The sequence below is a fragment of the Limanda limanda genome, chromosome 23 (assembly GCF_963576545.1).
Source record: "Limanda limanda chromosome 23, fLimLim1.1, whole genome shotgun sequence".
Lineage (NCBI taxonomy): Eukaryota > Metazoa > Chordata > Actinopteri > Pleuronectiformes > Pleuronectidae > Limanda > Limanda limanda.
Genome location: NC_083658.1, coordinates 6,215,166 through 6,337,061, shown reverse-complemented (window position 1 = coordinate 6,337,061; position 121,896 = coordinate 6,215,166). Strand labels below are relative to the sequence as shown.

At 44.9% G+C, this 121,896-nt stretch overlaps 5 protein-coding genes across 13 annotated transcripts in view; 1 reads left to right on the top strand and 4 right to left on the bottom strand.

Annotated features, from left to right (window-relative positions):
- Positions 1-317: 317 nt before the first annotated feature.
- On the bottom strand, positions 318-5,535 carry mrpl39 (mitochondrial ribosomal protein L39). Its single transcript, XM_061066883.1, has 10 exons — positions 5,383-5,535; positions 4,205-4,414; positions 3,954-4,093; positions 3,735-3,834; positions 3,481-3,548; positions 3,104-3,216; positions 2,928-2,993; positions 2,661-2,814; positions 2,261-2,308; positions 318-481 (listed from the first exon to the last, which is right to left on the bottom strand). Exons 1-10 carry the CDS (start codon positions 5,417-5,419, stop codon positions 404-406), a joined length of 1,014 nt encoding a protein of 337 aa, XP_060922866.1. The 5' UTR covers positions 5,420-5,535; the 3' UTR covers positions 318-403.
- A 2,118-nt stretch (positions 5,536-7,653) lies between these two features.
- On the bottom strand, positions 7,654-17,381 carry LOC132996579 (ras-related protein Rap-2a-like). Its single transcript, XM_061066884.1, has 2 exons — positions 17,068-17,381; positions 7,654-7,891 (listed from the first exon to the last, which is right to left on the bottom strand). Exons 1-2 carry the CDS (start codon positions 17,379-17,381, stop codon positions 7,654-7,656), a joined length of 552 nt encoding a protein of 183 aa, XP_060922867.1.
- Positions 17,382-19,019: 1,638 nt separating this feature from the next.
- mbnl2 (muscleblind-like splicing regulator 2) lies at positions 19,020-68,847 on the bottom strand. 9 transcript variants are annotated; one of them, XM_061067284.1, is made up of 11 exons: positions 63,870-64,147; positions 57,983-58,199; positions 57,302-57,544; positions 35,594-35,758; positions 35,336-35,407; positions 34,471-34,668; positions 32,607-32,867; positions 28,985-29,038; positions 28,422-28,572; positions 26,450-26,485; positions 19,020-23,058 (listed from the first exon to the last, which is right to left on the bottom strand). In XM_061067284.1, exons 3-11 carry the CDS (start codon positions 57,473-57,475, stop codon positions 22,934-22,936), a joined length of 1,236 nt encoding a protein of 411 aa, XP_060923267.1. In that variant the 5' UTR covers positions 57,476-57,544; positions 57,983-58,199; positions 63,870-64,147; the 3' UTR covers positions 19,020-22,933. The 9 variants fall into 9 exon arrangements, with proteins under 9 accessions (XP_060923267.1, XP_060923266.1, XP_060923269.1 ...); XM_061067285.1 differs by adding an exon at positions 25,386-25,480 and having other exon boundaries at positions 22,967-23,058; positions 57,302-58,199; XM_061067288.1 differs by adding an exon at positions 25,386-25,438 and having other exon boundaries at positions 22,967-23,058; positions 57,302-58,199.
- A 13,197-nt stretch (positions 68,848-82,044) lies between these two features.
- Positions 82,045-85,872, bottom strand: LOC132997002 (zona pellucida sperm-binding protein 3-like). The gene is made up of 11 exons (XM_061067372.1): positions 85,579-85,872; positions 85,399-85,501; positions 84,976-85,094; positions 84,788-84,906; positions 84,600-84,703; positions 83,710-83,887; positions 83,435-83,552; positions 83,062-83,153; positions 82,727-82,821; positions 82,261-82,365; positions 82,045-82,172 (listed from the first exon to the last, which is right to left on the bottom strand). The coding sequence occupies exons 1-11, from the start codon at positions 85,870-85,872 to the stop codon at positions 82,045-82,047; spliced, it is 1,455 nt and encodes a 484-aa protein (XP_060923355.1).
- A 25,468-nt stretch (positions 85,873-111,340) lies between these two features.
- Positions 111,341-121,896, top strand: part of pard3ba (par-3 family cell polarity regulator beta a) — a 136,603-nt gene continuing 126,047 nt past the window's right edge. Inside the window, exons 1-2 of the mRNA XM_061067263.1 lie at positions 111,341-111,761; positions 118,864-118,965. Coding sequence (XP_060923246.1) covers positions 111,645-111,761; positions 118,864-118,965 — 219 coding nt within the window. The 5' untranslated portion in view covers positions 111,341-111,644. The remainder of the gene's footprint in view (positions 111,762-118,863; positions 118,966-121,896) is intronic.

Sequence of the window (121,896 nt, the reverse complement as noted above, 5' to 3'; positions counted from 1 at the left end):
GACTGGGAGCCACCTGTTTGACCAGCGATAGACTCAACAGCTGCGCCGCCGCCGCCTGACCTTCACCCAACACACACGCCGCTTTGCTTCTTAAGCAAACTGCTGACACACACACACACACACACACATCTCCATTTCGTCTGCTCACTACTACACACCCGCAATCAGCTGTACAGTTATAAAACCCCCCCACCCTCTCCCCAGGGAGTGTTAAAACCACTTTTAACACAAACTCACACAATTCAACAGTGACGTCTGTGTTTTATACGACAAACGGTTCCCGTGCGGTTTCAGTAAGAAAGAGATGAGTGGAAGGGTTTTGTTACGAGTTTGTTTTCACACATTTATTGAACAACAGAATACAGAGGGACACCAGTGGATGTGTGTGTGTGTGTGTGGAAGGTTACGCAGAGGTCGTCGCCGGCGGCTCGGAGACAGGAAGTGAGGGTGGGGTCACTTCCTCCGGTTTCGGCAGCTCCACCTGTGCAAAAGAAGAAAATGTCAACTTTAATAATAATAATAATAACATTGTCTCTCTCGGAGCTGTTTCTGTCTTTTGTAAAAGTTCGACAAAGCAGAAAGAGCTTAAAGACAGTCTTTAAAAGGACACGTCCACGGAGAGGTTGTCGGGGCACGATGCTGCCCCCCCCCCACAGAGAAAATTTGGGAGAATCTGTTTGCAGTGTGGGCGGCCGTGTGCGAGCGCCAGCTGGAGGCAGACGGGGGACATACCTCCCCCCCGCCTGCAGCCGGCTGCAGGACGGGCCCGCCCACGCCTGGCTGCTCCGATAGAGGCGTGAGCGGTGACACATGCAGACGGAGGAGAGAGAACAACAAACCTGTTGACATTTTAAAACACAAAGAAGAGTTTAAAACCTCTTTTCTCTCTATACTTATGTACATAACTTTGCAGATGAAGTTTTCCTGCACACTCAGGGACTATTAGTGACTTTTCATAAGCACACACTGAAGTTTTCAGATAATGTGGCTCAATTATCAACATCAAATCTACTCGCTGGTGGTTTTTCTCTTTTGGACTTTGTTGCAGCGATCTGGGATTTATAATAACGAGCACAGCGTTATCATGAAAGCTAGAAATAATCAAAACCAGACCTAATCTTTATAGACGTGCATCATCCCTGACGCCTTTGTAGAATATCAATGGGGGAAACACTGTGTCCTTGGAGCTTTTTATCGGCGGAACACAGAACAAACCGAGACAAACAAAACGTCCTGTGGTTTTATAAAAACAGTCATGTGGTGATGTACGAGCTGCTGAAGGGAAAGTATGTGCATTAGGTTTCATTTGCTCCACATGCTGAACACACGGTGGTTTAAACGCCCTTCAAACGGCTCTCTCTCCTTCACTCTGCTGATAAGCGCCTGTGTAAACCCGAGGGAGGACGAGACGGCTGTCCTCTGTCCACGTCTCGTGCTCCAGCAGCCAACATCACTGCAGCAGGTGAGAATATGGAAGTGTCCTCTCTGACTGGGTTTCAGCTCTGCATGCTAATCCTGGGCTTGTAAAAACAAAAACGCCAGAAAGACGTCATCCCAGAAACATTCTTCACATTTAATGTCCAACTGTGACGTTCAGACATTTGTCTCTAATAAAGTTCTAATTCAATTTCCCCCGGAATAACCGAATATCTGCAAATAAAAATGTAGGCCACAGAGCACGGTGTGTCATCAGTTGCCAAATCAAGCGTGTCTATTAATGAGTACATGTTTTTTTTTTCCTTCATATTACGCAATCACTAATGCGCAGAGAATGCCAGAAAAAGGCTGCAGCAAAATATGTTTCGCCTAGATGGCTCAGTCCAAAATTAACCCACAGCCTAGTTTTAATGTGAAGAATTTATGCTTCTCCCTCCGAGTCGACGCAGCATCAATCTCGACGTCAGGATCAAAAGCAGCTTGAACCCGGAGAGATTTAAAAATACTTCTCCTCCTTTGGATCTGGAGCTTGTGTTTGTGCCTCTGATGTTGAGATCAGAAAGAAAAGGTTTGTCCTTCATGAGACCTGGTTTCTTCCTGAAGCACGCGCCGCCTCTCCTCACTCGTTTCTTTGCCAAAATATAAATGAAGAGCAATAAAAATAGCCGCGTTAAATCTCAACCTCTGGCTGCCGTGTGAAAATCGGAAGTGGCGGCTGCAGCACAGGGGGGGGGGGGGGGGTATCCAGCCAACAGCCCCTCGCCTCGTCACTGCCGGGGAACGAGTGCGTCGGGTAGAAAACAGATAAATCTGCTGTTCTTACCAGTTTCTCAGCTCGCCGCCGCAGTTTCCTCCAGACTGTGTGGTGAGCCTGAGAAGAGACAGAGAGAGAAGACGTGACTTGGAGACAAGGGACCGATAAAGTAATTTTACTGCACCTCTCCCTTCGGAGCCTTTATAAAAGGACAAGTATTGATATGAGGAGAAACATTAACTATTTCTTATCAATACTAAAATAGATTTGACTAATAATCTAATGGAAAACCATCGCAAAAAGAAACAGATTTTTCCTTGGTGACAGTGAATAAGAAAGAAATTAAGTCTTCAAATGTAAGTGAAAAAATAAAGTATGTGTGTTGTAAATGAACTTAAAAATAGTGTCTCATATGTAGGAATAAAATATTTATCGCTGTGTTACATCATCATATTTCCCAGGTCCCTACCTGCAGCTGCAGAGGCAGAGACAGGCCCTGGGCCCGGCGCTGGAGGCCCCAGGGCCCCTGTCCCAGGCTGTGGAGAGCAGTCACCTCGTACTGGGAACACTGGCCTGTCCTGGCCACTAGAGGGCCCCCACTCAACATCACATGGTCGCCACATCTACATAAATAATGTGCACTTCTTTAGATATAGATAAATATAACAAGGTAGTGACATAATATTAAGAATATTAGACAGAAATTAAGTTATAGAGCATAAGTTTGTTGTATCACCTGTAGAGCATCACTGTTCCTTTGGGATTTTGTGCTGCTTTCTCTTCCACCTCCTCCTGTTTAAACCTGGAAACAAGAAATAAAGCTCAATGCTGTGGTGGATCCACAGTGGCCAAGTGAAGTAGGACTATGTAGATGTACAGTAGGAGTATTAGAGGTAAACAAAACTAATTTACCTGCTGTGTGAGAAAAGCTCCAGCGCCACAGACGGCACCACCTCCAGAGGCTCCCAGGCCAGGTCCTGGTGGATCAGCTGCTGGGCCGCTCGGGTCAGGGAGCGCAGCGTCTCCTGGAGACAAGAGGACGGAGAGAAGAGGATGGAGAGAGAGGTTCAAGACGTGGTTTACAGGAGGAACTTTTGTTTTATTGTATTTAGGCCAAACAATGACTGTGAGGGTTTCTTTGTCGGGATATTGGTTACCATCACCTTACTCCAGTACGGTCAAAATGAAGCCTTTAAGCTTTTGACTAAACTACAGACCCTAAGAAGAAAAATAAAGATATTTGATTGATTAATAAGGAAAGTGAAACAGATGGAAAGAAGTTCACACACCTCAGAGGGTGTCCATGAATCCAGCTGAGGGTCGAGGGCCACATCACAGCAGAAGGCTCCTGTAGTGACTGTGGGGAAACACATGACGTGGATACAAATAAGGTTAAAAAAAAATAACTTTTGCAACAATTTCACTTGTTTTTAATGATGTTCTGATCAGTCTGGGACCAGACACTACGTCTAACTGATGCTTTCTGTCAAAAACAAATTCTACTGCTCTCTGATTGAATGAGATGAAGATGAAGAGGAGCTACCTGGCACCTCTGGCGAGCTGAGCAGCTCCACAGTGTAGTCGTCCTTAAAGGCCGTCTCCAGCACCTGACCCAACATGGCAGCACAGGAGCGCCAGTAGGCCTGGAAGCACGAGACAGAGATGAATACCGGTCCAGACTCAACAAGAAGAGGCTTTAAAAAAATAATCTTTAATATATTTATATTTGTTGACATTTACAAAGTTTAAATGTGTAAAGTACCTGGTTGACCAGCGTTGGGTCGCTGTCCTTATATGAGAGCAGGGTGAGAGAGCAGGAGCGGGTGAGGGGCTGGTGCAGCGGCCACAGCTCGCCATCCACCAGGGCCAGAGCCGAGTTAGTCACATGATGCTCTGTCAAGTCTGAGGGAAGCAGGAAGTAAATCAAATGAGAAAACAAGTATTTACATGTAGCAACACATCATAAACACATGCATACAGAGCTGAAGATTGGTTGTATTCCCTCTCACTTACGTCTGGCGCAGCTCAGCGGCGTGGAGATCCCTCTGTTCATGACGAGCAGCGTGCCCTCCAGCCCCGGGCCGCGCATGGACACCTCGATCTTCTCGATGCGCGGGTACAGCGCTCGCTGGCGGCCCTGCTCCCGGGAGAAGACGGCGCTGCGCTGGCTGCGGAGCACCGCCGCCGCTGGACGCACGGCGGCTGCGGCGCTGGACGCATAACCTGCGAAAAGCAAAAGGAGGGAGAGAGAGGGAGATAGGTTCAGCTTTAAAGAAAGTCACCAATTGTACATTTAGATTAAGTTTTGTTATTTCTCATGTGACTGTGGACGCCCTGCTATGTAGAAACCAATCTCACAGGATGACAACAGGGATATGTGGGTTTAAGATTATAATTAATTGCATCTATGTTTTAAATTGGATATATTATACAAAGCGTTAACATTATTATATATTTTTTCTTCTTCTATTCATTGTACTTTTTGAAAATTTCTCTTTGTTGGCTAGAAATTAGTACATAAAGCATCAAGTACTCAAAAGGCACTTCTGGCAAGAATGAGTGTTATAATATGGGAAATATATTTAAGTGTATATTTACAGACGTCAGTATTCATGATTGAAAATCAACAATTACTATATATTATATCACCTCAATATTAACAGCTATGTACCACTTCAGATTGTCCAAACATTTCCTTGTTCTTTCATTGTCATATTCATACAGACGACATTGGTCTTCAAATATATAACAGGATATCTACATTTAATTGTAAAATACAAAATTATAAAGCTTTTCATTTATATTTTAGAGCATCTCATTGTCATCTTTCATAGTTTCATCTTATTCTTGGCTCATCATTGAATGAACTATGAAGCATTACAATACACAGGAAAGGTGCAATACGAGCATTGATTGGTTAATTGACTTTAAGGTCCTGCAGGTAAATGTGCAGGGAGTCAAGTGATGACATGATGTCTCTGGTCTGTACTAATGTTGTCTGTTGTATGTCTGTTTACTTTATGATGCCTGTTGTGTGTCTCTTGTATTTATGATGCCTGTTGTGTGTCTGTTGTCTCAAATATGTACGTTGTGTGTCTTTCTATCCACTGGAGCAACATGAAGCTACGAGCTGTCCCTGCTAGCTACCATGCTAACGCTAACCTGTCACCGGTAAACCAGCAGCTACTCACCGCGAAGGAGAAGTTGACTCGCGGTCCTCGTCGTCATTTTATCAGATAAATCTTCAGACTTATGGAATAAAACGAGCAGAAGCGGAAAGAGAAGCCGCAGCAGACGGAGGAAAGTCAGTTAGAGGCTGAAGGACGCCATGCCTGCTCTGTGTCCGACCTGTATTTAGGTCCGGGGAGCAACTAGGACCTGAGGTTTAGAAAAGGTTCCGGAGAAAATAAACTGCAGTTATTCATTACGACAGCAGGCATCGCTGTTGGGACTTTTTCAATTCGGCTCATATATAAAGGGAACTTGCATTGTACTGATTCTACTCTGAATTAAATACATTATCTGTATAAATACAGCTTTCTCACGACTTAATATTATTAATAATATACTATTAGTATAATTTATATAATAATTACTTTACTTATACATTTAAAAATACCTTGAAATAATACTTTAAAAATGAACTGCAGTTTTACATTATGACAGCAGGTGCCGCTTTTGCTATTTCTTTAACTTTAAATCGACTGCAGTTATAGTTTATGACAGCAGGTGTCGCTGTTAGTCCTCATTTCAATTATTTTTGAATAAAGGGAACTTTAGAAATGAATACATTTATCTGCATGGAGAAATAACAGAGAATCATAGTTTCCCTCAAGAAAGACACAATATAATATATTATATAAAATATAATATGATGTGATATAATATAATAATGGTGTTTGTTAATTATAAAGATAATATTTGTCCTCATTATATACATCTTACAATACTTCTTTTAAAATTAACTGCTGTTTTATTTAGCAGGTGTTCCTGTTGGTTCTTGTTTTAATTAAGCTTTAACTGCATTTTCATTATAATCTGAAGAGAGAAACTAACAAAAGTTTCCCTCAGTACAGAAACAATAATACATGATATAATTTAATATAAAAACAAGTTATTTAGTTCATATTATCATAATAATAATTATCCTTACTATTCTTACATACATCCTATACTTCTTTGATAATTCTACAGGCACTTGCAGTAACTTTTTTATAAGTTATGTCGTCCCTCCACACTTTATTTCTTAATCACCTCACTCTCTCTTTCTTGTTACTTTCCAAAAATCCAAAGTCAAGCTCTTGGCTCAGGACCCGCACGTGTCCTCCCTCTAATCGGCTCCCTAATGGCACGTGGAATTTGACAAATGCTTATTTGGATTGTCCGGGACCAGAATCATCATCAGCTACAGCAGGAGCAGGAGCGGCACGACACCGGGGGGCTGGCAGACACGACGCCGCAGGAGCAAAACACCATAAATCACCTGGAAGCTGAGGCAGAGAGAGAGGGAAACATTCAACGCCCCCCCAGCAACAAACCAACCACGACAAACTTGTGCATAAAGGTTTATTTTTGTTGAAAATAAGTGTTTCTGACATTGACCCACGGACATTTCTGACGTGATTTAAGATAAAATGAACTACACACTGACACCGATGTTCACTCCACACAATGAAACAAGGCATTTGTATCGTCTGTAAAGTGTAAAGTGTGAAGACAACCGTCCCGGCGACCGGCCGCTCGCTCGATGCACCGGCCGCCGTCTCTTTGGGTGAGATTGATTGTACTGGACGTCAGCGTGGTGACAGTACGACTCCATGCACCCCCCCCCCTCCGCAAGTAGGTCAACGTTTGGGATCTTCCGAGTGAAATTCCCCCAAAGGTGCTGTTTCCTTTTTCTTTTCTTGGTTAGACATTCGTTCATCTGTTCATTCATTCGTCATCAGGCGGGCCCGCTGCACGACTCCCTCACAGTGGTGACATCCCCTCAGACACCCGGTGATTGTTCCGGCACCGTCACAACAAGTCTCCAAAGTGCAATAAAGAAAAGACACAAGCAGACAAAACAAAAAAAACGGGGTTTGCCGATAAAACGCTTCTGTCCCTGCTGAGCACTACGACTGGCTTCCCCCGAGAAGCGTTGAGCCGCTTTGTCGATGGCTCTGGAGATGGTTTTGGCACCGTGCTGCCTTCGGGAAACCCAGGAAAGTTCAACCTTGTAAAATCAGTGTGGGAGGGGGTGATGGACGTGGGAGGTGGAGTGGGGGGGGACTCCGCCCTGTGTGAGGAGCGGTAATGAAAGTTGAAGGTCGTCTACCTCTGCTACATGAGTTCCTACGTTTCCAACTCAAAGGCCCGAACTTTTAGATCAAAACAAGTGAAAGCATCCTCCGTCTTCATTCTAGCTAACGATGAGTCCATCCTCTCCCTGGCGCCCGCCCCCAGCAGGCCAGCAGGGGGCGCTACTGGACGCTGCAGGCCGGGCAGCACGCCTCCCTCCGGTCCGGCAGCGGGCAGAAGTCCATCTGCCGGACGATCTCGGCGAACAGCTCGTCCACCATGGTCTTGCTCTTGGCCGACGTCTCCATGAAGGGACAGCCCCAGTCCTCGGCGAGCGCCTGGCCCTCGCTGGGCGACACCTCCCGCTCCTCCTCCAGGTCCACCTTGTTGCCCACCAGCACCACGGGCACCTGCTGGTACCTGGAAGACAAGAGGAAAGGTCACGTCAGGAGGAGGAGTTCCAAACAGGAGAGGACGAGAACTTCCTGATACCGATAGAGGGCAATGAGTGTGAGTGTGTGTGTGTTATTGGCCTACATAGTGTATTTGTTAGATGCTGAAACAATAAGCGATTGGAACAATGCACAATGGAGCAGCTCCATTCAGCCCCAGCTTCCCAGGAGACCCCCATCCCAGCAGGAGGTCCCATTAGGAAACTGTCATTGCACGGACAGAGAGAAAGAAAGTGGCTCCTCTCAATGCTCAATTTATTCCACATTTATTCCACATTTACCCGGCTCAGGATTCCTCGTGCAAAATCATTAGCTCTCCACTTTGCGTCTTTTCCATCTTAACGGATCAGAAAGCTTTTCTCCTCCTCCTCCCCGCCCCCCCCACTCCCAGCGTGCGGCCGGCGATCCCAGAGCTCCTCCCCGTCGGCCGTCGACACGAGGAAACCAGGCTGCGGGAGAGTAATGGAACAGGTTATTGAATAATTGAATGAAGCTAATGTGCTCGGAGGAGGCGAAGGTCGGAAACAACTATTTTCAACTTCATATTTAGATTCGTGTGCGTGGATATTTACGGTGGATTGGAAGACACAGAGAGTTTGGAGGAGCAAAGATCCTTGAAGGGAAAAACACAGAGATGAAGTTATACAAGTATCTCTGTGAGGTGTGTAATGTTGATTTAAATAGCTGGATATTTAATGAGATAGATAAAATATACACATTTTCCTTCTTATTCAGTATATTTTCTGGGATTAAATAACAGCAGATTACAGAGGGGGTGTGTATTCTCACTCCAGGTAATGGCGCACACCAACTAATGGCCTCCAACCATCAGTCATTGATAAGTGCATCCCGAGCTCGGCTTATTGATCTGCTGGTGCTATTCAGAAATGAGCTCTTATCCACAAACTGGTGGCCGCTGCTGCCACTCTGCTCAGCCGGGGGGGGGGGGAAGTGAGGGATGGCGAAGGACGCAGAAGCACCTGCCCGAGTGCCCTTGAGCGAGTCCTTGACCTCTGACCCCCTCTGGAGGAACTCTGCACAGAACTTCTCAAAAAGCGCAAATGATTAAAAAACGGGGACGATAAGAGGAGAGAGGATCTCGTGTGTCGGGAGAAGCCGGAGTGCGTCGGGTGTGAAGTGTGAACGAGGAGAGACAAACGCAACCTGACAGCCTCACAGGAGAGACTCTATATATAACTACAAAGACACAGGGAGGGCCAGCGTCTCCGGGGGGGCGGTGGCGGTGGCGGTGGTGGGAGCATCAAAACACGAGCCCCCTCCCTCCAAGGATAGATGAGGGGAAAGTGAAACGGCTCCGAGCAGCAGGAGGGAAAGTCGCCCCAGAGGGATTTACAGGCTGATATCATGTGTCATTGAATAACACGTCAGTCAGAGTCAGAGTCACAGGGTTACAGGTCCTATTGTTATTTAACCAGGAAAATATCACATATATAGACTAAGATATTTGATTTATGTATAAAACTTCTCACCAGGCTACACCATTTAAACACTGTTCACATCTTCCTGTGCAAAGAAGCTGATTCCACAACACTGACAGATGTTGTTCTCCATAATTAATGCTTTTATTTTGAAAACTCTAAAGCTGCACTAATCAGAATTCCATGGAAAGGAAGAAATTAAAAAGAAACGTGGAAATTGAAAGAAGAAGCAAGCGGATGGAAACCAAAACAGAGGTCAAGTAGAGTTATTATCTGAAATGAACACCAAGTGGCCAAAAAAATGCAGTTTTCCCTGATAGTAGATATTTCTTGTAGTGGTGTATGTTTTCACTGGAGTACTTATACTTCAAATAATTGGTGAATACTTGCGTTCTCAGCGTTTTACCCATAATCCCCTCAAAAGCATCCATGGCTCTACTGGTGTTTACTCTCTGCCTGTGCTGTGTTTACTGAACTTACTGTACAAATATAAAACAGGAGGAAACCACAACTTGTAACTGGTCCAGCACCAGTAGCTGGCAGCCGTGCATTCTGGGAATTACCAGCACACTTGGAACGTGTTTGGATTGCTTGGCTGAAACGAGAGGCTGCATGAATATGAATATGCAAAAACGCGGCGAGAGAGAAGTGGCGTTAGATTTATGGAACAGGCAGCAGCAGGTGGCTGACGGCTCGGGAGATTATACAGAGATATGGATATTAAAAGAAAATCTGTGGGGGGTGTCTGTGGAGAAAAGAACAACAGGATCATACCGAGAGAATGAAACTGTGTTCGGCTACAGGAGCCACACGCTGAATATCTATCATGTGTATAAAGATGGCAGCTTCCTGAAGGTGAAGCCAAATCACCTTCACATAAATCCTGCCTCCTCCGCGTTAGTGGGTGGGACATGGATCAATTAAAAAGTCAAAGCGTACGTTTAATACATTATTCATCTTGCCGAATTGCTACTAAATGGGGTGAAACATTATGATTGACAGCTGGGACTTACTCGTGATTGGTCGAGCACAAGTTAAAGATCTGTACCGAAACGCCACAGGTTCCGAATCCCTACCTCCCTCATAATAAAAGTGGAATCTTTATCTTTGACCTTTAAAACACACAGGAACCCGCTGCTGCCATTGCCTCGGCTCTGCAGGGTGTTATTCCAGCTGTTGGGTAAAAGGCAAACACACACAAACCCTCTCCCACACACACACACACACACACACACTCACACAGAGAATCAGTGTTTATAACTCCACATTTTCCACTTCTCCTCGGGGCACGACAGCCTTATTAATGCTTCCTGCTGTGCATCCACTCCACTTACCTGCTTTCACGAGGCCCCACAGCAACGATAAACACACATTTACGAATTACAAAAAAGAGAAGTCAGGCTTTTTCTCTCCCTCTGCAGCCCCGGCGGCCGCCCCCCCGCTCGCCCTGCATCTGCTGTTAATTAATAGCTGGATCTGCTGCATTGGGTGACACCGCTTCACGCCCGGGACAGAGGAGTCACAGATCCTATACGTTGTGTTAACTCCCCAGAGGTTGTCACACTGCAGGAGAACAAAGCTTCTCCGATGTTTCCGAGGCGCTGAGGCGTTCGGGGCGAGAGGAAGAAAACAACATAACAAACATTCCTGTGATAAACAGACAGAGCCAGGGCCTGCACAGCAGATGGAGAAGGTTTTCAGAGTCTGTTGTTTTTTTTTTTTTTTATGATGAAACCCCCAAAGCTTCATTTCCATCTTTAATGGTGCAGCAGCGTCTCTGCACTTTCCTTCACTTCAGATGTAAACGCTGTATAGTTTAATGCGTACAGAGGCTCGTTAGTTTTACTGCTGTTCCGAGAAGTTAAATGAAGGAAACAATTCAAAGTGGGAAATAAAGACGTGAGTTTAAAAAACAACTTTAAAAAAACCTAACGTCCTGTTTCCTCGGATAAAAAAGTGGATTTCTCTGAACATTGCTGCAAACATTTTGTATAATATACGTACACAAGTTAAAAGTGTACATATCTCCGAGATCTGGAACCAGGCTCCAATGACCTCAGAGTAGAAAGTGCGACACATCCACGTCCACCACTCTGTCAACTTCCTGTTCGACCCTAAAATACCTCCTCACTGATGTTGTCGCGCTTTAAATGTTCCGCTGGGATCTGGAATCTCAAGCTGACAATCATCTAAATGAGGGAACTCCCAGATTGCCAGATCGAGGCAAAAGCGATTCTACCCAAATAAATAAATCTGTTTGCGAAACGTTTAGGGAAACAAAAGGGGAATTTTTTTGCAGCACGAATTAAGCTTCATTTTGTGACAATTCTCTGATTTATGCTTTTGGTTTTCGAAAAACAATCTGGGAAAGTCCCACTCCTCTCAGATCGGTTTGGAACGATGCACAGATGTGTTTCCAGATGTGTCCTCTAACGGCTCCGGGTCCGAGCTGAATGTGATGAATGGCGCCGCACGGTGAGAACACTTAGCGCCGTAAATACGTTAAGTCCGAGCACTTCACACACCAACAACAACAAGCACTTTGCTGGTGGCTCTTCTCCTCTCATGTTTTCAACAACTCTCTCTCTCCCTCACCTCCCCCCCCGATGGCGAACGCTAAAAGCCTGAGGTCGGGGAGTTGCCTTTGTACCTTTACACCAACGTGCCCCCTGGGAAACGTAGTTCTCACCGCTCCACCCTGGCTCCCACTCAGTGGTGCGTGATGGTCACCTCCTGCTATTAGACACAGCATCAGTGCAGCGTGGCAACGTGCTTCCTCCTCCTCCTCCTCCTCTTCCTCCTCCTCCTCCTCTTCCTCCTCCTAACAAGCCAGTGAGGAGATCACTGGGCGACACCCTGATCTGTGTGCACTGATAGCAAAGGGGTCTGTGGAGAGTATTTTGTGTAGTAAATACACTAATTATTCAGCTATATAACCAAAAGCACAAATTCCATCACAGCAGTGTATAATCCATTTATCCTCTGACTTTCCTTATGCTGGATTTAGAAGTATAACTATACTAACTGTCTGTATTATGCAGTTACATCAGAATTCCTTTCTTCCTAAATATTATTGCAGATAAAAATCATTTTGACATGACAGATGTGTTTTGTTGAGCTCGTATCGGCTTCCACTCTGAAATGTAAGTATCAGGCTTCCACTCCACCGAGCAGCTCATAGTACACAACAAAACACAGAGGCAGTAAAAGTATCGGGAAATACACTTAGTCCTTTGTTGCCGACAGTTAGAGGAGAAGATTGATTCCTTGTAAACTCGAGCCGCTGCAGCAGAGGCTGCACATCCCGTCTCCTCCATGTTAATTAATGGGACATCGGACAGAACTAATACTTTAAAGTAGCTCTCGTCACACTGAGGTTTGATTTTTATTAGTTATTAGAGGCTGTAGAAAAACGCGGTTTAACGTCATGATTGGGAGCTGAGACTGACTCGTGATTGGTCGAGCGTGGGCGTCGGCATGACCACGTGACTGCGGCTCCACCCCCTCGATCGCTACGGCACAGACCCTAGTCTCCGGGATACTTTAGCTTCATTTCTGGATGGAGGGAGGAAGTAGAGACGTGTCGTCCACCTTTACATCCAGCCGATGAAACCGACGTGTCAGTGGAATCAAACCTGTGATCTGTCAGTAGGACTAATAGCTAATTAGTGCTTGAATTCAAACCACTCTCTCCTCCCTCCCTTCCTGCTTCTCGCTGCACTTTCACAAATCAAGTCGACGCAGTGATTCAGGACTCGTGCGAGGCAGGAACAGCCTGTCTCAGCAAGAGGCCGTGGCTGGGAGCCACCTGCACCGCACACAGCACAACAACACACAGGGTCTCACTTCTTTCTCTCATGCTTCCCACCCCCACCCCCCCCACAAGGAGCCCTGCATAAGCATTCTGGGTTATATGGCTCCCTAATGGAGGCCGGCTGTCTTCTTGGCTTCCAACCCAACACAACTCTTGTTAAGTTCTGGTGAGTGGGCACATGTTGTGTCTCTTTGTGGTTCCTGCTGCTGGATCAGCAAGAAGTTTTGGGAGGAGGGAGGCTGATCTCCTGGAGACAGCTAATGGCAACCAGGAGGCGCTGTTATTAAGGATGGACTCCCAGGGGCTTGAGTCAGTGTTCGACTGACCAGATGAGCCGGCTCCTCCAGTCCTGGAATGAACCGATAGAGATATTACAGTCCGCCTTGCAGCTTCCTAAGGGGGGTTCACTTTGAGAGGCCCTCAATTAGGGTTGCAAAGGGGTGGAAACTTTCCGGTAAATTTACGGAATATTTCCGGAAACTTTCCTTGGGAAGTTTAGCTCGGGAATTTTGAAAAAATAATAATATGCAAATTAAACGCTGAGCAATAAAAACATAATTCAAAACTCTATTTTAAAGATGTATGGAATGCAGCAAACGCCTCCACTGTGCATTCTTCCATCACTTGCACAGATAACTCCCAGCATCCTTCACTCTACAGCAGGGCTATAGAGGCCTGCTGTAGTGTGCAGGACTAGTCAGGTAAGATTCGATGATATTACTGGGAAAATATATTAGCATGCTGATTGAGGATTGTTCATCTAGCCTGTTTCCATTCATTTATCCATCAATTGTATAATTGTTTGGCTAACCATTTATATCTCTGGCATTGCATTAGTGTTTTTTTACAAACTTTTTTCTCATCTTATTCTACAGAACAATGCCACGTGCACTCTCTCATGTGTGGAGACATTTCACCCCATCCAATGTAGAAGGAAAGGCTGTGTACATTTGCAAATACTGTGCAAAGACCTATGTTAAGAATGACACAACGATGCAGAAGCATATAGTCAAGTGCCCAAAGTTTCCTCAGGGCTCAAATCAGCCTATGACAAAACAAAATGTTTATATTTATGTCTGTATATGACAAGGTCAATACAGTTAGTATAAATTACCCACAACATTTCCAGTTTATTCCTGTTAATTCCCGTTAATTCCCATGGAAAGTTTCCAACTTTGAATATTCCCAGAATTTTGCAACCCTACTCTCAATAAGTATCACGTGCAAGATTGTGACAAATTTGACAATTTTATGTCGAAATAAATGAATTAGGTTATATTTTCTGTTGATTACATATCAAATTATTCCCTCCCTGACAAACATCTCTGTCGGGATCAATAATTAATCAAATCCTAAAATGATAATATGGCTTTTGGTCACCGTGAAATGTTTAAGAGGATTTATTTATTCACGGGTTTGCATGTAAGGAGACAATCCCCACTTCCAGCGCATAGCAGTGTGAAATAAAAGTATGAATTATTTACACACACACTTGAGGACAGTGGCGGCTGCTGCAGTGGAGGAAGCTGCTCCGGGTGGCGTCTGGCTGGCGGCGGCAGAGAACAGTTCTATCCCATCTTTATATTATTCATTTCATAGGAGTTCCCTCATGCATCCGTCCCTGCCGCGCCTCGCCGGCCGTGACGCTCTCCTGCTTCCACTCGGCCCCGTGACGTCTGAGCCACACAGGGACGCAGCTGGAGAAGCACTGCACCAAACTCCAAACATCAAATCATAAATTATTGTGAGACAATATGCAGCGAGGTAAATAAACGTGCCACGGCCTCGAGCGATGGAAAGGAGGGAACTGAGGGGAAGAAGAAAAAAATCATCAAGTACCGACTCGGATCAGATTAAACCTTCTACCCACGAGGGCTGGAATTGAATTAGCCTTTGAATTTTTTCTCAGAGGAGACGTCATGAACTTCAGTCGGCTCGTTGGGAGAGAAGACTCCAGGCCAGTGGGTTCGGGGTCAAACAGGAAGTCCTCAATTGTGGTGTCACCCCCTTAATCGCACCAAAATATGTTGAGTTCTTCCATAGGTCTTTCTCCACCCCCTCCCACAAATATTCAAGAAAGAATGACGAATACCGATCAATGAAATGTAAGTGGCCACTGGACTGTTCGATACCTAAATTTGATGTTTTTGTATTTTATTTTTAAGTATTTTAGGCTTTTATTTTGAAAGCTGACATCATGAGCAGCAACGTCGACCAGGTCCAGGACATACTGTATTTTTTAAACTTTGAAATATGAAGTGAAGCTGAATTCTAGGATTGTAACTGTGTCGTAAATTACAGACATAAAGGTTTCAACACAAGTGATTTCTAAAGCAAATATCTTTTTGCCCTCGTGTGACCTAATTATATATTATATATTTGTCCTGTAGAGCTAAAAAGAAACTTTGATCTTGCAAACTGTGATAAAAAATCGTGCATATACATAAATCTCTAAAAGCTTTTCTCTTCCACTCTGTCTCCCTCCGTCCTGGGAAGAGCTCAGTGGGTTGGTGGAGTAATGGACGGCGCCGATCAGAGTCTTCCTGAGTGAGTCATGTGATCGAGGGGGGGGGCGAGGACATCAAACCCAGCCGGAGTTCAGCGGGTTGATGTGTGACAGGTGAGCCGCAGCTGGGCTCTGATGAGGAACATATGAGCCGGGCGCCGCTTCTCACGAAGGAGAGGGAGGAGGAGAGGAGGAGGGAGGGAGGAGAGGAGGGAGGGAGGAGGGAGGAGGGAGGGAGGAATGAGAGGATGTGAGATCACTTGAGTTTAAAAGAAGAAGAAGAAATCACAGGATTTTATTCTGTCCATATTTCTGTCCATCTGTCTTTTGGGGGCTTTCCAAGTGGAGGGTACTTTTGGGAGGTTCCAGGGGCTTTTAAGCATCCATCCCTCCATCCATCCATTTATCTGTCTATCTATCCCTCTATCCATCCATCCATCCATCCATCCATCTATCCATCTATCTATCCATCCATGCATCCATCTATCCATCTATCTATCCATCCATCTATCCCTCCATCCATGTATTCATCTATCCATCCCTCCATCCATCTACCCATCCCTCTATCCATCCATCCATCTATCTGTCTATCCATCTATCTATCTATCCATCTATCCGTCCATGCATCTATTCATCTATCTATCTATCCATCATCCATCCATGCATCTATTCATCTATCTATCTATCATCCCTCCATCCATCCATCTATCCATCTATCTATCCATCCATGCATCTATTCATCTATCTATCCATCCATCCATCCATCCATCCATCCATCCATCCATCCATCCATCTATCTATCTATCTATCTATCTATCTATCTATCTATCTATCTATCTATCTGTGTGTCTGTCTGTCTGTCCATCCCTCCATCCATCCATCCATCCATCTATTCATCTGTCTATCTATCTATCTATCTATCTATCTATCTATCTATCTATCTATCTATCTATCTATCTATCTATCTATCTATCTATCTATCTATCTATCTATCTATCCGTCTGTCTGTGTGTCTGTCTGTCTGTCCATCCCTCCATCTATCCATCTATCCATCTATCCGTCTGTCTGTCTCTCTGTCTGTCTGTCTAGACTTCCCACTGTTAGGGTCTCTCAGGAGGCTCCGGGTGGAACTCCAGCAACATCACGAATGTCTAAACACATTTTTTAACACAAAATATGAAATGAATTGCATGAAATGATATAAAAAAAAATGTGATTTAAGGATGAGATCAAATATTATGATTGCGGCTTTTTCCCCCATCACCATCTCCTGGGGGCCAGGAAGCAGCTGAGGGGCCTAGAACCCTTCCATCCCCTCTCCTCTCCTCCTCTACTGCATGAGAGTGTTTATATGAGACCTCACAGTAAAGAGGACCGTGTCTCACCTCTTGACCCGGATGATCTGGTCTCTCATGGGCTTGATGTCCTGGAAGCTCTGCTGGTTCACCAGGCTGTAGACCAGGATGAAGCCCTGGCCGTTCCTGATGTACAGGTCCCGCATGGAGGCGAACTGCTCGGTCCCGGCCGTGTCCAGGATCTCCAGCACGGACGGGGACGAGTCCACCTCGATCTCCTTTCTGTAGAAATCCTCGATGGTGGGGTCGTACTTCTCGATGAAGGTCCCGGTGACGAACTGCACGGTGAGGGCGGACTTGCCCACGCCGCCGCTGCCCAGCACCACCACCTTATACTCCCGCATGGCTCTCCGGCATGTGCAGGGGGGGGAACCAGGGCTTCAGACGAGAAGCATCCCCGCCGAGCAGGAGCCTGGACTCGGGCTGGGCGCGGCGGATCCTCCGGTAGGTGATCGGCTCTGGAGCTCCGGAGGATGCTGGAGCATTTAGCCCCGAGACAGACTCACTGAGACGGTCCCACGCTACCTCGAGGGGACACCAGTCCACAGGCATCCATAATGCAACAAGGCGTGGTAGAAATAAGATCGGCTATTATTAGAAACCATCTTTTTCTGTGCCGGCCGGACAGCGGGCTAGCGCCGCATTGCTGTGCTGCAAGAGCCGGCTTCGTCCTGGAGGAGGAACAGAGGGAATCCACGCCTCTGGAACTGCTGCATCCACCGGGTCCGTCTAGTTCCTGGGCGGTATGGGAGGTGATCAGTGCCACGCACACACACACACACACACATACAGACATATACAGACACAGCAGAGGGTGGACAGGGAGGGATGCAGGTTGTGACAAACAGCATTGCTGTGGTGTGTTTGTGCATAAAGAAAAAATAGAGAAATATTGTGCAATATGTTATACATACTAGAAGGATTTTGTAATATGTTATAAACACTATAAAAGGATTGTACATTATGACAAATATATATTTACAATGTGAAGTATGTACAGTAAGACTGTTACTGGCCACAGAAAGTTGAAATGTTGGAAACACTTGACGAGAATCACAATGAACAATGAAAACATGGAGACACTTCCTCCATCTTTATTATTATTTTTAACCTCTTATATTTCACCCATTATACTCTACTTTTCTTTTCCAATCTTCTTTATGTTGCTTGAAAATAGTCTTCTGTTAATTGTGTCTATGTGTAGCCTTTAATTTCCAAGTACATCACCTTGAAGTCTATCTATCTATCTATCTATCTATCTATCTATCTATCTATCTATCTATCTATCTATCTATCTATCTATCTATCTATCTATCTATCTATCTATCCATCCATCCATCTGTCTGTCTGTCTAGTTTAGTCCTATAACTGTGGCTCTGTAATACAGTCAGATGGACAGGAGTGGTCTGGCTGCTGGGAGTCTGTGTCACTCCGGTGCAAACTCATGCTGCTGCTTATTGGCCTGTGTGCTGAGCCATGTGATGATGTCATCTTTCTCTCCAGGAAGGTCTCCGCAGTTGCCGTGGAAACTAGGTCAAGCGCCCGATCCAGGTGACAGACCAGTCTCCTGCACCCGCCCATCAGCAAGGTCATGAGGAGTCTGGGCACGTATTAGTGAGTCAGGGGCCCCCCTTTAAATGGGTCCTAGTGGGAGTGACTTATCTATCTATCTGTCCATACATCTATCTATCCATATATCTGTCTGTCTATCTATCTATCAATCAATCAATCTATCAATCTATCAATCAATCAATCAATCAATCTACCCATCTATCTATCTATCTATGTATCTATCTATCTAGATATTTTCCTTTTGACGTTTCTCAAAACCTCTAAACCCCTAAAAGTTGATTTCTAAAGCACCTAAAAGCAAAAATGTACCATTTCTAAAACGTGAATGAGGTTATTAAATACACAAACTGCATGTTTGACATATGAAGGATGAAGAATGTTAAATAAAGAACGGATCCAGACAAACAGACATCCTTTGATTTTCTTTATTTCTGTCTTCCAATAGATTTTACACTATCTCGCTGGAACCAAAGGAACATTGGACTATAGAAACATAAAATAGCACAAAATATATGCAAAAGAATACATTAAGAAATCATTACATTGAAACTATAAATCCGATGAGGGTCAATTTATCTTGGCTACGCTGCAACAACGATGGCACAGGCAGTCGCCACATGTCACCTGCAGTCTCCACTGTAGTGCCCTCTGCTGGCTAAAGCTGTGAGTTACAAATCCAAACTGCTCCATTGTAAGGCAATGGGACAAAAATAAAAAGATGCCACTACAGGTTTTTTGGGGAGACCGGAGGTGACGATCAGGAGACTGCTCACTCTGTTGCAGTTGCCGTCTTTTGGCCAACTTAAAACTTTTTTCGATATAAATGTTTGAAATGAAATCGAGGAGGGATTTGGGGAGAGAGACCCGCTCACGTCTCTTTGAATAAATTCCAGTTAAGAGCTTTTTTAAAAACAGAAAAACCTTTAAGCACGATGGACTCAAGATAAGGCAAAGTGTTTGGATAAGCTGAGTCTGCTCAGTTGGCCAACTGCTCAGAAAGTGCTTACATGTTCTTTTTCTTCGTTTTTTTTCTCGTTTTAAAACCATCATCAGTCAATCACCGCCGACACATTTCTAAAAACACCACATCTCAAGAGGATTCCATACACAGGGGCATCGTGGGTAACCAAATGAGGACGTGTTGTGTACAGACGTGTTTTTTTTTTGTTTGTTTTTTTCACTAGTAACATTCAGAATCATTTAGTAAGAAAAGAAAAGAAAAGTTGTTTTTCCCATGCAACAAGTTGAATTAAAGTTATTCACCGTGTGTTATCTGCTTTTGATTGATAAACAGATTTGTTGTAGTAGCAGAGGAAACAAAAAACAACAAAAAACAGATCACATCTTTAAACATTATGAAAAGTGCAATCCTTAACTCTAGTGATACATACGCCTCGAATAAAATGTCTCAGAGTGGAACCTCACGGTCCTTTGTCAGGGGAGGAGCTGTACATCTCAACTTCTTAATTTATAGATTATTTAGTTCTTATATATATATATATATTTATATATATAATCTATGTAACATTGATGACTTTGAATCTATTTAAGTGTTACGGTCACAGCACTACAGAGGCTGTTATTTGCTAATGAAAATATTAGGTCGTTGTCGTAATCTCAGTGAAGAATAAGAAATGTTCGTATCTTCTTTACAATCTACCGTGTGTACAGTGTTCTAGCAAAAAAAAGAAAGAAAAAAAAGAAAGAAGAAGAAACAAAGAAAAATCAACTCAACAATGTCATTTACAAAAATACCGAACTTTAGTAATTGCAACATTTGGTTGCCACAGCAACAACTTAATATTGTTATGAAATACTATTATACTAGAGTGAAAAGTACATCTTTTTTGAAATTTTATTCTCTTATTTTTTTGGTAAAATGTCATCTATACAATAAACATTTTTTTTCCCCAACAACACAGACGAGTCTATAACTATGCTCATCACTGCGACACCGTGATTTTTTTTGTTTTTTTTATCAATGAGAAGGCAAGAGAGATCCAGTAGCTTTCTATCGACGGGTGGACTTTTTCAAACGCCGCCCCGCCCCCCCCCCGACTTCTCAGTCGCTGACCTGACAGGTTAGACCTTGAAATGACCAACCGTGCAGTGACGTAGCACAGCTCAATAAATTACATTCATCTCAAAATAGAATAGTTTACAACATTTCCTTTTTTTTTTTTCTCTCAACTAAAATTTGACCAAGAGTAACACAAGATAAATTACAACAGAATAGAAGCTTTCACCACCTGCCACGGATATTACACACGAATCGAAAAACAGAAACTAAAAACTCACGTGGAGACGAGTCGAGGTGAAAACACGCGGAAAGCGAGTGAGACATTTCCGAGAAAAAAAGGTCTGATTGTGGATTGTCAATGTTGATCAAGCACCATGAAATTACATCCGATTTTTGTGTGAAAAAAGAATAAAAATTTAGTTTATGAGTTAAAACGGGCTAAAGAAGGTGTAAAATAATAAAAATAACAATTTATGATCTAAATGTGATTGTTCTGAAAGATGGAGGTGGTGGAGGGGATGGGGGGGGGTCGAAACATACCTCGATAGGAGACACAACACAAAATTTTTAAATAACTTTGAATATATTTCTAAAACTATGAATATAAACTCTCAAAGTAAGAGACACCTTACATACATTACACAGTTTTACAATACAGGTATTTTTTTTTCTCACTCACGTTCCTCATGTAAACTACTCAAACCATGGTGGGAAACAATGGGACACCATGAAAGTCACCAAACATTCTACAAAGCTATGTTTTGATTTGTCGTTTCTTCAACTTCTTTTTTTTAGTTTTTCCATAAAGTCACTTGTGATGAGACCGCCTCCGGGAACGGAAAGAAGTGTGATGTCATTCCCCCTGGGGGGGGGGAAATCAAATAAAGGTCCACGTTCTGACGGCCCGGTGTGTGTTTTGCGTCGGTGACTTTTAGTGATAGACTCCGGATGCACGTGTTGTTGAGTCGATGAGCATTTTTTAGGCACTTCTACGAGTTTTTCTAAAATGGAACAGGATTATCGGTGATAGTTGGGTTGGACAGGACAACCGTCGGTCACAGATAGCCCTCCAGTCGAAGTTCAAGTCATCTCTTTTTTTTGTCTGTTTTTTCTTTTGTTTTTTTCTTGACGAGCATCGTCAAATGCACCGTTTTTTTTGTTTAGTCTTAGCACTTAAATCCTTCACCCACCCCTCGAAAAGACTCTCCTACCAGGCCTGGTGTAGTCGTCACCTGCTAGACCTCGCCTCAAGTCCCAGTCTGCCGGCAGACCATCAGTCTCCAGATACGAAACACACACATACACACACATACACACACACGCACACACACGCACACTCACTCACACACACAAGGCTTGGTATGTCTGGGACGAACCGTCAAGCTTTGTTAAGCCCTTGGCACAGACCCGAGCCTTTAGGCTTTTCAGTAATGGCCACGACTATCTTCTGTCAACACTGGGCACTGTCTTCCCCTGTTCCTGACTGCATGCAAAAAAATCCGTGCACAGTCTACCCCCCCGCTCGTCCTCGACAAAGAGCCGAACCCAGCGTGGAAACAGATAAAGGGCGAGTGCCGAGCAGCTTCTCGTAATGGCAACAGAAAACAAAAAGAGAAGAATTTGTCTGGGTGCTCGAGAGTGTGGCTCTGGTGGTTTTATTTCTGGCGGCGGTGATTCCATCCGACTTCTCCCAAGCCGCGACTTTGGCAAGATGGTTTCCTGGGATGAGAAGTTGGCGAAAGGGGGAGGGGCAAGGCGGGGGCGGACGAGCTTCATCATGGCATCGTAACAGCATCGGGGGGGGGTGGCGGGTGGGGGACAGTCACATGTGGAGGAAACACGAGCCTGTCTGCCCCCAGGGACATTCATCTTCATGGTGAGAAAAAAAAGCAAAAGACCGCAAGACTTTTAAAATCAACCCTCGCCGAGTGCGTGGGCGTGGCTGTGCGCGGGTTTCCTGTGACTTCCTGTTTGTCCACGGCGTGCACCACGTCTCTCGTCCAGTGCAAATCAAGCATCTTGATTCTTTTACTAACCAAAGGGGGGGGGGGGTGAACGTTGTTGTGCAGAGGTTTTTAGAATAAATATGAAAGAGAGAGTGGGGGGGTCGACGGTACTTTGGGAGAACATTTGTTAAAATGACCTCTATAGTGTGTCTGCTATAATACATAAGAATATTTTTGACTTTTTCATGTTAATAGTTTTTTTCTTCTTTCTAGCAATACATACAGTATATCTCTTTTTTCTGTGTGTGTGTGTTTCACCGGCACTGCAGTTCGTATGGTTAATTGAAGTGTTACACTCTTAGCATGCAGGTTGCTGGACCTCTATGGGAGAGGTCAGGTAGTATTTACACTGGGGCGGTTTGGGGTTTCCTAGTGCAGCTTTGTGACACTCCCTTCCCATCCTGACGCTTATTTCAGGATAATCTGCAGGAGGGAGACAAAAGGGGGGGGGGGGGGGGGACAAGGAGAGAACAGGATTTAGTTCATTTTCTCACATGTAATGAGTAATATCAAGCAAAACACTGCGTTCAAAGACTACATTACCACAACAGTGAATTAAAAGATAACACAAATACTGAAGAAGGATAAGAAGACGAAGAAGGGAAAGAGGAGGATGAAAAATAACAGGAGGGGGAGGAAGAGTAAGGGAATGAAGAAGAGGAGGAAGAAGAAGACTTTGGGGGAGGAGGGCGCAGGTAGAAGAACAACGCTTGTCACAGACAGGTGGAGAGTGAGTGATGTGCCCTGACAGCTCAACCTGCTCCAGAGGGGTCAGACACCCCACCCCACCCCACCCCACCCCTCTGGTAGCACAGGTTAGTAAAAACAAACGCCAGGAACCGCTGGGGGGGTTCGAATCTGTGCAGTGACGGTAACAGCCAGTGATTAGATGGCAGGAGGTGATGAGGCCAGATGGATAATTACATTTCACTAAGCCCCGTGTTTCCCAAATTATAATGGATGTTTGAAATATCAGATGATTATTCTAATTATTACATTATAATTGAGTGACTGGGATAAGGACGGGGATCCAAGTCCTCCCCCTTACGGTGCCTGGGGTGTAATACCACATTCTGACAGAAGAGGATGCTGCCACTTTACAATCCAGGGTAGAAGCGGTGAGAGACACCCCGGCGCCCGTCAGCGCATGGGCTGCTGGGATTGGTCGGTTACCTGTCGCGTCACGGTGACATTTCAGAGGGTCGTGAAGTGACCAAACTCTGAAGCTATCAACATGTCCGGAGCGTCCTGTCCCCTCTACGCATCATCTGTCTCATTTTTTCCGAAAACGCAAATAACATCTGAACCAGTAAACTCCGAATTTGCTGTAAAAAAGGTGACGTCAGCATCATGTGGCTTTAATTTAGAAGAAATCAAATCATTGCACGCGTGTTTACTCTGAAAAAGGCCATATGATGGGGATGACTGTACCGAACAAGGCGTGCACTGTGTGAGGCGCAGCTGGTGATTATACGTGTTAACTGTGTCCTGGCTGGAGAGATCTTTACGCAGGGCGGGGAGAGGAGAGAGGGAACGAGAGAGAGAGGGAGAGAGAGAGAGAGAGAGAGGGGTGGGAGCAGACGGAGACAGACAGCGAGGGGCTGACGTCATTGTTTCTCCGGCTCCTTGTCCCACATGCATCTTTAAAGAGCAGCTCTGCTTCCTGCTGCTACTGCTGCTGCATGCCAATTACAGGAAGAGACGGTGGGTGACTCACAGGAAGTGCAGACAGTGGCGGCCTGTGAGGGACAATAAAGCACGAGGCACCGTGGCCAGAGGGGATCATGGGAGAAATGGCTCATTATCTCTTTTCCACACAGGGAACCTCTGAAGAAACAGATCTTTAAGGTTTTCTTGAGGACGTTAAAATGAACTGATTGTCATTTTAGAACTTTCTGTTTTCTTTCTGGACAGGTGACAGGAAGTGAAGATTATAAAATGAGGCGACCGCTCTCGGCAATGGAAAAGTAAATTGCTACATGCCCCACGGTGGTCGATTCTGCACTCTGAAATGATGTTTTCCCACTTACATCTGTGGGCCTTAAACGCACCTCTACCAGTAAATGATTACCAGCTGCATGAGGCCGGAGCGCCACCATTGTGCTCAATTTTCCAGGTTTAAAATGGGGCACACTTGCGTCATTGTGGCATTTAAACCTGACAACTTCCGTGATCGGTTTCCCTGCATCACCTCTCCCTGAAGTGTATTCTTCCCTCTTTTTTAATTCCACAACTAAAAAAAGGTTAAAATTGGGTAGGAAAGATGGCAGGGCGGCTGTTTTGAACCATTTGAATTGTCTGCGTGTATTTGCTTGAACGTGTGTTTGCAGGAGCACGCAAGCAGGACAGATGACGCCGCTGCTGCAGATGGAGGCTTATTGGACGACAGCGAGAGAAAGTGGAAAAGAAAACGTAAAAAGAAAACAGAACATGCAAAACAAAAATCAGGAAGTAGTGCAACACAACACAACTACTACTTTGGCAAATGTGGGAGCTCTGAAGAAGTGCTTGTCGGGGGCTGTTCCGCATGAAATGGGACACCCTGGGTGGTTGCCCCTCCGCTTTTAAATCTGGAAAATGCCCACTTGGCCCATGCCAGCCCGAACTCGCCCAGTGCAGCCACGGGCGCGGGCCGGGAGGAGCTGGGCGTGGGCCGCGGCTCAGCTGCAGGTTATTGCGGCTTATTCGGACGCCAGCACTTATTCAGAGCTCCGGGGACTGATGAGAGAAAGCTTTAAAAAGGAGCAAACCTGATTGGCTGGTGCTGTTGCTGCGTAGGGGACACTTGTGGCAGGAGTTGTTGCTGCAGAGACAGTAGCAGGCGCAGCACTGTACATCATTGGGACTTTGGTTTTTCGAAGGGAGGAACGGAGAGGGGAGGTGGGGAGGGAGGGAGGGAGGGAGGATCGGGGGAAGAGGGGATGGCAGCAATGGACAGGTAGGTGGAGCGTTACGGTAACCATGGCAACAGTTGTGATGCGCGTGTGTCGGCGGTATCGTTTGTAGTTGTTGTTGTTGTTGTTGTTGTTGTTGTTGATGGCGGATGTTACAGAGAGCCAGCAAGCCATCGTTAGGGTTACACCGGCAGATGGCATGCAACCATTCACAAGGCAAAGCAAGGAGGACAGACAGAAAGAAAAAAGAGAGCATGGGAGAAAGAAAATAACAAAAAAAAACAAAGAGGAGAGAAGCTGATTACAATCACAGGTACGGAAATTTATACGGACAATCAGTTTGCTGTTTTTCCCAGAGATGTTAAAGGGCCACGAGACTCCGAATACAATGAATCAAGTGTAGTTTTTAGCAGTGGGGGATGATGGGAACTTTATTTGTGGTAAGTATGGTTGGATATAATTATTCTTAGACCCGGTTCAGACCTGGTATTCAAACATTTTTTTTTTTTGCAGAGACAAGAGCTCCAGCTTCGGGTCATTTCTCTGGGAAACTGATTTCTAAATTTCCTGATCAACACAGCACAGCAAACAGACAGTGGCTATCCTACAGCTGGAGCATCTTCATCTACGGTAACATTTGAACTGTACAACAATCAAGTCATTAGCGAGGAAGTCAGTGAGGACACAACAGCAACTCTTTCAGGTGACACAAAATTCATTTGGTATCCCAGCGTGAAGAAACCAAGGTTTAAGGACAATTTCCTGCGAAGGTTTCATCACCGCCGCAGGAGGAAGTGAAGCGATGACCTTTTGTCTCACCTGCAAGGGCTGCAGATATTGCCCACTCATCCCACTCAAGCCACCCCCCCACCTACATCAAACAATGTGCGTGAGAGAGCAAAGGGAAGGTCGGGACCTACCAAGACTGCTACCAGGAGTCATGCACAAGACTGACCCTGTTGTGTTCATGCAGAGAGAGAGGGGGAGACAGAGAGGGAGAGAGAGAGAGAGAGAGAGGAGGAAATAAATGGGTTAATCGAGAGGGAGGATAACAACAAGATTATACAAGACAAAAACAAACTCAGATGCTACTGTTACAGTGGTGCTCTCAGTCAGTGAGGAATGCAGTAAACTGCAGCAAGCAGAGGGATTCCCTTCATTAGTTGAAGGCACGGGTGAGAAAACACTGACGGGAGCTGATCTCAGACATGCACTCGGGACAATTTCCGGAGTTTGGCTTTCACGTGTGAAGAATGCAGCGGGAGGTGGTCCGGGTCAGAGAGACGGGAAAATGTCCAGAATGTTCTAGCAAGGGGAGCGTCTAGGAGGAGCAGCAGGAGGAGGGACATGACGTTTACATTCCGCTGTGTCTTTGTTTACGACACCAGCATCACGTCTTATCGCTAAAAGTTAACGTCTTTGCTGGTGACTTTATTGTGTCCGTCCTATGCTAGAAACGTCATCAACTTGCTCACTGGACATTTCCCACATTTTCCATACACTTTAGTAGGCGGCTGACAGAAATAGTTCCAGAAATTTCCATTTGCGTTCTCAGGAAAATGTTTTGAGTTCAGTGCATGTCTGAAAGCAGCTCTACTTAATCTCTAGGATGTGAAATTATGGCCGGATCTGCTTCTATCAGTTCATTGGTCAATGAGTCATTACAAAATAAATTCTAAGGCATGCATTACATGTATTTATATTATATTCCATGGGTTTAACTTGAGCCAGCAATCATCACATTCATGCAGGGTAAGTAGCAAACAGCTGTTAATATATATTTAAAAATCAACTTTGTTAAATGCACTGGTTTCAGACTAGTACTCGATATCGGTCGATATGCAAAGTCCAGGTATCGGAATCGGGTAATTTCAGTAATTTCTAGAAAACGAGAGTAAAGACTAACTGACAGAGGACAGGAGACGAAGCAGGGGACAGAGACACACGGCAGCAGCATCATGCAGGGTCAGGACAAAGATGTGCAGACTTCAATGCAGATCGGTGTCAAATGGGGATGGCTGGAGTTTATTAAGATAAGTTCATCACAAATGCATTAAAGTGGCTGTGCATCATGTCAGGCACACTTGTTTCCCCCGCACCCCCCCCCTACATTACAAAGTAACCCCACCCATCTGACATGTCTTTCCACACCCAGACACTGAGGAGACAGACAGAGCAGGTAGAGAGAGGGGCGAGGGACGGGCATCTCGTCCACATGAGTCATGAGCGTGGCTCGCGGCTATCGTATTAGCTGCAGTTAACTTGTTTAGCAGATTACCCGAGGGGACGGGAGCTACTGTGACTCCGTGTGTCAGGACTGAGAGAGTGTTTCTGGTTTGGAGACACAAGGAACTGAAGAGGAATAAGGGGGCAGACCCAAATATTTTTTTTTTATAAATGGGATTTCTTTTTCCCCAATATCGATGTCAGTCAAATCAGATTAATCACAAAGTGAAAAGGCTGCGTTTGCCCCCAAAAAACACAGGCATTATTTTCTTTTAGAGGTTTCTACTTTTTCATTATTTTATTCCTCCCTCAAATTGAAGCCTAAAGTTACAGTGACTGTGTTTGATACGACTGGGCTGCTGGTTGTGCAAGTGAACCACACGTGACCGCTATGGGTCAGGGAAGAACCCATTAAATTTGAATGCGTATCCGGAACAATCCAAGATAGGGTCGGTTTTTAACGTTTTCACCAATTTCCCAGGGAATAATTCATGGATCTCGATGAAAAGTTTGGTGCAGCTTGATTGAATATTAGTTGGAACTTGAGGACCCCCCAGTTTGGAACCCACTGTGATAGATAATGTGTGCATCTGTGTGTGCTCGGCATACCTATGAGCGCTCATACCCCCCATCTGTGTGCCGTGTGTGCTTACTGGGAGCTCTTACCAGTGGGAAAGAAAGCAGGCTGCTGGAGCTGTGCGTTGGCCAGCGCCTGCTGGTAGTGCAAAACACTGGGGTTGAACAGGGAGTTGGCTCCGTTGTTCTTCTCGAGTGTTGGTCTCTTTGGTAGGGGCTGGAGGACGCCGTGCGGGAACGCCTAGCCACCGACAAACACACACACGACAGAAGCACACAGCCGATTGGAACTGGATACTCACACAGGTCAACACAGACATTCTCTAAAGTTATTTTTCTATGCACAGCACAAAAAAGCAAACATGGAGACTTGCTGTAACTATCACAAGGACAATGAGAAACTACACCATAGCAAGGCAATCATCAACAACACAATAAAGAAAAATAACTGGAAATATTTTAACATTACACTAAGCTTGTTCATTTAAAACATGTAACGTACAGTCTAAAATTGCCACTGGTGATCACAAATTATACTTTAACGTGTTTTACATGGTTTCACAAAAACAAAAGAGCCAACTTAAATTTTTGTGAGTGGCTACAGTACAATTAAAGAAGCTACATGCAAAGCAAAAGGTGAAAGGTCAAAGTACCAGGTCTACAGTTGCCTCGAGGGGTCGCTTCATTGCTTTGGCAGTCGACTGAGTCTTTAATTAGCAGGCAGCGAGCACATGATGGCAGTGGGCCAATGGGATTCAAGCGTATTAACATACAGGTAACAGCAAGCAGAGGTGCGTCATGGGGGACAGCATTGCATTGTGGATAGGTGAGAAGGAAAAAAACAAAAACAAAAATAATCTGAATGCAAGTATACCACATACAAAACAATAGGCATGCACATAAACAAAAAACTGTTTTGTTTACTTAGAAACATTGCTACTTTTTTTTTTTTTTTTTAATTAGTACAACAGCAACAAAGCATCTACATTAACCTAAAAAAAGCAAAAGAATCTACGTTGTACTTCAGAGCTACTGGGAAAGCATTTGGTAGTAACGTCGACTATTATCTGAACAAGTAAATCAACTTTTACTAACGGCTACGCAGGAACAAAATGTAGTAAACACAAAAGATTCAGACTAGAAATACTGGGCTGACACTTTGTATGAGATCTACAGTCCTACACACACAACAATTACAGTGCTGCTGGATTTCTCTGCTTGATGGTGTGAGGTGCTGTTTTTGGGGGGTCTGAGAAAACGTCCCATGACCGACTGGGATGTGAGTGAGCCCCTCAAATTACTAGCCTCAGCCTGGCAGCTACATCTGGACACGATTGTGCGATCAGATTATTAGGTACAGATAATCCGAGGCTGTTGAGGTGCAGTAAAATAAAAGTAGCTTAACTATCTTTCTGGTAGTGGTGTCAGTTCATGTGTAGTTAAATCTAAGTTAGTGTGAGCGATGAACTTGGGGGACGTGACACAATGTGAGGTTACAGTTACAATGTGGAGCTCTGTTTATTCTTACATTCCTGCTAAAAACGTAGACGCAATTATTTTACAGAATTAGTGTAAGTTTGAAGGCGGCTTCATGACGTATTAATAAAACTGTTTAATTTCAACTTATCAATTTAACTTATTTAAAAACGATCTTAGATTCGACGTCACTGCTGAGAGAGAGAAAAAAAAAAGATGAGGTGGATGTGATGATCACAGCACTTGCATGCACAGGCCTCTTGTTTTCCTGATGTAGAACAACATTTATCCTATTAAAGAGTGATGCATGACCGGTGGTGTTAACAGACTTAAACAATGTGGTTAGTTAAAATGGAGGATGGTCTATTAAAAGGGACATGAAAAGCGAAGAGATGGTCGCATTCGCCTTGCAATGAGGAAGGAGGTCACAGCATGGCAAGCAACACATAATGTGGCACAGTAAAAACAACATAATCTCAATAACAGGACACTCTCACTGTAACTCTATCGTTTAATGTGCAAACCTCATCTACGCTGCACTTTACCCTATTTGCTTTAGATTAAAAAAAAGTGAATCATGGATAATGATGTTACCTATTTGCAGCAGTGCAGCAATACAGGTTTTATGGTTCAATAAAAGTTCTGCAGCTTTAGGCTAAGAGCTAAAGGAAAATTGGATTAAAGGCGCTGACTAAACAACTCGCTGTCCCGAGGTTAACCCCTCCTCACCTCCGGCTCGGCTTGTAACTGCTGAGGGTAAATTGGGAGCTGGGTCATAAAGTTGATGAACTGGGGAAATGTGAGCGACCCAGGAGGAGCGTGGAGTGCTGGATTCGGGGGAAAACACGCTAGCGACAAAAACTAGATCTCGGAATGATGCATCGTGAACCTGATGGAAAAGTTGTTAAGCTAAAGGTGCTGCCAGGTAAACACCAGGTTACAGTGGCTTGGCCCCTTTATTACCTCCGGCAGGGAGGTTGTGGTTTCATCTGTGTTTGTTTAGTCTGTAATTTAGGAGGATTACGCAGAAATTACAGGCTGGATTACCACGGAACTTGGTGGAAGGGCGTTTTTCCCAGAGACTAATTCATGGATCTTGATGATAGAAATCTGGCATGTTAGGGGACTGTTTGTGCAATTCCAGTGAATTTAAATGTGGTTCATAAGGGGAATGTTGGGCCTTTCTTGTTAGTTGTTTGTTTGTTAGTAGGATTATTAAAAACTAAAGAACGCATTATCACCGAACTTGGGGGAAGGATGCGGTTTGGGTCACGGAAGAACTGATTGGATCAGTGGATCTGAATCTGGGGATGGATCAAGGATATTTGTGCCACTTTCTTTAACCTTGAAAGATTGTGAGATTTTTTTACTGATTTCCCAGTGAATCATCAATAATCTTTATGAAAATTGGTCAGGCAATTTGGAGGACTGATATCTAGGAGTGTATACAATGTGCTCCAGCTTTAAGGAGACAGTGGGGCTTTGGCCTTTCTCGTTTATAAGTGTTGTGCACAAACGAAACTAACCTGCACTGGAGGACACCTCATCATCCACACTGAGGGCTTATGGAGAAAAGACAGGGAGAGCAAGCAGCGGTGGAGCCAGCCAATGAGAGCGTTATGTGCAACGCGTAAAGAAAGCATGCCCATGCCATGGAGGAAACGAGTGGCGCAGTACAAGGTGTGCGAGTGCAGCAGCAGCCAGAGGACCCAATCGGAAAAGAGAAGCCGGAGGGAGGGCGGGGCGCAGATGGGACCCACTGCCAAACACTTCCTGCCACCTGTCGGCCTGCACATCTCCGTCTGTCTGTCTCTACCAGTCTGTCTCTCCCTCTGCCTTGTGGGGAATTTTTGTATTTTTTTTCTCAGACTAAAAGGCAGAGGAGGGTAACATCTCCTCCTCCCCCTCCCTCCTCGCCTGTGATGCTACATCCTCATCCATCCCTGATTCAATTTGCACTGATCTGCAGAGAGCCGCATTTATCATTGAGAGCAGGGGGGGTGGGGGTGGGGGGTGGGGGGGCGGCATGGTTGAGGGGGTGAGCCAGCACATTGTCTCTGTATGAACCAAGGGCATTTGAAAATAGAAAAAGCGTACTGCGGTGAGATAATAACAGATTGTTCTTACGGCATTATACTGATGCGTTCAGGGTCTCACTAAAACCCTGTTTACTGTGGACAAAGGCCTCACTTTGGGACGACTATTGTTAGTGGATTGAACACTGGAGTGCACTCGAATAAACCAGCGGGGATTGGGTATGTTTTTTAACAGTAATAAAGCAGCGCTCCACATTTTATGTTGCTGTGGGTGTCATCGTGAACAGCCTGTTTTTTACATTTTGTGGCTCCCAAGATGGTTTGTCATAATGTAATGTGTATTAGTGAATTTTAACCGCAGTGTTTCATCAGTCACGTACATCCATCTAGGTGCAGCAGCTTTGAAGCAGAACCCCTGCGGTAGTATGCATTTTATTCAAAGTGTTAAAAATACCGAGACATGTAGTGTTTGCCTGCTTCTGCACTTCAGTAAAACCTCCAAGAGAAACATTTATTTGACGCTCTATAAAAGCCTCCCACGATATATTATAACAAAAGGCTCAGCTCTTACTGGGAGGCTCAAGGTAAATTGTATAGGTGCTATTGTCCCATTCAGACCTTAGAAGCTCTAGCTCTATATGTATGTAAACAGAAACCTTTGTGAGATTTGCTTTCTTACAACAGGGATAAGTGTGTGTTTTTCCTTCTCTACATCTGTGTACGCACTGAGTACATTGAGTAGCTGTGTGTGCTGTGCTCTCACCATGGCTGCAGCTGTGGCAGCGGCTTGCGCGGCCACAGCCGTCTGGTTGGCCTGGTGTTGGGCGGCCTTTATCTTGGCCTGCAGGTGGGCCGGGGGGTGGAAGTACTTGCACTTCTCGCGAGAGCAGCGGCTCTTGATGTAGTCCATGCAGACGGTGACCGTGTTGTCGCTGGTGTCGATCATGGGGCTGTCGCTCGGGTGAGCGAAGCGGCAGTCGGTCTCACCACGGGCGCAGTTGCCCCTCTGGAACTCGCGGCACACCTGGGAGCGGGAGAGTCGGGTGGACGTAAACACACACACACAAACAAACACACAAACAAACGGACACACACACACAAGCACGCAGATGCAAAAAGACAAAACAAAGAAACACAAGGAGAAATATAAAAACTGTGAATGCTTGAGCTTTCAACACGTCAGGAAACAACGAGCAGCAAAATTATATAATAATATTTTTTAAAAATCATTTATTTCCAATGCTGCTGTAGGCGTTAGTGGATTATCGTGATAAGACTATAATTAAGAAACAGATCGACAGCATAGGAGGAGGGAGGTTCAAAGGTTTCACTTTACACTGCCTTTGCAATTAACTTGAATAAAAGAAGGGATTTGTCCAAGTTTTTGTACACAAGTCAATGACATATATACTGTAACATAGGTCTGATCATTTCAATACATTCTAATGAATAAGTTCTGTATAAAATATATTTAACACTGTGTAGCAAAACTGTAACGAGTGTAAAACGATAGTAGAAACACGGAACCAGTCTGTTCAACTGTTCACAAGCCTGAACAAATCACAAGGGGATCTGCTTTAGACTTGCACTATGGGACTGACACACACACACACACACACACACACACACACAGACACGCTCTGTGTAGGAGTGCATGCGTGTCTCAGAGGGATACTGTTTCATTAGAGCCAACTTCACTCAGTTGCTAAGTGATAGCACTCCCAGAGAAAAACACATACAGACACACCCACACGCATCACCTCCAGGTCTTAGGAAGATTATTGTTTATCTTTATAAATGAAGTGGAGGAGAGAAAAAAAATAACCGCCTCCGTGTGCACTTTAACAATCACCGAGCGACTCCCATTCAGAACCGTTTGCCAGAGGGAGGATGGAGATGGTCGAAATCACTGTAAACACACACTATTGATATTTGGCTTCACATTTCTGATACAGCCCTTCATTATTTCTGTGAGGGATCAAATGATCACGGGATAATGCAAAGTATCGACTATCAGGTCATTTCTTCTCCTCTCCGAAAAACTAAAATGAAGAGGCACAAATTAAACAGCTAAGAGGTCCTGCAGTTACGCAATAAACTCCCCCTCCTTGAGAAATTGTGACACAATAAGTCGCATGATGTGAGACTTTCCGGTTTTGCAAGCCTGAATTTGCTTATTTGGGCTTGTTCCAAAGAAAAATTCCAAATGAACGAGTCTTTCATTACTTGCTTGTGACAAAATGTTTCACTCTGAAAGTACAAAGGTTTAGATTGTTGCCGCGTTGTCTGTGTTCGTTGACACATGTAAGTATTGCATCAAAACTGTAATACCCACAATGTTGCCTTGTAAATACTTCATACATGGGTTTTTAAAACGCGGATCAAAAATGCGGAGTTTGACTCCCTGTTGTTTTTTTTCTCCCAGTGAGTCATGATCAGCTTCACCAATGCATCAGAAGTGAGAAGCATAACACACAACAGAGGAAAGCACAATGTTGAGACAATGTTACGCTGGTTACGTATATTTATTTTGCAACTGAACCTTTTAAATTGGGTTTTAAGTTGTTACTATACTTTCACTTCACATCCCAAAGAGACCCCTGACCCCAAACCCTTAGGTTGGTCACCTCCAGCTTGTCGGTGCGCAGCAGCTTCTGGTTGGAGTTGGAGCCGCCGGAGACGGGCGGGCTGCCGGGGACGATGACTTGGCTGTTGGGATGGATGTCTGTGGGCACCAGGCCCATGCTGTGGGACATGGGAGTCAGGTAGGGTGCGTAGCTCAAACCCCCGCCCGAGCCCAGGCCCTGGCAGGGAGGAAACGCCTGCTGCGGAACAGAGAGAAAGGACAAACGCTATCACGGCTGTTCTTAAAAACATTAGAGACTTCTTTCAAAAAAATCATTAATACAGAAATTACTGAAGTGGTAGAAAATGCAGGATGTAAGGAGGAGGAGTGGGAAGTGGAGAAAGACAGGCAGTGGAGGGAGAGAGGTTTGAAGAAGAAGACACTAGAGACTTGAAAGAAACGATGGTGCAGCTTTGCAGAGTGGTGAGATACATGAGAGGGAGAGAGTGTGACAGGTAGAATGAGAAAAAAGTGTAGAGAGAGAGATAGAAAGAGAGAGAGAGATATAGAGAAATCAGGGTAGAAACAAGAGAAGAGGTGTTTTTTTTAACCTCTATGTATCCTGGGCAGGTTTGTGCTGAGCGTGCATGTTCTTTTGCAGCTACGCCCAGACTTGCGTTGATGCAGTGAAACACTTTCACACCTGGCATCTGCCCAGTGCAACCACCATCTACCGCTGACTCTGGAGTAAAGCCCCAGAGAGCAGGTGGGAATTTATCGCGGTTTGCTCAAGGGCATCCCGACCACAAACTCATGATCTTCCTCCAATTTGGAGTGCAGGCCAATTGGAGAGGAGGGAAAAACACAAGGCTGTTTTGATGTAGTGTAAAAGATTTGTCATAGTTTTTCAGTGAATCAGCTTGTACCATTGACTGTAAATAAAGATGGTCGACATGACTGCTCCTCAAAAGTGACGCCAAAGCATCTTGATCAACCCCCTGGTGGTTGAAAAACGAAATTTAAAAAGTCAGAATACAAATGAAAATACAATTAATACAAAATATTGAATTCACTTGAGCTTGTATTTTACAAATGTCATTTTTACGGTTAAGCAAAACAACACTACTATTTTCACAGTGAGTCACGCTGTCACGTTTCCCAAGGCAACGAGCGCCTTGACTAACCACAGGATGCATGGTGGTGCCGGGGATCATGAACTGCATCTGCTGAGCCAACATGGCGGCCGCCGTCTTCTGCTGGATCAGGTTGTTGCGCCCGTTGATCTCCAGCTGGGTCTTCAGGTGAGCGGGCGGGTGGAGGTATTTGCAGTTCTCTCGCGTGCAGCGGCCCTGGGCGAGCAACAGGAGGAGGAGAGAGAGAGGGAGAAAGAGAGAGAGGTCATTAACAGTCTTCTCTGAAAAGCTGAAGCCTCTGTTCAACACAGGGGCCATCTTCTCCTTATAAACCTGAACTGTGAACAGGTTGCGTGTCTGCCCGAGGACGTGGCAGATACGTGGGCATTGATTTTCATCGCAGACTCCAAATAACATCGAGCGCTTGAAGGCAGCATACATATTCATGCTCGGAGAGTGTGAAACATATAAAATGATGAGAGCTGTGCATTGAGGAACACTCGCGCCCGTCGTGGTGGGACGCAGGTAGCTCTCGGCATGAGTGGAAACATTGTTATGAAAGATCATTATCAGTCTCTGACTTGCTAGCTTGTTCTGGTCCTGGCTGCACCACGGACACACTGATAAGACACACACACACACACACGTGGAGAGGAGGAGGGTGGTAGACAAAAGCTAGGGCACAACCATCATGGCTTAATCTGCGTATTCTCCGAGGAGATGCAAATGCAGGTTTGGTGGGGGGGAGATTTACTAAGACCCTTGGCGGATGGAGGCAATTACAGAGGCTCATAATGACAAACACAATGATGCAGGATGGATCCTGGCTGCAGAGCGAGCCGCGAGGACGGTGGGTGGAGGAGAGAGGAGAGAGAGGAGAGAGGAGAGCTCAGGAGGGAGCGACAAAGAATACAATAGCAGGAGAATGGAGGAGAAGAGCGGTGGAAAAGGTGTGGGCAGTGTGGAGTGATATGAATTAGTGCAGAGGGGAACGGGGAGATGAGGAGAAAGGGCCGAGAAGACAGAAGGAGAGGACACACGGAGCGTCTTTATGACTGTGAAAGGGAAGTGAAGCCAAATTAGAATCAGTCAGACTCCCCTTAACCCCCCCCCCACCCCTTGTGACACTGAAGACCTACAGCACAGTGGCCTGATTAACAGAGTCGTACCAGGAAATAGGGAAACATGACCTCTCCACAGCCGATTTCAGACAGCTTTTTTTCTCAGACAAATTGGATCCGGATGTTTTCTAGAGTTCGTCTTTCACATCCGAAGAGCCCAGCTGGAAGTCGTCAGAGAAAAGGTCTGGAACATTTAGGCGAGGTGGGGGGGGGCACCTGCGTTTACACGAGGCCGGACATGACGTATCCGTTTTGCGGCAGAGATCACAAAAAGGTCTTGACGTCAGTGCTCGTCTGAACGCAGATTGTGTCTCATAAACTGTCGCAGTCCAGTGGGTTCAGACAACTGAATTACATCTGACAGGATATGGAATTCCAGCTGGACGGTGCAGGGTTTGGAAAAACTGACAATGAAACGAGAGACGCCAGGCTCAAATAGAACTGGAGGACACATCGATCAATATAAAGATTAAGAGAGTTATTAGAGAGGCAGCAGTCAGATGACTCGCTGCACTTTGCTTCCTGATGAACTTAAAAGTAGCCTCTACGTTTGTTTCCTGTTCTGCCAGTGCAGGAGAGGCTGGTACGACGCGAGAAATGATTGGTGTCATTAATCAACATTAATAACGACTGATTCAATTTGGGTGTGTCGGCTCAGGGTCATGGTATTGTGCAAAGTAACTGCATTTCCTACCTATTAAAATATTTAATTCAATTTAATTCTATCCTGTTTCATTCCATTTTTTGTGATGCATTTCTTCGTCTTACACCAAGAGAAATAATCTGGGGTTTGGTATCGATTTTTGGTTTGTTCAGTTTCTGATGTATTAAGTGAAAAAGTCCAGGAATTCAATAACAACACAGGTAAGGTTAGTGTGTTTTCTCAAAAGGTACATATGAATTCTCGAGGTAGGGCCAAGAAAAAGTTTTTGTGGAGGTCACGGCGCTCTTGTGACCTCTCAGCACCAAATTCAAATATGCATTTTTGCACCAGTTGTAATGAGATCTCCCCACCCTCCCAGTCGTTCCTGAGATATCGCGTTCGAAGAACATCCTGCCTCTGGCCACGGAGTCTGTCGCATAAGAATCTATACCATAAAACCTTATCCTTATTATCACACTATTCTTAGTATTGCACCGAACTGGAACAGATCCCGTGGGGTCACGATGCAAATGATTCCAAGCACGATATGGATTTGAAGCAGCTACTTAACCTGTTCGAGTCCATATTGGACGTGCAGGCAAACGGGGGTGGAAGGTTTTTTAATCAAGCGGAGCTCAAGGTACAAGGCCGGCTGCCAGTGTAAATAACCAATAATCTTCAAGACTCATCAAATGAAAAACTAATAAAACCTCGCAATCCTTTTCTCCCTGACAGATATTAAAGACACTCCACACTCACCACTCCTAACTGATTTAAAGCTGCCACGCAGGATTATAATTCCACAGACGCTACGTGAGCCTCTTTGCAATTGTTGTGAATAGACACACACACAGGGAGATATTGCAGGAATTAGGGGCGTTTGTCTTGTGAGACACAAAACGCTGGCAACACCGGGATCAGATAACGGGGGTTTGACATTCACAGAGACCCCCGGGGCGGCTGCGTAATGATGAGAGTCACGAGTCAGACAGCGCTGACCTCCACACCCTTGTGTTAACGCTGCAGTAAGCCAATCCCCCCCCCCCCTCTCTCCCTCTCCTCTCCCCTTCACAGTTCACATGCACAAAATCACACCTGCCCACACATATGCATACTAAATCGCACCGATCGCACAGAGCATCGCCCACGCAACGTGGCGCAGGCACACAAACAGATCTGCTAGGCCATGTCCAGAGCGGAGTAATAACGCTAGCACAGAAACGCACAACTGAAAAAACCTCAGAGGTGACAAAACTAATTAGGGCTTCATGCGCTGACAAAAGGTGGGTTTGTGTGTGCGGTGTGTGTGTACATGAGAGAGGGAGAGATTGCGTGGGCAGGTGTAGCTGTGTGTGTGTGTGTGGGTAAGAGAAACTGTGTGGGAGGGTGTGATTCTATGTGTGTGTGTGTGAGAGAGAGAGAGAGGGAGCTGGTGCTGAAGCTGTGACCTGGACGGCATCCCAGAGGGAGTCAGCGTGGCAGCGGCGAGCGCCACCAGCGGGAAGATCACAAATATAGACGACGGCACAAACCCTTCGCCGCTTTCACTTAGCGCCGACTTTGAGTGAAGCCATTACATCCCATCTCACTGCGTATTCAGCTCATCCGTCCGTCTGTGAGTGACACGTGCTTTTCACAATTGCTCATCATTACTCCCCATTTAAAGTGATGAGGTAAATGGTGGTGAAGCGACTCTGGAGAGTGTTTTGTAATGCAGTGTTTGAAAAGCACAGGGCTCGGACCTTCCTCTTTTCATCCTGTCAGACTTTGTGTGAGAGGCCTTTTCTCCCGGATGTAGTCATGATCTATCAGGGCTTTGTGCCTGGTGGTCGCATGAATCAGGTTTGATTTGTCTTCAATCCTCCCTCTTTTTGTCTGGTTCGCAGATGGAAGAAGCACATAAATGACGCGGCTGCTGGAGCTGTCACGGATTTTAATGGAAATGCGGCCACGATTTAAAAACAGTGGGAAATAAATCAATTATTAAAACATTAATCATTTTGGTGCAAACTTAATTTCCTCCGAAGGTCTTGTATGTCATATATGTGTGGACCGGTGAAAAAGAAGAAAACGTGCTCCTCCCTGTTTTTTCATTATAACATGTTACTCTTTGTTTGCTGAGGCTGAAGTCCCACAGAAAGAGATGTGAGTCCAACCGATGCTGATGCCATTATAAATTTCCGATACCTATATATAGGGCGTTATATATATATAAAAAAAATGTGGCAATGATTCCTACATTGTTGTTATCAAACCCTTGAAATGTAATTAAGACTTGATATTTTACAATTTAACCATAAACTCTCACAGTGTCTGTTACTATCTCCGACTCCAGGAAGTCTCCGACAAATACTAGAGAGGATATAGATTTTCTATAAATATGGCTAAAGCACGTTTAAATGGCTGATCTCCACACAAAAGAGGGGATCCGTTCATTTGGAAGAATCTCAGCTTTCCTTCAGGCTCACAACATGAGGTCAGGTGGTCCACAGCTTTATTCTGGGATAATCCTCCCCTGAAGAAGACGTTCCAGGCTGTCATCAAGCAACAATGCTGATGAAAATACAACCTCAGACACGCAAGTAATGATGCATCATGGAAGTCGGGGAAGTGTTAATTTCTTGGTACCGTGCACGGCAGTTATAAGTAATTCCATCTAATAGAGGCTCCAGGCTGCGGTTTGGGAGAACGTGTCCCTGCCACACTTGTGGATTCAGAGCACATAAAATGAGGTAATCTTTGAGGGAGAGGCGACACAGCATCACATAAATTGGAGGAAAAAAAAAAGAGGAGTGCTTATGACTCATGGCTGAAGCAGTGAAGTGGACCGCCGACGCAACAGTGACGGCGTTGAAAAGCAACATGTGTGCCGGAGGAACCAGATGATGGCACAGTATTGTCAGCACTGCAGACACAGATGCACAGAGCGAGTCCTCCGTGCTCTCTGTTTAAGCCACCCACTTGGAGCGGAGCAGAAATCCATTCATTTGCGGGCATTGCCTCGGAGCAGCAGCGTCTATGAAAAGGATCTTTGAAAAGCACCAAGGCACGTCAGTGACTCACCCTCCAGCCAGCGGTGTGTAGCCATAGCTACACGGTGAAATTATACCTCTCAGCTGCGTCGCTCGCACGGCAGCCTCTCGTTGTACGCTGCTGTTTTGCACTTGTGTGTATGACATGCTGCGATACGCACGTCGGGAAACTGCTAATAACTGCTGTGATTCAGATTTGGATTATTATCTCTTTGAAAAACAGACAACAGCGGAGAGGAGATCAAACATTAATTATCAGTTGTTTTCACTTGACACGTATCCTCTGACCAAGAGATTATAAATTGAAACATTACTGCTGGCACGTTCCATATATCCACACAGCCATCGCCAACGGGAACCTACTTGTTGTTTGCCAAGTTTCCATACGGGAGTAATATCTATAAAATGTGTTTCACATTAGAGTCGGAGAGGAAAAAGGCAGATACTATTAACACATTAGGATTTAACTCTCACTCTCTAAGATTCCCTTAATTGTTTTTTCTTCATCTAGAAATGTTTTATGAGGGAGAATCCTCTTAATTCTTTCTGTGCCATTGTTAAAGGGTTTTCTTTTTCTTACACTGTTCTGCTTTTATTTGGATTCCTTGATATTGTCCAAAACTGATATTGACACTTCTGATATGTAAACATTAATATTAGCTGATGAAAAGAAAATGATTAACAAATATTCTCAAAATCAATAAATCATTTTAGTTATTTGATTAATACTTTTGCATTTGGTTGTTTATCACATTAAAATTGCATTAATTTGGCAAAAATGTTTTACAGTTTAGTGACTTGAATGTATTATTATTATTAACCGTTCTTTATTTAGGTGAGTCCCTCTGAGATAGAGATTTCATTTTCAAGAGAGACCTGAGTGGGCAAAATAAATGAATAAAAAACATAATAACAATGTCAAGGAGCAGAAATCCATTTATCCTGTTCTGTGTTCTGCAGTTTCAACTATTTCTCTGATGGAAGCTAATCTGATCTTTCCAAATTCAGGCTTAAGGTACATGGAATATCAGCCAATCATGTGATCTAACCAAGAGATATGTAAGATCATAATTTGGCAATCAGTGGTTTGTAAATAAACCGGTACCGATGCCTGTCAGTCCTCTGATAGAGAGAGATGTGACCCACCTCCTCACACAGGGGGATGATGGCTACCATAAACCTCACCTGTAATAAAAACTGAGTCCAGAGGTTTGAGGATAGAAGGAAGCTGCAAGCGTGTAAAACACATAATCAAAATCTAAAAGTGACAGGAATATTGCTTCAATAATTCCGCTACAGAAGGAAACTGGCTCTATTTCTAACCAGGGAACCGATCTTCTACAGTAGTTTAGTCACACGCCTGTATACTGCCCCCTTTCCATTCGTCAAAAAACCTTTTAAAGACGCTTGAATTTCCATGTTTGCACATTAAAGTTTCTGACGCATTTGCGACGTTGAATTTTTACTCAACGAGGGGGAACGAGAAAGACAAAATCCTCTTGTGGCAATGGGAAAAGAAACAAATAACAAATCTGACTTCAGTTGAGTTAATATAGACTATATTAATCTGTAGATTTATTATATTATACTGTAGATTAACATGATTTATCTACAGTTTAATCTAGAAAATATTCACCTTAACTGTTTCATATTTATAAACCTGGAAGTCCCTTTATTTGAAAATCTCTTATTCTAAGGAGACCTCGAAAAGATGGCAGAAGAAATAAAGCATTTCAAAACAGACAAAGGACAATTATTGAAAAGAGAGCCCTATATAAACAGATAGGAGACAATATATTCATGAGACCATCTTAGGAAAAGCATTTGCACTCATCTGTTACTCAGTTTGTCATGCATGGAAACAAACGTTTATTTTTCCCAGCGTTCCACCGATCACGCTCCGAATCAGACACAGGCACACAGTGTTCAGTTGGCAAAACTTAAGCAAAAAAGGCAAGAGACAAAACAAGGCAAACATTTGCATGAGAACATTTGCATGAGAACACACACACACACACACACACAAAACAATCACCCACACACGCTGACAGGTTGCTGTTCTGGACGCAGCGTTTCTCGAACCGCAACACTCACAGGAAACAGGGAGCAGGGCTACAACAGAAAAACACTTGAGGGGTATACATCCTTTGACTGTGTGCATATTGAACTCCCACTGACCCACTTCTTTGTTGTAACTCTGTTCTTGTCTAATAATGTTGACAGGGGCTGCTCGGCATGCCCGGGTTTTCTGGAAGTCATTACAAGAGTGAATATGTTCGTACACAGACGTACAAGGAGCATCTGACTAACTTGTGAGTCAGCCGTGGCCTGTGAGAACCTGATTACCAATTACCGGTGCAATTACAGCGAGAGAGTCAATACACTAACAAAAAGAGTGATTATTAAACTAGAATTGCACCCAGTGGAGCACATGCCTCCGCCTAGGCCCAAAGTCAAGAGCCAAAACACAGACAGGGGTGAGAACATAACCTCCGTGGCTGACGTAATACAGCCCCTACTGGGCCTGAGTCCTGGAGACATAATTAGCCCCATCCTCCATTAAATCAAATAAATTCACGGCGAACACAGTCCCGAATGGCCCGTGTATGTAGCATTAGCACACCCCCCACACCTCCTTCACCAGCCGGGCTGAATGGTCAGAGCGATGACTGTTGTGTGTCCGTGGGTGGCACGGACACAGAGAGCCAGTCTTCCACCCCCACCGGCAGAATAGCGCTTCAGTTGTGGGCCCCTCCGTTCACCACTGTAACATTTGCATTTCGCCCTCAATGGCTGCTCTATGCTCCGACCCGCTGGAGACCGAGCGGAGCTGCCTATAGGCTGCAGTCGACAGAGGAGCTGTAAATGTTCTCGTAAAGGCTACTGGAAACCCGCCTTCAAATTATACCCCTGTGGTTCCAATCTCCTTTAATGGGGAAGCTATCGCCGCCGTTCTCCCCTGTCGAAGATGGATACACTCAGAATGAGTCACTGCCTTCCTCTCCCCATGTCAACACTTCAACCCAACAAACAATATTGCTGAATTACGTTGCGCCGAATCAAGGGAATCTGCGATGTGCGTGTGTGCGTGTGTTTGTCCATTAAGCCCTGTTTTCGTCAGCTGCAGAGAAAAGCTCGGTGGGCTCTCGTGTAGCTGAGCCCCGGTGATGTCTTCTTAATGCTGGCGTAGCGCTCGCTGACCTGATCGGTGACAGTGTGTCGGGCGGTATTGGCAGATTGCAATCCGGAAATACCAATCAGGGAGAAAGATCACGGAAGAGTCAGCGTGACACGGTGAAGTGGCCAGAGAAATGGGATTCAGGTCTTAACTCTCCAGGCAAATCAAGCCAATTCTAGTGGAAAATGCAGCATAAACACAGTAAACTACCCACATAGGCAGGTCTTTAGTGCTCACATTTGGAAATCTCCCACAGCGTGTGGTGTTTGGATGGCCGCACCGTGCAGAGAAACTGTAGTAAAGTCTTCCTCCCCTCGTTTATCCGATTGTCCTTCCCAGCTTGAGAGGAGGAGGGCCGCTTTGAGAAACTGACACTAATTTCCCTGACATGAAGCCTGTGATATGTGTAATCCCCTTAGAGCATAACCGAAGAACCTGTTGTATCCCCGCTGACCGGCAAAGACGGAGGAAGGGAGGGAGGGAAGGAGGGAGGGAAGGAGGGAGGGGTAGACAGGCGCACACTTGTTCCTCTTATCTTTCCCTCATATCTCCCAAACTGCCTTGTCTTTGCCGTGTGTGACCTTTTACATCCTGCCATTACTCAGAGGTGAATTTCTAGTTTTTTGAGAAATATGCTCATCCTTTACCTGGGTGTCCTGTGTTTCTTGGCCTGCATCCTGGAATCAACAGGAACCTGCCACATTGTAATCCCATATTTGCTGCACTTTATATCAATATTTAAAAAGTATTGGTCTTCTTTTCATGGTGTCAGTCATTTCCTTCTGTACTTTCTCAGCCTACTCCGGTAGAACCGGGGTAAACGGGGAAAGGGGAGCTGACAGCTGGTTATGGGTCAGGCTATAACAGGTCATAAGGACACCACTCCGGTGAGAGCCCCCGGGTATAAGACGCCGAGTGGACAGGCACTCCGGTGCTCAAAGAAAAAGCAGACCCAGTGATCCCAGCACCCGGTAGAATACCAACGCAATGGATGCACATGGACAGGGCTTCCCTTCATCCTCAAACACAGAGAGTGCTCCCTCTTACGGATCCTGTTTTGTTTTTTGGGCTCTAATGGATCCGTTTGGACTAATGGATCTGTTTGAAGGAGCAAGGCTCCAGGACACCGGGAAACACAAAATCCATTTTGAAATGATAGCCTCAGGCTTTTTGCTTACATTTGGGCTGGTAATGTAGAACAGGAATCAATGGAGAGCAGTGGCTAAAGGCGAGTCACGTAATGTAAATGTAAAAACTGCGGAGGATCGTCTATATTGTAATCAGGTATATTTAAATCACAAAAAGGTAATACCGTTAGTTTAAAGGAGATAGACCAGGTAATTTGGACAGCACACACACACACACACACTAAGACATACGTAAGACTGTGTTGCCTCAGCAGTAATTAAGTGCCTTTGTTTCACCAGCTGTAATCCCACAGATAGAGGAGTAGTACTGCAGCTGACACGCCTGAGATTACCCAAGGAGAGAGAGGAGGCAAGATTGGAACACAGACACACACACACAGACACACACATACACACACACACACACAGGGTGGAGAGTGGGAGAAATGTGAGATAAAAACTGTTTTTATTCTATGCTTGTTTGTCCTGGGACTCCTAGATCGCAGGAATCTTTCTCCCACAGGCAGCAAATTGCATAAAAATGCAATTTGATACTCCCAGTGGCGTCACGTAAGATGTGTAATAAAATGCTGATCATGTGTCCGCACCCAAGTATCTCAAGCAGTTTACTGCTACGTAATCTGATCATTAGAAAGTCCAGCAGAAGGTTTTTTGGTTTGTTGTGAAACGACCACAGTTGATGGGAAGCACCGGAGTGGGCAAAAGTCCATAATAAATAAACTCAACCATAAAGTCATTAACATTCATGCCATTAAAATGCACCTATATATGAAAGCTATAAACGCTGTATAAGTGCCTCTACATTAACCGCAGGCTATCGAAAATAGTTTTTTCCAGAGCTGTGATGAATGCTTTGTGCAGGTTATGATAAAACGTTTTGTTCATCTGTCACAGCAGTTGACAGATTTTGACAATGGAGCTTTCATGCGGTTTGTGCAGAGGAAAAAAAAAGGCAATTTAAAAACGTACCAGCCGCCACTTAAGGTCATCAGCGTTTATGTGATGGCTTTGATAACGACCCACACTGGACTGTGCATGTTTTTTATTGCTGTGGATGTTTTTTTGTATCGGAGAGGTGATGGCCAAAGTCCGGCTGCGGCGGCACCTGCAGCGCCCAGGTCCCTGCTGCTAATCCAGCCCAGCTTCAGTTAATCTGATCATCTGTGACCTGCTGAGACATGAAACCCACCCTCCAGAGCTCGTCTAATCTGTACACACACACACACACATAGAGGGATAGTGGCATACTGAAAGGTGCAACTTAAATACTCATGCCACATACAGTGCATTCAAGTGAGGCCCTGTCTCATGTTCCCACACTTCTACAAATACACACCCAGAAGAAAGGCTCAGCTTTGACAATGCCAGCTCTCAGTCTGTTGATAGGTGAGTCATATGAGGCATTAGCCAGCTTGTGACAGGCTGTCACTTCCCTGCGCTGAGAAGACGGATCTTGTCAGCTTTACACTGGTATGACAGCAGTCCTATATCATCACCAGCTTCGACTAGCTTTGAACAGAGGGAAGACTTTATTGAATAGGGTTAGATGATGTTGATGCCCTAGTTTGAGTGGAACTGTGTCAAAGCCCCAAGAGGAAACAGCAGGAAGCCACTGGGCCTTATTTAAATTTCCTAATTTTACATTTGCTAACTCGTTTTCAATCGCTCTCTAGCGATCAAGGCTGCTCCAAAAATAACTGGTCCACGACAAATGCTGAGGAGAGACGTTCAACAAACAATGCAGGAGAGGTAAAAAACAAAAAAGGCTAGCCTACGTCTTCTTTCCACCACTGACACTATTGACCGCGTGTCAGAGCGTGTTGAGGAGTTGTGTAAATCCATAAAACAGATAAAGGCGGATAATGAGATGGAAGGGAGCGGGCAGATCTATTCATCAAAGCCTCTTTCTAACACACTCAGCAGATAAGGGCAGAAATGTTGTATGGCTGCTTACTCTCCAGTTTGGAGATTAAAGCTTTGGTTGCTGACAATATGAAAAAAAGGAAAAAGTTGAGAGGTACAGGTTTATAATTAAAACGACAGCGAATCTGGAGCACGGTTACTCAAAGTCAGAATTTACAGTTCGGCATCTTATCGCGTATCTTTCATCATTGTCTCGAAAAGGCCGCGCAGATATTCATACCCCTGTGTAAGTAGTGAGAGAAAGGAGTCATGCATCGGTTCAAAGTTATCAAACTAAAATATGTAGCAGCAATATCGTATTAATGGAAAGGAAACAAGAGCTAAAAAACTAGAAAAACACATATTGTAAAAAACAATTTAATCGATTCAATCCATCTAATAATTTATCCAAAGCGAAAATTAAGAACGTTAAGTATAAATTGTGCTGAGGAAATCACGTGTTTCTTTGTTTACAGCACATCAACACCATGTGTCGGCCCTTATCGCCATAAGCTCTCGAATCCAATCATCCTCGTCTTAGTCTGCAGACGTGTATGGTATTTGTATTATAGTCAATAATAGCGAGGCTGGTAGGAGAATCTCTGGAAAATATCTGCAGTAACTGACTCGGGCGTATACGTTCTTACATCCAGCAACCAGCATAACCACAAGCCAACCAAACAGCCCAAATCTGGCATGTTTAGAAAGGGCACTGACTGCACTAGTGCAACCAAAGGGAAATAAGGGGAAGATTCTTCTGGATGGACACGTTTGCTGGTTATGGTGATGAGGTCCCTGAGGATGCTTCCTCCTGTGGGCCGGAGAGGCTCTTCGCCCACACGGAGATGATGAAAACAATCCTCATGAGGTGGAGAGAGCGCTTATGCTTGGTTAAAGTAGTAAGTGCCCTTTGGTCGAAGAGACGAGATCAATAAACTATGGCACAGTGACTGAAGCAGCCTTTGAGCTGCAGGGTTGGTTTTATCTTTAAATCGCCTGATGCAGGTAAACATATTGACACACTGTTCAGTCGTGTCATCACCCTGTTCCTTTTCCTGTTTTCTCTGAGGTGAGACTTGGTTCTGTGGAGCCAGTGAGTTAAAAAGAGGTTAAATGTTCAAATTGGAAATGTCTTGTGTCTTGTATCCAAGACCATCCAATCTTTAAACCTGACGCTCTTCCTGCAACTGATCCTTTCAATGGCTTGCAACGGCTAAATGCGGTGCCAATTTATACTGGTACCACTTCTCCCATCCTCCCTGATCTCCTCGTTCCCTCACCCGCCATGGGTTCTCCCTTCTCTGTGAGGGTGCACGCTGTCAATTAGTGTCCCCCACCTGTCTCTGTGGGTCACTGGTGCAGACATCTGCTGGGTGTGAAATTGGTCATCTCACTTTTGTCCCTGAACTTTGCATGGCACCCTCTCAGTCGACCCAAACACACACACACACAATGTCAGAGATATGCAGTCATGACCTAAACTTGACCTTTATGGTATGGCCACCCTGTGTGGTTGGGGAAAGGGGGGAAGGTGTGACATAAATAATACCTCGAGCCTGGACGGGGGTATTATAAAACTATCTGCACCAGAATAGTCCACAGTGCCATGCAGGCTCCTGCAGCTTTGCCAGCTTGTATTTTTACTCTCAAGCTGCCGTCCGACATGCATTGAAGTCTGGACATGTTTCCTGAAAATTCGCAAAGAGCAAGTGGGCGTGTTGATGACATTTCGAACATCTCAGGGTGGAAAAGAGGTGTCGTACATATAAAGACGTCGTCAAGAATTCAAATTAGTTCTGAGGGCATTTGGCCGACGCCAGTGTTGATGTGCTGCAAAAACAAAAACAGGTGATTTCCACAGCAGATTTAATAGGTCATGTGCTTCCTCCTGCATGCTCTACCCTGGTACCACCTGCCTCGCCGGACTGTCCCTGACACTTTCCTTTTTCTTGTGAATGCGTCTGACACAGAAAATACCCAACTGCATTCCTCACATGAGAAAGGGAAACTCAACAAAAATGCCCAGACCTAATTTTTCAGGAAAACACCATCGGTTTCGGTGTCACGATGTTCCCTGATCTCAGAATAAAACTCTGTGAGTACAACATGGTTATTTCCGGTGAACAGAGACACCGACTATCCGACATCCTTTTCCTAATAGACATGAAGTCTTATTGTTGTTGTGGGAATTCAACAGCCAAACAGAAGAGGCACCGATAGAGCATCACTTAAGAACCAGAGTAGGAATTAGCGGAGGGTGTGTTGGTATGAAAACATTTACTCCAGTACCCAGCTTCCCTCTAACTAGACAGCTGCAAGCCTTTCATTCACTAATACAAGAGCCTTTTACTCCGACTCCGAGACTTTCATCCCGCCAAGTTCTATCAAATTACTCCAATTTGGAGGAGCGACACTCCGGCCTATTAGGCCTGATGTTTTTGAGGGCGGTAAGAGTGGAATAAATTCCCTGCTATAACCTCATGGCAATGAATGAAACAGCAATATTGTTTCGGTTAACCAGACATTTTAGACAAGACAGAAGCACACGCCTACATTATCTCACCAGCGATTCGATCCATAATCTAATGAGTTAAAATGAGTTTTTCTTCCTTATGTGTGTGGCGAGGGTGTAGATCAGAATTTAAAGTTAGTGCACTGGAAGAAATCAGCAGCTCCTAAGTGATGTGTGTTTTGAGATGTTGCTCTCCTCTCAGCTCATCGCTTTCTGTGGTGCAGCATGGGGAGCGTTTTATGAGAAATCATGGCAGGTTCCACTTCTTCAGGGCAGTCCATCACTGCAGCTCGTCAAAACTGAATGGGAAACGAGACAGAACACTCCGAGGAGAAAGAAATAGTTATCATTCGGATGCTGAGAGATCTAAGCACATGGTCCACGTGCGTTTAGGGCGTGTCAATCACTGTGTCAATCACATGATTCACAATGATTTGAAATTGTCTCTAAATCAAGAATGGGTGTGTTTTGTCATTTTAATACCAGAGAAGAAAACTGTTGGGGCGAGGTAGAAGCTGTGAACCAAACAAAGAGAAGCCAGCGTAAAGCCGTTATTGTTTTTGTTGTACACAGCGAGCGACGTGTTTGATAAACTGCACTTTGTAAAGCATCGGTGAAAATCGTCATCAAATATTTGCATCAGTGTGGAGGCGGCATAAGACCTGCACACCCATGGGCCTTAAGATGGGTACATTTGCTGTTTGTACAACTTGCACAACAACCAGACGGTTAAATGACAACAGCGCTGGCCTGAAAAGTAGCAATGACACTTCGCGCCGGGTGTAAGATAAGGAGCACAGTCTCAGACGTTTTCTGCTCTGACACATTCCCACATGGGATCGGGATGTCATGCTAGGCCTGGTTCACAACAGCCTGTTTGACACAGACCAATAGTCACCTCGGCAAAAAACAAGTGAAGGGAACCCATTCTGGTGTAAGGCCCCTAAAGATTGCATTTCTGTTGCCTCATTAGATGAAGCCAATTAAGAAGATCTCTGTCTCATTATAAAGGCTGGCCCCTGGGAGACAGCTGGGCCTGTCTATCTAACTGTTTGTAGCTCCCTAGGTGTGTGTGCGCTTGTGCCTTTGTGTGTGTGTGTGAGCTGGGGGTGGTCAGATGGGAAATGTGGAGCAACTGGGGCTATGTGTCTTTGCAAGTTTGTCCATTTTATAATCAGAGGAGAATAAAAGGAAGCCTGGGGGGTGCAGTCAAAACATTTCCCGAGCAACCATCAATTTCTGTGTTTAATACAGGGCCACTGCAAAGGCCACATGCTTGTGTACTGGGAATACAAGGAACGCACTTTCTTAAATGTACGGTGGCTTTCAGCAAACAAACAGATAAATGCTACTCTCAGAAGAAATCAGAGCAGAACAACCTCAGTCTGTCTCTGATGAGTGATGATGAAACTGCATATCAATAATTAATGAGACCAATACTAAAGGTCAGGCGCCCAGCGAGCCGCCATAGATCTGCCTTCAGCTCCATCGCAGAGACGCTCCCGACAGCAGAGGCTGCTGCAGCAGGAAAGAGGGTCCGGGTCCAGCTGGCTTTGAAATCCCCCAAATGTTAGGATGCCATTGATTTTGCAGAACTGATTATTTTTTTTGTTCTTTTTACAGATAGAGGGGGGGGGGGGGGATGCAGTGAATCCTGTACTTTATCAGCGCTGTGGGCAGCAGAGCAGAGCGAGATGGAGGAAAAGGATGACTCAGACCTAGTGGGTAGATTGAGACCAGGTGAGACACAGTGCAGCAGATGGGCCGATTTTTCATTGCTCCGTCCCTCCGTCATGACGAACACTGTTCTATTCTGACATGAAAGAAATGTAGTTTTCTATTAACCCATTGAACTCTATGGCAAAAATCTCGGCAATGGTACGTCAGGGCCAACATTGGTATTTTGGGAATATCTTCAAATGCTTCGTATCAATAAACTATGTACAATCTAAGCTAAAAGGTCAATACAAGTTAATAAACCATAATGGTAAAAGTACTGAATTAGAAAGCGCTTAAAGGTAATAAGAGGCCTTGGTTTTCTGCTGCAAAAAGAACGGATGATCTACCTATTATAGTTTTTATTTTTTATCCATTTGAACACTATCATGCAAACAACAACTCTCCACAGGCAGATAGAGGAAATCCCAAGGCGCAACCACACATTGTAAACACATTTTGCACAGGATGTAAGATAATGAAATGACATATTCATGACCATACAATGTGATGAGGGGAACTTACTCATACAAAAAGGATTGTGCTGGAAACAATACTGAAACAGACTCTAGCTCCAAATGCACAAGATGTCAGCGTTTGTATCCCGACTATTTTGGCTTAATTTCTGGACAGTTACAGGAAGTGGAGACGCATTGTTCTTCTTATATACAGTCAATGGTCCGGATGGCATTACCCTGCTAATCCAGCACCACTGCAACGAATCCCATTTTCCATCAGGATACCTCCTTTAACTCCAGCATAAAACTAACTTGTCTAATTTAACTAAACCCATGTTTTGACTTGATATTATTAATATCATCAGCAGTGATGTAATTCTATATATTCTCTGAAATTCATGCCTCATTTTTTGGGTCAATAAAGGTAAATTTAACATTCTCCTCTTTCCGATGCCTGGAGCATTGTCGCTTGATATTAGACCCAATCCTGCCTTCACACTACACAACTCACACACACACACACCGACACAGATGTGGGTCAGAGCAGTGGCCCAATTAAAACTCCAACCCCGCGGTATAAACTTTTGCAGCACAGGGCAGTCCGCAGTGACATCAATAAACCCTGTAAGTGCAATCAATTTGAATTTAAACAAAATGACAACAGTAACATGCAAATGCCCCGGCGCAGGCAGACAGAGAATGAAGAGGCCGTTGGAAAACGACGATATCTTCAACTGTGCTTCGACCACAATCCTGATATGACAACACAGGACCAGTCAAAGTGTTAAAGCTAATAAAAAAGAAGATATAAGAACTATGTGCAGTTTATTTCAACTTTCTACAAGTGCAAAACAGGCTGGTCTATTCGCTGAAAAGAGGTTCTGGGCTTTTCTTTTATTGATATGAAACATTTCCAGTGAATGACTAACCATGCCTCGGTCATGACACTCAAACAGGGAGCTGATCTAACTTCCTCCTTCTCTTCTCTGTTCCTGTGCTCGGACCTATTTTCAGATCAGTTAGTTTGGGGATGTTTGCTGCAGGGGGAGAAATCACACGGATCGTTCTCTCCCCCCTTTGCAGTGGGAGGAGAACGAGGGAGTGTGTGCGTTTGTCTGTGTACGCAGAGGCCTGTTTAAGGAATGGACACGGTGGGGGTCTCCTGGGGGGGTTATCAAAGCATGCTTCATCCACTGCGGCCCGAACGCTAAGCTCAAGTCAGTGCCTCATTGTGTCTGTGTGAATGACCCTGGGGGAAACACCAGCTCCTGCTGCGCCGCATACATTCCCCTCCACGCTTGCTCTGCCCAGGGTGTGGCCCAGTTCGCGAGGATTACGCCGAGGAATGCAGCCGAGCCCATCTTTTAAAACAAGGGTGGAGTGGGGGGGTGGCAGAGGCCATGGGCATAGAGTTCACGTTCGCTGAGGCTTCCTAGAGAGGCAAAAACATGCAAATGCAAAAGTATCCAAGAGGGAGAAAGTTACAATCAAATTAGAGGAATCTCTAAATATAAAAAAAGCCATTTCCATATCTGTCTATTGGAATTTGAATGTGTGGTGTCTGTCGGGACTGGTGGCTGCCGAGCAACAGATTAACTCAAGGTCACAGACACTTCCCCACCAAACACAGTCTTTGGCAATTAGTTTACAAATAGTTTAAAAGTTCCTCCGACTCCCTGCTTGGCTAGACCTGTCACACCTTTATTTCTTAACTCCTTCTGGCTGAATCACTCCTCCTCCTCCCGTTCATCAAATATTACCACCTTCCCTTCTTTCCCTGTTCCCTCGCGTCTTTATTTACCGGTGTCAGACGTCCCACGACCCCAAAAACGGACGCTCTCGTGAAGCAGGGTCCGGATTAAGATGTTCTTACCTCAACTAAAGGGGGGGTGGTCTGCGCAGAATCATTGACATACATGAGAAACCACACCAAACACCTGAAAGTAGCTTTGGTGGTCACCCGATTAAAAAACGCTACCATGTGAGACCATGTTTCTGCAGTGTAGTAAAACAGCAATTTAGATGTCAATCTCCTCATGAGCTGCCTCTCTCTTAGTGTTTTCTGCTCACAGCCTACACTTGTTATGTCATATTCTGCGCTGACAAACAGTCAAGAACATAAATTGAGACAAACGCTCTGGACACGAGGCGGCTCTCGCAGGAGGGGGATGAAATATAACCCAGCCAGCTCGAGCAAGAAGCAGGAGAGGAGAGATGTGTTAACAAAAGGCCTCTGTCGGAGGCATGGCCAGTGTGACATCATCACATGACCAGCGTGATTGCAGTTAGCCCATTACCGTAGGTATTCTCGCTAATTTCCTACAGCCCCCTCCTCATCACATCTCCGCCATAGCTATGTCATGGTGGATGTAAGACATTTAAAACGTTATCTGTGTCACTGCTGGAGACTGAGGGCTGCCTGTATTGATTATCTATGATTAACTCTATCTTCACATGATCTATCAAATTATCAATAACGCCACAGTTTAAACAATTATACAATCTGCAGCCAGACTTTTAAATGCCATGTAATGCAGTCGCCAAATCTGCCTGCTCACATTTGGTTTTTCATAATTCAAGAAATAAAACACCTCTCCATGAAAATACACGCAAAGCTACCTCATGTTTACCAACAGCCAAATGGGACTATAGCTTTATCTGGACGCACATGAAGCAGCTCGTCCTATTTTGAGCGATGACAAATGTGGCACAGAGACACTATTTCTAAAGGCGTCAGAGTCGAGCAGGACGGCGAAAAATAACCTCCTAGACATGACTATGGAAATGCTAAGAGCCGCTCTGGATGCTGCGGGCTTTGAGATCGAGACAGTAGACCAGACAGGGAATGATCGTCCGTTGCAAAGCAAAAACCCAGTATTCCAGTTGTTATCCACTCATTTGTTGAATGCAACTTGTGTAAGTGACTGTTTGGCCGTTTGCCAACCCACTACACCCATCCCTTATCCTTATCAGGAATCTGAAAGGCCTTGGGTGCTTCTCCTGGCCTCATCAGTAAGGATGGATGCACACGCAGGGCCAATAACTGAATTACGATCTCAAATGTAATTTATACCCAAAAATATACGGGCCTCTTATCTCTCGTCTGTTGCCACAAGCGACGACGGCCGTAGCCTCACCTGAGTCGACCTGCTGCATTGTGTTTAAAACTAATAACACCTTTTAAAGGCCGTGTTGCAGAAGATGAGTGCCAAGAGTTGGCCAGTCAGGGACACCTCTTATTTACATAATCTCAACTGAAACAAACACTTGGTTAATCATTGGCCAAAAATCCAACCGATCATCTGGTTCCACTTGGTTGCATGCGTTCAAAATAAAGCTTGGTTTCACAGTCTGCAAAATAGAGATTTAGCTAAATGAGTTCAATAAGAACCCCCTGTCGTCCAGCTCAGTATGAAAACAGGAGGTTAATTTACGACTGATCTGGTGTGTTTGCCTGACGAGTGCAATAACAGAGATTCATGCCATGCCATGCCTTTCCCATGTTTACCCAAAGAACCCGGGTCACGCCTGGCAGCACACACACCCCTGGCATGACAGCCTCTTCAGACGAGGAGACCCAGGGAGATGATCCAGGCGTAATTGGGTGGAACTGGGCCTGCCGCGGAGCGAAACACATTTCCTAATGCGTAATAAAGCATCCATTCTCTCAGCTGTCACGAGGAGAGTCTTTGTGAGGGAGAGGAGGCGAGTCGGAGTTTAAAAAAGTACAGAGAATCCTGTATTCCCGTTCTGTTGCCGGGCTGCGGGTGGGGGGAGGGAGAGAGAGAGGCTGCAGATAGAGATCTGTCCGTGCGTTTAACAAATTAGCCGACTGACTTACACAGCGACAGGAGACAACAGACACTATCAGGAGTAACCTTTGTACGCAGTCCTAAGGTCACATGCACAAAACCCAGTAGTTGTGTTTTGGGGGATGCAGTTCTGTTATATAGAAGAAGAAGAAGAAGAAGAAAGAGGGATATCATCAATTTATCTAAATCCTTACTCCATCGAGTCCTGGCTAGTGTTGCACTGTTTACTCCTGTTGCAACACCCTGTCGTAAAAAAGGTCGATAACACTATTTTACTTGTACAAACTGTGATTTAGTAAGTGCCATGTTTCCAATGAGTCCACTCTTTGCAATGACCACTTTCATGGGTTTCATAAGTGCTCTCGCTGACATAAACATAAAAACATCATGCCCGCAAATATGAGTCGAGCGAGTGTGATTTATATTGTGACAAGTAAACTACGGATTTTGACGAAGAAACTAGGGCCATAAGCAATGTATTATAAATGTCTAATTTAATTTAACGTGATTATAAAATAAGTAATCAACATTTTTTTCTTGCATTTCAATTAAATGGAGGGAATAAAATCATTTATTCTGAGCTCAACATACTCTTATGTAAAAACGAATCAAAGAAATCACATAAACTATATAAAAAACATTGGTAAACTATGACCGTGATTTAATTATTTAAAAAATTGTAATTATAAATCTACAAATCTCAAAACATTTAACAGCACATTAACTACTAATTTAATTAGCATGAAAGTAGTAAACATGAACCACATTAACTGTAAGTCTGGTTCTTCCTGGTGATGGTAGAGGTCACATTTGTACTACTAATCAGAATTTTAAATTGAAAAATGACTATAATGATTAACTATAATTGCTGTGGTTCCGTTTAGGGAGGAGCTGGGAGGAATGTCAACTCAACCAGTAACCATGAGTTAAGTCAATAAGCTGCTACTGTTACACGCTAAACTTGTTTTTATAGCAACAAATAAATAATAGAGGACGTGCAACTTTTTACACAGGAATTTTGCACAGTCTGGAAAGCTTGTGGGTAGAGACTAGGTCACAACTCAACGACATCCACCTGCAAACCCCCAACCTTTCATGGTCTAAATATAACAAAACCGCATCAGAATTAAATAAGAGTGCATGAAGCCTGTCTTTTATTACAACCTTGAAATACACTTTAAACACACTGCACTGCTGTATATGTTCACAGCAGCTACAGTGTAGACTTAAAAAAGACAAACTCCTCACAGTTACCGTGTTCTGCTCCAGTTTCTTTGGCCATTTATCATTGTCACTGTCGCCTTTTTTTCTTTTTTCTTGTTTTCTTTTCCGCGCTCGGCTTGAAAATAATAGGTCGCTCTTGGATGCAGTCGTCTCATTTGCAGCATATGGGGACTAGTGTGAAGTGACCTTGTTGTAATTGGGAATGCTTTCAAAAGTGTTAAACTAATTTAACATATTTCACCGCCATGAAAAAAGCTAAATTGTGAGAGCGAGTGTTTCGAACATACCAACATAACAGTGATGTTAAGACGTGTTAACAGTTAAACTAGTTTCCTTTATGACAGAAAGAAACATAAAACCATAGACTCAAGGCCTTGCGTATTAAATTATAACAATTTTACACTTTTGATGTTGATATTCTGCTCTGAAGTTGAAATAAATTCCTAATAAACACATTTTTAGGAAGTGATGTCTGTGGGAAACCCAACATTACAAAACAAGCTCTGGCTGCTGATGCTGTTTGGTCGCATGTGTGTGTGACAGCTGACGTGAACCCAGGAATAGACGCCCTGGAACGACCCGGGGCGATCAGATGTTCCCCCGCAAGTAAAGATGATGGACAAGTGGCGGTAACATAAGAAGAACTTACCGTACGAAAAAAACCCAGACGCACATGCACCCACACCAGGACTCACACACAAATGGTGACATGGCACATGTCAACAGACCTCGGTGGCCTTCAGCTTCATAGGTCAGACTGCAGCACAGCCCCAGTGACCTGACACACACAGGTTAATTCGAGGAGATAACCTACACCCGGCAACCATTAGGACCCACATAGCTGTAGCATTTTACATACGGTGCTATATCGGTGCTGCAGAGATGTAATCCAATTATTCACATTCGTTTTATATCACCGGACAATTCAAGGGGGTTATGATGATGTCGGGAGTGTAACCCTGACAGCAAATAAACCGCGTGTAAAGGTGTGTGTGTGTGTGTTTAAAGCTTACCTTTAACGAATCAAAACAGGCGATCACCCTCCCATTCTCCACCTGACAGCTCTTGGGCGGGTGGGCGAACTTGCACTCCTCGTCGCTGCGTGAACACGTCCCTCTCTGAAACTGCCGGCACACTTCCAGGGTCAGCCATTTTGTGTCCCGTATCGACGCAATGTTCAGAGCCATGTCAGCGGCGCTGGTGGTGGTGGTGGAGCCGGGGGGGGGGAGTGGAGTTATCCTCGGAGGAGGAGGTGGCTTCGGCGTTCCAATTAAAAAAAAATAAAACAAACAGCAACTAAAAAAACTACTTGAACATGTAGCTATAAATGATGTGCTGCAGGTCAGTGGATGTTGTGTGTCCTTGTGGACAGGACAGTGGAGGTAATGGACTGACAAAGTCTCTGCGAGCGGAGCATGGGACTTCGCCGCTATTGTAGAGTCTGTCAGTCAAACCGCTAATTGTTCATCAATCAGTAAGTCTCAAGTGCGGACCTCTGACAAGACAGAGGGGGCATGCTCGGAGACAATCTCTGCTGGCTGTACCGGTGTCCCCAAAATGTCCTTCCTATGACTGATGATGTCTGTGCAAGGGTGGATGTTAGGTAGCAAAAGTGGAGCTATTTTGAGGTGCGATGGCACAGTTTAGAACAACACACAGTTTGTGGCGATCTATTGTTTAAAAGCCTTCAGTACCTACTCGCTCGGAGTTTTGGCACCGCAGCGCAGCAGCTCCTCCTCTTCACCTCGGGTGGGTAGGACAGGTAAGGACAACCCAAAGGGGTCCGGGGGTGTTAATGGGGCTGAGCTAAATCCTGTCTCGACTGCAGGAGGAGAAATCTGAAGCCCGTCAGGAACACCCAGGGTTCTTGAAGCAGGCAAGTTGTCTCACAAGGCACTTTCCGTCAGTGATCTGAAACAGAGACACAGAGAGAGAGAAGAGAAACAAACAGATTGACGTTACTTTCAGACTGAGAGAACCACTTGCTACATATCAGCAGGAGGTAGTAGGAGTGTCACTCTGAATTTGGGTGCATCCTACCCCAGAGCGCTGCTTGTTCTAGAGGGTACAGGGGAGATGAACCAGAAAACAAGACAGTTGTGAGGTTATCTAGAAGCCGTTTTGAGTTTTAAATCCCCCAGTCACAGCTGTGTCCCATTACACGGGGTGACCACTGGCCCTCGGACATATTGCACACAAAGCTGTGAATGGCAAAAGCCTCTGTGCTATGAGACAGCGGACAAGAGCATCAACTCAGAGCAGAGCTAGAGAAAAAAGCCCCAGAGTGCAACCCGCCCTGTAGAGCCATGCACCGGGGGACGGCGCAGCCAATAGAAAACAGCGTAGGGCAGCACTATTCTGGGCGGGCGTCCAGCTGCCAGAGAGGAACCGAGACAGATGCATATGCGAGTGCCAGACGCGATTATGACACTGCCTAGTGTCCTGCAATATTCACTGGTCCCCCACCATCCACATTAGACGCCGGCTCATTGACGGTGGCCTGTCAATTTACATTCACAGGGGAGGGGGGGAATGTGTGTCCTGTCCTGTGAAGTGAACTGACCCCTGTGTCTGGTTGTTAGGGAGAGAGGAGGGGACAGTTGGCGCAGCAACAATCTGAGGAAGTGACCTTTCGTCCGAGCGTCTGAAATCCAATACCCGGCTACTGCGCAGGGAGCTCCTTTTTGGGCACATCTGGAAATATTTTTTTTTGGAGGAGGGGGTGTTTGAAGACACCAGACTGGGGGAGGAGATGAAGACAGGTTGTTAAAAACCCACAGCTCGGGTCAAAGGTTTCTCCTTTACCAGTGTGATAAGCCTTTAGACATATCAATGGAAAACACTGAGAAAATGTTTAATACCGTGGGAACAATATCTTGAACAACCTCTGAAGTCATATGACAAGCTTCACTTGGTGTTAATGAAGGTGGAGACCTGTACTCCGAATACGGAAGCTACTGTTAAGGGAAGAAGAAATCCTTTTTACAAACTCCCAGCTCAGGCAGAGGAACTTACACAGTTGACATAAGGGGGAGAAGGCGTTCAGGCTCTGTCAGATTTATGTCCAGCACAGTAATTTTGCTCTGACCTAAACAACATCCGTCAATTTGGTCTAATTAGTTGTACATGGACTCTTTAATTGGAGAGAGTTTAATTCTCTCTGTTGTTCTGTCTAAGGGAGAAACTCAAAAGCGGCCTAAGAATAAGACATTACCTCCAAAAATCTTCAAGACTAGGCCTTTTTTTTGTGTGGTTTGCTGACAAATAAACTTTCCTGAGGCACCACTGATTGAAACCTATGAATCCTGTCCATTGTCTAGATAATCATAATGTCCCACTTTCGTGCTGATCACGTGAAATGAGATGAGACGCTTCCTCGACCCGATCGCACCGACTCCCGGGCTCCGCTCTCCAAAGCAAGGATTTAATTTCACACAGCCTCCCCGGGGAGAGAGCCAATCGCTGCGGAGGAGACAGTCAGGTAGGAATCATGTCAGATCTGACCTTTCACAATTAATCCCGTCTTATTTTTAGACGCCACAAGAAGTGTGCGATGGAGCTAACCTACTTTGTCAGAACGCGTGACGGGGACGACGGCGCCGCTTCTCTGCGAAATTACTTGGCCCCAGTCTGTCACTTTTGTTTTTTGTGGAGATCGCGGAGGTAGTGAAGGCTTTAACAACATCGAGTATAGGCCCACAGTGTGGATAGAGGTCGGTTGAGGTCGTCTGAGAGCTCACAAAAAAACTCAACAGGCAACACTCAAACCCTGCTCGACGTGAAAGATATTCCAAACAAATGGCGAGGACTGAAGATCAAGAGGACCCTCATGTGGGTGAGGGTATGATAACAATCTTACAGAAACACAAGCGCATGTCTGTTCCTGTATGTTTCTGCAACAAGCCGATTTACCGCTGCCCAAAACATGTTTTCTCACACGGGCGCTAAGATGCCACACGAAACTAGGCCCCAAATCAATTCTTCCATAAACTGCTTAGAAAATGAATCCATCACAATTTTTTATCATCACTTCAATCATTCAGTCAACCAAGCCCGACCAATAAGCCTGAAAGAGATGGATGTGTAGAAGTGAAACAGGCGCTGTCATAGCATGTGTGTCTACTGGTCGCCTCGAGAAACCCACCACAGCAAATCGCCATCCTGAGGGGGAACCTGTTACCTTTGTCATATAACAACATCCCATTCTAAGAAGATGAGAAACTCAACACACACAGTGCAAGGAAACTGCTCTGGGAAAACACCACCTGAGGTCAGAGGCAGCGCGGGCAGCTTTGGTTTAGTCTGGTTTGAATGCGTCCTTGGACGGCGTGCTTCTGGCCGGGGTTTTGTTCGGCTTCTCCTACACGCAACCTGGCTTTGTTTACACTGAGCTTAGCAGTTGCGCTCCGAGCAATAATGCTACTGGTATGAAGGGATTGGAAGACAGATGGTTGGCAGGTAGGACGGGAGCATACAGCACCCATGTTTTCACCTCTCTGAGATTAGCCCTCCTGTGCACCCCCACAGCTGAACCACGCTCTGTTTCTGCAGTTACAATTCTGCCAGGATCAGCATATAAGAAAAATGAAATCATATTTAAATACACTAGATCCAGATTTGTATCTGGACCCGCACCAAATTTAATAAATATGCTTGTTTTCTTTTCATCGAGATCATTGAATTATTTTCTCTGAGAAATCAAGGAAAATTGTGAAAAATGCATGGTGAAAAAAATTATTGCATCTGCACCAGATCCATACCAAAATTGAATGGGTTCTTCCCTGACCCATAATGCATCCCTCCAGCAGTTTTTCCATCCAGTATTTTTTGTGTAAACCCGCTGTAACTAGCAAAGAAACATAAACAAACAAAGAGAAATACACCCTCCTTGGCGGAGGTAGTAAAACCTAAACAGCCACATTCTGCACATCAGTGTGTATATCCTAAATACCTAAGATCCAGCAGGAAGACTGTGTCCCCTCTGTGTCCTCAGTGCAAACAGTGGACAGACAGTGTGACCTGCTAAAGCAGGGCAGAGATGTGAAGAAAAGCACCACAGCACTAGACTTTATGGATTACTGACGCTTACTAGGGCCAGCTGGCAGGGGCATTATCTTGGTCAGTCCGCTTAATTGAATGAGAGTCAGAGGGACTGGGGCGTCTCGAGTGAAAGTCGTTTGCGTGACCTCTGAATACCACGTATGTAACCCATTAGTCTGGTATCTGTGCGCTCCGGCCGTGCGGCGTGCTTTATCTCCGCTGCTTGTATTTGCTCAGCAGCGATGATAAGCTACCTGCTTTCCATTGGTCGTAAAGCCCTGCGACAACGTTTACCGTGGCATCGGCCAGGTGTTGCCAGCAAAAAACAAAAAGTAGGAACACAAAAGAGTGTGACGGACGAGCGCACGAGCAGGGTACCTGAGTGGCTGCATTTCCATTTATTACCATTTTATGCTGGCGAACCACAGTCGTGTGGTCATTTGCATCGCCAAGAGGTACAAGAGGTCAACGTTTTTTTTTCAAAGCTGCGGAGAGAGGGCCTCATTGTGGAGGGGAAATAGGAAAATGTTCCGTTTCCAGTGAGTAATGGAAAATAAGTGCGCCTTATAGTGCAGGTCTGATCAAAATTCCCTCCATCCCTCCCGAATATAACCAGGCCTGCGAAATGTTCCTCTGCGTCTTCCTGAGAGGATCAGAGCAGGACTATACCCTGCAGCCTAATTCTTATTTAATACTATGGATGCTGAGATGCTTATGAAATTGTCTTTGGCATAAGCTACGGCTCCTATAGTCCAATATTATCAAGAACTATTAGCGATAAGGACGGGTGAGTGAGCTCAGCAGAGTCTATACCAGGACTAAGCTAGGAGGCAACACGAGGAGCATTTCACAGAGTCAGCAGATAGGTGTGTCCCATATCATAATAGCCTTAACTAAACCACAGTGACCCAAATGGCGCTGCTCATGATATGGGGCCTGGCTTTCCTCTCCTGGTCACTGGCCCACTTCATAACAAAGTACTGATGATATATACGTCTTTTAAATAAGCACTGAAACAAGACAAGAGAGAGTCTGGGTTTGTTTGATGGAAATCGGCCCCTGCACTCAGTTAATGGACTTGTTTTCCTGTGTAATGTTCCTGTTGATTCCCTGTTTAGCCGCAGGAATCAGGCAAGTCATCAGCTAATTACAGTCGAGTTGGCAGCCAGAGGTGAACAATGCTGTTCCGATAAACATCATGTTTACGAAGTGAAAGTTGTAGAAGCGCTATAGGAACAGTGGGGATAAGTTCCACTGACCCTTCGTGCTGTACACCTTAAATGAAGAGAACACTAGATGAGATTAAAGCTGTTTTACATTGGAATATAAAGCGGAAATCTTAAGCCTTCAAATTGCAGCACTTGAAAACATAACAGCTGAATGATTCAGCAATTTCACCCTCGTGTCACAGAGCGATCAGACTCCCTCTGTTTTTATGCAGAAGACGTCTTGGAAAAACAACAACTACCAACCACTAAGTCCTTTTAATACCATCTCCAAGTACAGGGAGTCGATTTCGGAGAAGGGGACATAGGGCTGACCGGAGTCCTGCGGTAAGGTCTGGGACGTATCTCATTCTTTTCCCTCAACAGGAAGGGCTGAACTGGTGTTCCATTTTGGAAAACACCCACTTCCCCCTTGATCCGCGGCCAGACGTATGACACCACCCGGGCCTTATCCATGCAGGCGTTGATGTCCACTGCCGGAGCGCACCAGGCCAAGCATCCAGCACAAAGCTAAATCTGGACGGACGGCAGGAAGCTGGGGACACGTCAACCATGCCCCATCTATATCGAAAGGTTAATTATGAAGTTCCAGCTTATTCAGGCCGTCGGCTATTTGCGTCCACATACATAAAGAGTGTTGAAACAGGCCCGCAGCTCCGTTCGGTACGAACAACCTTTGCCTGGAGCTAGGCCGCGTTATTCGGAGAGATTTGCACGCCGAGAGTTACGAGGAGAAACTTTGTGGAAACCACCGAGAGCTGAGCGGTGACGGAGCAGAAGCCACACAACACAACTAGTTTTGCCCTCTAGGGAGTTCGAAACATGTTGCCCATGTAGCCCACACACAGAAAAAACATCTCCTGACATTTGCACTGAGGAAAGGAGCAAGTCAGCTGCTGCAAAATTTCCTCTCTCTCTCTCTCTCTCTCTCTCTCTCTCTCTCTGAGGAGTCGTAAGAGAAAGTCCATTACAGAGCTGGAAACTGCAATGAGGAGAGTTGCTGCGTGGCTGCAGGCTCCCGTCGCTGCTTCGCGTTTATCGCACTCGTGTCTCTATTTTCCTCCCTTTTTCTCGTCCCGTCGTTTTCCAGCCTCACACTTTTTTCTCTCACACGTAAAACCTTCCCCTCTGTCTGTCTCTCCCCCCCCCGACCCTCTCTCCCTCCCTCCCTCCCTCCCTCCCCACCCAGACTGGTATGCAGCACACTGCAGCAAAAAAAAAAAAAAAAAAGTCCAGCAATAAAAAAAAAAAAAAAATGTTTAAAGAAGGAAAGAAAAAGGATAACGCCAGCTCCGATCTGACGCTTGTCTCCCACCTCATTTCACCGGGTCCCGCCGCTCTGCCTCTGTCCCACGCGTGGAAGGCACCTGGTGCTTCTGGTGACACTGAGCCACGGTACAGCTCTCCCCTAGAGCCTCAGTGACTGGAGTTAATGACCATGTGAAGTGTTGTCATTCCTCGCGAGCTGCCGAGTGCTGCAGCCGGAGGTCCATGCCTAGACAGGGGGTTTCTCTCTCTCTCTATCTCTCTCTCTCTCGCTCTCTCTCTCACACACAGCCACGGAGCATGCGAGCGGAGGCAGGAAGCAGAAGAGTGTCTACTCCAACTATCTGGCTGAAACACTTCCAGCCGAACCCCCTCCTCTGCTCCCCGAGAGCCAGCCCCTTCCTGCCCACCAGCTCGTGGCGAGGCCCGGCCCCCCCCCGAACGGCTCCGACCAATGGAGGGGCCGCCCCTTTGAATCCCGGCTCGCTATTGGGAGAGCGGAGCAGCCATAAGTGAAGGGGTGAAAACTGCACTTACAGTAACAACTGAATGCAGGGCTTAAGAGGTATTTCCCCAGTTTCACCCCCCGTGTGAAACTAGCAATCGCATTATCGTCAATTCTTCTGGTGGAAATTATATTCAAATTGAAATCAACATTAGGAAACAAGGACACAAAAGCCACGTTGACAGTATTTGCAGTGACCAATAATCAGAGAGTTGCTGCCGCTGCTGCTGCTGCATAGTGATCAGTCCTGTCCTTGTCTCTGTTCCATCATCACATTCAACACCATCCCCCCCCAGGAAACAGGAGAACCACACCTCCTCCCCCTCCCTGACTCTCCTCTACCTCCACTCAGCATCCGTCCTCTAAACTCATCAACCCCATCTTCCAGACACCCTTCTCCTCCCCCTCTCTCTCGCCGGCATCTCCTGTCTTCTCCTGACACCTCCCGGGTATTACGTCCCCTGTTTTTCAATAAATCGCACAGTAGTGACCATTTCTGTTATTGCATCATATGTTTGGGTGGTGGGGATTAGTTGTGGCTGGGATTTGGAGGTCTTGCTCCGTCTCGTCCCACCCCCCACCCCTTCCTCTCTCTCTCTCTCTCTGCCACCCCGGCTGATGACACGCTGGCTGGCTGGCATCATCATGAGCCGCGAAAAACCGGAGCATCGCAGAACTGATGAGTCAGAGATCCAGCTTCATGACTTTTCGATCCAGATTCAATAGAACAGCTGTAGCGTCTGTCTCTCGCTCTGTCTCGCTTGTCTCTCTCTCTCTCTCTCTCATACAAAGGCTGGGGATGACGTGGCAGCCTGGGCGTTTCGTTGACATCGGTGAGGCTAAACATGAATTACAGCTCCGAGACAAACAAACCTATTTACTGCCTGTTTATGCTTTGGTAGCTATATGCATAATCGGACGCTTCACGTGCAGTAGATTTGTGTTTTTTTGGGGGAGATGGGGGTTGGGGAGAGGATTAATTTCACAAACATGAAATATTGCCTACCTCAGCAAATAACCCTGAATATTGACGTCATCTAAGCCACCGGAGCACCTGTAGGGAAATAACACAGGCAAACACTCTGCGGTGGGGGGGAGCGGGGGTTGAAGTGTCAATTTACGCTTCCTGTCCACAGACGCAAGAGATTGAAGGAGGAGGAATTCTCCAAGACAGCAACAACCAGACGTGACTGCAAGATGAAGGTTGACTGGTACGATCGCAAAACACCAAACCAACATCTTATGGTTCATCTAAAACAGTTAGAGTCAGTTTGAACTAGGGGTGGGAATTGGCAAAAATGTGACGATTCAATAGTATTGCGATATTTGGGCCACGATTCAATAGTATTGCGATTCTGCAAGTATTGTGATTCGATTCTGTGATATATTGCGATTCATGTTCCCCATATTATTCAAAGGCATTACAAAAAATGAGGAAAATAAGACTGCTCAACTCACTTCAAATGTCACATTTAATTCTGTGAACAACATTGTCTTCTACACATTAACTTAAGTGCAAAAACTCAGAAAGGGTAGTGCAAAAACTTTGTCCTTGAACATTCAGGACACAGGATCTTTGTAATTATTTTCTGAATAGGAGACCTCTCACATGAACGCTGAGCTCCCAGCACATAACTTACAATTATTTAAATACAATACAGTAACACAAAGCAGACATAATAGATTAACATAAACCTGAGAATAATCATATAAATAAGAGTAACCTAGAGCTTCAATCAAATTGAGGTAAATAAACAAATGTGTACTACTAGAGTCCAGTCCAGTTGGCTGCAAGGTCATGACCCAAAATGTTAAATTCATTTGGGAATATTGGCATTTTTGTTCAGAAAAAGGAGTTGGTCAACATGCTCAGATGTTAAAGTGCTCCTCTGGGCCGTTACTATATCTCCTGCAGTGGAGAACATCCTTTCCTCATACACACTAGGTATCTTTTAAACTCTGAAACTCTCCTTGTCCTGCTTTGCCAGCCAGGAGCTGTTACATATATAATTGTAAATAAAGTATTAAAAAAAAAAAAAAAAAAAAATATTGCAATACTTTGTGCTACAGTATCGATATAATCGCGGGCGCAAAATATCGCGATACTGAACAGAATCGATTTTTCCCCCCACCACTAGTTTGAACCATCACGGCTGCACAGCACTTATCAATCTCTCATTGTGGATGAAACCCACTCCTCAATAATCACGTTACTGAATAACTGTTAATATTATAACTGCCTGGAAAAACCGGCTCTGCTTGTAGCTAATTTCCACCAGCAGACCTTAGATAGCCGGCCTCCTAAATAGATTTATCCGACAGGAAAACAAACAAAAGCCTGGCAAACAAGCTGAGCCACTTCCTCCCCACATGGCATCCCCTCCCCACTTATTAGCCCTGTCCTGTTTGACCCCGAACGGCCGGGCTCACTCACACACAGCAGCCAGATTCAGGATTTTTTTGTGGCACCACAGCGGCTTTGATTCCAAAAAAACAACAGCTAATTACAGCAAATAAAGACTGGCAGGTTTGAAACGGCTTCCTAGCACCGAATACTGTTTGCATGTTGTGTTATTACAATTACAACCGGATAGTAAGAGAGAGTGAGAGAGTGAGAGAGAAAGGCAGTGCTCAGAAATAGGGCAGCGAAGACAGATCAATGAAAAGGCAACTGTCTTTTTTTTTTTTCTTCTATTATTAGCCATAATCAAATATCACGCAGCGGGGGGGGCTGTGTTGACGAGTCCTCACATTTGTAACTCAGTCTGATAAGACTGCGAGCACATGACGACCGAGAATAAACAACGGCTGAGTGAGTCGTCAACAAATGGTCAACCAATGGGCTATAGACAGTTCAAGGCTGTGTATTGAGAAAGATGAGACATAGAAAAGGATCAAAATCAACCAGGGAATAGTGGATTTACTACATTATTATTAATAAAGGCTTAAGATAAAAAATTGCCTATTTTCTATTGGACAATCTGATGCTAATTTGCCCCTAAATCACATTAAAATCTATCTTTTTTTACTTCTGATTAAAAAAAGCCCATTTACTAACAATCATTGCACTGTGGATTGCTCTCTCTCACTTTATTGCACCGTTGCCACAGTAACACTAATGATTACGATATATTCCAGATAAATGGAGCCAAGTTGTAAAAACACAACAAACATTCATGAGGTCAATATTGGTGGCTATTTCAGGAAGAGTAAACTGGCGTGTTCACCAGGGGTGTCGTGTTTTACATCACTTCCCGATCTGAGCTGGAACCAATTAAAAACCGTTTTCTTTCTACTACTTGACCTGGGATTGAATACAGATTGCATCCATTCCCACTGCTGACCAAATCCAGATGTTAGTAGGTGTTGTTAGACAAGTGGAAAATGCCCTTTTTACTCATGGTTGACTTGACGCCTGCTGCTCGCCTCACTGCTGACACCATCCTGCTCTGAGACGTCACTGTGCAGGTACAGGAGGACAAATGACTGTACATGATCCAGCACTGAGCCTGATCCGAACCTTATTAACCTGATCATCCAACCTGCAAATGGATGAAAAATGGACCTCGGCGTGCATCTCATTAAAGTTGCTTTAGATTTTCTTGTGCATAACGAGGATGCACAGCGACGACTGCTGTGCATGTCAATGCTTAAAGGGATCGTTCACCCAAAAGATGAAAATTCACTCATTATCTACTCACCGCTATAACGATGGAGGGGCGGGTGAAGTGTTTGTGTCCATGACACATTACTGGAGTCTCAGGGGTAAACAGTGTCGGACATTTTGGCTCAAATCGTGATGTACATGACCGAGTTTGAGTGGAATTTGAATGTCGGGGCTGATGGACACTTGGATAACAACACGTTTATTACATTTGAAGAATCGATCCCCAGTTTCTTCAACTGTATTGGAATTGGCTGCATCGCTGTTTACCCTTAAAACTCTACAAGTGTTTTGTTTACTCCAACACCTAACCCCCCCAAATCTGCACAGTGGTGAATGGATCATGAATATTTTGGGGTGAACTATCCCTTGAATAGTGATGATGGTCTATAATATAGACTCTATATTATAGACCATCAACACTATAGACACTATAGACTCTATAATGAAGTGGGACTAACGGGATCGAGCCCAGACAGATGTGCTGATCTTCTCCAGGAGCCCACGCACACTGGTGGGATCTGTGGCGGAGCAGCCTTCACCAGTGGGTGACTGGGAGCTAGCTTAGCACAACAACAACAACAACACAACATGTGATGGAGACCTGGAGCTAGCCGCTAAGCTAACCACCTGCAGCCTTCCTACCTGACGACGGACCCGTCACGTCCAGCTGCTCCTCGGCCGCCGCCGCCGCTCCGCTGCTCGGGGGAGACCACCGGGGTTCGACGGGGTTCGAGGGGGTTCGCGGGGCGGAAGGAGACACACCTCGGCCGGGCGGGGACACCCCTTCTCTCCGGGACACAACTTTTCTCCGTGTCCTCCTCTCCGGAGCTCTGCGGCGGGAGCTATCGCAGGCTAGCGAGCTAACTACTTTTTAGGCTCAGGGAGGAAGCAACAAGCGATTTTGACAGTTCGAGGGAATGTTGAGTGAGCGTCGCTAGGGGGTAAAGGCTAGTCTTTAACTATTAATAACACCTCTATTAACAATATATGACGCTGTTATCAACTGCAGATAGAAGACATGTGGTGTTTGGTTGTGATAGATGTGTGTATTTAGTTTTTTTAACCCGGGGAGTCGTGCTTCTGTTGGATAAACAACACGCGTCCCTCCCTGCAGTGGATGTGGTACAGTCCAGAGGAGGCAAGGGTAAAGGGAGGGAGGGTGATTCTTGTTGCCTAGGAAACAACAGTGAATCTCCCTCAGGGGGGGGGAAAGATGTGACCACTGATTTATGTCGGAAAACAATAAAGACTGTTAATCTAGTTATAACACTTACACGACCACAGGAAGGTCAAGGCTTAGATGTTAAAATAATAAAGATTACATTTATTAATCTTTATAATAATAATAATAATAATAATAATCATGATAATAATAATTATGATAATAATAAGCAATTATATAAGGAAGTGTTTAAAAAAATACAGAAAAACAAGCATCACCTCAGTTTAAGATAAAAGATAAAGATTACATTTATGAATCTCTATAATAATAATAATAATCATGATAATAATAAGCAATTATATAAGGAAGTGTTAAAAAAAATACCAAAAAAAAGCATCATTCCAGTTTATTAAATAAGGCGTAAAATATCTTTACTGTAGTGTTTAGCAATAGCGGGACGACCTGGTGATGGAAAGTAAACAAGATATGATTAGAATCTGCAACTTTCTGAATCAGGAACTGTGCACAGATGTTGCACCTATAATTGCATTTATGGTTTAACTTTAGGGAAAGAAGCCTTAAAGGGTGAAGCAACAAAAAGAAGAATGGAAGTGATGCTGATTTATTAATTGATTAAACTTATTGATATTTTATTTTAAACTGTATTAGTATGTCTGATCAAATGCATAAGGGACACATCGTCACCATCGTGCTTTTCAGAGGACCACGTGCACATCTCCAGCACTTTGCACATTCACCAGCGTGCCCACCCGCTGTCAGCAAGGAGCGCGTCAAAAAGGAGCAAGTCCCAAATATCCGCGGAATGAGCAGAGAGGCACAAATTTAGCCCCACTGACGGCCGCCCACGCCATGTGCCGCCTATTGAGCGGCTGAACAATGAACCTAGCCACGGCGGCCCGGGCCAAGGCCCACCTCGCTGGAATGCTGTACTGGGGATGAAGGCATCACAGTCTGTGAGGTCACAGGCCTTCAGCAGGGTCAGGGATGAAGACGTTATCAGGTCGGCGTGATAACATTCCGTCAAACACAAAACCAATGAGCTCGGTTCCCTTTTCATCAAGGTGCAATACAGAAAGGGATGAACCTGGTGTCAGGCAAGGTGCTGACGTGTTACTGTGTTGAATCACCTCCTGTCAGACTCAGTCACAACATGATTCCTCTTCTTGCATTTGACACCAATCATACATCGAATTTCCAAAATCGTGTAAAAACACAGCTCCGACCCGGGCGCCTCCACACGTTATTTCCATCGTTTACAAAGCGAAAGTCATCAGAGCCATTAGTCACTCTCCTCTGTGTCCATGTGGAATACAAGTCCTCCGAATACAGCAAGTGGAAAAATGAAGTACAACACAACCAACGCGGCGCTGTGGAGAAAAACAGTGTTTTTAAGATGTAAGTGATTATGAAAAAACTGCTCACATAGGTCAGGCTCACCCCCCCCCCCCCGAGGCGTAATGTATTGATCCCAATGCAGAGGAGGTATTTGTAAAAAAAAAAAAACGCTGCTGCCGGCGTGCTTCTCAAAAAGGTCCCTGCACGCCCACACACTTGAAAAAGTACAAGTACAAACTGGGCTCGCATGCACACATAAAAAAACACACAAATACATAGAGTGCAAGCTGCAGAAGTAACCGGTAAATAAGAAGCTTTGTTTATTTGGCTGAGGCGGGGGGGAGGATACTTCACTGCAATATTTTCTGATAAAAATGTCATCTTAAACATTAGATGCATATTACTTGTATTTTTTATCGGTTTACCACATATATTATTCCATATGAATGCCTCTTATTGTGAAATTCACCATTCTCTCTCTCTCAATATTTCTCTCTATGTATATATCTCATTTTGGATTCATTTTATACTGTAGACTATTATGAAATTGCATCTATTTATCTATACATACCACTTTTATATACATATATATTCTTATGCATCCCTATATATACTTATAACATATCTATTTATGTGAGTGTGAGTTTTTGACAGCTTTGGAAACCTTTTATTTTGAAGCAGTGTCCTGACAGACAGATCCTCTCTTCTTCTGCAAAGTCAACAGACTTCACTGGATTCACAACAAGTTGATTTTTCAGAAGGAAACCATGAAACTGTGTCGTCCCGATGACAAAATGATTTATTCTTCAACAGAAGCTGTTGTGTCGAGTCTGAACATCAGGCCCGGCGCTCATTAAGACGGATGGGAGACATTCAAACAAGATGTATTTCAGAAAAACACAAACACACACACACACACGAGTGAAAAGAAAAAAGCCAAGCAGATGTCTGCGGGAGTGTTGGGCTCATTAATGGGTTTTGACTCCACATTTCCAGTCTGCCGAGTGGACTCTGGGATCAGATGTGGGGGCGTTCAGGCAGAAAAACAACCGCAGTATTCACACACACAAGCGCCACAGTTAGTTTCTCTCCGGCGCCGGGAGAGGAGATCACGGCAGGACACAGTTTACGCCTGCTGACAGCAAACAGACACACACACACACACACACACACACCACACACACACATATGCAGCATGGCCCGAAGCTTTGACTCTGAGGGCCTTTCACACACACACACACACACACACACACACACACACACACACACACACACACACACACACACACTGTGGGCAAAGCTCCTGCATCAAGGGCAGTATTGATCTGGGGAAACATTAAATGAGAACGCACCTGATTATGAAAGCTTTTAACCCAAATGCTCGATGCAGCACAGGTTTAATGGAAAGAGCTTTTACAGCTGATACAAAGCTCAGACAGGCTGGGAGGGGTGTGTGTGTGTGTGTGTGTGTGTGTGTGTGTGTGTGTGTGTGTGTGTGTGTGTGTGTGTGTGTGTGTGTGTGTGTGTGTGTGTGCGTGTGTGTGTGTTAACAAAAGCCATCTCCACCATTTGTCAAAAATGATTCTGGGTTAATTGATTAAGGTTAGGATTATGGATTATGGTTATAGGCAAGGTGTGGTGAGGCAGGACATGAATGCAGGTCTATGTAATGACCTGCAACAAATGTGTGTGTACTTGTGTGTGTGTGTGTGTGTGTGTGTGTGTGTGTGTGTGTGTGTGTGTGTGTGCTATGACCACTTCCACCATGTCAATTCTATTGATTGTGTGATCACCTGAGCGCTTCACTCCCACTGTGGCTCTGATGAGCGTTTTACTAATCACCGACTAAGTAATGATGGATTGAAGAGGCCCACGGCGTCATTAAACAAGCTGATCCGGGGGCCGACTGGTCCAGAGAGCTGAGAGGATCCATTTTTCGGGGGCAGACTCATTTGTCCGCTGACAAAAGATTGGTTCTGCATCATCGTAAATCATCCGCTGCGGCAGATTTGCTCATATTGCTTCATCCGCTCCACCGGGGTCCATTTGGGTATAAGGGAGGATTCTGTATAATCCATATTGAATCTTACGCCAGGACCTGCAACTGACTTATTTACTTTGGTGCTTTAGTGATTAATAATGTATCTGATGTAAGAAGTTTTTTTAGGGGGGGTGGGGTTGTGCACAGTAGCTTCAGAATCTCTCCTCTTTTCACCTTGTTGTTGGTTTGAGATAAAAATGAAAGTACGTCACTGTTATTCTGCACGGGAGATTTAATTGGTACCAATGGACATTTTTAGAAATTTGATCATTGTTGGGTCTCCTCACTGTATTGGCGATCTAAAAACAGGTGAGACGTCATGATTGACAGCTGACCCGTGATAGGTCGACTCTGTGCAAAACCGCTGCATCACCGCCGCCCGGCCACTTAGATCCATAAACCACCTGGATGATAGATGCTCTGTTTGTGAAAGTGCATTACCAACAAATACAACGTGTAGGTTTTTATTGGGAAACGTGCATTACTCAGTGTCTCGGAAATATGCGCTCCAGTTCTGGGTAAATAGATTCTTGCCCTAACAAGAGCCCAAGTTAAAAGTCTTATTACTACTTCTAATAGGATATTCATCTTTGTCGCTGGCTTTTGTAAAGAGGTACCTCCCTACATACTCAGGAGGAATTCAAGATATTTAAATAGATCCAATAATAAATAGTGACATTTCAGGAAAGAAAACACTGGAGATGACAATCTTGGGAAATGTCATGAGAAATGGCGTATTACCATGACAACCCAGCTGTTGTCAAGGTTGCAGTGGGAACCAGGGTTCAGAGGAAGCAGGCATCGTGGATGAGTGAAATAAATCTTCTCCTCTCTCTCTGCACGAGCCGTTATTCGCCGCTTAAAATGGAACCGACTCCTTTCCCCTTGAAACTGGACGCCGCAGGAATCAATGCGGCGTCACCGGCGTTTTTTGCCCCAGTCCAAAGTGCTTCCAAATACAGTAGAGGGGGGTGTATTATTCATGAGGCCCCTGGGTTCACACGAGGCCAGCGACTCGGGGCCCAGACTCCTTAATGGCAGAACCGCCCTTCATCGCAGCCGAACCCGCCCTGTGATCCCAACTTGGCAGCCACTCAGCCCAAAGGATGGAGACTCCTCTGCAAGATTCAATAATGCATTAAGGATCACAGGGAAGACAGCTAGTTATGTTCTCTCTCACACACACACACACACAAACACACATGCACCGTGATTCTCTCGTGCACACACTCATCAGAAGTGGTAATTAAGCGTTTTGCATTCTGCTGCAGCCATGTCTGTGAATGAAAGATGGATGAAGCGTTTGGATTTAGCCTGTGATGACATGTGATTTGATGTTCCTGTCTCTCAGTGTGTGTGTGTAGGTGTATGTGTGTGTGTGTGTGTGTCAAGGCAGGTCAAGGCCGGTGGATGTAACATAAAGTGTGTGTGTGTGTTTCCCTCGGCGTTGGGAGATAATAATAACCTATCTCAAGGCGACCCATCAGCCTGAAATATTGATGCCTCCGCTGCAAGGCTGCCGGCTGCAGCTGCAGGTTACGAGGACACTTCCAGAGCTTCGTGGAGGAGCAGGCAACCCCCCACCCCCCCTCCCACCCCCCCTCTCTCGCCCTCCACCAGCAGAGAGACGCTGACCTCCACCAACCGAGCGTTTCAAAAGAAACATCAGGGTCACGGCCCATGTGTTTATTATTCATGCGTTTGTTGGTATTTCCAGAGTCTGGATTACAAATCACTTCAATATTCAAGTACTATTTCACTATCTATCTATCTATCTATCTATCTATCTATCTATCTATCTATCTATCTATCTATCTATCTATCTATCTATCTATCTATCTATCTATCTATCTATCTATCTATCTATCTATCTATCTATCTATCTATCTATCTATCTATCTATCTATCTATCTATCTATCTATCTATCTATCTATCTATCTATCTATCTATCTATCTATCTATCTATCTATCTATCTATCTATCTATCTATCTATCTATCTATCTATCTATCTATCTATCTATCTATCTATCTATCTATCTATCTATCTATCTATCTATCTATCTACCTACCTACCTACCTACCTACCTACCTACCTACCTACCTACCTATCGATCTATCTATCTATCTATCTATCTATCTATCTATCTATCTATCTATCTATCTATCTATCTATCTATCTATCTATCTATCTATCTATCTATCTATCTATCTATCTATCTATCTATCTATCTATCTATCTATCTATCTATCTATCTATCTATCTATCTATCTATCTATCTATCTATCACTATTATTATTTATTTAGTTGCAATTTGCAATTTAGATTGAAAAACATTATACTGAGTTTGATTCTAAAACAAAACAATCACTGATCCAGTGATTATGAGCTGAGAGGAGAAATAAACACACACACTCACACACACACACACACACACATCACAACATTTTCATCCTCTCTCTCTCTCTTCTCTCTGCACCCCCTCTCCGGCCCAGTGGCTCAAACTGGGACCCCAACTTTCCACCTCCAGCGCCACCTTCTCCCAGTGATCATGGATTCCTAAGTGGCCTCGTGAGCACCATCGTTCCGAGCCTCCTCCCGAGTGCGGCGATTATTATATTACTGTAACCATCTGTAACCATGGTGATTTATTTGCCGTGCCACTCGCTGTGGAAATGTATTTAAGGGATGAGCGAGTGGGCGGAGGAGCAGCAGGTTGCTCAGTCTGTGTGAGAGTGTTGGTGCACGAGCACAGTGCCAGGGGCTGAAACAATTAAACACACAACACACACTGCTGTACTCACACATAGTACTTTGACCTCTGAGATATAAGCACAATATAATATCTATAAAATAAAATAACATCATAAAAAACACACCTGTCTCAGTGCTCTATATTCAATAGGCTGTTAAACCATAATATGATTAATATTTAACTGTTTATTGTGACACAAAGGTTATTCTGCCAATTAAAGCAGCTCTCTTGAAATTGTTATTACAATATTAAGTATTAACTATTAGATTGTAAACATTAAGGAAGTAATTATACATAACATTTTATATTAAAATGTTTTTACTGAATTATTAGCTAGATTACCTGCTTTTAACCTGTTAAACATCCAGTGTCAATGTCAGTCAGTGCTGCTTGATGGTAAACTCCAATTAATGGGTAGAATGCGCCATCTAGTGTCCATAGCTAGACACGGAGTGATATGCGAATAAAAAAGGTTATTTTCCAGCCCTGGCAAATGATAAAAAATAAAAAAAATTAATAAATAAAATACACACAGTTAACTGAATTATTAGAGATAAAAATATTAATAAAAAAACTAGTTTTAAAGACAGAAAAACTAGATATATAAATAATAATGAAATAAATGAAACATATAAGAAAGTGAGAAACTCCGCCTTCCTGTGGCCATGGATAGTACTGCTGCCCATGAGAAAATCAGAGCAAATGTGATGATTCTCTTGCTGTGATTTAAAATAATTAAAGGTAAAAACACCACTGAAAAAATCAATGGACAATTGAATAATTTATTATTAATAAAACATGCAAAAAATAAAACAAATCAAAAATCATAAATTTTAAAATAAATAAAAAACTGAAATAAGTACTAATCATCTATTCATTTTCTTTGCTTTCAGTAATCCCCTTCATTAAAAAATATTCTATATTTGTTTCTTTTTGTTAATTCTTCATTTTGTACATTGGTGTGTAGTTGATGGTGTTGTTGCTGAGTGCTGCCGGCAGGTGGCAGTGTTGCTATTTGAAAAGCAGAATTTCACCTTAAGCAGCTCTCCCTTTGTGAGCTGCTTTTTTTTCCTTCTTTTGTTCTTCTGACGAGTGGAAAAACCTGTTTGATGGAGACTTTATGGAGACACACATTATTAAAGGCTCACAGAGATTGTTCCTGACAGACTGAGCGTCGACTGTGAATCACAGCAGCGGAATATCTCCAGACACAAATGGGGGAAATTGGGAATTTAGTACGTTGCATTAGTCATTTTGCAAAACAGATTCTTGTTTATTGATGTAACACAGTGAGCGTGAGGCTCTGCAGTGCAGGAAAACACCCTCGGCTCTGAGGTTTTTGAGATGAGGCTGCAGATAAACCCGGCCCAGAGCAGCTACAGGTGTCAAAACACACTAATCCCACATGGCTGCGATATAGGAAGGCACCGGTAATGGCACATATATATCTGGCAAACGGGTTCAGAGCCCGACGAGCTGGAAAATCCCGTTCTCTCTCTTCCCCTGCGTGGCCGTTTCTGCAACAGTGCGGATTTATCAGCCGCTGAAAGGTGTAGGCCCCGGCGCCCGGAGATAAGCAGGAAGGGGGGATCATGTATGGGTGATGTGGCGGGATACACGTGCGCACGCGGACGATGGAAACGACTCTCGGGGGGGATTGGAAAAAAACCGTGGAGGATGGAATCGGAGAGAAAAACAGGATTCCGTCCTCGTATGGATGAGGCAAAGCCAAAGTAGAGGTGCTGACAGCTTCCTCCACCCGGACCCGGTGGGAGCGCTTATCCAGTTTTGCTTTGTGAGATAAGAGCGGCGGGTGGGGGGGGGGGGATTTATTTATTCAGGGTTGATAGCTCCGGCGCACTTTGAATGATAAAGGCGTGTGTTTGTATGCGGCGTTCATCCACTTTGGGCACGCCACTCAGGATTAAAGGTGCTGTAGGACGAGTTGTGTGTACGTTATGGAGTTGTGTGTTTTCCACGGGTTCCTTTGTCTGCGTCGGCACCTGAGCGCCGCCATCGCACATAGCTCAGCACGTTCCCATTAAAGCACACGAGGAACGCCACCGGAGTCCACATCAGACGCGAAGGCCGGAATATTTTCCATCCATTGTCTGCGGAGGAAGAAGAGAAACCCACATCTGAGGCCTTTTGTTGTGGTTGATCCTCCTGGCGGTTGAAAGGAAGGTGCTGGGCTGGATTGTGTTGTTGTTCCAGTCGGGATCAGACATCTGTTCTGTGGAGAGTCACATCCGGGCTCGCGTCCCTGGTGCAGTTGCTTCCCGGCGTGGCGCTTTATTTGTCTCGTGTGGTCGGCGCCGTGGGCTCAGCTGACGAGCAGACCCCCGATAAACACTCGATTTGTTCGGTTTGACTCGTGTGCGACACAATTTTGGAGAAACTTCAGTAGTTTAATCTTTCTTTAGCAATGTTTGTTGTGTAGCATTGGCCTCACAACCTCGATGACCTGATTCCACTTGTAGTCCAAATCGGGTTATTTGGACTTGGACTACAAATTCAGAAAAGACTTTGTCACGAGCTGCGAATGTTCATGAATGCAACTGCTAAAGCAACACAATGGAAACACATCCACAGTGTGTGTGTGTGCGTGTCTGTGTGTGTGTGTGTCAGACATGGTCAAATCAAACAGACAGGCGTCCGTCACACAGGCAGGAAAGACTATCGGTCTGGGCTTTGACCTTCAGTCTCTTCCTGTTGTAACAGACACTGGGGTGCGTCCCCAGAGGAGGGGAGAGGAAAAGCAAGGGCCCTGACCCCCCCCCTCCACACACCCCCCCACCCCCCAGCCCAAACATCCCTGATGGGGGGGGGCCGTCACGCTCCCTCTGATCTCCACCGTTTTCCAGTTGGTTCTATTGTGAGATGTGTTTTTTCATCCAGGTTCTGAGGCTCTCGTGGGGGCCACCTATGGAGCTGACTCAGACACACACACACACACACACACACACACACACTCACACACACAGACACACACACACACACACACACGAAAAGAACTGTGGCAAAAGTCACCAACTGCCACTGCAGGTAGGGGGTGAACAATAATTAATAATAACTGTTTTTTCCCTTCATTCACATGTTTATCCTTTTGATTTGAAGATATTATTATTATTGCATTGCAAAGCTCACTATTAAAACTATTAAAATCATATGTAATGCAAAAACAATGGAACAAAACCTCTTGCATTTAAAAACTTGTCTCCACCAAGGCCCAAAAGTTCTTAACTCTTTGTTTTCCAACATAAATATCTATGAATATATTTAACATTGTTAAAGGACGTGGAAAATATCTGTGGCTCTGCAGCAAGATTGAATGGATTCTTTAATCCAGCAGAAACACAGGAAGCTGATTGGATCCCAGTAACATCCCAGCACTCCCAGTCAGTCTATTATCTCGCCCCTCAGCAGCACAACTCCACTTCCTCTCTGTGAAGGACACACTCCATAAGGTAAACACACGTGGCCTCTTTCAACTTCACCAGCCGCACAATTCAAACGTCTATTTCAGCTGATAAGGTCATAAGGAAGGTGGGGGGTGGGTGGGGTCTGAAACCTCGGAGACACACACTCGTCCCTTTGTGCCCTGATAAAGGAGACCAGTGGATGCATGTAATCAGCATATTATTGATAGTCTTAATGAGAAAGGCTCTGAGTCACTGAAGCCATTAGCCAGGATAAAAGAGGCTTAATTGTTTTGTGTGCACGTGTGTGTGTGTGTGCGTGCACGTGTGTGTGTGTGTGTGCGTGCACGTGTGTGTTGCTCCGTGCGCGGGCCTGAGACCGGGCTAATTAAATCCATCGCCTCCGTTCGCAGCTTCTTACCTCTCTGTTAATTAAGAGGGTTAATTACGGGCCTGGACGCCGGTCGAGTGCGATGTGCTGTTGCTTCTGTATCACGGCAACACAATGAGAGAGAGAGAGAGAGAGAGCCTGGGATGTTTCTTTGGATTCAAAGGAGGTGAAGGTTGGAGGCTGATGGAATCTTGAGTAAATGATGGAGCTGTCTGAGTGGAATTTCAAAGAGTCGGAGAAATGACACAGACTTGTACAATGGCCCCTTGTGTCTGGCTTTGTCGGAAAGAAGAAAACAAAATTGTGGTTTTCTGGTCCACGTGTTGTTGTTTCTCGTCGAAGGAATCAAACCACCGGGTCCGGCGTCAACACCGACCTCCGCCATCACCGCGTGGACGGACGCAGCAATGGCGTGGAACAATGTTTCCCCAGCTCACTCCATGCACAGGGGGTGATGCTGTTAAAGCTGCCAGACATGAGAGGACTCTCCCTGCCCCCCCCGCCCGCCACTGGACACACACCATTACTTTTGATGGTCTGTGTGTGTCTGTCTGGATGTGTGTGTGTGTGTGTGTGTCTGGATGTGTGTGTGTGGTTGTGCCCTCGGGGGTCATACATTCCGTCGAGGACAAAAATGGCTGATTCAGGACTCGCTGCTCAACATGTGATCCGTTAGACGTCTGTGGGGGGGCGAGCGTATCCACTAGGATGATGATGATGATGATGATCCTCTGTGGCCAGAACGAGACTTTTACACCTTTTGTTCTCTAAAGCTGCAGGCAAGTGTTGCATTGTGTGTAAGAAAGAACTCACTGGAGGAAATGTGGTTCGGCCCTTTTTAAAAATATATTTCAGGTCGTTGTGTTGGTTTCACCGCCGGCGATTTAATGTTCGGATAAAGTCTCACGGCTCTTATCAGCCCTGGTTTCAGCTGCAGGAGGAAAACTGTCGCACTGGGGTCGTATGCCGCGGCAAAGCAGAGGTCAAAGGTCACCGTTTGACCTCTAAAGTATTAATTAATTCTTGGGACCAAGTGACCACTAGTCAAAAGTTCCCCGAAGGAAGATTTTGTGTCCAAGAGGCAAAAAAACATGATTTGTGAGGCCACTCTGACCTTGACCTTTGACCCCCAACATCCTTAGTGAACATGCAACAACAAATCTAAAAGGATTATTGTTCATGAGGCAATTAAAGGCCTTAACTACACAAATAGTTGTTTTATGAGTTTACATCCGCGATCCGTCAAATACCAGAAAACGAAAGTGACCAATCCTTTGTCTTCCCCTCCTTTTTCTTTCCCTCTGTTCCTTCTCCTCTCTTTAAAAAACCACAATCTTCTTTTTCTTTCCCCACATTTAACGATTTCTTTCCAGGGAGCCACTCGGCGTTACTGTGCTCGCATGTCGCTGTCGTGTGTTGTGCTGGTGCATCATTAGGTTACGGCTTTTTATGATCCTCTGGAGTCACGGCCGTCAGCCCCCCCCACGGAAACAAACACCCCATTAAAGCCAGGCCCCTCACATATTACTGTAATAAAAGGCCCGGCTCTCGGCTTTTTAATTATGTCTATTCGTCTTCCCGGGCTTCGTGAGCAACAGTTCACGACGAGCGCCATTTCACCGCCGCTCTGCCGCAGGAGCCGGAGGGGGGGGGGGGGCGTCGAGATTTCAAGGAGGGGCCCCGAAGCTAAAATATGACGATCGTTAGCGGGATGGTGCTTCGTGTTTAACCTCTCAGCGTGGAGCCAGCGGCGGCGCTTCTCTTCACCTCCTGAGGGTTTGCTTTGTTCTACATGTGGATTTATATAAAGACTGTGGCAGTAATGGCGAGAGTCGGACTGCAGCTGGCGAAAAATTAACAATACAAATCATCCGTGCATGAAAACACTCTGGGTAGACTCCTAACTTACACTCGCCTTTCTTGTCAGGTGTGTGCACAATTCTTTCATAATTAATGTGAATATAAAAGCCGCCCCCTCATTTTCAATGTTAATCATATTTAATATGTTTTTACCTCGTGCATCGGCAAACAGCTCAATACCTAAAGAACGCTGCTAAATAGATAAATATACATTATATAGCCTGCTAGGTTGAACACCCTCTGTTTGTCATAACATGTTATTGCTATTTAAATCAGGTAGAAACATCTGAGCAGTGAAACCAAAGAGCAGAACGATCATTAAAGGGACTCTTACCTTTGTTGCATTTTTACACTTTTTTTGGATAAGGTTAAATTGGTATTAATAAGGTAATGACACTCTAAAATGCAAGACAGACCCACCAGGAGTAAAAACAAACAATTATTTCACTCTCATAATATTTAGTGAAAACTTCAACCAATAAAATTCTTCGGACCTAAGGACCTTATTGGCCGACAGACCTGTCTGTTTGCTGCATGGACGTGCAGGTTTTCCGTCTGCTTCTTGTGGCCCATTGGGGCCCGCGTCATCAAGGCATGTGAATGTAAATGTATATAACTTACCGAATCCATTGCTTTGGTAAACAAAAACTCACGTGCGTGCGCGGAGGCAGTAGGTTGTAAGTCTGCTTGTAAATAAAGTTTCTTCAAAAAAACACCGCGGATGGGAACGAGGGGGTGGGGCATTGGAGGAAGGCGGGATGATTTGAATGTGCTGTAATTCTCAAATGCAACAAAGGTAAGAGTCCCTTTAAAGAGGAACCAGGCCCTGAAGGGGAAGGCCCGACCCCCAGGGGGCAGCAGTCTACAGGTGGATCCCTCCCAGCACAACCAATCCCAGGATGCATTGTGCTTCAGTGAGGAAGAGCTTTTCAAAGAGGTGATGGAGATGTCCAACTCCTGAGTCTCACGCTTCAAATCAACAGCATAGATTAAACAAAATAATAAGCTCTGGAAGAAACAGAAATAAAAGACAAACACGAGCTGGTTTCAAGGTTTTATTCTGTTGAATCAGCTGCTGACATCGTATCCAGTGAGTTTGCGTAGATTGGTCACAGTGATGGAACCCATGAAAAGTATCAGCACCACGGACAGCGCCGCACCCAGTCCGCACAGCATGGCTACCGTCGGGGGGGCGGCTGAGCGAGGAGACGGACGTTACTGGTTCCAGGAGTTAAAACGTTTTATAAAAATGACAAAAGTGTGAGATTTTGTATATTTCTGTACCTGCCGGAGTAACTTCCTGCGTGTGGAGCAGGGGGAGTGGCTCTGGAGGAAGCTCCTCCTCCAGCAGGATGGGGCCCAGAGCGACCTCCGCCTCCCACTGCAGCTCTGGAGGAAGACCTTCAGAAGAAGAAGAGAAAGACAAATCCATTGTGTGTATTAAACCAGCTGAGTCAACCATTCACGACACGACTGATTGGGCCGACAATTAAGGGATTAGCGCAAAAATCAAATCCTCCAAAGACGCGTAAACGGCGTGCGTGCCAAATGAAAGCAGGGAAGCTCGTCTAAACATGGGCGGAGCCTCTGCTCCTCTATTTGTCTGCGGGTGATTAGATTTGACTTGGAAGAAACCACTTGGGTTGTTTTCTAATTGAGGAGGTTGGGACCATTTAGATACGTAAAAGCTTCGGTATCAACCTCAGGATTCATCCGAGTGAATTGTTGTGTTGTTTCTGTAAAACCATACCAGCGTCCGCCACCAGGCTTCGTCTCGGTCTCTCCTCGCTGCAGCTGCTTTCACAGCAGCCACACACCTTGTTGTCTCCACCTGATGCCACCCACCTGTCAGGAGACCAACACAAAGATCTTCAGTTTGTGTTAGAATTATGGATGAGAGCATTAAGACAAATCTGAATAATCTAAATAAGAAATTAAAGGACAACTCAGGCACTCAACTCTGCCCTACGAGTGTTGTTTATGTCGTGTTTTATTATTTATATTTTCTCAGCACTTTCAGGTCCAAATAGAATTCCGGAGTTATCCTTTAACCGAATGATCCCAGATCCACGTGTGGGCACTAACCTGTTGGCCTCATTGAGGAATGAACACGCTTTGTGCTGCGAGTCGACGGGAACAGAGACAGTCGTGGCTTTCAGACGACACGTGATGTAGATCTATAGAGATACACACATTAACACATGGATGCAACTATTGAAAACACTGCACAGGCTGCATAGTCTTACATTTTATTCCGAACTACCTAAAAATATTGGAAAATCTGTTCCCTTCCTGAAATATCGACACAAAAAAAAGGTTGAAGAAACACATTGACACGCTTTAAAAACACATATTTGCTCAGGTACCAGATGTGAAAGTAAATCTGCCTGAACAGTCACACGTCTACATGATCCACAGTCGGTCGTATGAAAACTCTCCTCGGACGAGCTGTGCTCACCGAGCCGCTGTGATCCTGCTGGAACCTGAAGGCTTTGAGCAGAAAGTGAAGTTTATCCTCCCGGCTCCTTTGCATGAAGTAAGACTTGGCTCCTGTCAGCTTAGCATCAGTCAGACACCTTATATGGGGAAAAAATATTCAAAAAACACCAGCCGCTCACTTACAGGTACAGAAAGATATGCGGCTGCTTTTTCCAAAAACATAAATCTCAATTATCAACGACAAGGAGTCTATTTTAGGAAACGGTGGAAACTCGGTTGTGGCCGGCGTCTCACCCGTGGTTGCTGATGAAGGGGTAACTGGGTTTGGAGGAGGGATCGGACCCCGGCGTGGCCACGCAGCCGTCCACAAAGACCCTCAGGGGGGGGTGGTGCCCCTGCAGGACGCCCGCCTCCATGTGCATGACGTCGCTCAGGAAGAAAACGCTGGACGGCCTCTGCGACTGCCAGTCCTCTAATCCAATACAGAAGAGGAGGGGGAAATATAAGTGGAAAAGTAATGCTGGGTCCTTCAAATCGGATTAGATCAAATGATGCCCGTGGGGGGGGGGAGAGGGTCAGAGCAGCAGCAGCAGGAGGACGAGGAGGAGAGGAGGACAGGTAGTGGAACAATAAGGAGGAAAGTACTTTGATGACATGATGATTAACCTCGATAAGAAACCCAGATGAGGCTCTGCGCCTGCAAAACCTCATTTAAAACTTTCATAATTCCCTTCATAACTTCATACAGGCCATGCAACTATCACCATAAGTAAATTCTAAAGGGTTCTGTTAGACCGACATCTTCTTATTAGGAAACATAAAAAAGCTCTCTCTGGATTGCACTGTCATCCCTGCAGACTACAAGGCATGAAATGTAATTCTACATCCACACGAGAGATTCACAGAAGCTGAAGCTGGTCTTGTTTGAGTTTGAAAACAACTGGCAGGAGCTGATATTCGAGCTCTTCCTCGGGCGTTCGAGTGTGGACAGAGATTGTTTCAGTTTGAAAACACTTCAACACTAAAGTTTCCCTCCCGTTCATCAAGTCGCTGCTCAGCGTCACGCCGACGTCTCCAAAGACCCCGAGCGATCGCAATTAACACCCTTCGCTGGAGAAATTAGCCAAACCGCCTGCCGCAAATTAAAGTCAGTGTGTCGGAGTTTCCCCCCCGCCCGTCCCCACCTGTCATGAGACGCAGGGAGAAGTGGAGCCGCTGCTCGGCGAGCACGTCGGAGGCGAACGGCGTCCAGGTGGGCCTGATGGCGCCGCTGCTCACGTATTGTCTCCTGTGAGGAAGAAGATGCATCTTACTCTCAGGAGCAAAAGCATGGAGGAGGAAGAGGAGGAGGAGGAGGAGGAGGGCACATTACCTTGGATAGTGGCAAACAACTCCCACCTCAGCAGGGCTGGTCTTCAGGATGAAGGTGTGGCCTATGGGTGTGGGAGAGTAGAGGAGGGAGAAGGAGTAGATGAGGGCTCCTTTAGTCACCTGAGAGAGGAGAGAACAGTTAGAGCCACATCGTACACACAGGAGGAGAACAGGTGGGGGGGCGTGCACCTTCAACGTGCTGCCGCAGCCTGTTAACGCCGCGTGGAACGACAGGACGCGGTCGCCGGTGTCGACTCCGGCGCAGCCTCCTAATGTCAGATCGCTCGCTCGGATCAGCTGACCGTTTCCTACGAGAACAAAGACCATTACCTGAGGCCCCAGTCAATAACACTCAGCAAGTGGGGGTTCAGCTACAGGACAAATAAAAAAAAAAAAGGTTGCTTAATGTATCGCCCGTGAAGTCAGCGCTCGAGTACCAAGAATTCTCAGATTGGAGGAATAAGAGGAAACACGGTATCGACCGCTCCAGTCGATAGTCTGAGCCATTTGCAGTAATAAGCACAGTGTCCCATCTTCACCGTTTTCCCAACCCAGACCTCTAACCCGGCTCTCTCTCCTTTTCAAACATCACTTCAAACTGTCATTACCCACCCAGGAAGTTCTTCTTGACCTCCACGCTGACCTCTCTCTCCCCACAGCGCACCGCCACGCTCTCAGCCGCCACGGGCACCCGCTGCTCCGCCTTCTGCTGCACCTACGGAACCGTTCACACTCGTTTACACTGAGCCCAGTTATCGGCGTTGGATCGAGTTAATTTGTAGAAATCGGTACTTTTGATTCCTGCCAGGCCCGTGGGTTGAGGTCCGGTCCTTTAAAGGGCAGCTTGAGCAGCTCCGGGGTCGTTTCCTGCGTCTGCTCCACCAGGCGCCCGGCGGGTTTCGGCTTCCTGAGCTGGTCGCTCCTGAGCCGGTACGTGAGGGGAGAAGGCGCCGGCTCGCTCGCCGTCCGGTTGGGCCGGTGATCCATCGTCTCGTTGGTGCTGTCCCGGCTGGGCAAGGCCGAGCCGAGGCTCCCACATGAGAAGAGAAGCACAAACCCCAGCAACACAGCGTCTCCGGGCCCCATCACAACTCGGGAGAAGTGAGAGAAGAGCTGCTCCATTTGACTGAAGCAGTGAACTGGCACCTGGCTGAGGCCCCGCCCACAGCTAATGACTCAATTGGACTCCAGCCTGAGGGAATCCATCTTTGAAACCTTCCTCTCTTCCTTTCTCACTAAACACAACTGAAGAGGAGACCTTGACTGTTTGATTATAAAAGTATTTAACTCAGTAGAGTGCAGGAAAAAACTAAATTCAAGTAATTTGAACTATACATTATCGCGGATTATAAGAAAAAGTAGTTTATTAAATAAAGAAAACTGAATTAAAACATGAGGTTGAAACAAAACCAAACAGCCTTTGCTCTGGTAAAAAGATGTATTAGAAAATGTACTGGGCCTTTTATAAAAAACTAAATACAATCTATCTAAGACAAAAAAGTATTTAACTCAGTAGAGTCTAGTAATTTGATCTAAACATTTGTTTTAAGTAAGAAAAAAGTAGAAAAACTATCACGGATTATAAGAAAAAGTAGTTTATTAAATAAATAAAACAGAATTCAAACATGAGGTTGAAACAAAACCAAACAGCTATTAGATAAAGGTCAAAATAGGAGAAGGCTGTGGTACAAAGATGTGTTAAAAAAATATAAAAAACTAAATACAATCTATCTAAGATAAAGTTAGATTTGTTCTTTTTATGCGTCTTGTTGAAAATAAGAAAATATAAAGTCTAAGCTTTAAATTCTTGTGGAAATCCGAGAGTTTAACAAATATAATCTCTGTGGGAGTGAATTTTTTTAAAAAATGCATAAAAATGATGCACAACATATCTGGAAAAATCGTCATTTGAGGTCAAAGAGCAGCCATAAATCCTGGCTGTGTCACCACATCGCACCGTTCACTGGACCTTCAGGACCAGAACAGGAACATTTGGACAGTTTCACAAAGTCTCTCAGTGTTTTTCCTCTATGTAGTCGAGTTTCATGTGTTAAAATGAGGAGATGAAGAGGTTAAACAGGCCTCACACACTCCAGAGAGCCGTCATGACCGAAGGCCTCAGCTCAGACAGATTCATGGAACGAGAACACAGTGCGTCTTGATTGACACGCGTGTTGGCAGAGGTTCAAGACACCGCCCACCCCCCCCGCTTCCTGTGCGTGGTGGTGACTTTTGTGAAGCGTCGCAGGAGATGTCCATAAATCGCAGTTTTACGAGCAGCTCGGCCGAACCCTGCAGACCCGTCCACCTTGACATCGAAGACCGAGCGGCTTTTGCAAACCCCCCCCCCCCCCCCCCCCCGAGGGTGTTGATGGATTCGCCTCACGAGGGCAGTGAACGCCATTCACTCTTTGACCCCGGCCGGCCTCTGTTTATAAAAGTCTTTTCTCATTAACATCACGGCAAGTGGAGATTTAGCAGAGGTTTGGCTTTTAAATTGTTCAAGAACCTTGTTTCCCTCTTTCCATTGTTTACTGTAAAAAAGTTGCTAGAAATGTACTGTTATTTAAAGTTTTTTAATTGTTTACTTGAGAAAAGTTGTTTAACAGAAATTTTCTGTATTGTTTTATGTTTTTTTATAGTTTTTTACAGAAAATGTACATTACAATTTAACTTTTTTTATTGCTATCTGTAAAATTAGCAAAGTCAATTACTTTTATTTAAAATATTAACCATAAAATAAAACTGCAATCCATAAATGTAACAATATTATTCAATTGCTTTGTGCTCTTGAATCTAAATGATATGACCATCTATTATTCAATGTATAGACTATTAAATAGACCCTCAAGAACCTTGTTTCCCTCTTTCCATTGTTTACTGTAAAAAAGTTGTTTTACAGAAATTTTCTGTATTGTTTTATGTTTTTTTTATAGTTTACAGTAAAAAAAAGTTGCTACACAGAAATGTTCTGTGTTAATTTTTTTTTTTTTTTACTTATTTTTTTGTTTAGTTTTCAACAAAATAATATTCATTTTCAGACAGTTACTCTCTGTGTCCATTTTTCAACTGTATACAGTATTGTTATACATGGTATTCAAGTACAGTGTACAATGCATATAAAGAACAACATCAAACAGTGCTCACTCCAAGAGAAAAAGAGGGGGGATAAGAATAAGAATAAATAGTTGATTACATACATAATTTATTAAATTAAAAGAGGAAAGAAGAAATAAAAAATAAAAACAAGTAAAATGAAAATAAAACCAGCGGTAAAGAAATAGTGTTCTGTGTTATTTTAAAGTTTTTTAATTGTTTACTTGAGAAAAAGTTGTTTTACAGAAATTTTCTGGATTGTTTTATGTTTTTTTTATAGTTTACAGTAAAAAAAAAGTTGTTTCACAGAAAATGTACATTATTATTTAACTTTTTTTTATTGCTATCTGTAAAATTAGCAAAGTCAATTACTTTTATTTAAAATATTAACTATAAAATAAAACTGCAATCCATAAATGTAACAATATTATTCAATTGCTTTGTGCTCTTGAATCTAAATGACATGACCATCTATTATTCAATGTATAGACTATTAAATAAACCCTCAAAGATAAAAGAGACAAACATCATGCTCGAGGAAGTTATTCCGGTAAGAACATCTGTTTAAGACCAATAATAAGATTTCCCTGAGAAAACCTCTGAACACTAAATGAGTTTAAATCACTTCCTCCTGATGCAGACGCCCTAATACGGGCTGTGAGCTCCAGGAATACATTACGGCTCTTCCTCTGTGTCTGGATCTCCCTGCAGACTGCCCCAGCAGAGGGGCTGCCATTGTCAGGAAGAGGCTTTTATCTTCTGCTGATCAGCTGCAAAACAAAGAGAGGAGGTGTGTGTGTCTGTGTGTGTGTGTGTGTGTGTGTGTGTGTGTGTGTTTTGTTCGGAGGGCTGCAGTGAAATCAGTCAATCCCTGCCAGTCAGACTCCGATCTCTAACTTGGTTAAAGGCCTCTAATTTGGCCCCCCGGGGGTCCCTAATGTGGGCCCTGTGGGTGTTTCAGAGCAGGGCAGCTTCTGCCTCTGCTCACACACATACAGACACACACACACACAAGGCTGCCACTCCCATCAGCTTCTGTTCCCAATAATCCAAGGATGAATCAGGTAAATAGACAGATCCTAAATGGGCAGACAGACACACAACCACACACATCCCACTTTCACCAGATGGAAAATTGTCAACCAGGATGGCACAGATGCTCAACGACAGTAACACACACACACAGACACACACACACAGACACACACACACACACACACACACACACACACACACCAACTTCCCTCATCAGGTTTTGCTGACAGCACAAAGTCATGGAAACGGCTCAGTTTGGCTTTTCCCTGCACTGCACCATACGGATTATGGTTATGGAGGCTCATTAAAAGCATGTACCGGGAGATGGATTAGTTGTAGCCTGCTGTTGTGGTGGGCGAGCGGCGTTCTAGATCAGCGGTTTTTCAACGTGGTTTTGTCGGCGCTGAATAGATCTGCGTGGGACCGGGAAAAACTTTGGCTTTCCAACCTGCACCATGTGTTTTTTTTTCCACGCCGGCATCTGTTATGGTGCAGAAACTACCGCGGGTTGTTGGCAAATTTTAAAGAAAGAAATCAAACCGTGTAGGGGAGGGTGAAAGTGAAATATTGGGTGGAACAAGAGTGAGAGTGAAGTCACACTATGTGAGGGGGGGGGAGTGAAAACAACAGAAGGGGGAAAGAAGAAAAAATCTGGTTGGGGTCAGTGAACCTGAGGGTGGGGGGGGGGGGTGACAGACAGCAGCCGGGCTGGTGATCGGGCCCGTCCCGGTGGGAGCGGCGTGAAATAACCTGCACGCTGAGCTCTGATTCATGGTCCATCACGCACCCGAGGACACACATTCTGTTCCGCTGCACTCAGGGTCACACACACACACACTGTAACACACACACACGCACACACACACACACACACACACACACACACACACACACACACACACACACACACACACACACACACACACACACACACAAGGAGCAAGCACTAGCTCACACAAGCACAGGCACTGGCCCAAGTACAAAGGAAGCTCAGAGAAACGCACACATTCTGTTCTCCTGCATGCATATGGTCACACACACACACACACACACACATACACACACACACACACGCACACTCTCTCTCTCTCCCTCTCTCTCTCTCTCACACACACACAGTTAATGGACTGTTATTAAAGACATGCATCACACCATGTCACCCACTGACCACACACAAAGCCACACACATATCTGCACCTTCCTTACACACACACAGACACACACACGCACACTAGGCAGACGGCTGTATCACATTTCAAAGAGCCGACAGTGGCGAGGCGACTGTGACACACTCCTACTCCGGAGTTTTGACATGAACCCCCCCCAACCCTCTCCACAAAAAGAACTCTCTCTCTCCGGCCGCTCACACTCCACTGACCTCATTTTTTTTATCACACATCCATGACATTTCTCATGAAGGCATCGGCGTCTCGCTCAATAGCCGGCGAGCGGCCTTTGTGGCCGTGGAAAGGTCTCCGGCGCCCGGCTGACTGACAGGTGTCATCACCCCCACGTAGAGGAACAATTCGGCGGCGGGAGAATCTGCAGCCGACCTTTAGTCCCCTGCTCCGCCCTACACACCGGACTCCAAAGTTTCCCTGGAGGGAGCTGCATTTATTACATCCCTGTTATCAGATCTGACCCAAGAGCTCATCTGATGATATTTAGCCGTTTGGGAGCTGTGAAACTTTTTCACTTTTTCCGCCAAACCCTCAGATGCCATTTATCATCACAATAAAGAGTTGAAATCTCTCAGTCATCAGTGGCAGTGCATATTTAGAAGTTTACTGCTCTGGAGTAAAACATTATAATAATAGAAGTGGAGTCACATGAAAAAAACAAGGTCTCCATGACAACTGTGAGTAAGTTCACCTCAGCGTAAAGAGTAAATACATATATCATCAAATATCAATGGAGTCACTGAGTCTATGACCAGTATTGATCACGTACGGATGCATGAATGGATGTTTGTGTATTTATGGAAACCACCTTTCAAGCCTGGTTAGATCTTTGGAACTTCTTTGATATCCAGCACAATCTATTTCAAGTTGACATTAAACATGTAAGATATGCCCCCCCCAGCATCTCCGCACACGCCTGTAAAAAAGAATAACATACAAGAATTATGCGTCCATACGACCTTTAGGTTCCTTATTTTTTAATGCGGGAGACGACAGCGGGAGACAAATGATCGGAGCTCATTAACATACCATATGCCGGGTGCTTTTAACCAGAGTGCTTTTTACTGTGGTGCCACATGAATGAGCGTGGGTGGCCTCCATTGGGAATCAAGCAGTGTTAACAGTGTTAGTTCCACGCTCCGCTCATGACCTCTCCGCATAGTCAGAGTTTAGATCCTGACGGTATTTTGTGAAAACGATCGCAGGCTTTTCCCCCTTGTAGGAAAAAAAGGACATAAATGGTGTGTTTGTGCAAAGCTGTCGTCCTTACAAGGGCATATAATATGTGCACACACACACACATTAGAGTTTTATCTCCCTCTGTCTCCCAAATCTTTCTCCGTTATGCTGCAATTCAAGCCTTTTGTTTAATAAACAATTTGTCAGTGATGCATCGAACGCCAGCTCTGATTTGATTGTCTGTGAAATGCGTTTGGCGGTGGCGGCCTGCACTCCCTCTCTCTGTCGGCAGCACCGATGCCGATATTCTCCCCTCTCTCTCCCCTGCAGGTGTGTGTGTGTTTGTGTTTGTGTGTGTGTGTGTGTCCATGCACGTGCAGGGACAAGGACGGAGGAACGATCCTTGAGGGTTTGCAATTACATCTAAACGGTATAATTGGCCCTGATAGATGGCTGTTGCCTTTCCACGACGTCTCGGCCTCAGCTCCGCCGGAGCAACAAGGTTACAGGAGAGAGGGAAACGAAGAAAGATTTAATACTTTGGTTCAGCTTCGCTCCAAAGTGAGTTCCCCTTTTTAAAGTTCCCCCCCTCTAGTGACCTCAATAACACTTATATTCCTGGGCTGAATACTGGTTTAAATGAAACTGAATATCTCCTTTTTGAATAGTATTGTGTGGTTTAATCTTCTTTCTTTCCTCAAGAAAAAACAGAGAAAGAATTGGTGCCAAAGCTTAAATGACCCTTTGCATGTCATAATACTGTAAATCCCTGCTCTCACTTTGGTCAGTAGGTGGCACTGTGGGACCAGAGGTTCACAACTCAGCCACCTGCTTCAGGCTGCAGCAGCTCCAGAGGAGAACAAACCACCAGCAGCAGCCTGGTGAGCACAGCCAGGGAGGCATGAGGTACAATGGGAAGCTCGGCTGCTTCTTATCCGTGCTCAGTCCTCTCCGGCACAGGAGACACAATGACACGGTGTGTTCCAGTCGCAGACTCCCTGCATGCAAAACAAAGGCCTGGAAGATGCAAAGAAGGATCCATTGAGGGTCTAAGGTAAGTTCTCAAATGGACCGAATGATTTTGGAGATGTCACTTTCTTGCAATTATCATTTATTGTCTTCGGATGCAAGATAAAGAGCGGTGACTGCAGCGTGCATGGAAGAGGATGAATGTGAGAGTGTGTAGATGTGTGTACAGTAGATGCACACACACACACACACACACACACACACACACACACACACACACAGGACATGTCTGTGCTGTCAAGAAGCTGAGGGGTAAATAAAGAGGAGAGGTAGCTTTGTCAGCCATAAGTCATAATTACCCAGATGGCCAAGTGTGTGTGTGTGTGTGTGGGCACGAAACAAGGGAAAAGCTGCAGCTGGTAAACGTGAAGTGAAGATGGGAGGTTGTCAGACGTCTTCCTCACAGAGGCGTGGATGAATGAGGTCAGTCAGGAGCTGTCTCTGCTCCTATTGTCCCCGACGAAGAAGAAGACAGGAGCGAGATGTGTTCTGGCAAAGCAGCAGCTCACTCGCTTCCCCACTTCCTGTCAAATGAATCTTTGATTGTGCTTGTTCATCTCGCGCCGTGACATCACCAAGCTGGCTTTCCCACGAGAGCCTCATTACCCACAATCCCAGAGGTTGACGAAGATGTTGTCATCACCTGAAACGGCGCCATTTCTCTTTCTCGCTCCCTCCCTCCCTCTCTCCCTCTCCTCCCCTGTCTTTCCGCTCGGCTGATCAAGGCGGGCGAAGCTGTCGCTCGGGAGCATCACACAGATGTTCAGTAAGGGAAAAAAAAAAACACCCAAACAACTCAAAAATAGACATGATCCCTGGTAGAAATACACATTTCATGTTCTGGGTGAGGCGGCGGTTGTTGTCACTGCTGATGTGTGAAACGGAGAAGAGGAGGAGGAGGAGGAGGAGGAGGAGGAGGAGGTGTGTCTCACCAGAGTCCGACTCTCACGTGCACGACTTGAGATGAGCCTCGGAGTCGGCTGCTTCCTCCACCTGCAGCTCGGCCACTGTTCATCTCCGATCGGATCAATACCTCTGCAGACCTGACGCTCCTCAGAGACAGGCGTCCTCAGGCAACACGTGAAGGTGCACTAACCTGCTGATATTCCCCACATTGTTTACAATCGATCTGGTTGGATTTTCACTTTAGTGGGACGATCGATTGGTTTGCAGAAGGGAGAGGGTCTGACATCTGCATCTAATGTACACAGTGATATCGTGATGGTTTCACTACCAGCATGGACTGGGTTCAGGGCCGCAGACTAAATCTAAAGATGGACGCTCGTCTCCACTTCCTCCCACTGTCCAGAAATGAAGCCAAAGTAATCTAAACGCCGCTATCTTGTGCATTTGGAGCCATGGTCAAACCATCTTACCAAAAAAATGTACACAAGAGTAACCTGAAATGACAGAAACCATCTTTAAAAACTAGGGCTGGGCAAGTTAACTCGTTTTAATCGAGTTAACTCAAGTGATGAGTTAACTCGATTGTTTATTCGCCAATTATTTTCTTTTTTCCTGTTCTGCAGCATTATTTTCTTTTTTCCTGTTCTGCAGCAGCAGTCAGCAACAGACTTTCACAAAATAAAAGCCTAACTTTCACAATAAAACAATAAATAATCAAACCTGAGTGAATGCGAGATAAATAAATAAAATAAATAAATGAAATAATTAATCGAGTTAACTCATCACTTGACTCTTAACTCACTTAACTCATCGATTGAAACGAGTTAACTTGCCCAGCCCTATTAAAAACAAAAGAAACTGAATCCTGGTCCAGTTGGATCCGGGCAGAGACCACCTCTTAAGTTCAGGATTAGTTTTGGGTCCTTTAGTTTGACACTTACTATTCTGGTTCGTATCAAACTAAAAAAGTCTGAGAGCGCCCTCGATTCAAAGCTTCCTGCAGCGTTACAAACACGGCAGCTCCCCCTCCTCCCCCCCGCCGCAGCCTTGGCAGCCCAGCCATTAAAATGCAAACACACCCACGCCAATATGATCATTGAAAACACGGCAGAAACAAATGGCTTTGTGAAATAGCCGCTGGCAGAGAAATCATTCTTGCCCTAATGTTGGCAGCTCGCAGCGGTGACAGTGAAAAACAGAGCCGAGAAGAAAAAGTCGTTTCACCGCCCGCCCACCCACCCCTCCTCCTCGTCCTCCCCGACTCCCCCGTGTGACATTCTGAAAGATATTTACCTTGTAGAGATCCTGACATTTCGCTGCGCGCTCTAATAACATCCTGAAATATGAATAAGAGTGCGGCGAGCGGAGAGGAGTCCCGCGGAGCTTTTGTTAACAGGTATTGATTGAGACTGAGGGGGGAGGAGAGGAGGGAGCAGGGGCCACACGAGGGCCACAGGGAGCCACTCTTTGCTGATCATCTGTTAACCTTGTCGGAAAAGATCCCGCCCGGTCGCCTCATGCCAGAGGCGTCCTCGGTGGTCACTGCAGACGCCTGTGATTTCCTTATCAAAGCAAAAAGGCCTCCGTGACTAGGGTTGCAAAATTCCGGGAATATTCGAACTTGGAAACTTTCCATGGGAATTAACGGGAATATACGGGAATTAACGGGAATTAATGGGAATAACGGGAATAAACTGGAAATGTTGTGGGTAATATATACTAACTGTATTTACCTTGTCATATACAGACATAAATATAAACATTTTGTTTTGTCATAGGCTGATTTTAGCCCTGAGGAAACTTTGGGCACTTGACTATATGCTTCTGCATCGTTGTGTCATTCTTAACATAGGTCTTTGCACAGTATTTGCAAATGTACACAGCCTTTCCTTCTACATTGGATGGGGTGAAATGCCTCCACACTTGAGATAGTGCACGTGGCATTCTTCTGTAGAATAAGATGAGAAAAAAGTTTGTAAAAAACACTAATGCAATGCCCAGAGATATAAATAGTTAGACAAACAATTGGAATCATCTGTAAAAATATTTTACAATTCATGGATAAATGTATGGAAATAGGCTAGATGAACAGATGAACAATCCTCAATCAGCATGCTAATATATTTTCCCCAGTAATATCATCGAAACTCACCTGACTAGTCCTGCACACTACAGCAGGCCTCAATAGCCCTGCTGCATTCCATACATCTTTAAAATAGAGTTTTGAATGATGTTTTTACTGCTCAGCATTTCATTTGCCTATTTTTTTTTTTTTTTTCAAAATTCCCGAGCTTAACTCCCCATGGAAACTTTCCGCCCCTTTGCAACCCTATCCGTGACTCAGGTTGAGGCCGATGACGGTAGAAACGATATCTGGACCCAACGTGGATCTCTGCCGCGAGACGAACTGAAACATTAACGAACTAACAGGTCAACCACTTAAAGAGCAGCTGGATCCTTTAAACAGCGAGGGACTCATTACCACAGAAGAAAAGACTGATTCCTCACGCTTACATAAGAACTTTATATTGACACGATGACACTTGTTATGCAATTATCCTCAACGTGTGGTCTCCTCTGCTCGTTGTAGGTTGATTTGAAAACTTGTACACTTTGATTAAAGGTTTTCATTGAGAATCTGTCCTCAAAGCAAAACCCAAAAGGCTTTTTTCTTGTAATTGAGCAGCGTTCTGGAGTGAATGGAGTGAAAAATTTATTTAATTGATTTTATCTGAGACCCAGACGCCCACTTTTCTGATGGCTTCAAGTTCAGGGTGCTGCCAAGTGCTGTAAATAGGCTACTGTAGGAAAATCTGTGCTTTGAGCTAAAATGCTACATGCTACTATGAAGCTGCAGGAAAATACCAAGATGGCGTGGGGGACTATCTCACTGTGATCAAGAAGAACCTCAGGGAATTCAGAATGAGCGCATACATTACGACATTTTCATCCAAACCTCCAGCACCTCCAGACGACTGCATACATTATGATATTGTATTCTAATGTCCCGTAATCTGTCGCATGCTGGTGGCTCTGCTTAATTCCTCCTTCCGTTATATAATAATAAAAAAAAAGGCAGTTTAAGGTAATTGCAAGAGATTGTTTTTAACGGAAGATAGATGTCTTACTGCGGGGGTGCATGCAGCTGAATCAATACTTTACTGGAGTTTGAAACGGTGCTGCATCATTTGCAGAAATTACCATTGATTGGTGGCTATCAGTCATTTTAATTTGATTTTAAATGACTGAGGGGAGAATAGGAGAGTGGCTGGGACATTCTTTTGTGATACAGTCGGCTATATTGCTTTTCTTCTGAGGGATAACAGGGATGGTGCCACGAGAAAAATAAAGTAAAATCCCACACAGGGGCATTAAAACGTGTTCATAGATAATGATAATGCTTTATAATGCCAGAAGTTTTGTTGAAGACTATAACATCTAAATGCATGTGTATTATTTATGCTTATGCACTCTTGATTATTTTTATTTTGATGTGATGTACGTCCCCCAGATCCCTTTTGACCTTGGGCCCCCAAAATCCCTGGAAACGCCCCTGCTGAAGCAACACTGAATAAACCACAACCTCAAATTCTGGTTGATTCCCTGTAATACCAGGAGAACACTGCTTGTTTGCTGTATTTCTCCTGAGCTGCAGTCAAATGTGTCAACAACTGCCTTCATTAACAGATGTAGGTTAAAATCTGTGAGTGTGGGCCGGTGAGGTCAAACGCTCGAGTCAAGCGCTGTGCTAATGAGCTTGAATCAAGCCATTGACCACCCACACGCTGTTGACTCTCCAGCACTTATTGATTTCTCCGGCTCGGACAAGCTGTTCCTCCTCTGCCCACTCGCTGACCCTCCGCGCTCGTCTTCCTCTTGATCCCGCTCGTATCTTCTTTTTATGTTTTTCACTGAGCCTTCAATTCGTCTCTTTCAACACTAAATGGTCTCAAACGCGACAGCTCTTCGATTTCTGGAGTTTTGCTCGGACTGAGAGAGGATGTCAGACGAGGAAAAAAGAGGACTCTGCTGAATCATGAACCACGGGTCCTTTACAGCATCAAACTGGAAGGAACTGGTCTCACTGCTGAACTGATCAAATAAGACCGTTCCACTGGAGCCTCAGAGACACTTTGACCTCTGACCTCTAATGAAATACATATTTGTGGAGTTGCTTAAATTTAAAACTGCACTACTCAATATGAAGAGTGTTAATAGAGCTATGGTACATGTAAATTGGACTTGTGTTTTCACAATGTGGTCAGAAACACAACTTCAAATAAATGCTGATGTTGACAGCTGTATGTGTTAATAATATTAGGTTAGGATTATTTTTAATCAATCATAAATAATGTAACATAGCATAGTGTGACATAATTGCAAATATCATAAGTATTTCTAAAAGTTACTAGTATACAACTGTGTCAACTCCTGTGTGTGTGTGTGTGTGTGTGTGTGTGTGTGTGTGTGTGTGTTTATTTGTGATTCACAGACCATTGGTGTGTTTAATGGAGCCGATGAAGCAATGATTGCACATCCAATCCTCTCTCGCCTTCTACCTCTATTGCCTGGGCCCTAATACTACCAACCACACACACACAACCACACACACACACACACACACACACACACACCGACACAATATCTATGTGATGCAAGAAGGTGGTCACACATACACACGCACAAATCCTCCTTTATGGGGGATAATCCAATGACAGCCAATTTGCTGGAGGGATATAGTTTTTTTTTTCTATTTCGTTCTTTATTTATCCATCACTTCTGCTTTCACAGGGCAATTTGTTAGGTGGCCAGCAGGAGGAGGAGCCTATTAACCTGCACTTCCATCGCCATGCCTCACCCCCCCTCTCCTCCTCCCTCTCTCTCCCATCCCCTTGCATCCCCTCGTCCTCGCTCATCCTTTCAAGATTAAGACCCCCCCCTCCCCAAAAAAAAGATGATCCAGCGTAATCATGAAAGTGTCACATTTCAGCTGAGTGAGGAGGAAACGCCGGCTTCGGGGGTCACTCTCAAAATTCTCCTCACTCTCACTTCCATTCTTTTTTTCCCTTTCTCTCTCTCTCTCTCTCCACCTCTAGCGCCCACCCACGCTCCCTCCATCGCCTCCTCCTTCGTTCTGTCTTTATTTATTCCAGCGTGCGGCGCCTCTCTTTGCTCTCGCCGCACCCCTGCGTCCCTTTCTTGATTTTGTCCTCCGTTTTTCCCCGTCTCCTCCGCTCCTCTCCGCTCTCGTTATGCCTCCACCTCATCTCCCTCTCTCCCTCTGACAGTGGTTCAATAAGCAGTGCCTCCAGAGTGGTCCTGCTCAGTCAGTGGCCAATTACCCAGTCACACTGCCTGTCCTCTGGGACGGACAGGATTAGCAGGATCTGTCGTCTGACCGGACACACACATACACACACTCTCTCTCTCTCACACACACACACACACACACAAACACACACTTGGACACCTGTCACTTAGACACGGGCAGACAACCTGTGGGTTCTTTTTCTGTCTGGGGTGGAAGAAAAAAACTCCGGCTCCACCATCTTTTTCTCCAACGAGCAATTTGACAGGCCAGTGAAGAGAGACACAGAGAGGCTGCGGAGCGGGGGGGGAAATGTATGCTGTATCAAATGCATAAAAGCTCAGTGCATGCTCCACTGGTGCAGCTGGGCAGCGCGTGATGGTGTGGTAACCATCAGAGCAACACCCTGGGGATCAGGCCTCACCTGGAGCCGGGGATATTTTTGCTCAGGGGGTGCGTTGCTATCTCAGGGCGACTTGGATTTGCAGCTCGACGGCTGCAGCCTTCTCTCTCACTCCTCCTCCACCTCCCTCAGGCCCAGCTTCTTCCCTGTTGTGAGCATTTCACTTCTGCACGGTCCTTCCAAACGTACGGAGGTGAGATATACGTTCTCGTGAACCTCGAAGTACAAGATCGTCAATAATCCATCGTAAAAATGTGATGCAATTATTTTGTTTTATGCCATTTCTGTTTCGCTAGCAAGGAATCAATAGAAAAGGAGTAGAAATGAGCAATTCTGACTCTTTACGGTTCAAGGCAGCTCTTATTCTAGTAGCGGCTTTTATAATAGACCCACATGTTGCAATACTATGACCTATGATTGGTATGTGTATCTAAAAATGTCCTGAATACAATAAATGTATATGATGTTTGGTGTTTAAGGTTTTATAAATAATAAATACATGGAACTATTCACAGTCCTAATGGAACAAGGTGTGCCATAGGCCTGTTACAAACCAAACAGCAGCATCCCATCATGTTAGCTGCCTGCAGCGTCTGTTGGCAGCAGATACAGAAACTGCATTTCCAGAAAGCGTCGTTGCATATGCATATGTTTAATGGGATGTTTCACTGACATTGCAAAAGTAATGTGGCTTTGCAAGGAATAATAATCGTCTGGAGCCTTTTATATTATATTTTATTAGTGCTATGTGTAATATTTGGTACAGGCTCAAAAGAAACTTTGTAGGTTTCAGGGGAGATTCTGGTTTGGGGTCAAACCAGTACTTGGATTAGGTTAGGAGGCTGTGGTGGTATTGGTTACTATGACAACCAATGCGGTGAAGGTCCAGGAAGGGATGTGTTTACTTTGGATATGGGAATTAAAACAGTAACCAGCAGTTTTAAAGTCCAAAGTTTGGATGACTTATTCATCCACTCTCACCTCTCAAAGAGGGTTTCGGTCCAATTCTGGACAAATAACACTTCAACTACTGAGACAATAGAGGTGAAGAAGAAAAGGTGCTACTGTTTCTTTGAATGACGACTATAAGGAATTCTTGTTTTCCGTAGAAAAGTGTTTTATCTCTTCAAAGGGGCCTGTGGCTGTGAATAATACAGTCCATGACTTTGGGGTTGATACGATACTTAAGCCCATTCTTCATCACAGATACAATCCCTGTCTCCAGCCTGAACCTGGGCTCGGGCATTATTCATGTGCCAAAGCCTTTCCCTCTAAAAACAACACTTGTGTGATTATTGTGTTACTTTCTTGTGCGGCTTGGTGCTCACTCCAGCCCACACAGATCCACCGGTCCGTCCATCGAGCGTCTGGTGCGCAGCCAAAGATTTGTTCAAACCCGCTGAACTTCATTTCGAATTCTAGTCCAGATCCATGAGTTTCTGATGTCACCGAGCGTGTCAGAGTGGATTACAGTGAAACGTGTGCACAACGATCCACGAGACAAGGAGCAGTTTCCGTTTAGCAGCCGTGTGTGAGTCGGCCTCCTGAGATTTAGTATTTCACCAACATTTTCTGTGATAGGAAGCGCGTACAGAATTTGTTTTTCTGAGTTTGATGGGAAACTGAGGACTATTTCCAGAGCAGAGTCAAAAGCATGTTGAGCTTGGCGAGACAGTTCGGCGCTGGAGACACGGCTCGGGACTTCTCGGCTCCCTGAGGTTAAGGTCAGGGTCAGACGAATTAAAGGAAGAACACAAAACATAAAAGGCAATAAGCTAAATAATCTAAAGTCTTAAATGATGATATAAATGCAGACGGAAAGGTTTCAAGTAATTTCTATTTTAGGCTCCTTTCCCAAAATGTTTCTCCTTGTTTGGAAGTCTTTCCGAATCAAAGGAACACAGATGTTAACTCCGGAGAGATTTGTTCTTCCCTTTTGTGTCTCAGAAGGAAGCGACCCACATGTCTGACTCACTCAGTCGCCTACAAAACCTTCCAGGATTTGTCTCCCCCCCCCCTGCTTGTTCCCCTTCTCTGACTGCTCGCTGACACAGTGGGAAATGAGGCTGGCAACGATCTGAGGAAGAGCTGGATTCCTTCCTCTGTTTCAAAATCCCTCTGCGGGCCCTTTTTTTTTTTTTTTTTTTTTACTCGCTGGCGTCCAAGGCCGGCTTATCCCGCAACTTCAAAGACGCCCCGAGACCGCGCGCTGCAACAGGACCGCGCTGACCACTTTACGCGCCTACATGAGTGGAAACAGAGAGGAATGTCCTCTAATCTCGAGCCTGCAGAGAGAAGCTTTCAAGTAAGGCCTGGCGCGCTCCCTTCGACGGTTGGGGAGAGAAATACTTGCAGGATTTCCAGCAGGTAAGTGGCGCCCGGGCTTTCGTGGCCTCAAGGATGCTACGGAGCGGTCCCACAAAATCCCCGAAGGTTGTGGTGAACTCTAGTGAAGATGTTCGGGGGTTTGTTGTGTTTAGTTTGGTCTGGGTGTGTGGATTTCATTTTCAACTTTTGCTCATTTTCTTCAGATTTCTGAAACATTTTCTTTGCTTGCAAAAAGCATCTTGAAAAGTGCCTCTACCGTTTCATATCCAATTTACCCTTTGAATCAAATAGACTTTAAATAAATGGCACTCATCACAATTTTAGGCAGACAGAAAGACGGGATCAATATTAGCTGTTTCTTTGGGGTATTTTAAGTGTGCTTTCACTGAAATCTTCTCTCTTAAATCACTCCATCACAGAGTGAAAAAGGCACAACAGACACATCTGACAACCTCTCATCTATCATCAGTTTACTGCTCACCAGCAGAAGGAGAGAAAAAAAACAAACGGGAGCCTTCGAAATTACTATCATTCCCTACCTCTCCTCCTAAAAAGCTCTTTTTGATATTGACTGAATCAAAGAGGCGTCTCAGAGTAATTAAGTAAATTATGGCTCGGCAGAATTGTAGACTTGCTTGAGAAACTACGCCATATGGATTCCTCTCTAATTACAAAGGAGAGCTCGGGCAGGAATAGATCTTTCTTTCTTCCTCAACCTTGGTGCAGTCTCGACGAAGCGGCTGTAAGCCCGGTCTTAGCCCCTGTGATCGACCTGGGAGCCGAGAGACGGGGCCACGAGTTGATTTCCATGCTCTCCGACTGGCTTGCTCCCCCATTCATATTTATACTGTCTCCTTGGGAAAATGCAGTTTGGATTTAGCGAGATGAGGAAAAGGAAAAGACACAAGGCGGTGCAGTATCGGATTAACGGGGATACATGAGCCTGGGACTTGGGGAAATTGATGTTACCTTGACTTAAAGATATAAAACGTCTAAAAACGACTGAATCTGTGCTTTATATTTTTTTGACTTGTGTGCTAAGATTACCCAAAACCTTTCCAACCATGTTCACACCCAGAAAAAAAACAACTCCCAGGATACCGCTCTGCTTTACGGCATCATCAGACTTGCTGTTTTGTTATTGTTTTGATAGTGAGACCCCTAGTGGCTGAAGTTACATTTTGTGTTGTCCCCATTTTTAAAGTTTTTTTAATTCCTCACATTTTTGTATCTTAATAAAATAAATGTAAGTCCTACCACAGATATCTAAATGTTGTCAAAGGTCCCTTCACTTTGCCGAGAGGGAAATTCTAGCTGAAAAATATTGAATCCTTTATTTTTATCGACCAACTAAGGTCAAAATTTGAATGTATTGATTTTATAGGTCAAACTTTCTGTTTCCCTTACAGCGTCTGCTCACAGTAACTAAAGCACGAGTCATGCTCGAAAACTCGCAGCAAACTAACTAACTTTCCTGAAGTTAAGATTGACGAGAGATCAAAAATGTGTTAAATATCGAAAGGTCGTGACCACTGCGTTTATTTTTGGTAAAACAGAAGAAACAGAATTTTCTTCAAGAATATATTGCTTAAAAAATATGTTTCTTAAGCAGCTTTGGTCCCTTCGTGAGGTCCCTGCTGAGATTATTTGCCGTAAAAGTCAAAAAGAATTATCCACAAGACAAAGACTAAGACAAATCCACTTTTAAATTGAATCGATACATCTCAGATTCACTTCTGCTTCACAGTGTACGAGCCTCTTTGGTATTAAAATAATACTTTCCCTCCGAATCAGGAAAATACTGTATGTAAATCAACTCCCTCCCCAGCAGCAGGGTGCCATCAAGTAGCCCAGGTCTCCATAGCAACGCTTATCCCAAATCAAATGGCGGCGTGTCTAGCCATGTAGCTGCTGCTGGGTGGTGTCTGTCAAAAACCACACAGTCATTACCTGTACCCCAGTCCCTTTGTAACACCAGCAATCACAGTCTATTCACTGTCTGCAGGAAGCAGGGCGCCTTTTCTCTCCCCCTCAGAAATTGATTGAGCCTGGATTCTAAAAGAGAGAAAACCCAGTGTGGCGCCTTCCTGGTGACAAGTCCCGGCCGCTTTCTCCCTCCTTCCACCTTTCTCCTCGTCATCGATCCCGGAGGCTGCCTTCGCCAAAACCCCCCCTGTGAATCACCGCCTCTGTCTCGCAATCGGCTTTGTAAGGACGCCCTCATCAGGCAGACATCTTATGCGTGAACGTTTATGTTAAAAAGAGTTTGGTGCCTCCACACTGTTCCAGCTGGAGAGATACAAAAGTAAAAAGCTCCCTAATCTTCCCTCCTGAAAGTGCGATGTGGTGCAAAAGATCCAATAACCTGAGACGCAGCTGTGATCGAGCTCAATTCTTTGACCGGGACATTTTTCTCATTGTGTCCACTCTCGCTTTCACTTACTCCCTTCTTTTTACTTCTCGGCTGCAGCTTCAGTCGGCACGACGGGAACATCTACAAAGCTTATTCTCCGCCGCGGCTCCGCATGCAAATCAAAGTTGGATCAATCTGGGACCGTCTGATGAACTAATTATGCAGTAATTGTTCTGGTCTAGACCGGGTGATCCATTGTGTGAAAGTGGCTCTTTGTGTCTTTCCAGAGCTGATTGAGAATGATAATTGGGTTTTTTGATTGGCAGAGAGGGGCAATTTTGATCTCTCTTTTCTTCTTTGCCCCCCTGTACAGGCAGAAACACACACACACACACACACACACACACACACTCTCTTCCCATCTATTCATCCTGCGCTGAATGCCAGAGACAAAATCTCTCCAGCGAGCCAAACTGTAAGCTGCTATAGAAACCTTTAAACAGGTTACCCAGGGTTAAGTGATGAGGCAGAGCCGCTGCGCATTTGCAATTAATGCATTTGCATAACTTAATCAAGTGTGTTTGGTCGATGGATTGTCATCACAGCCGGGGACGAGTTGCGACGGCGGCCAGCGCTCGACCACCTACGCCCGTTCTCTCTCTCTTCTCTCTTCCAGAATCCACGTGGTCACATAACAGCAGCAGCCAAATCCAGGTCAGCCGAAAAACAAATGTCTGACCCCGCCTGGGCCGTAACCAGCCCCCCCATAATGAGGTTGTGTTATTACAGTAAAGCCTTTCTCAACTTTTGGACCCTCTGACCTTTGACCTCCGAGGCTTCACCCAATCCCACGGCCCCTCCTGCTGGTAATAAAGTCCAGCTTGGGATTAAAAGGGCGAGGTTTTAAGTGTCGGTTCACCCAAAACACATATTTTCTCATGCCCTGAACCTGACACCCGCCTGAAAGAAGAAAATAAATAGTTGCCTGTGCTCTGATTCATATCTAAAGTATTCAAAGTAATGCAAATACATGATTTCTATGAAAGACAAAATGACACTGGGATGTGTGAGCAGGATCGAGGCCTATTTGCCTGTCCCGGTTACAAATTAATAAAGATATAAGCAACAAGTAATGGGATATTCTGCACAGAAATATAACCCAGTATCTGAAACATACAGGAAACTCAGCAGTGAAAATAAAACTGCTTAAATCTGTTCAGTTATTCGCCTCCTAAAGTTGGTGATCTGGAGGAAGTGACCGTTCAGAAGCAGAACTACATAAACCACAGTTCCACGTGAATTGGTTGTGGAAATAGCCAATAAAAATGCAGCTGTAAATAGAAAAAAGTCAAATTACCGTGTGGAGGCGGCGCATAATATGAAGCGTAGATAAGCGTCGGTCGGACTGTGAAGCCGAGACGTCACCGGGACGTTTACGAGCTGCAGCCCGAGGCAAAAGGTGCCACTTTAGCACCATTAAACTATTTAGGTATGTAGCCTCACCACATTGTCTCCCCTCCTCTGTCCTCTCTTTCATTTTCCCTGTTAGCACTCAAGTCTCACTCACCCACCCCCCCACCCCTCCACACTTTCCCCACCTTCCCCAGCCGCGGCCTTGTTTGCTTTTGTTGCAAATGCAGCCCCATAATTGCCCAAATCAATGTTCGGCAGTCTCCCTCGCTGTGATTAGGCGGGAAATTAGGTTAGGAGGCAGTTGCCATGGTTTCAAGGCAGCGGATGTCGAAAAAAAAAAAGAAATCCCAGAAACCGGTGCAGTATAATGAACTTAAATTAAAGCAACTTTTGTCTCAATGTAGATTTTAATTACCCCGCGACGGTCTCTGACAGGAGCGAAGGAGGGAGGAGAAGGAGAGGAAAACGGAGCGAGAGCACAAGCGAAGGGTGAGAGAACAGGGTTTATGTGCCAGGACTCTAATTTGATCCATTAGTGGAAGTGTGTGTGTGAGAGAGAGAGAGAGTGTGATGTGCTACTGCCTGGCGAATATAAAGTCTCATTCTCACCCATCAAGGGGCCGCGGTGCAGAGGGTGAGACTCGTGTCTTGTTAAACTCCAGATTTCAGCTGAGAAAAATCTAATTAGTCTCATTAGACGTGTGCAACAGTCAAAGACGGAGCGACTTCGCTTTGGTTACTTCCTCCCAGCGGCAAGTGCGAAAATATGTTTTTTTTAAAAACGAAAAGCGTGTGAAAATATGTGCAGACGCGACAAATCCACATCCGGCGCCTCCGACTGTTATCACCTGTGGCTCGATTTCTTCCCTCTTAAACCCTCTGTGTGATTCTCTACGCCAAAGACGCCTGGTTTCTCGCCAAAAGTGAACGATGAAAATGTAGAAGGGAAAAACTCACTCATCTGTTTGCACGACAGGAAACGCTCAATCCGCCACTGGCACTGCAAACGGCAGCTGGGCTGAAAAGAAAAGGAGGAATTTCTTTAAATTTCTGCCACATTTAACAACTGTAAACTCTGTATACACACCCCTATACAGACACTAGCAGTCAATTGTATTTATTTAACATTTTCCATCTGATTATATCGGAGGCTCTTATTTTGAAGGGATTTCTATGTCTACAACAGCAGAATAGGACAGCATCACAAAGAATTCATGCTTTTTTTTTCTTTTTTCTTTCCATGATATCGAACTACAATACATATTTTTTCTGGTTCCTGTCTTTCTCTGGACTTTCATTGTGCATGTTTCCAGCTGTACTCCACATTACAATAAAAAAACGCTGATAAGCTTTTCCTGATGTTATCTCCCGCTGGGCGTCCTTGTGGAAAATGTGGAAATTGTGAGAGAAAGTTTCATAAGGAAATCCAGTTGGAGGTTTTCAGGTGCTACATTTATCGTGCAGGGTGAGGCTAAGATGTTCACTGTCAAGGTTACTCCGGTTACTTTGTGTCTGAGTTATTAAACTGTTGTGCTGCATATTGGTTTCCAGCTGAAAACCATGTTCTCTTATTCATGCATTCATTCCTACATTTATTCAGGCATTTATTTACAAGTTTCTACATTTACTTATTTATACTTTTTTGTCCAAATCTTACGCCCCTAGACTGTATACAAAGATGATCGTCTATCTTTATTTACAATCCATGGTTGCACCTTCTGTTAAAATGTACTCTTGGTGCCGAAATCTGGCGACTAGTAAAAAAAAGTTTCAGTGTATTTAAATCCTGCTGCAGTATCACAACAACTGACCAAACTTTCCCTTTCACACTCCCTGCATTAAGGCTTACAGTGGGTATCTGAGCTGCTAACACACCGCAGTGCACGTTCACCACGTTGGTTTATAGGATTGAAGAACATCAAAGACTCCCAACTTCCTCTTCCTCTTTATATTCTGCACACTTCTCCTTCCAGTGCACCTGCAGCCTCCTAAAGGGAAGTGGACCGCCAGCAGTGCGGCACAAAGATCCTCCTGAGCTGTAGACGTGTCCATAGATCATGGCGCCCGATGATAACTGTTTCGCTTTGAATAACTGGGATAATTCTGGACATCAATTTGGGCAACTTGGGCAACACTTGCGACTCGCAGGCGAGCGCCTTCAGCTATTCGATCGGAGCCTTTCAGCAGCCGCGCACAAAAGAAATGCAATTTTGCAGCATGAATATTATACCTGAGGTCTGAAATGAAATCCTCATGCTGAATGGATGTCATATTTTTTGTGATTGCGAGCACTATCTCCCCTTGCCTACTTGTGCAGCTACACACACACACACACACACACACAGAGCGAGAGCCGGGGTTTTTATGAGTAATCCTTGCTACTGATTCGGGGCCTGTAATTGTGAGCAGCGCAGCAGGAAGTGAAGCAAGTCTCAGCTATTGACTGGCTTCGGTCTCACACTGAGCTAAAACACAGGGGTGGTGGCATTGCCGCTGAGAACATGTCAATTTTGCTCTTTAGAAAAAGGGGGAACTGCTTGAAGACTGAAAGCAAATCAACACGACTATCGACCCAGACAACCCAGCCCTGTAAATTGCACTCGGAGAAACGAACAAAACAACAAAAAACATCGCTGGGCTTTTACAGTATTGACGGCCGACGCTTTTTGGAGCGCCGTTACTTCCAGACGAGGATTGAAAAGGCTCCACGAGAAAAGGTCTGATAGCGTTCAGACTCGTAGAGTAAATTCTGATGAACAACAGCGTCAAACTCTTCAAAGTCTAAGTCTTACACTAGTAAACGTGAGGGTGTGATGAATAGCATGATGCTCTACTCAAAGAGGAAGTGAGATCATGGGGCCCGATTCGAACCAGATCACAAATGGACAGCTTGAATGTACCCAAGATGCATTGGGGCCACCGATCACTCAGACCTGTACACTGACTTTTTAAAAGGGCATTTCTACCGTCCGCAATCGGTCGTTACAAATGGAAATTACATAATGTTTCTTTGCATACAGAGCATGCAGGTGAGATCCGACCACAACTGGTCCCACAGCGCACGTGGACCAGGTGTGATTCCCACATGTTAATCCCTGGTACGAGCCCGGCCGTTGACTGACAGCACCACCGTTGTGCAAACACTGCAGAGTGGCGTTGTTGTCAAACTTGTCCGCTCCCAGGTCAGACAGCGGCTCCTTTCTTTACGCAGGACTGATAAAAATCGTGGTTTCACTGCGTGTCTGTGCGTGTGAGTGTGTGTGCGAGCTGTGTTGCAACACACAACAACTCTGACAGTGACATCTCATTGTGAACCTTTCTGTTCACATGGTCCACGATGTGTTCACATGCTGAGGAGACATATCCAGGCCTCCGTCCGTCATGTCCTGTCCAGAGGTTTTTTTTATTGTTCCACCTCTCACACAGACAGGAACTGTGCAGAGTGGGGGGGGAGACACCTTGAACAAACAGAGACACTTCTCCATGGAGCAAAACCCACATGATGTAATTGGAGAAATGTAGCAGCCAGTGTGCAAGGGGTGAATATACAGTGTGTGTGTATGTGCTTTGGTTGCTGGATATGGAGAGCCCGGGCAACTTCAGAGGAAAAACCTGTCAGCAAGAAATTACCATTCACGTTCAGAGCCAAAGTCCACATTAAACATATAGACAAAAGGTCAACACGTGACCTGAGCCGGCTCAGTTCACTACAGAAGGCCGTGTGATGTGGTCAAATGCTCTGGGGGGGAAGTAAGTGAAAGTTGAGTTGAAAATACCTGGTGGCTGGCTGCAGTAATGGTCATAAACCCTGCCTCCTCCATGTTGGTGAATGGGACCTGGACCAAACTAAAAAGTCAAAGTAAACGACAAATACATTTTTCTTGAATATGGTTTCTGTTATTTTTAAGTCTCGTTATCCTTCTGAGGTACATTTGGTTTTCATTTGTAATTTGATGTTAATAAATAGGGGAAAACGTTGAGCCAAGTATGTATTTTTATATGCTATACAAAAGGAGTGACAGCTGAGACTCACTCATGATTGGTCGAGCGTATTAATCAGCAGGACCTCAGGCGCTCCATCCTCTGATCGCCCCTCTGCAGACTCTGGCTCCAAATGTGTAAGTCGGCGTGGCCTCATATTTCTGCTTCACTTCTGGATAGTTGGAGGAAGTGGAGACACGTCATCCATCTTTAGAGACGGTCAATTGTTGAATCACTTTGTTGCATTTAGTGTATTGGGTAAAGGACTGCACAAACACACAATTACAATCTGCCAAAATCATCCAAAATGTATTTTCCGTCCCTACACAAGAAGCAAGCAGATTACTTGTAACACTACAAGATTTCTGGTCCTTCAGACTTTCAAAATTTGAAGCCGCTAAAATGCAATCTCACAGCAGGTGAGTGTGGAACGTAAATCCAAAGACGAAAAAAGCCAGAGCGTCTTTATTTCCCCCAGCTCCCAGGGTTTGAATAATGTTGTACAGCAACACACACGTTCCACTGCTGACGGAGTGCGATTGCAGCCAAGTGCTGGCAGCAACAGCGGCTGATGAGTCAGCAGCTGGAGGAACATAACCCGCATCATATACTTGTCAACTGCTCTGCAAACACAGAAATAAACCCGCCATGAAAAGTGTGTTCCCTCTTAAAAATCCTCAGAGCTCATATTTGGGATCGTTTCCTTCTCCTTGTTCGGTTTAGGGCCAGAAGAAGCTGTCGGACCTTTATTATTCCGCTCCGCACCTTTTGGGATGAAGCACAATGGCGGCTGGGAATAATTGCTTGTCCTAATTATGAATCCATCTGCCACGGCGGCTTTCTGATTTGATGGATTCCCGAGAGCAAAACCGCACAATGCGCGGGAATAAAGCACCGAAAAAAGGTGCGGAGCGGCCATTAATATCCATACAGGCAATTTCACAACACGCCTAATGACACAAAATGACAGACAATGACGATTAGGTAATTAGTATGTGAGGTGTGTGGGTCTGTGTGTGTAAGTGTGTGTGTGTGTGCAGGGGGGATTAGAGAGGAGAGGGAGTCAGGCATATAAAATATTTACTTGTAAAGGAGCTAGTGACACCAGCTGTGAAATAAATGTCATGCTGGGTAAATTTAACAATATTTCCCTCTGAGGTACTATTTCATGGTACTTTACTGTGCTTAATTTGTTTTTCCACCGCACTTTATTTCCACAGGTCACAGCCACTGATACTTCATTAAAGCTATTCTCATAGGATTTAAGACTGGTGTATTATGGTGTTATTTATTATTTCCACTGTATTAGATTACTGTTTTTTGATTTTCCAATTGAGCAAATAAAAGATGATTCAACTTTCCCCTGAGTCCACAGAGTTTGTGACTTCTGTTTTTCAATTTTTACTTGGGAACGGAGACGTGTGCGAAATCCTGTCAGAGCAAGTTTATGGTTAAAATACTGGAAATGTGTCATATATAATATTTAATAAAATATGTCTTCACTATTCTTCTTTATCCTATGTTCTTTGTGTACAAGCGGTTATATATCACATATTTAACAACAGCAGATGTAGACAAAAATCAAGATAAATACAAATGTATTGATATGAAAACATTTTAATAAGGATTATCAGTTCTAATATAATTATAATAAAGTGTTGTTGGAGCTTGGGAGCAGTTTAAAACAGTAACATTTATGAATACAATGATCATACAGTGTTATTTGAGTTTGGGAACAGTTCAAAACAGTATATTATTAGAATAAAGTGTTATTGGAGTTTGGGAACAGTTTAAAACAAAAACATATATGAATATAATGATCATAAATTGTTATTGGAGTTTGGGAACAGTTTAAAACAGTATATTATTATTATAATAAAGTGTTATTGGAGTTTGGGAACAGTTTAAAACAGTAACATATATGAATATAATGATCATACAGTGTTATTTGAGTTTGGGAACAGTTTAAAACGGTGTATTATAATAATAAAGTGTAATTTGAGTTTAGGAACAGTTTAACACAGTACATTATTATAATAAAATGTTATTGGAGTTTGGGAATAGTTTAAAACAGTAACATATATGAATATAATGATCATACATTGTTATTGGAGTTTGGGAACAGTTTAAAACAGTATATTATTATAATAAAGTGTTATTGGAGTTTGGGAACAGTTTAAAACCTCAACATATGTGCATATATTGATTAAGAACTTTTATTTGAGTTTGGGAACAGTTAGAAACAGTATATTAATAACACAAAGTGTCATTGGAGGTGTTGCACAGCCGGTGGATGTCGTTTCCTGGAGTCGCAGTGATTTCTTCCGGGTTCCTCTCGGGGTTTGTTGTGTTTGAATCGGACAGACTCAACATGTCGCTGCGGAGGTAAACTCACATTTCTCCTCTTCACTCACCCGGAAACCAGACGTCCTTTGGGGGGTTTCTCCGGCGGGTTGTCTCGCTAAGGTCGGACCGGACCAGCGACTCTTGCACCGTGATTTCATCCCGACCGGAGGCACCTGTTGCCCGGGTGCTTTCCACAGACAGGTGTCCTCTGGCGGAGGAGCGGCTCCAGGCAGGTTTAGCACCGGAACTTGGATTATTAATCTCTGTATTTGATAATAATAACTCGACTGTACAGCTGATATGAAAGTGACGGTGACCTTCGGGGACACTGCGGTGGTCGTGCCGTGCAAAGCGGGATGGACCGTGCGGGATTTAGTGGATCAAGCCACGCGGAGGTTCCGCCGGATCCTGGAGCAGGTAAACACACCTTTCAAAATACTACTGTCTCCCAACTCAGCCCTAAACTCTGTCTCTACTCTGTCTCCGTGTATTTGTACTCACAGATGAAGTTTTTGGATTTATCTCATTCCTCACATCTGAGTAGATATACTTCCCATAACTTGGCTGAGGTATGGGTCACCTGACGAGCCTAGTATTTCAAATAAGCTAAGTGCTAGCTTAAAGTAAACTGTCATTGTTTACAATATAAATAAAGGTTTATTTTACTGCTCAATCTGAACAGAGTTTGGGATAGTACTTACTTTTTTAAAGCTGTCATCTCTTTCTTTATTATTTAATTTTATTCTTTGTTTTTTCATCCTCCCTTTCTTTAAGCACTTTGCAGCTTTGTCATTTAAAAAAAAACAACAACATGATAAATAGAGTTATTACTTCTAATCCACAAGAAGTTTGACCCCCCATTTAATGTTTCTTAAAGGGTCAAATATTTTCATCTGAATATCCTGACATCATCTTTTGTGGTGGCCAAAATTTCACTGGAACCTCCAAATATCTCAGGATGAATCAATCGTCATTATTGAAAACAAGTAAAATAAATAAATGTCTGATCAGCTGATATATAAATGTAGAAAATATGACAATGACCTGAAAGATTCCGTTAACGAATTCTAATGATAAAGAAATGCACCAAATTTACCATAAATTGTATTATAAATGACACAAATACAACCAGATGACAGGGTGCACTAATGTTCTGGAATCCCACTGTGACACATGCATCCAAATACTGTACATGCCCAGTCCCAGCAGACCACAATGCATTGCAGTCCGACATGAAGCATGCAGTGTCCCGTGACTCGGCTGCAGAAGCTGTTTCTCTCCTCCTCCACATCTGGATGCATCTGCATTGAACCTGTGGTGAGGAGTAAAACCCACAAGTGGACGAAGCTCTCCAGACCCAGCTGATCATATCTCATGCTGTAATAAGAGTCCAGGGACCACTGGGGGTGCTTGTCGTCTCCCTGTGACTTTTGCTGTTATGAATGTCCCACATACACCATGCACAAAGATATGACCCCCCCCCCCCCTTCCTCCAGCTTCCTGCTTGCTGATGCTGCAATCCATCGGACATTAATCATTCTGTCCAAGTGACCTTTTATTAATCAGCAGCATTGTGTGTGCATGCTGTCCCTGCGTGATAGTGTGCTAATGTGGGTTTTGTCTCCGGGAGGACGTGTCTGCAGCCTCGGCCGTCCCCCCCCACACAAAGCGCCCGGTTTAAGCCCCGGTATCTCGGCGGGCAGGTGGAAGTTTACTGTTTGATGTCCTCAATGTGGCTGCGGTGGAGGAACGTGCGGCGGTGGAAGGCAGGCTTTGTCCTGGGAGTGATTGGGGATTAGGACCGGTGACAGGCCGCGGGTCTTATCGGTTGGCTGGTGCCCGCTCGGCCCGCCCACGCACCTCCCCCCCCCGAGAGCCAGGGGATGGGAGACGCAGGGATGGACGGACTGACACACAAACATGTCAGACGCACCCGGGTGACCACACGCACCCAGCAGCTAATCTTGCTCAGTGTCCCCTGAGCCATCCCTCTGCGAAACATAACTCGTGTGATCAGACTGCACCCAGGGCCTTGATTGTTTCTCACAGAGCTCGTTAATTAGGAGCCGTTTGCAAGCGAGACACTGACTCAGCAGTCTGTTGCCCTCTCTTAATGGAGAGGACAGTCCGGCTCTGGAAGTGCCACAGAGGTCCGAATGGATCTGACCCGGCGCAGTGGCTGCTCCTGCCAGCGGCGTCCACTCACTGCCCACATTAACCGCACATTTCTTCTCTCGCCGGCTCCACCGCTGACAGCAGGGACAGTGTCAGAAACCTGGGTGTAATCGGCGATGAGTTGTTGTGTTTGTGTGTGTTGGTTAACGGTTGACGTGTGCGTGGCGAACGGGACTCGGCGGCGCCGCCTCCGTGAGTCCCTGTCACGCCGTGCAGACCTTCCTAATTAGCAGTTTATTTAGTGTGATCTCAGCTGTGACTCTCTCTCCACATTCAGCCGCTTTCTTCCCTTCTGTTGAGGAAACGGTTTTGCCAGCAGACTCTCTCCCTGCACAGTGAAAAACCTCCTCTCCTTACACCGTGTGGTTTTGTACAATATAAATGTGTATATGTGAGATTCTGGCAAAAAAAACGAATTTCCCATATTGTCTCCACACTCTGCGGGAGCTCGGCTAATATGTGATGAAGTTGTGTAAAGTTTTGCACCTGAGGCGTTAAGAGTTATAAGTAGAAGAAAATGAAGTAAATGAAAACTTCAACTTACTTCCATCTGTCAACAAAACTGCATAATTATATATAAGTATGCAGCAAGTTTTGAGTTTTATGGAGTTATTGCCTATTCCTATTACAATATATCTCTGAGGACTAGAGATAACTGCTTGTTTTCTATTAGATATCAAAATGGGGAACATGTTTATCAAAATTTCCCATAAAAAACACAATACTGGGATTATGATTTTTACAGTAGTTTCTCCTCAACTATTCCAGAGCATAGTCCAGTAATGTTATACTATTCGTTCAACCATGTGTCGTCAAACTCTTGTCGTCAAGGTTACTGTCGTGTGTTGATGTCACAAAAGAGGAAGTTATACTAAGATTAAGACGTACATGTCTACATAATACCAGTAAGGATCAGAATACTCCACACGTCTATGACCTTATTCGGGATAATCAGAAAATCACGTTCATATCAGAATGTCAGTGTTTAACGTGTCTATTGAGAAAATAAAGAATCCACAGTTGCAGGAGAGAGACGTCTCAATAGGAGCTGATCCTCCTCTTGTCTTTCTGGATTACTATGTTAGTGGCGGCCCGTAGCCTGAGGGCCCTGAGTGTGGCGTTCTCCGGGGAAACAGCCAGACGCTGCCTGTCTCACGGTGCGTCTGCACAGGTTCAGTTCGTATTACAGCCCCCATGCTGCACACACACCCCCCCCCCCCTGACACCTGACAGCGTGCTGAACAAGCTGAGAGCGTTTCCTTTCCCCCCCTCCCTCCCTCCCGCTCCTGTCATCCAGGGCGGCGGTTGGGTTTGGTGCGTCAGAGCTCGGCAATGCGAAAGGTATTTTTTAAAAGTTTGATCTGACTGTTCCGACCTGCTGTTTCTCTTCTGTGGGTTTGGAATCGAGATCACGTCTTTTGCTGTCACACGTGTTCAGGGAAGTGGTCACAGTCAGAGTCCTGAGGCGACAGAGGGAGGTCTCAGTGTTTAGCTGAAGGGCACTGGAGTGGGACAGATGTCTGCCCTGGAACTCTTGACATTAAGAAGTGGATGTGATTGTGTGTCAGTTTTCAGAATGTCATACCGACTTGTTCCAGTTTGAGCTGCGTGTACAGTGAAAATAGCAGATAGACAAGAGACAACATAGTAGTTAAACAGTTTTAAATTGTTGGAGCAATCCTTTTAAGTACTGGAGCAAAAAACCTGAAAACAATAACTGTAATTCTGTTTTGTTTTGTAATTTTGTTGTTTCAGTGATTTTGTATTGATTTCTAAATCATTTTTAACAATTGTAACTAAATTGAGGTCACAATTCTTTACTCACCAAAATTCAGGGGGCCCTAATGCAAAATATTGGTTTATGAAATATATTTATGTAAAAATTAAGACAGGATTATCCAAGATATTCATATTTTGGGACCCTCAGAATTTATTCGGTTCTTGAATTCTTCATTAAAGATCTTATACGTTACAATTCCTCATTGAAATGTCTAAAAACGACTGAAAGTCATTGGTGTCATCTGTGTGTAGGATAATGTGAAGCCAGGAATTTCTGAGACACTAAAAACAGAACGATTGTAAATGAATCGTTGCAACTGAGAATTTTGTTTTATTTGGAAAGTCGAGCCACAGTTAACGCTCGATGTAGCATGTCATTAATGTCCCTGTATAGGTTGAGGAGTAATTTTTAGCTCCTGATTTCAGTCGAACGCAGGCGACCTCAAAGGTCAAGTCTCTCACCGTCCTCTTCCTCCTGAGTGAAATCTCTCTACTCCTCATCGACTCATCCATTAAAGACTCTTCTTTTTTTTTTGTCACAGCTAAATCCACACCACTGTGTAATTACACATTCTTCTGCGGATCAAAGTGTGAAATAGCACCCAACACCCTCACCACCCTCACCACCACCACCAGAGCGAATTTAGCTTCACTAATCGCCCGCCGCTTCACCGTTCTTGAGTGGTGTCGTGTTTGCTCACCAGAGGGGGGGGGGGAGTGGGAGAAGGAGAAGGAGCGATATCTTTAAACGGCGGGGGGACTTAATAGTGTAATTTGCTGGAAATGTACTCTTCTAACTGTCACAGTAATTCCCCGGCGCTTTCGACTGACTCCCGAACTCCTTTTGTCTTTTCACTTCACGGGAAGAGTTCGGGACACAAAGGGGAATTACCGAGGGGATTGACAGCCAGGGACTTCAGAAGAGTCCCCCCCCCTCCCCAGTCTTTCCCCCTGTATAGATTGCTTTCCCTCTGAAGTGTCGTTCATTCGCCCCCTTTTCATCACGGGCTAGAAAGGGAGGAAAATGTGTTTCCTGTGTCTTAAGCTCGGCCTGCAGAGGTGACGCTAATTAACACAGGGGCACCGCCGGGCTCTAATCCACTGCCGGGAATTAATCCCTCCCCCCGAAAAACCACACTCGCTCTTCTTATTCCATTAAGGTGTGTGTCTTAGCGCTGGTGACATGATGCCCTTCCCTTTTTTTGCTGTTGCTCTCACACATACACACACTCTCTCTCTCTCCCCCCCCTCCCTCTCTCTCTCACACACACACATTGTGTAAGTGAGAGGCGGAAGAATGCCGGCAGTTGTTCAGGTTGAACCGGTTTCTCTGGCGAGGTGTAAATGCCTTGCGCTGACATCATGGTTGTAGCTTTGTCTCGCCAGGTTCAACGTCTCCATCCCTCGTGGGAAGAAAAACACAACAAATGATCAATGAACACACAATTTTAGATTTTTAAATATAGTTTTATTTCTGTTTTCAGCACTGAAATGCCTCGGACAGCAGACATCTCTGTTGTCACATATTGCAATATCTGATTCAGGATCTTCAAGAGCTTTATTGCCATTGTGCAAATATGATTAAAGTATATGATATATATCACTTCCCTCCACCTTTCTCAGGCTACTTCCATTCTTATACGTTTCAGTTTTAAAATGCCGTTTTAAATCTTAAACCCTCTCGGTCCACACGAGGGTTTTGGTGCAATAATTCCTGACAATTCTAACACACTCGGAAACACACATACAGAGTTTTCAATCTAAAACGGGGTCAGCTGTGTTTTTTAAGCTTACAGAATAGTGTGGATGCCAGGTGTAACCATAGCAACAGTGATGTATAGGTGTAACTTAAAGCCACGGGTTAAAGTCAACTTACTTCCCAGCGTTGTATTCTGTTGTGTATCTTTTTATGCGTCACTTCTCTGATACAATCGCAACAATTCAAACTATGAGGAAGTTGGATATCCTCTCCTTTTTTGGGCCCTTGCTCACATTCAATGTTGAAGCAGCTTCATATTTTCTCTGGTGTCAGGATGCACTGAGCTCACTGGATTCATCGCCTGCCTGTTTGCCCATCCTCACAATGCAGTTGCGTTGTGTGACACCTGCAGTGTGTTTGCTGTGTAGCTGCGGATTACTCGCCGCTGTGTCTCTCTTCATATTGTGGGCACTTCCGAAGAAAGGGAAGCTCTGGCTTTATTCCTGCGATTGAAATCCCAGCCTCTCCCGACCATTTGTTTTTTAGAGAATGGACTTGGCCCATTGTAAAAGGCAGACGCCCTCTCTTTTTTTTCACGTCCTCCCCCCCACCCCTGTAATTCACATTTGAATGCAGCAGAGCAGGAAGAAGCCCATTCACAACGGGGCTCAGTGATACAGCAGAAGCTGCTCGCTGGGTCTTAGCCAAACTCATTCCAGCCTCGGAGGCTTTTAGCCTGTAGCCGTTAATTTATCGGGTAATGTAGTCTTGTGTTGCCATTGACAAATTGCTTATTGGAATGGGCAGCTCCTAATTTTCCATTTTCTCCTGCACACATTGTTAGAAACGATAAGGCCCGTCAACAACGCGCAAGAAATTCCTTTTAATTTGAAAAATCCAGCCAGAAAGTTAGAAATTGCACTCTGTCTCACTTTGTTTTCACAATTGTACAATCATTATCAGCCTCATCTCAAATCACACACAGATTAACTTTCCCCTACACATATTCTGCACAATAGATTGTGTCAACACGGCTACACAAAAGAGGAAGGTGCCATTGTTTGTGTGCTTCTCGTTTTTATTTAATATTTTTATTGTCGTATAGATTTCTGTCAAAAAAGTCCTTGTTCTCTTTGTCTACGCTGGCGGCACCAGGCCGTGTGTTTCCTGCTCTGTGGGCGGTGTTCACTTTGACCTCTGTCTTCATGCTGTCAGTGAAACCGGCCTGGAATGTGCCCACCGCCTCTCCCCCCCCCCACCTCCCCCCCGCCAAGCTGCAAAACTGGAAAAGCTCCTGTCCGGCTCCACCTCGCTCTCACACATACTTCTGTGCAAACTGTACTTTTCCCTGTGTGTGTTCAGGGTCATGTGGGTGGTATGATCCTTCTGGGATTCCTGATATTGTACACGCATGAAGTATAATGTTGACTGAAAGTATTTTGTCTCATAGTTTTCTTTAACTTTGTACTTTATGCTTAACGATTGACTAACATCTTCAGTTTAAGGTCACAGAAACTCCTTGTGAGCCAACGCAGGACTTCCTGGTATCTTGAATTTCTGTCAAATTTTTAAAAATGTCTTTGTCTGGAGTGTCTGTTACCAAAAATGTAAATGTCAGAGTCAGCTGCTTTCCTGCCAGTCACCTTTATAAAATGTCTGCAAAAAACTGTGAGAATACAGCAGGAATGTTTCATGTCTATTATTGCTGCTCTGTCTCAGTCAATCCCAGTGTGACCAGTTAAAGATTGCTGATTGGTTGGATACACTCTTGTGGAGTCATTGGTTGTTGCAGCTGTTTTACAGTTTAATTGTACATGTTTCTGTTCATTTAATTAAGTTAATTTGTAAATATGTCTTTGTGTCCAGCACGGGGACAGCGAAGTGCGAACCCACCACCTGGAGTACCCTGAGGGGGGGATCCTGGACATGGACGACATGCTGGGTGAACTGGTGGACGACAGAGACAAGGTGAGGACGGACACACTAGTGTTTAATGTTTGATTCACATTATGTGTATCTACCTGTAGGCTCTCAAGGTTTTCTACCTTCGTTGCTTTCATCCAACACACAGACACTTGTCACGCTGCTTGATGGACTCCCGCACCAGTAGTCGTCTCTAACTGGTTTGAGGGACACTAAATCACAGCAGGGAGTCTGTCACTCTTATCCGTGCTTAGAGTGGGGTAGCAGATTTATTTTGACTGTTTGCTAAAGTCTCCAACATGGCGAGATGTCAGAAAAATCCAATAAACACATAGTATTTGTTCTGGAGATCCAAATCTTGCTTTGCTTGTCAAGAGTTGTTTGGAGTTTGCTTGAGTTTTTCTTCTCTTTTCCTCTTGTCTCCTGACGTCTCCTCCTCTCCCCTCCTCTCTGTGTTATTTAGCCGTCATGTTCATTTGCACTGGGACAGATTAACAGACACCATTTCAGGCAAATGTGCTGAGGGAAGTTCTCTCCGAAACAGCAGTGATGTAGCTTCATAGGAGACACACACAGACACAGACACACACACACACGCATAGACAGACAATGGCCCCATTTCTATAAAGAACAGATTTCATTCCTCTTGATAATTTCCCATAATGCATTCCTAAGATATGCTAATGAGATGCCCGCAATCCATATTCATAAAACCCTGGCCTAGGACGAATGATGAATTACCAGCTCTGAGTCAGCAAGACGGCCAAATGGAATGGAAATGGAATATTCAGCTGACCCTGTTCAACGCCGTAACTGTTGGTGTTTTAAACTGCATGAACAATAGTGTGTGTGTGTGTGTGTGTGTGTACAGCTGATGACTGCAACTTTGGAAAACTACTCTTTGCGAAAAAGGGGGGCAGAACTGAATAATGGATTCGTAAACTCAGTGGGAACGAGAGCGACGGGGTGAAAAAAAAAAAAGAAAAGTTGTTTTTGCAAATCACAGAGAACAGAGGCCTCATTTCCCCCCGGATGATGGATTCATAATCACGAGATCTGCATCTTATTTGTGCACAAGACGGCGAGCCACAGATTTTAACGACTCACTCTCCGACCTAAACCGTCTCTCTCTCTCTCCGCTTCCTCAAAGTGATGATGGAGCGTCGCCGATCAGAATCCTCTCTCTGGCGTTTGATCAGATCCTCCTCTCCGACAAGTCCACCTGACGTCGGCTCTCGTTTCCAAACCCTGGTGCTTTTTCCTCCTGCACCCGGCTGGAACTGTCCTATTTACCTTTTTGTCTCTTTCCCCCCCCTCTCGCTCACCCAGCTCTCCGAACGCCTTTCCCCGCTTTCATCTCGCTCCTCATTGTACCCTTTTGTTTTTTTGCGCCTGATGAAAAGATAGCAAGCGGCGCGGGATGAGTGCTCATGATCCTCATAACGTGCCAATCATCTGATTTATCTGCGGGCGCCCGAACCCTGTCGCCTCTCACAGATTAATGAGCTGCGCCTGGCGTTCTTGATTAGTCTGACTTCCTTTTGTTTGTCTACGTTTTTATTTCCACGCCGCCCGCCGCCGCCGACCCGTTCTATCTTTAGCGCCTTTTCTTTTCTTTTTTTTGTGCTGTTATTGTGGCGAACGCTGTTTGGCCATCAATCATACAGGAGTGGTCCCATTGTGAGGGCCCTCCACCGCACAGCAGGGGGCCTGTGTTAGCCACGGATGCTAATGGGAGATAATGGTTAGCTATTTGTATGCCCGGTGGTTAGTGTAGCCGCGAGTCCAGACCTCTTTATCTGGGCCAGCCCCTGACTATTATTCAACACACACACACACACACACACACACACACGCACACAAACGCATTCACATCTCCCACCGCTGTGCGAGGCATGTTAGCATTAGCGTGCAGCGAAGTAACGCCACTGGTGGTTGATGAGGGTTGAGATGAAGAGGCGGCTGTGATTTGATTACAGTTCTGCCCCCTGCATTTACGACACGTGCACACACACACACACACACACACACACACACTTACCAACGTGCACCCTCTCAATCATTAGCACCCCCCCTCTCGAGACGCCGGCCATCAGCCTCCTCATAAATATTAATATCAATCTGATGAATGTGCACGAGGCCATGGGGAGTGGGCTTAGGTGTGACCACATGTACACAGCGGACACAAAGGAGCAGAGTGTAAAGAGAGCACTGCAGGTCGTGGATCAGTCAGTTGGACTCGATGGAGCCCCCCTCTCCTTTGACCCTGTTGCTGTGAGTGTGTTGTGTGTGTGTGTGTGTGTGTGTGTGTGTGTGTGTGTGTGTTGTGTGTGTGTGTGTGTGTGTGTGTCCTGCAGCTCTCACATGACAGGTGGAGGCATGGCGGCTGGAGTCACTGGCCTGTCGGATACCTCACTGGTTTTAATGATGGAGAGAAGTGGGCAGACGCTAGAGCTTTTGTCACATTGTGTGAAAATCACTGCACTTAGTCGACCGGCTTTTTCCTCTTCATCCGTGATCTTGTCTGTCCTTTTTACGCTGGGTTTATAATTTCAGGCATTTTTAATTTTTGAGGTTAGTCCGTCATTTTGTGTGTCTGTTATTCAGTCCGTCCAAAATTCAAGGACACACTGACCTTGCAAAACCAGTTTTCGCCTCGTGAACTTGTAAACTTAAGTACATCTCACAGGTCGAAGGTCACAATGGCTACACAAATATGGCTGGAAAAACAATATATGGAGACTGTGGCGGAGGAGGATATCTCTAGTGACAGTTATGCTGTTGTTCCCTCACGTAATGTGATGAACTGCCACATTAATAGAGACGTTTTCAATCATCCGTCTTTATTCCATTTCTCGAGTTGTCAAATTTGAAATTTATAGCCATCATTCTGACTTTTCTTCTCCTTTCCTTTCCATCCTTTCCTCTCCTCTTTCCATCCTCCCTCTCATCCCTCTCCCTCTTTCCTGTAGCAGT

Coding starts and splice junctions, on each gene's coding strand:
- mbnl2 (XM_061067283.1), bottom strand. CDS start 57,475: ATGGCTCTGAACATTGCGTCGATACGGGACACAAAATGGCTGACCCTG. Junction 32,868..34,470: donor TGCGCACCGACAAGCTGGAG/GTGACCAACCTA, acceptor TCCCGCTCCCAG/GTGTGCCGCGAGTTCCAGAG. Junction 29,039..32,606: donor CTGCCACAGCTGCAGCCATG/GTGAGAGCACAG, acceptor TGCTAATTAAAG/ACTCAGTCGACTGCCAAAGC.
- LOC132996579 (XM_061066884.1), bottom strand. CDS start 17,381: ATGCGGGAGTATAAGGTGGTGGTGCTGGGCAGCGGCGGCGTGGGCAAG. Junction 7,892..17,067: donor CAGATCATCCGGGTCAAGAG/GTGAGACACGGT, acceptor CTTGTCTTCCAG/GTACCAGCAGGTGCCCGTGG.
- mrpl39 (XM_061066883.1), bottom strand. CDS start 5,419: ATGACGACGAGGACCGCGAGTCAACTTCTCCTTCGCG. Junction 2,994..3,103: donor GAGCTTTTCTCACACAGCAG/GTAAATTAGTTT, acceptor TCTTGTTTCCAG/GTTTAAACAGGAGGAGGTGG. Junction 482..2,260: donor GGCGGCGAGCTGAGAAACTG/GTAAGAACAGCA, acceptor TCTTTTGCACAG/GTGGAGCTGCCGAAACCGGA.
- LOC132997002 (XM_061067372.1), bottom strand. CDS start 85,872: ATGGGGCCCGGAGACGCTGTGTTGCTGGGGTTTGTGCTTCTCTTCTCA. Junction 85,502..85,578: donor GGGCCTGGCAGGAATCAAAA/GTACCGATTTCT, acceptor ACGGTTCCGTAG/GTGCAGCAGAAGGCGGAGCA. Junction 82,366..82,726: donor AAGCCTGGTGGCGGACGCTG/GTATGGTTTTAC, acceptor GTCTTCCTCCAG/AGCTGCAGTGGGAGGCGGAG.